The 144,179-nt window shown below is 41.3% G+C and overlaps 1 long non-coding RNA gene and 1 pseudogene across 1 annotated transcript; one reads left to right on the plus strand and one right to left on the minus strand.

The window, feature by feature from the left end:
- Positions 1–3,354: 3,354 nt before the first annotated feature.
- On the minus strand, positions 3,355–66,487 carry LOC130684111 (uncharacterized). The gene is made up of 3 exons (XR_008998264.1): positions 66,414–66,487; positions 3,899–4,028; positions 3,355–3,749 (listed from the first exon to the last, which is right to left on the minus strand). It is a non-coding gene; the product is annotated as an uncharacterized LOC130684111 (long non-coding RNA).
- A 59,569-nt stretch (positions 66,488–126,056) lies between these two features.
- LOC118909042 (40S ribosomal protein S25-like) lies at positions 126,057–126,402 on the plus strand (annotated as a pseudogene).
- The last annotated feature ends 17,777 nt before the right edge of the window (positions 126,403–144,179 follow it).

Genomic DNA, 144,179 nt, shown 5'->3' on the forward strand with positions numbered 1-144,179 from the left:
AAGAAATTCAGATGGCCAACAGACACATGAAAAGATGCTCCACATTGCTAATTATCAGGGAAATGTAAATTAAAACCACAATGAGATATCACCTCACACCAGTTAGGATGGCCAACATCCAAAAGACAAACAACAAATGTTGGTGAGGATGTGGAGAAAGGGGAACCCTCCTACGCTGCTGGTGGGAATGTAAATTAGTTCAACCATTGTGGAAAGCAGTATAGAGGTCCTCAAAAAACTCAAAATAGAAATACCATTTGACCCAGGAATTCCACTCCTAAGAATTTACCCTAAGAATGCAGCAGCCCAGTTTGAAAAAGACAGATGCACTCCTATGTTTATCGCGGCACCATTTACAATAGCCTAGAAATGGAAGCAACCTAAGTGTCCATCAGTAGATGAATGGATAAAGAAGGTGTGGTACATATACACAATGAGATATTATTCAGCCATAAGAAGAAAACAAATCCTACCATTTGCAACAACATGGATGGAGCTAGAGGGTATTATGCTCAGTGAAATAAGCTAGGTGGAGAAAGACAAGTATCAAATGATTTCACTCATATTTGAAGTATAAGAACAAAGCAAAAACTGAAGGAACAAAACAGTAGCAGAATCACAGAACCCAAGAATGGACTAACAGTTACCAAAGGGAAAGGGACTGGGGAGGATGGGTGGGAAGGGAGGGATGAGGGTGGAAATGGGGCATTACGATTAGCACACATAATGCAGTGGTGGGGGGACATGGGGAAGGCAGTATATAGAGAGAAGACAAGTAATGATTCTATAGCATCTTACTATGCTGATGGACAGTGATTGTAATGGGGTATGTGGGGGGAGACTTGATAATAGGGGGAGTCTATTAATCATAATGTTGTTCAAGTAATTGTACATTAACGATATCAAAATTAAAATAGGTAGATAGATAGATAGATAGATAGATAGATAGATAGATAGATAGATAGACAGATAGATCTGAATTTTGCTTCTGTAGTAGGAATCAAGTTTATAGGAAAAATAAAACTTAGCCTGTAAAAAAAGTAATAGTAAATGAATACAATAACTAGGAATAAACCAAGGAGGTGAAAAACCTGCACTCTGAAAACTAAGAAACTGGTGAGAGAAATTAAAGAGGACACAAATAAGGAAACCTATCCCATGCTCATGGATAGGAAGAATTAATATTGTCAAAATGACCATCCTGCAATTTATAGATTCAATGCAACCCCTATCAAACAACTAATAACATTTTTCAACAAACTAGAGCAAATAATTCTAAAATTCATATGGAACCACAAAAGACCCCAAAGAGCCAAAGCAGTCCTGAGAAAGAAGAGCAAAATTGGGAGTATTATGTTCCCTCTCTTCAAACTATACTACAAAGCTACAGTAATCAAAACAGTCTGGTACTGGCACAGGCTGATTAGATCAATGGGACCAAATAGAGCCCAGAAATAAACCCATGCATATATGGTCATTTAGAATATAATAAAAGAGCCATAAATATACAATGGGGAAAAGACAGTCTCTTCAATAACTGCTGTTGGGAAAACTAGACATCTACATGCAAGAGAATGAATCTGGGTTACTGTCCAACTCCATGCACAAAAGTAAACTCAAAATGAATTGAAGACCCAAATGTAAGACATGAAATCATAGAACTCCTAGAAGAAAACATAGGCAGAAATCTCTTGAACATAAGCATGAGTAATAAAAAATTACTGGACACATCTGCTCAGGCAAGGGAAACAAAATTAAAAATGAGCAAGTGGGACTACATCAAACTAAAAAGCTTCTGTACAGCAAGGCACCATCAGCAAAACAAAAAAGCAACCTACAGTATAGGAGAATATATTAATAAATGATTTATCTAATAAGGGGTTAATATCCAAAGTAGATAAAGAACTCACAAGACCCAACACCAATAAAGAAAATAACCTGATTAAAAAATGGGCAGAGGAACTGAACAGTCATTTCTCCAAAGAAGAAATACAGATGGCCAACATAAAAAGATGCTCCACATTGTTAATCATCAGGGAAATGCAAATCAAAACCACAATGAGATACCACCTCACATTAGTTAGAATGGCCACTACCAAAAGACAAGAAGTAACAAGTGTTAGCAAGGACATGGAGAAAGGGGAACCCTCTTACACTGCTGGTGGTAATATCAATTGGTACAATTGCTGTAGAAAGCAGTATGGAGGTCCCTCAAAAAACTAAAAATTGAAGTACAATGTAACCCAGTAATTTCACTTCCAGGAATTTACCGGAAGACAAACTCCATGATTTGAAAAGACTATGCACCCCTATGTTAATTGCTGCATTATTTATAACAGCCAAGATATGGAAGCAACCAAAGTGTCCATCAATAGGTGAATGGATAAAGAAGAGGTGGTACATATACATAATGGAATATTATTCAGCCATAAAAAAAGAAAGTTGATACCAAAATTAATAAAAAAAGAAAGAAATCCTGCCATTTGTGACAACATAGATACATTTAAACAGTATTATACTAAGTGAAATAAACGAGGCAGAGAAGGACAAATACCATGTAATTTCACTTATTTGTGGAATCTAAAAACAAAACAAAATGAACAAAATAGCAGTAGACTCATAGACACTGAGAAATGACCGGTGGCTACTATGGGCGAGGGGTTGGAGTGGATGAGGGGGATAAAGAGTCACAAAAATCTCAATCATAATATAAGTTGACAACAGGAATGATAGTGCAGCATGGAGAATATAGCCAATGATTCTGTAACATCTTCCTATACTGATAGGCAGTAACTGCACTTGTTGCGGTGAAGATTTAATAATAAGTATGTAACTGTTGAACCACTGTGTTGTATACTTGAAAGTGATATAATATTGTATATCAGCTATACTTCAGTAAAAAAATATATACTTAAAAAAAGAAAAGAAACCCTACCAGAATACATTGGTAGACTTTGTTAACATTTTAAAAGACAGTTAAGGCAGGAATGATTTTAACTGACTGCCACGAGTTTTCTCCCTGCAGTCCCTGTAACCTGCACCCCAACACCTAGTCTCCAGTATTGCTCTTCCCCAGAAACAGCTGGGTGGTGGATCCAACTAGACCTGTCCAACAGCATCTGTCACAGCCACTCATCTGACCTTGCTTCAAACAAATTAAACCTCTGCCCATGTCCTAAACATGCCCTCTGCTTTCCAGCTTGGGTGTTTTTGTTCAAACTGTTCCTCATTGCTAGAAAGCCCTTCCCCCAGAATGCCTGATGGAAACTCAAATATTATGAAGATTTTCCTGATACTCTCATCCTCTCAGCAGAATGTGTGCACACACACACACACACATACCCTGACCCTTATGTCACCCTGTCTTGCCACCTGACCAGATTGTAAGCTCCTTAGACCAGAGGTCACGTCACTATCTCACTCATTTTGGTGTGCCCTTAGCACACAGCTTTGATATAGGAGGTGCTTATTAAATATTTGTTGGATTTGATTAGGCTGCATTTTCTCTCTAATGGCGTGATAACAGGGTCAAAGGGCAGAGCAGAAGGAGCCAGCGCACAGAGGACGTACACAACTTGGCAGTGTAGCATTCATTTCTCAGAGGTAAAATTGAGATAATAATGATATTTCCTACTTTGTAGGGCTTTAGGGAAGAACATTATAAACTCTAGCTCTCCACACAACCAGTAATTCACTGATTAGCTGTGTCACTTTGATTGAGTCTCTTGACCTCTCTGAACTTCATTCACCTAGGGAATAAAAAAAGAAAAATGTTTAGGTATTGTTATCCATATGAAAAAAGTATATAATTTGTGACCAATTGTAAGAGTCAACACCAAGCAGATCTAAATATAAAAAGGAAAACTTTAAAACTTTTGGAAGAAAGCATAGAAAATACCTTTATGACCTCAGTGGGCTAAGATGCTATAACTAAGAGTTTCAGGTGTTCACAGAGCTAGTGAGGCAGAAGCTCTGCTGACTCCAGGGTGAGGCTTCCCACGTTCTCCAGTTGCTGCCATTCTGGCCTGCTGCCGGGGGAGAGAGCGGACATCTCTGAATTGCCTCTGAAGCAAGTGAGGCAGATGTTGTACATGTCACTCTAGACACTATATAACACAACCAGCCACAAAACTCTGTTACTAGAAAAGAAAGGAGGTGCCAACATTAGTGGAAAGTTAGCAGTCTCTGCCATAGTAAACAAACCAGAAGGGAAACGACTGATACATTCAATTACATTAACTTAAAAATTCTATTCAACAGAGACAAGAAAAAGGTAAAGAAGACAAGCACTAGACAAGAAAAAAGTATTAAGAACACATGTAATTGACAAAAATTAGTATCTAGAATCTATGAAAAACTCTTTCAAATCGTTAAGAAAAAGAGAAATAGTAGAAAAATTGGCAAAAGATGTGAATAAGCCATGAGCAGAAGAAACCCAAATGGCCAACACAAGTGAAAAAAAAAAATCAGTCTCATGAGTAGTCAAGGAAAGGCAAATTAAAACCGTAATTAAATACCATTCCACATCCACCAGCTTTGCATGAAATTTTTTATTTGACAATATAGAATAAAGAGCAAAATGAATTCATCACTGTTGGTAGCAGTATAAATTAATTAACTGTTTTAGAGAATTTTACACTATTGAGTGAAGTTGAAATGCACGTATCATATGATCTACCCATTCCCCCTTTAGATTTATACCCTGGAAAATCTCTTTCTCCTGGACACACAGACCATTTGAAAATTTGTAAGAACTCTCATAACAACATTGGGTGTAATAGCAAAAATAAAAAAGTTACAAGCGAACCCAAATGCCCATCAACTGGTGAACAGGTAAACCAATTACAATGCCTTAACACAATGGAATGCTATAGAGTCACTAAAATAAATGCATTAGAGCTATGAAGATTAATATAGATGGATCTCCAAATAGAATCTCTGGAAAAAAAGAGCAGGTTGCAAAAAATCACACAAGATGATGCCACACATAAAGTTTGGAAATATGCCAAACAACTCCACATATTGTTTAAGGACACAAAATTTGTAGTAGGAATACAAAAGAATGCATGGACAGATGACCATGGAATTCAGAATGCCAGGTTCTAAGAGCAGTGGAATGGGGGTGAGGGAGATGTAGGCAGGACAAGTACATAGTGGATGTCACCTGAATTGATACTATTTTATTCTTGAACTGGGTGGTAGGTAAGTATCCAGTTTATTTTTTATCTTTTTTATGTGTTGGAAAATATTTCATGATAAGTTTTTAAACTGCGTTTTTAGTCAGACTCCAAGGTAGTCCCAGTGGCCCCAGCCTCCTGACATTCACACCCTTGTGTAGTTCCTTCCCTTAGGTAATGGTGTGTGACTTCCGGTACTGGAAGTCACATAAGAGGCATTGTGACTTCTACGTTGTTCTCCTGCCTCACTTGCTGTACGGGAAGCCATCTGCCATGCTGGAGGACACTCTTGCAGCTCTGTGAAGAGGCCCCTGGGGAGAAGAACTGAAAATTTCCACCAACAGCCTGCACCAAAGTGCCAGCCATGTGAGTAAGCCACCTGGGAATCAGACCTTCCCACCCCAGGCAAGGCTGCAGATGACTGCAGCCCAGGCGATATCTGTTCACAACCATATGAGGCACCCCGACCCAGGAGCACCCATCCCGGTTGCTCTGAACTCCTGATCCACAGAAACTCTGAGAAAAAATAGAAGATTGGGAGAGATCTGTTTTGTAGACATAGATAACTAAGGCAGGGTTGCACTGAGTAATCATCAGGTTCCCTTTCAGACCTAGCACTCTAGGTCTCTAGGATCGCTCCAACTCTATTCCATTCAATCAATCATTCAACTACATGCATAAGAAACTTCAAAAGTCTTAGGACTGCTCTGACCCCCTTTTCAATCCATACTGGGATTGAGTTCAGGCATTCAGTATTTCTTAGTTTTATCTGGAAGAGATCCAGCTCATGAAAAAGATACTCTATCCTTAATTTAATGCCACTGCAGAAAGCTCAAGAACAATCTCAAGAGGGAGTGAGTCTTGTGCTTTAGGGCAAGCTTTTATGTGTCCATAAGTACTGATTCTGTAATTTTATTTGGTATGAAGTAGTAAAAAGCTGGATCATATGTCTTAGCATACATATATACTACCCTGAAAAGATTTTTCCTACCTGCCAAAACTATACCACCTGGTAATTTTCTAACCATGCCCACCAAACTCCTTCTCTCTCCATCTGAACTATACCAGCCACTTCTAATTCTTTGCCAAAGCAACTGGGTCTACAAAAGGCAAAAGTAGGCAAATACACTTAAGAATCAGCCTACCAGCAAAGCCATGAAAGTACAAGAACACAATTTTAAAAAGGCCTGGCCTGAGCATGTCAACTGTGGGTAAATGTGGGTATGTGCCAGCCACACAGCTGCAGTTAAACTCAAAGTGCATTTTCAGGGATGGGTCCTGATGGGGTGCAACTAGAAAAGATGCACAGCCTCTTGGGTTTATAGAAAAGCTGCTTAGCTGCCATCGTCCCACTTTCTCTCCTTTCTTAGAGCTGCTGTGCAACTTTGCATTTACTTGGTGTGATGAAAAGTTACTGGCTTGGGATGACAAGACCTGGGCTTGACTCCTAGCAGTTGGAAACTAGGGGGTGTTTATACTTTAGGCTTCTTTGGTAGAGTCTAGCTAACATAAACCAAAGACAACTTTCTTGGGAGGAAACAACTCACAGGATAGAAGGAAGAGCTGAACAGCAGCTCTGGGCCACCCTGGGGGTCATGGTAACCAGAAACCACAGGCAGTCTCTTTACACAGCTCCAACTTACACTTTATCCCCGGGGGACTCCCCCAACAAGATTCAAATCTCCAGCATAGAGCCAAGCGGCCTAGCTAGAGCCATGAGCCTAACTTTGGAGGTGGGAAAGCAAAAGGGATTGGAAAGGTGGGATGGGCAGCCCCACCAGAATGCAACGACTGGAGAAGAGTCTGTTTCCCAAAGAAAGGGATGCTGGGCTGGCAAAAGAAGAGGTGCACATTCACTGCCTAACTTTACGTGCTTGTCATAGACTTAAATAAGGCCATGCATCTACAGGAGTTTCTTTTAAATCCCTGTTAATGTAAAGGTCTTAGTTTCTCTTTCTTGAATTTAGAGGCAAGCAAGAGCCTCTCCTTCTGAGACCCCTACTCCTCAGAGGCCTAGAGGGAGCTGCAGCAACCTCAGGGGCATGAGATCCTGTAAGTCCAGGGCTCTGAGCTCCAGAGTTGCAGCTGTCAACAGTAAGGGAAACTAGCAAATTGTTCCCAGAATGTCGCCTGTACCAATAATCTAAGGCTTTGAAGAAATGCAATTGCTTGGCCTTTCTGGGAGAAGTGACCCTTTGTGTCTGCCTTGTCTCTGAGCCACCCTCTCCCTGTGGAGCACTCACGAGGACACACGGGGTGGCACAAGGCCCAGGCTCTGCGGCTGCTCAGCAGCAGCCATCTGTGCCACCAGGTCAAATACAGTCAGTCCACTGCCAAAGGAATTGCAGAGAAACAGCGAACCTATCGTCGGTTCACATCGTTCACACCGCTCTTTTCCCTTCTCTTGCCCCAGAAGCTGTTTCCAGAGCTTTGGCAGGCTGACTGCTCCCTCTCACACTCCGCCCACCTCCTCTTCTCTTTGAGGTCCTCAGCATGCAGTATCATTTTCCAGTTCTTTCCTCCCCACAGCATTTGGCTATTGGCTCCATTTCATCTTAATCACAAGCAGAACTTTGGCAAATAGAGGAGACAAGTGGGAGGTTCCTTAGGAAGCCAAACATCGGCTCGAATACCTGCATGGAACCACCTCTTGTTCATTTTCTCAGCCACAATCCCTGGAGAATTATGAACAGTGTGAAGAAAGATGAACAGATGGGGGTCACAGCCCCACCTGGAAGTCCCCATCCGGACCCCAGAACATGGGTGTAGTATTCCAGGGCCAATCTTGCCATTGTGTATCTATTCAGCGACCCCCATCTCCCCCTGTGTGTCCTGGAGGGGGAGTTTTCTTTGTTCCCAGTTCTTGAAATGGTAATGATTTTCCTTGTCATCTCTGAAACTTGCAATGTTGTCATGGGAGACAAATGCATCCGTGTTAGTAATCCTTAGATAAAAGGTTCTTTACACATGTGAAAGAATTATCTTTAATTTCATCTCTTGGTATATGGTGAGGATTAATTAGTTAATCTCAGCAAAGTGCTGTAATTGGCAGGAGGAATTATCAGAACCCTGGGGAAGAAATAGCTTTGAGTTTGGTCTTAAAACTGTTCTTCTGTTAACAGCAGCTGAGGTAGCAGTTCTCTCAGAAGTCACAGACTGGCTTTGTTTCCAGCACATCCTAGACCATACATGCCTGGCTGGGGGTGAAAAGGTGAAAATGGCTGAGTGGCGATGAGAGGAGATATCAACATACAAAGAATCTCAGGACCTCACTCAATCTCCAATTCTGTTCTTGCCACTGACCCTCACCTGGGTCTCCCAGGGCACTTAGGAGAAATGAAATGGTCCGCCCAGCTACTGGTTTAGGCACTGACCCAGCACAGAGCTGCCACCGGAGAGCAGGGCAGGCAAGGAAGGTTCCCCAGCCTGGGCCAGGCAGCAGACAGATCCTGAGCCTCTCTAGGTCTCCATGTCCTCTTTTGTAAGATAAAAAGCCTGAGCCAGATGTTTATGTATCATAGGAAGACATAGAACAGCAAATGTACTTACTACATGTCAGCCCCTATTCTGAGCCTTTACTTTTATTACCTCAGCAATTATGGCAACCCTGTAAAGGTAGCAGGCTATTTTCCTCGCCTTACAGAGCTGGTGAAGGTTGGGTTTGAACCCAGATGGTCAAACAGCCCACGCTTTTAGCCACTTAGTCATGCTGCCTACTTAAGTGACAATCTCTTCATGAACCTCTCTGTTCATGAAGAACCCGGGAATGGGGGAAGGGGGCATATTTTAAGTGCCAAACATGAAATTTTTGAGGCTTTTCACAATTTAAGCCTGGGCTCATAGAAATAAACAGCTCTGTATTCTTCCAGGTGTCTGAACTAGTATAGGATATAAAAATAAAGAGATTGAGAGTACAACCACTCTCTCCTCTGAGCTTTTAACAGTCTGAAAGTGAGTCACATGTTGGCTTTTAAACCTAGATTGTATCCTTAAACTAAAATAGTTGTTTAGACAACGGGGCTTTTGGCAACCTCTTAGCAAAACTGGCCAATTATGTGAACCCAAAACGCCAAGCTTATCGGCTTTGCAAAAGCCATTTGAGACCTAAGTGCATTGATTTGGATACATTTTCAAGGAAATCTCAAGAAGAAATCTAAGCATAAGAATTTTTATCTCCTCTTGTCATGTTCTCCCTTCTAATATATCAATCAATCAATGAACTGTTGATGTTTGCAGGATGCACCGGATAGCTATAAGGGCCACAACTGTGCCAAAAATGATAATTATTTATGTCAGTACCTGATTTTTACTTGCTCTCTTTTACACAGTCTGGTTTCTTCTAAACTAAGCAATGTATTTAATAAGTAAACTCTTACTTAGGTGAAGTTCTTCAATTCATAATCACTCATTAGAAACTCCACATCTCAGTTTTCCTAGGTCAGAGCTTTGGCAGCCCGTGACACGTAAAAGAATTCTCTGGACCTTGTTAAATTCAATTCTGATATAGTAGGTCTAAGGTGGGGTCTAAGGGCATTTCTAACAATTCCTAGAGGATACCCATGCTGCTGGTCCTCTGACAAACCTTGAGTGTCTAGCTCCTAGACCACACTAAATGGACAAGAAGAGATGAGGAGGAGATGACAGCTCCTGGTAGTTTTAGGGACAAACCAACCTGACTAGGAGTCAACAGAGGTTGTACCTTTGTAGCACAGTTTTAAGGGCTTTGCTTGGGAAGGACCTCCCACTTCTCAAAAGTTGTCAGATGGGGGTGGGGGTGTGTGGAAAAACTCACCTGAAATTTTATAGTAAAAAGTTAGTCCATGAACACTCCAGAAAGAGAGATACCAATTTATCCCAGGATTTGGAAAAGACAGGAACCATGGGCTTTTGGGGTATTTGGGACACCATGGAGGAGCCTAAGGGATGCAGAGATGGGAAAGGACCGAGGTTGATTGGAGCACCGAGCCTGGGGACCAGAGGAGACCCCACAGCTGTACTGTGCCTTCCGTGGTAACCAGAGGACCCTTCATGAAGGGAAGTCTGCCCTTGGACTTGAAGCCCTGCCCAGCTTCCTGTATGTTGGAGGTGGCCGAACATGAATCCTCAATAAAGGGCTTTCCAGAAAGAGAAAAAGAACTAACACTTAGAGCCAAAGACTGCATGAAGCTGCTGATAGGAAGGAGAGCAAAGTAGCAAGGGAACTCCAGGGGGAACCTCGTAGCCCGGCATGTAGGAGTACAGGCTCTGGGTGCGGACGCACTGGGTCTGAATCCCGCCTCGATCACCAGCCAGCTCTGTATTTTAGGCCTTAACCACCCTGTGTCCTGCTTCCCCACCAGTGAAGCATGATGTGAAAAAACTGAGAATTTACTTCAATATCCACTCTCAACCTCTTCCTTATAACAGAACTCAAATACTTGCATTGTTGACTGGGAAACAATAAGACTGTATTTCACAGCCTCCTTGCAGCTAGCAATAAACATGAAAGTAAGTTCTGACTAAAGAAATGTAAGAATTATTGTTGGGATTTCTAGGAATAAAAAAATATGGCTCTTTCACATTTTCTACCTGCTTCTTGCTGCCTGAAAGAGAGATGTGATGTCTGGAGCAATTGCAGCTATATTGGATTTTGAAGTGACCTTGAAGCCATACTCTGAGGATGGTGAAGCAGGAAGATCGACATTTGATGACACCATATCAACAGTAGCCTGGCCTACTTCCAGATATTTTGGGGTTTTTTCTTTACACAGAAGGAAAACTATCTTATTTAAGCCTCTATTGTTTAGGGCATTTCTGTATAAAAGTAGCTGAAATGAGTATTAACTGATACATGGGGTAACATTAAAAACGGTAACCTCAACCTGTTTTTGTGAGAACTAAATGAGAGAATGTATATAAAACTTAGCTTCATTCTAAGCACACAGTCTCAATAATTGTTCATTATTATTATTAAGAACTTAAAGTAATAGCTTAGAGCTTAATAGCTGTGTGAGCTGAAAGGGAACTTAATCACCAGTCCAAGCCCCAGATTTGAAACACAACTGATGCCTGGAGAAGTAAGGGCCCTTGAAGGGGGTGCCCAGCCTGATGGGGACAGCCCAAATCTCCTCACATCTGTGTGCTCCAGAGCCTTTCAAAGCTGAGGAGCGACTGACACAGTGGATCATGAAGTCAGGAGGCGGCCCTAAGGAACAGGGCACATAATGTCCTGAGGGGGACCAGGCATTTAATTCCGAGGCTTTCATCCAAACAAAATCAATCTACATTTGATTATTTCCTTATTATCAGGAAACAGGGAGTAGGCAGGAGGGAATAAAGAGATCAGGTTGGGTTTCATAACTGACTATGCAATATTTGTGTCTGGAAGCCTGCCAGGTCCGTCAACCACTGCACTGCTGCAGGTGAAGGCCGGAGACCCTGGCAGTGAGGGAAGCAGGCTCCTCTGACGGCTTCTCCTCAGCCGGTCCCTGCTCAGGACCCAGGAAGAAATGCTTTCTAGACGTTCTGAGGAGTCCTTTTTGGGCCTGTCTGACTCCAGATGTCTGTGACTGCTCCCTTACCTTCTCAGATGTGACCCAACAGAATCAGTATCTGCCTTAAACTAAGTAAGAAGTAGCCTTTGTTGGAGGCTTCTCAGAAGAGTGGGCTTAGATGGGCTGTCCTGGGCTTGTAACAGACTATAGATGGTGGACTTGCCTTGATGACTTGAGAGCATCCTGCTTCCAGTCTGCTCGCCACAACAGTCTCCATCTAACCTCCACACAGGCCGATGAAACGCTGGCTCGGAAATCCAAGGAGGCTCCCTGATAAGTCACCCAGGTAACCTCTTGGACAACAGAGGCAAACTGGTGTTTCTCACATGCCACCTGCTTACTGAGTGTGGGCTTCCCGGGCAGCTGTGTTGACAAGGATTCTGAAGCTCAACAGTAAAGAGTTCTGCAGTGTATTAGCAATGTCTGCCATGGGCCAGGCAAGAGACAGAGTCATGAATTCAAACTTTTGCCATCTTTAGCCTGGGATTTCAGATGTGCGTGAGCTGTGTTAGATCACCACAGATCTGTGTCCTACATGGAATTTTTGAACACCAGCCTGTGGCTAGGTGACATGTCCCTACTCCATTCCCACAGACACTGCTTACAAAAAGAATAAATTTCAAATTGCATTCATTTTGCCATTTTTTGCATTTCGAAGCATTTAATCTGCAGAATTCACTGAAGGGGACATCTTTAAGTATTTATTCTGAACAATTAAAGCTTAAGTAAAATACAAAATATGTGCAATGATATTTGGCTCAAGAGCTAGCATTACAGTGTAATAGGTCCCTCTTCTCTGGAAGCAGTTCCTCTTCTTTGGTAATCCCCACTCTCCATGACTGGGACAGGCCCACAGCAAGAGCCCAACCACAAGAACCTGTCCTCTGCTCACAGATGCTTGGTGCTAAGGTGGCTACCTGCCTCAGGTTGAACCAGTCTTATCCATTCTCTTGGAAATTTCATACTTGAACTGAAAGTCTCAGAGGTTGGGAGTTGGGAGTTGAGTCATAACAACACAGAGTTAAAGCAGGCATCTCAAAATCAATACCATGCAGGGGTCAGCTGGGCAAGCTGGTCAAATGTAATAAAAACACCAGTGTCACTGTGATAATTAATGGCAACTAACACTAAGACTGTGTTTGGGTGATAATAGGGAGTGGAGGAGACTGTCCAACAGGAGAGACATGCCAGCCTAAAGCTGCTACTCAGCTCCAGCCATTTGTTGCCATGCAGAAGAGGGACCTAGTGTCACCACTTTGATTTTTTTTTTTCAAGAGAAATCAGAAATCTACATTTTCTGTGAAGGTCTTCCAATTTTTTAAGCTGTCAACTAAATTTCAAAACTATACTGAGCAAATAAATCATGTCTTTGGTAAAATACTGCCTGAAAACCAATGATTTATAATCTATGCTTTTGAAAGAAGGTATCTAAATCAGGACCCAAATTCCTTGCTCAGGGAGGAGGGTTTTATATAGGTTTTTTATAATTTATGAAAATGTAGTGCAGGGTTGGAACTAGGGTAAAGCAAGTGAGGTACTAGGCTTTAGGTACAAAATTTAACAGGGCAACAAAAGTCTCAGTAAGCAAGATAAATGATATTTTAATACAATAATTTAAAAATAAAAATTATTGCATAAAAAGTCTATGATGAGCAAAATACCAACTTTTAAATGAAGACAGGATCAGTATTACTGATATTTTCTTTTGCCTCAAACTCCAATGTGGCCGAGCACAGCACTAGTCAAGGTGCAGATAAACACAAGGGGCAGCACAATTCCTTGGAGGTGGTAAAAGCAGAGCTGCTACCACAACTAAGACCGAAGGGAGAAAGGCAAGAGGGGTTATAAGAACTTGGAAAGACAGAGTCACGTTGAGAAGGCCACCTTAAGATGACCTGCGACTACTGGCCAAGACATGTGGTCCAGCCAAGGCATTCCACAAGGTAAGAGGTAAGCAGGGGGAACATTCTGACCTCACTCTTGTTCTTTCCTCTGATCTCCTGACAGCATACACCATTGGTCAAACCCTACCAGAAGTCAAGGCAATAGGAACCCACTGATGCCACAGAGCCCATGGATGCAGTCCGTAGAAGCACTGAGCAAGATAACATGGATAGAAAGTGGCAGATGAAGGAACAAACGGAGAAGACCTAGCACAATGCTAGAACTCCCACCCTGGTCCCTAACCTCCCTGAAACCTGGAAATTCAGTGATTTCTAGGCCTCAGGGAGTTTTCCCAGTATCTTCCCTGTTTAGCCCTTTTTCTGCTTAAGCTACCTGGAGTTGGTTTCTGATCTTTGCCACCCAAAGAATCTTACTTAACACACCCATCCTGTGTACTAGTCAGCCCCCCAGTGAACCCCACCAGCACTCAGCCATGCCCAACCAGTCCCAGCTCACACACAGAGTACCTCTTTGTGCCAGTCTTCAACATTTTGGGACTTGACTGACATGATATTTCCTAACTAATAACAATCAATTGAAAAAAATGATGGTTCATGGTTAGTTCTCAATAATAAAACAATACAGTTGAGCCCACCAAAAAAAAGCTACCAAAAATTTAGGTACTGAGTTCCTGCCTGACCTATATTACCTTGGGTTTTCTCGTGGGACAAGGTACCATTGAATCCGTCCTGTCCACTGTCCGTAGAACTTTGACCAAGAAAGATACTTAAATAGGTTCTATTCTAAGTCTATAAGTAGAAAAATAACATGAGAAAGACAGAACATTTACACTGATTATTTTTAAAAAAAAGGAAAGGAAAAAGAAATGGGCAACTTTATATGAATAAAATTTACCCCAAAAGTGATTTTCACTAAGAACCCTGTATAGGCACTGTTATGGGCTGAATTGTGTCCCTCAAAAATTCATATGTTGAATTCCAAACACCCAGTACCTCAACTTATTTGGAGATAGGGTCTTTGAGGAGGAAGTTAGGTCAAAATAAGGTAATTAGAGTGGGCCCAAATCCAATGTGGCTGAAGTCCTTATAAGAAGAGGAAATTTGGACACAGACACATGCACAGAAGGAAGACTGAATGCAAACAGAGAGGAGACAGGCGTCTGCAGCCAGGCAGAGAGGCCTGGAGCAGATCCTCCCTTCATGGCCATCAGAAGGAACCCAACCTTGATCCCAGACATCTAGCCTCCAGAACTAGGAGAAAATCACTTCCATTGTTTAAGCCAACCAGTCTGTTGATACTTTGTTATGAGGAAACTGAAGCGTCAAGAGGTTAAGTAACTTATCTAACATCATACAAGATATAAATAGGAGAATTTGTATGATAAACCTCAGTCTTGGTCCCAAATCTGTGCCTGTAGCCACTATACCTTACTGCCTCTTAGGTGTAGAAATTTTCTGCAGAGGAAGATTCCCTCCCCTACCCCACCTTCTAAGCTGTTACCAGCCAGACAAACTGGAAAGTCAGTCTCCTTGGGTGCATCCATACTCAAGTACTCAAGCTCTTTAAATTAATTGGATACTTTCAGAGACATGGAAACCACATCCTCATGTCCTGCCCTCCAGGATTCATACACTGGAATCCGAACCCCCATATGATGGTATTAGGCAGTGAGGCCTTGAGAAGAAACCAGGTCACAAGAACAGAGTCCTCATGAATGAGCTTATATCATTATAAACCACAAGAGAGATGATTTTTCTCTCAGCCATGTGAGCATACTGTAAGTACTTTGTATGGTCTTGTGCAAACTAGTACAAGTGTCCTCAGCAGAGACAGGCTGTACCAGTACCTTATTCTTGGATTTCCCAGCCTCCAAACCTGTGAGCAATAAATGTTTGTTATTTAAAGCACTAGTCTTTTGTATTCTTTTATTGTAGCCCAAACTGAGTAAGATAACAGGTCTTCAAAACAAAAATGGGTTATTGCAAGACATGGGCGATTGAATCAACTTTATCCCACAACCTAGGCACCAGTTTAGTTCAGTGTAGTTCCATGTGATTATACAGTATGTTTCCTCAAGTGCATGTGGAAAGTTACATTGGCACTCTTGGCACCAAAGTCCCGCTGGTTTCCAGGAGTAAATTCCAGGACAATTAAGTGGTATACAGGCATTGCTTTTGAAACCCCTTTCCTGCTACTTGCCAGCATCAACACCCACCACCACCATCATGCCTGGCACAACTCCCAAAGGGGCGGGGGTGAAGCAAATATAGTACCTGCTTCATACATAGGGTATGTTGTGAGAAGTTAGTGAGCCTGGCACACAGTGGGTTCTCAATAAATGTTAATCCTTTTCTCCTCTGCAACCACTTGGTAAAGCCTTGCTCAATGAAGATGAAACTGTCAGTAATAAACTTGTGTTGTATTCAGGTTTTAATTCACTTTATTAAAGTAAACCTCCTATGCTGACTTTGCAGTGTTAATGACAAGTCAGCCTTTCCAATGCGGGAAAGGCTTTGCCCATCCACGCACTCAGCATGCAGATGTGAGTAGGACGCTTGCTGCAGAAACACCCTCATCTCAGCAACTGCCTGTAGGGGAAGGGAACTCATGAGATATAAAAACAGAGAAGAAAATTTAAAGACAAAAGCTAGACTGGCCTATCTGCTTCTGCACACAACCTTTTAAAATAGGTTGTTTTGTTTACTATTTTTGATGAAAATATGACCTTCATATAGTTGGAAGAGGGTGGAGTTGATTTTTTAAATTCCTTTTTCAGCTATTTGCACTGTAGAATCTGATACCATATCAGTGAACTTTTGGTAGTCTGTTGCATTAAAATCCATCGGTCTATCTTTCACTGGAATTACACTTCACACATGCATCATTTTGTAACATCAAACATTTGTCACTTGGAAACAGTGGCTCACTGAGTCATACAGATCTTCCAAATGTTGACATCATTTGTTTTACAAAAGTAATCATGTATCGTGTGCATTTTGGAAAACTGGTTTATATATTAGTAAGAGAAGTAAGTTGAAAAAGGCAAAAAGTGCCTTACTAAAAATACAAAAATGATTGTGACCATACAGCTGATATCATAGTTTCCCCCAAATGGTCATGAGGTCCTCAGGGGTCCATGGACAACATCTCAACAAATGCTGCATTAGACCATCCAGAAGTAAAAGTGGAAGAACCTGGAGATAGATCCTTGATAAAATGTGAGCCAGGGAAGAGGTAGTACTGAGATGACAGATTATAGTGGGCAGACTATATCCAGGATGTTTTCACATATATATATATATGATAATTGAGAGCATTATTCCTGTAGTGTTCATGGGTATTAAAAAGTAAGTTTATTCAACAGAAAAAAATCCTGATATCAGTAAATAACTGCAAAAAATAAATCAATATACAGGAAACAGTATAGATGTTTTGACTTATATGTTGCATTTAATTTTGAGGGCTAGACAATGTATTATTTGTATTCTTTATTTTTCAAGTAAATTGGTCTGCACAGCTTTTACAATATGAGGTTTACTAATGCCATCCTATTAAAAGCCATGATTGCCATTTAAAAAAACAACAACAACAACAACAAAAAACAACAAAGAAGTATTCTCACCCCAAAATCAGCATTCTAAAAGGATGACCTTGTCCCAACCCAGTGCTGTTTAGGCCAGATTCTCCTATCCATTGGAAGTGCTCATGTTCATGCCCTAAAATACAGGAATTAGGATTTATTTTTGCAGTGCACTGTGCTGGCTCAGCCCAGAGCATGGTTCAAAATCCTGGTTTTCCTCTTGGCACAAAGGACTTTGAACAAAGCAAAGCTGGGATGAGCAAGGTCACGGGCTTCTGAATCCTAATGGCCAATGAATAGGAGACAAAGGCAGAACAGAGACTGGTCATCCAAAGCTTAGTGGACCATGGGAAGTGGCATTACCAAGGTAATGATTTAGAGCCAGACCAAAGAGGCTGGTGTTAACAAGGACAGGAGAACCGAGCCACTTTTCCTGGGAGGGAAGAGAGAAACTCAGAAGGAATTCACCACCAATTGGTAGGATTTCCATGTTTTGTCCAAAATATGTATTTCTAGCTTGCCTTATGTTGGAAAAATTGTGTTCTGAACTCTGAACACAGTAGACTTACATATCCTGACTCTCAGAGATAATTTAAAATCAGATGAGAGGGAAGGAAGGGAAATTAAGAGTCATGATTGTTGCCCAATCCAAGTCTGATAAAAAGCATTGAATAGCAGTCTATTTACAGAGACATGTGGCTCGGTCATTAGGCGCAGAGCCCAGGCCTTGGGCCCCAACTCTCATGATGGATTCTGTGAGAGACACTCACCAGTCAGAGAAATCATTTAATCTCTTTGTATTTCAGATTAGATCACCAACAAAGATGCGTAAGACTGGTAGGATTTTATATTGGGAGAAAAAAGGCAGGATAAACCTGACTCCACATAGTTAGCTTGGAATATTAATTATTGTCCTTTTATTTTAAAACCAGACTACACTGGCAGGGGACAACAGATCAACCTGTTTGTTTATTTATGCCTAACTCATTGACTTGCCTACTGAGGATCACTAGGTATTCTGGTTTCTGAGTCAATACTGCACCTAAATGAAAATTTGGGTTTTCTAGAAGAAAGCCAACTCTATGCGGGTCTATACTTACCTGAAACTATACCTCTGCAGCCGTCAAGTCATTTGCTCAGCTCCCTTGTTATAGAAACAATGGAAGTTATTTATTACCAAATGAGAAAAGCAGTGGAATAAAATCAGCGGACTGTGTCTGCTATTCAGCCATAAACCATTAGTTCTTTAGAAACTAGGCGGGTGTGGAGGAAAGGGAGAGCCAGAGGGCACAGCCAGGGAGCGCAGTTACTCCTTCAGCTTAGGGATCGAAATAGTTTCCAAGAGTTCATTAGAAACACAGCACAGAATTTTACAAGTTAAATGTACACATATGGTTTAAATTATCAGAACAACTAAATCTTCTGCATAGCACATGAATGGCAGACCAAGTGCTTTTATCTATAGTCCTTCATTTGATTCTCATACCACCTTGACGAGTCAGCAGATAAGGTACTGACAATTATCTCCAATTTATGGAAGGGAAAAGAGATGCTCATAGAGATTAGAGTGTCCAAGGCAGCTTTATCCACGGGGAAGGGCGTAGCCTATGAGGTTTGTAATGGTCACCAAACAGTAGAGCCAGTACCTAAATCGAGATCCTGTGATTGCTGGACCTGTCATGTCATATCTCAGGACATGACCACCAACAACCCACCACCAACTTCCAAAATAAAACTTCCTATTCAACCAAAAAGGCCCCACTGTTAGTTACAGAAGCCACTTGAAGCAAATTCCTTTCTCTGTGGAATTTCACTCAGACAACTGCCCTATGACATCACAAAATCTTAGCTATGAAAATGATCTCAAGTCTAATACTCTTGTTTTATAAACAGGTGAAGAAATGGAAACAAAGAGAAGTTAAGTAACTTACCTAGAATCACACAGATGAATTACTTGATGAATTGATTACCTAAAATTTTAAGAACAATTAATTCAGTCACTCCACAGTTTACAATTAAAAGCTATCCCTTTATATGATGTGAACGCCACTAAGCACCATAATTAAGGTGACAATTAAGTGGCTTTAATTTGATTCTGTTGGCTCCCAGGTGACTCAAAGTTAAATATCCATAACACAGGCTCCACATGCAAGAGACAGTTACCAGTCTATCATTCGTAATATAAATAATAGAGGCCTCACTAAAAAAAGCTTAATAAAAAAAGGTATTCTCTCTGTAACTAGTCCAGAAGCAGGGCGATTCCGAAGTTGTTTAATTCAGTGGCTCCAAAATGCCACTAAGGAGCCCAGGCTTTCCCTTTCCACTGCACTCCGCGATGGCCAGGAGTGGAGTCCACGTGTCATGTCACCATACGTAATCATAGTTCTGCCCCGGATCCAGGCAGCACATGTAGACAACAGCAGCCAGGGTCAGAGAAAAGGAGTGCCGCTCCCTCCTGCCTCTTTTGTAGAGGAGGGATAATGATTCCAAGGAAGCCCACCAAAGATATCCTTTCTTTTCTCATTGGCTAGAACTGTGTCATGTCCATCGTTAAACCAATAATCACAGGTAAAGGGATTTCAGGGAATTCAGGAATTCAGGACTGAAAGAATAATCAAGAACCAGGTCCACTCCTGTCCCCTCTCAGTGGTCACTTCCATATACTCCCATACAGCTTTCACAAGGGCTCACGCCAGCCCTGCTTATAGGGAAGATCAGAGTCAGTCTTTTTCAAACTGAAGATTGTGACCCATGAGCGGGCATAAAATCAATTTTGTGAGGCACCATCAGTATCTTTTTAATGAAATAAAATAACATAAAAAAATCAGAGTGCTTTGCACACAAGAGCAAGTATTGTTTCAATAAATTTGTATCCCCATTTTCCTGTAAACACTGTGTGTGTGAGTGTGCACTGCATTGTGATATTTCCTACCGTGACTCATAGTCAAACAGTTTGAAACCCACTGCACTAGAAGGTACTTTTACTAAGGGCAGAGCTCTGCCATATTCACCTCTGGGTCCTCAGCACCTGGCATATCTGACACTTAAAATATATGTCAGATGATCTGAATTAATGCAAAATTTGAGATTGACACTCTGCTCCCCAATTTCCTCTATCAAAGATTAATGTGTCAAGGTGTTCTATGGCAAACCTCAGCCAGCTGAGCAGGTGCTTCCTCCCCATGGCCAAAATGATCAAGTGCCTACTTTTGACAATATATGACATACCTCATTTCATTTCATTTTCCCAGAAATTCTACAAAGTCACTTATTACCCCCATTTTTCCATTTGAAGAAATGATAGTTCAAACACAGTCAAGTAGTTTGTGGAGGGCAGCATAATTTGAAACTAAGTAGGTTAATCTGACTCCAAAGTCCTGGGTCTAACCTACCACCAACAGCACGCTCTACCAAGGACCCTCTGTGCCCTCAGAAGAGCAGAGAGAGGCGGAGCAGGGGCACCACTAGTTCCAAGTGAGAACTCCTCGCCCACACATGAACACTTAGACTTGACTCTATCCAGAGACCTCTTAGCCTCGCCTAAACCAAAGCTGTTGAGCTTCAAATCCCAAAGGATTCATTTTGCCTCCCCAGCAGCTCTGGCACAGGAAGACCCGCTAAACAGTTCACGCTGAGCAGTCCGCGGCACCAGAAACTGGGATTCCGGAGCAGAGCACAGTCACACGAACTGAAGCTGTGGCTCATGGTGGCCCTGGTGGCCTTCTCGGAGGCCCAGGAGAGCACTACTGCAGGGGTCATTAAAGAGGACTCCTCGGCCACAGCCACCGCAGCCTATGGGTTACCAGCCCCCTGTCCACCTCATCCTTAGTAACTGTGGTGGTTCAGGCATTCTTGCCCAGAGTCATCAGCCTTTGAAAGCTGCGAGTTATTTCATTAAACCAGTTTCAAGTTACATGCTCTTTAATAGAACTGAGGGGAAATTAAACCCTCCAGTCTATTGTCTGTGCTGTAAATAACCACTTCTTTCCTGGACAAATTTCTCTCAGCTCTGTGTCCTGTTACAAAGCGCAGATGGAGGTTGGGGGATAGCTAATGCATGGGTTTTACCAAATGGGGTTTTAGATATCCCTGTTTCCTGAGTCTCCTGTTCCCCTCATTCTGTACTCTCAGAGGCTGAATCTTTCAGTAAGATCCCCGCAGTGCATTTCTTCAGTGCAGCATGAGAGCAAGACACCCTAGAAGAGGCCTCCTGTCTTTGGTTCCTGTTACTGCCATTAGCTTTCCAGTGGCCAACTGCCAGATACGCTACTAAATTTGATTTCAGAAGGGACAAAAGAAGAAACACATGCACACACAAATACCTAAATTTGGCCCACAGTAGGTTCACCCTCTTCTTTCCTGTTTTAAACTTAGACTACAGATAATGGCTGAAACTGACTGTAGAGAATAACGTGTTTTCTCTACATTAAATGCCTTAAATCCCAACTAAGCCTGTGTGGCCGGACAATGCCTCCAGACCTCTGAGTGGGTCAATGCCTATATTATAAAAACCCCTCTCATATGGAATTTCCTCAGTCCTGTGACAGCCAGTATGGGTCCAGGGAGAGGGCACACACCCTTATGCATAGTCTCGCAGTGCGCTGCTCCCCTGGCAGATTCACAGAGTGCAGAGGGTACCCAGAGCAGGTGGAAGACCCATGTCATTTTCCCATGAACCCCAGCCACCATGGCTGCATGGCGTGTCATGTCCCTGGGGGACACACAGCAGGAATAGGATGATTTGCAGTCAAGGGACTGGGGCGAAATCCATCTCCACTGCTTACTCCGTAAGCAACATTACATACATGCCTGAACCTCTGTGCCTCAATTTAAGCATCTGTAAAATGGGAAGAATGATACCTGCTGTGGGGAAAGGGCTTTGCAAATAAGGCATTATAGTTTATAATAGTAGTAACATTTAAGGAGACCATAACGATTCTACTCAGATTTGTCCTAAAACTGTTACATCTACCACATTTAAGGGGAAATTTTTTAAAGATAATTTACATCATCGTTTGTCATCTCTGTCACCTTCACCAGTCAAACCTGAGAAGTAGACTTGGCAGCAGCGGAAATACAGTCATCAACATCATCCCTAAAAGGCCAGTTGATCAAGACATTTGAGACATCAAAGACCTGCCCCCTCCCAGCTCTCAGCTGTACCACATTCTTCACCTCAAACCACACAGCACCTTAGTGTAATTTTAAACTGTCCCCACTGCCTCGCATATCTGAGCTGCACACTTGGACAGCCTGGTTCCTGTCTGGTCAACTGCACTGACATGAAGGGAATAAGAGCTAATGTAATTGGTTGAAGTCATTTCCAGAAATACACTATTGGGGACATATCAAGAAAGTATCTGGGTTCTAAGCAGGAAATCATAATAATTAGAACTAATGTAACATCCAGATTACTTTAGAGAAAACAATTGTTGCAAAATCAGATTACAAGCACATCAAGCTCCTTGTTAGAAACTGAACATGACTTTTTTTTATTACATCCCTTTATTCCAATAAATTCCTTGCTTGTTCTAGAATGAATCTTAACTCTTCACAATCCCTCTAATTGTTCTAATTTTATCTTGAAATAACACTGTCCTAATTTTATCTTGACCTATGCTGTGGAAAAAATGGGTGCTGTGTTTAAGAGCAACATTAGCATACAGTCTCACATAAAACATGTAGGCATACCCAAAATCATGGCAAATTTTAAGTGGTGCCAGAGGAAAAATATATTTATAAGCCCAGAAAGGGGCTTCCTGGTATTTCAGCACACCAAGCCCTAATCCTTTGTATCCATCTGTCTGTCTATCTATTAACAGCTTTGAGGGGTGGGGAGTCTTTAGACAGCATACTCAAGAGCACGAACACACAAGGGAAAGTGGAATCGTTTTTCTCTTTTCAGGAACTCACAAGAAGTAAGCAACCGAGAGAGAGTGTGGGCGAAGTGGAGGAAAGGAAAGAGGCAAAGGGAGGACGAGGAAGGAAGTGGAGAGGAAAACAAAACAATGGCTTTCCCTGTGTCCTGACTCTGCGTTTGAGCTCAGGTGTCCTGCCCATGCCCTTCAGGAGGGCGGAGGGGCAGTCCAGGACTCGGGGGAAAACTCTCCTTTGCAAAAGCCAAGTGTCTTCCATACATTGTAGTCCGTTTTTTTCCCATTTCTTAGCCATGGGCTTGCCTCATTTGTGATTAGCTGGAAATGAGTACATTATCATCCACCACAGACAAAGCAAAGGACTTCTTCAATCCCCAGGCACTGGCTGGTTGCCCATCAATCACTTTTTATTGATTTTTGAACCAAGATCCATGAATTCAAAACCTGCAATTTAAAAATTTTATAGGCAACCTAATGGTATATCAACTTATACAAAGCTGATTCTTCAATAACAAATGCTCTTGAAGGGCACAGCCCCTGACCAGTGGTGGAGCTCTGTTGTTTTTTTTCTTCTCTAAGGGAAAGAAGGAAGGAACACTTCCTGAGCCCCTAGTGTGCACTAGGCACTATGTGGGATGCTTTACAAGCATTATACAGAATCTAAGTCACCACAAGTGCAACACACCTGTTATTTCATGCACCACCAGCAAAGCAAACATGCTAACAGTTGCGTGAAAGAGGCCATCCAAGGTGTATTTACTGTGAAGCTAAGGAAGCTTAACAGCCTCAAGGACCCACATTTGCCTGGACCCTTCCCAAGTTGCCAGAGGAGCCCCCAAATGTGTTCACATGGACATATGTTTGTGTAACATTTGCAAAAGATATTTTAACTGCAGTCAGACCACCGTTTCTCTCCACTCTGACTCCCCTTCTGTCACACTTCCCCTGTGCTGGCTGGCACAGGAGGAGCCATGGGCAATTTGGGAGCCTTCTAAAAGGGAAGTTGAGTTGGGGGTACATTTCATCTGGACTCAGTGGGATATGTTTATGTGGTCACAGTCACATCAGTGCACTTATGTTAGCTGAGATTTAATTAAGCTTGAAGTGTGAGAAGCCAAAAATTAATCTGTGGAAAATTCTTCCAAATCTTATAGCTCACATATGAAAGAACTTCATAGAGTTTTTCCCAAATTTGACAACAATCTGATACATTTATCTGACATTATCTAAAACAAGTGGTGAAGCTGGAAATTATTTTTCTAAATTACCTATAGTAAAAAAATTTTAAAAAAAGACTTCTAGCAACCATAAAGAATGAAGACTGAACTGCCTGCCTATTCTCTCCATAGAACTCTCTTAAAGAGGTATTAGAAGTGTGTCAGGAAGTTAATTAATAAAAATATTATGGTGTTTTGTATTTTATGGTATTTATGATTTATGTCAGCTTTTTAAGATTTCTAATAGACTGTGATTTTTTTTTCATACAAACAAGTAATCACATTCTTACTTAATTTTGCATTCATTATCTTACATTCGCTTTTTTAAAAAGTCCTCAAATAATATAAGGTTCAGAACCCATAAAACCTGTACCCCCTCCTGGATGCCATCTCAATTTCAGAGAACTTTTTAATGGGGGATGGAGAAGCAGGGTAAGAGTATGTGTATTTAGAATTGGTGAAATACATAGTACATACTATTTCATTTAATTCCACATAACAACACTGTGAAGTAGGTGTTATCACACTCATTTTACAGATGAGGAAACTGAGCTCAGGAAGTGGAGAAGTTTGCCCCAAATTAAACCTTCTGGGTTAATAATGCTGCCTTGGCTTCACCTGCAATATTCAAAACTTGAAGCCACAAAATGAGGCCTGGGCACGTTAAGTGGAGTCACTTTTTGAGTAGCTCTGAAACTCCCCTATCCCCACTGAGTTGGTAAGATGCAGAGGCAGGATTAGAACCAGATTTTTTACTGTAAGTCCTGAAGTCTTACTACTTGCCTCTTTGGAAAAGAACTACTATCAGCACTTCCTCCTTGTAGAAATTTACATTTCCTGCTAACCATCCAAAAAGGTATTTCATTTTCACCTTTTTGAGTAATTTTACAATCAAAAGGCTCTGTCTTCTGTTCAGGAGTTTTAGGAATTTGACAGAGAGACCATCCCCAAACTCTGCCCTGGGCCCCAGTCCCCCAACCAGACATGTCAAAGAGCACACCCCTTTGAGTTGAGACATTAAAGTCCTTTTCCTTTCAAACTGCAAGTGTCTACCTGGAAGTAGAAAGCCAATAAGAAAGCTATTCTTTGTCATTTATTTGAAAGCAAAACAACTGCAGGATTCCTGGGAGGAAGGCATGGTATTTTTGCTTATGGAGGTGGGGTCCTAAGGAGCCAGAGAATGGTGGTGGTCATTCTCACTTCCATTCTACCCAGCCTGGTGCAGTTAATAAAAACTAGTTGATTTAGTTCCTTGTGCAAAGTTCCTCTTGGCCACTAAGCCAGCACCACCAAATCTGGTGTTACAAGGGACTATGTACAAGAAGACCAGCCCACCACCATGCCTTCAGCTCAGACATCACCCACCGTCACTCTGAGCTTCCTGTCTCCCATCTTCATGGTTTATGGGAATAAAGCCAGAGTTTAAAGCAGAAGTTTAACCTGGGGTTCTTGGACCTCCTTGAATTACACACCAATTTGTTGCAGGAGAAAGATGAGACTGCATTTTTTTAGGCAGAGAATCCATAACTTTCATCAAATACTAAAAGGACCTATGAGTCCCCCAAGAAGATTCAGAACCACTGTTTTGGGAGAAAAGCTCTGAAACAAAAGCTAGTACAAGTCTCAGGAAGATGCTAATACCAAAAATATAGTCAAAGTTTTTTTCCAACCACAAGAGCACTCTTTTTTTAAAAAGATGCGTGTGTTTCTGTGTGTGATTAAGAAGAGGTTCATTATGTTTAACTGGCTTGTAATTTTTTAACTTGTTAAATGATCAGTTAAGAATTTCTGATTATTATTAAATCATTAAAATAATGATCTAAGGTTTATTTCTTTAAAATAGCTTGTATTATAATACTAGAGTATTTATCAACCTTTTATTTTTAAAGTACTGGACCATTTTATTTTGAATAATACAATTGAGAAAGAATCCTATTTTGGGCCTTCTGTCAGACTACTAAACAGAAAATAATGAGCTGCACAGAAATCATCCTATCTCAGTTTCATTTTGACCTTTTTTCCTGCAGCTGTTTTTTTTTAAATATATTTGCTGTGTATTTAGAAATGCATTATTTATTACTTGAACTTAAGCAGTAATTTATTTCTGTTAACATAAAAAAGCTCTGCCAGCTCAACCAGCTTCCTGAATCAACAAAAATGATATCATTAGGAGTTACTTTAAAAAAAAAAAGCAGCTTTTGTTAAAAAAGTACCTTCTCTATTCGACCTTCATCTTACTTTCTTGATCTATTGTCCTTAGACATGCAAAATGCTTTCATCTCATATTTCCATCCCCTCAGGTCCTTCTAGTCCTTGACCCACAACCCCATGGAAAAACCTAACTTTGGCATCTGAGTCAGGCCTTTCCAGTTTGTAACTTTGAGAGAAAAGACCTACAATTTGCTTGAGAGAAACTGAATAGGAAGGACATACCCTGTAACCAGGGCTGCTTGTCAGTGTTGGCTGAACAGACATCCAAACTTATGCACTAGCTCCCTTCCACACACTCCTTAAGAAGGGTTTGTTAAAGTTACTGCAAATAAACAGACAAAGTTTTCCAGGAGGTAGCAATTTTTTTATTTCCTAAATGGTTTTGGCTTTGGAGTTTGGTTGTTTGGGGCTTGTTTTTTCTCCTCCATTTCTACAAAGAGAACACTTGAATCTCTCTGCCCCTCTCCGATCCTCCTGGCCACAACAAAGCAAATATCCAATGATGTAAAAGCCATTAAGCCCAAAATTCTTGACATCATTCTTACACCTGAAGAATGTCCCACCTTATGGGAGCTCACCTCTTCTTAGTAAAAGCAAAAACAAAAAACAAAAAAACAAAAACACACTTTGCTGCTTCCCTTGCAGCTAGGCTTCACCTCCACTAATCAGATGTTCTTACACAAGGCTTCATTCAGAAATGAGCCACATGGGGAAGCCAGCTGTGCAGAATCCTTTTCCTAGAAAGGATGGTAGAGGAGTTCAGACCCAGAGGTAGCAGCGGAGGCCCAGTGCCGATTTGCTTCCATGTGTTGTTGGGCTGGGCATTGTTCTGGCTTCCTGACCTCCAAGCCTGACTCCCTGGCCCTCCTGGACATTTTGAGAATGTCTTAATATCCTTTAATAAAGTCCTTTACTGCTTAAACTACTTTGAGTGGGTTCTGTTGTTTGTAACTAAGGTCCAAGAGAGACCCAACGCTCCTGAGCCTTGCCCGACACTCTCCTGTTGCATCCAGAGGCATTCTTCCCTTCTCCCGGGGCCTTTGGATCCTCCTCCAGTGGGATAAGTCCTTTCCTGCTCCCTCGGCTGGGAACAGTCTGTACCTGCTCTCACCCTGGCTCCCTCCTAAACTCAAAACACAGCTCAGCACTGACTAGATGAAGCCCTCCTTGTGCACATCCTCTTGGCATCTCATTCTTGCCCTTCAAGGTACTTACCACAGTTGAAATTAGGGCTTAATTGGTTAATTAATGTTTTTCTCCCCAAGGAGATTGTAATATTATGATAATAACTAACATTTATTCAGCTCTTTCCAAATACTAGGAAACCTTCTAGGCACTTGACATGGATTATCTCATTTAATCTTCACTGCAATTCTGGGGAAGGTATTATAACACTCATTTTATAAATGGTAAAACTGAGGCTTAGAGAAATTAAATAACAACTACTAGGTCACACAAAAAGTATGTTCTGGAGACAGAAAATCTGACTCTAGATCACACTTTTAACCCCATCTGTGGTCTCCATCATGGGTGCCTGCCATTGGAGGGTGGGAAAAAAATATTAGAATGTATCTCTATACATACTTGCGTTTTTTTATCTCAATTTATTTTGTGTGTCCATTTCATAATGTATGTAATACAGCAATACATAATGTATAAACAAATAAAAACAGCACAGATAGGCTCAGTTTTCCCTGAAGGGATGTGCAGTGACCAACGTTTGGTGTCACTGCTCACAGCTCTGTGAGAGTGGGACCTGTGCTCCCCAGAGTGCCCCCAGCAGCTAGCACAGGGCCTGACTTACAGCAGATACCCAATAGACACGTGTTGACTGAATAGTTGTTCCTCTTACAGTGACAACACCAGCACTAAGAGAAAGAAAGCTCCCACACCCCATCTGTAAGTCTCTATTCCCAGGACTTTTGTATCTGTGAAAGGCTTCCTTGCTTGCTCCTTCTCACATTCTGAATCTGAGACTAGTTGTTTCCATCCATGCTTGCAGATTGTCTACTCCCAGCAGAGAATGATTTTCAGCTGGGCCACAGATGGCAGCAGTCCCTGGGGCACCCTGTGGTTCCTTGGTCATTTTGCACTGACCTGCCTTCATCAGCAGTGAAACCTCAGTGGGCATTGGTGGTGAAGGTGCAGCTCTGAGTCATGCAAAGTGCAGACGTGTGGAAAGTCTGCACCCCAGCTCCTCTCTCTTCCTGTCCCTGCTGACCTCTCGCTCAAACTATTTGTGCTCCTCCTTTCCCCACAGCTACAAAGGCTGATACGGGCTTGGGGAGCAGGGGATCCTGCCTGAGCAGGGAAGAAAGTGAACAAGACAACAGAACTTTTATCAAAGAGTGAAAGGAACCCACAATTTAAAAACATGGCCCTTCTTCCTTCTCTGACAGAGGTGGTGAAAGTAGAATGCTACTTAACCAATTCTTGCTAAATTAAAAGCAAGTCAATATCATCTAATATAGTTAAAAAGGATGAATTAGCCAACCATGTGGGTGTGGATTTCCCACAGGGCCCTTAAAAACACTGCTTTGGACACAGGCTCATACCCTATAAATATTATTCTTCAGTCATTTTTAGAATTCCACAACAGTTTTTAGGTAGACTTGTGGATTGTTTCTTCTCTAAAAATCTAAGAAATGGTGGCTGTATGGGGTGCAGGGGCAGCACAAAGGTGCCTACAGGAACATCAGACCTAACCACTGAGGAACATCTGGGGCTGGAGGGCCAGAGGTCACAGGAGGCCAGCCGCACGAAGAGGCCAACAGCTGTCCTCGGGGCAGGCCACGGGGCCGGCTGACCTGTGGACACCATTCCTGGAGCCAGGGGAACCTACAGACCAGGCTCCCACTGGCAGACCTGCCCTCAGCCTTGCCTCTTGGATCTCCACCACCTTAAACACTGCCCGTTGGAGGGTGCAAACGGCAGAGTCTCCATCCATTGTTGCCTTTGCTGAGGCAAGAAGGACACAATAAGTAACTGCCACACAGACAAGCTGGTTGTCAACAAAGGCCATGCCTGCAGCTGCACCCCTCCGTGTATTCAAAAATAAATGAGCTACTTCTTCCAAGTCTGAAGTCAGCTTTCTCCACAGGACTACCTACCTGCCAGACTCCTATGATACACTTTTCTCATTTATTCAAAATATGTGAAATTTGATGGAAACCTTCAATACATTTTTAAATATACTTTTGAGATATCTGAAAAAATATTTCAGGAAATACATTTTAAAGATATTTTCTCTACAAATAGGTATTCAATATGCATAGTCATCAATTCAGCAATCATTTAGCTAAAGCTTGCTCTGTGCCAGGCATTGTGCTAATTGCTGGGAATGCACAATGTAAAAAGTATCCCTCCTTCCCACACACAAACGTTTTATATAAATGTCTACAAATGGTCACCCTGGGAAATTTGCACTGAAAGATTAGCCATCTAATCTTGACATCAAATAAATCAATTGGTTAATACCAATTGATAGTAGGAAACATGATAGTAGGAAAATACCTGTTTCTATTATTGTTTAGCTAGTGGTTCTCAATCAAATATATTCACTTGAATCACTTTGGGAGCTTTTTAAAAGTACAAATGTCAAAGCTGCACTTCAGACCCACTAAATCACAATTCCTGAGAATAGACCCCAAGAATGTGTTCTTTGAAAGTGCTCCCAGTGTCATTTTGAAGCTTTTCCCTTGCTCAGAGCCACTGATCTAGATGATCTTAAAAGTAGCTGAATGGCAAGAGATCTGCACTACGCAGTTACGAGTAGCTGGTTCAAAGACCAGATTTCTTTATCACTTTTAAGTAATTGCCATTAAATATGACCCCATTTAATGAGCAGGGACTATGTGGTGGGGTGGCTGGACAATTTCAGCTAAAGGGATATCCACAGCATGACAGACACCATGAGCAAGGTGTCCAGAGCACATAAGGACAAGGAGCCTGGCAGGACTCAAGGGACATGAGACTGGGGACGACGTTCAGTGTGTAAGTAGGTGCCCCAGAAATAAAACGCATCCCAGACACCCAGAGAGTGCCATGGGGAGCCGCAAACCATGTCCAAACCTTATTCTTTAGAAAGAGGGTCTAGAGTCCACCATCAGTTCAAGAACCACTTGGGGCAGGCCCAATTAGTGGCAGGCCCTTGTAGCAGGTAGATGGGCAAAGCAGGAGCCACCATTCCTCACACTAAACTTGGGGCAAAAACAAAGGAATACTACTAGTGTCAGAGAAACCATTTATTTAAAGAGACTAATTGTCACACAAGAAAAGGATGAGTAATACGAGTGTGTATGGCACTTGTCATGAGTGCCTTAAACAAGACACTCTATCAGCAGATGGCCCCAGGTCGCGGACCTGGGTCCCAGTGAAAAGCTCTAGAAAGGTCTTAAAAACCTTGTGTTCATCAACCAGATTCTCTGAGCTTCTGCCCTGGTAACATTCTCTGATCTTCAGGACCTGATTTTTGGACGTTCCAGCCATGCCATTGACCCCCTTCAGCATGATCATGGCCATGACTATTCGCAAAACACTCTAAACAATGTTCTCCAATAAAAATAGATGTGAGCCACAAATGTAAAACTATTACTATTTACATTTTCTTGTAGCCACATTAAAATAAGTAAAAGGTGAAATTAATTCAAATTTATTTTATTTAGCCCAATATACCTAAAATATTATTATTTTAGCATAACCATATGGAAAAATTATTGATCAGATAGTTTATATTCTTTTTTCAGGCTAAGTCTTTGAAATCCAGTGTGTATTTTATACTTACAGCACATCTCAAATCAAATTACCTACACTTCTTTTTTTTTAACTTTATTAAGGAATGATTTAGAACAATTGATAAATATGATTATATATATATTTAAAGTGTACAACTAACTATATCTCAAGTGCTCAATAGCCACATGTAGCCAGTGGCTTCCATTCTGGACCCACAAGTCTAGAGGAAGGTGAAGATTGGCGGCAGGAGGGTGACTACCCAATATCACTTCCCTGGGCTGACTTTGGAGGCTCTAAGGGTTTGTTTTTGTTTGTTTTTGAAATAAAAGCCACTTTTCCTTATTCTCTCCTCTTTAGAGGACAGAAAACCATCACCCATGGCTTGAATGTGCTCTTCTTCAATGTGCCCAATTATTTGGGGGTAATTCCTCTACATTTTCATAGCCTTTTACACAGAAAATTTTTAATTAGCCAGAGCTAGTCCCATCGGGACTTCCTTGTTTGATCTCCTGGAATTTGGTGAATGAACGCCTGTGAACCCTTCCTGAGCTATCCTGGGGCTATGGCTGACGTGTTCCACCGTCCTTTCATGGGGCCTTCCAGTTGTTTCGTGATGAGACCCAGCCTTTCAAGGACCCGAGACTGTAACAGTACAGTTGCTTTTGCACAGCCTGAAGTCCCTCTGCTCTCAGTGTTTGCCTCTCACAGCCATTTTTTTCAGTCCCTCCCGATGCGCAAGGACCAAGGCAGCACTCAGCAGTCCAGCGGTAGATGGCACTCGATTTAGTGAGGAGGTTACCTTTGGGATTTATACCTATATACCTATATGCTTACCTTTTTCATGCCCCCCACTTTCCTTTTTTTTTTTTTAACTGTTATTACACTTCATAAGGAAATATCATTTCTAAAAGTATGCAGGATCCTTTTCCACTGACCTTTTTGCTTTTGAAAAACAAATTGTTTGAGAAAACAGATCAGAATTCCAAAACCTCAAGCTTTAATAAGGAGTGGCCAGTCTGACACTTGCTGCCATGTACAAACTTGTCTAATATTTTTAAAATCCTGAAACATAATTTGGGTGACTAATATCTCCTGGGATAGGCCAGACACTTGTCTCCTTCCAACCCCACCCAAATTCCCAAGTGGGTCTCAAAAACATGCTGTAAAAAAGGCTGTTGCATTTGTTTTCAACATGCTATAGAACCTTCAAAGCCACTCTATGTAAAAGCAAAATCCCTCCCTCCTACTGTCAGCTGGCTTGATGCAGAGGCTTCGTGTAGACGCAGCGCCTGATGTTTCAGTCATGGGCAGCCCCCGCTCATGAAGAAAGCAAGCCCAGCCTTCTGGCACAGCGCCATCACCAGGGAGGCATGTGACTGTCAGATTCTAAGAGGTGCTCAGAAAAGAGGAGGAGGATAAATGAAAAGAGAGAGAGATGGGAGTGAGCGAGGAGGACTCAGCTGGCCGGGGGGAGGAGGAATGATCTCTGTGGAGCAGCAGGATTTACACCACAGAAAAAACGGATGGTAGGTCTTGGGGCATCCCTCCAGGACGCGGGATGCTCCCTGCAGGACGCCCTTTCTGGCTGAAGTCTTTAAAATGATAAGTGTGGAAAAGCCTGAGAGAAGCTGGGAAGGGGAGAGGGGACATTGATTATTCCTCAGCAGATTCCATCTCTTAAACAATGCTCAGAGCTACCCAGGGATCAGTAATTTGACATCATCCTCCTGCTCTTTAGGGTCTGTACTTCCCTCTCTCCTCACCGTGCTGTAGGGCTCAAGACTTTAATTACAGGGAAGGTAAAGGTTTTGTTATCTGCCTGGAAAGCAAGTCTGGCTTTTTTTTTTTCCGTCTTTTAAAGTCCTGAGACTTTCCATCATTAGCCATCAAATGAATTCTTAAGGAGTTTCTTGCTAATCCCTACCTATGGGATTCTAGACACACACACACACACACACAGCCACAGTTCAGATGATTTAGGTCAGAGTAAACAGCAGGCAGTACTTTATTGGCAGCGGAAGTTCTGAAATCTTTTGTTCAAAGGAAAGGATTTTTCCTGGAGTTTTTCAAGTAAGCAGCAAACGAGATGCAAGGGAAGCAGTCCTCAGCGTTAACTAGAGGGTTGGCGTTGCCAGTCGGGCTGTAGCCGCCCCATCCCTAAGCTGCCCTGCAGGGAACGACTGGGCTGCTCCGTCTGACTCATGATCAGGCGATTATCTGAGTAGCTTGGAGGTCTCGGGGTCTGTCACCCAAGAGGGGCAGCCGTAGAAGGGTCTGTAAAGTAAAAGGCAGATAACTGTCATCATAAACCTCACAGGCTCTATTTTGTGCTCAAGAAGTCGTTCTTTTACCTTTCAGAGACTTAACAGCTGTTAGGTGGCAGCTACCTAATGATTTTAAAACACTTTATTTGGCATACTAAACTCTTGACCTAAGAAAATCACTGACAGAGTTCCTGGTTTTCACAATTTACAGAAGTCCCATGCAGGAGGGGACCTTCCATCTGAGGGGTTTGCTGTGATATTTAAAAATGGGCCATCAACGGACGAATAGATTTTTTTTAATGTGGCTCTCCATGCAATGAATATGATTTAGCTGTAAAAAGGAATGAAGTACTGATACATGCAATAATGCAGGGAGAGTTTGAAGCATCATGCTAAGTGAAAGAAGCCACAAAAGCCTCCCTCTCGTGTCATTCCCTCTGTCTGAAATATTCCAAACGGGCGAATCCATAGAGACAGAGAGCAGATCAGCGGTTACAGGGACTGGGGAGAAAGGGAAGTAAGGAGTGACTGTTAATGCATACAGGGACCCTTGAGGTGATGAAAGTGGTTTTGGACTAGATAGTGTGATGGTTGCACCACATTGTGAATGTATTAAATATCACTATCAGTAAATTTTATGCTAGGTGAAGTTTACCGTATTTTTTTAAAAAATAGCCCAATGAGTGGGTAAAAAAAAAAAAAGCCATTCTAACCATCATCTTTAGCAGAGGCCTTCATACTCTTAATTCCTGAGTTCAACCTTATTAAAGCCTTCCCTGAGTTAATTCACTAACAGTTTTTCCCAATCAAACCCATAAGGAAATGATCTGATCAGGCAAACCACTGGCAAACAACTACTGCGCCCACTGACCTGGATCAGAGGGCAAGCCCATGAAGGCCTCTCACAGAGGCAATGGGAAGCAGTTGCAAGAAGATTGTCTCAAACCAGGGAAAACTGTAAAATTCACTTCACCCTGGGAATTTTCCTCCACTGAAACACTCAAGTGGTGCAAAGGTCTGAGCTTTTCACTGTAGGACTCCATTTGTGTAAATAAAAAGGCACATATAAACATGGAGATGGATAGGCCAGCATATGCATAAATGTTTTTCAGGATAGAAACAAAAATTTTTAAATAACGTTACCTTCGGGAAATGAATTGGGCAGGGAACTGTATTTGTTATGTTGTACTTTTTAAAGCCATTTAAGTTTTCCAATTATGCAATTATATTACTTTTATAATATGTATATATTTATATTTGCATGTAAATATAGATAATACATAAATATAATATTAAAATACCAGCCTTATCACTTGACTTTATCATCTGGGTCTTGTGAATTTAATCATGAGAAAACTCTCAGTTGAATCCAAATTAAGAGACATTCTGCAAAACAACTCATTTGGACACTTCAGAAATGTCAATGTCATAAAAAAGAGGAAAAAAGTACTGAGGAGCTGTTTCAGATTAAAAGAGGCTGGAAAGACTTGACAATAAATGCAAAGCTTGAGTCTTGATTGGATCTTGAATCAGAATTTTTTTACAAATCCTATAAAGGACAATATGGGGACAAGTGGGAAATTTTAATTTGGGCTGCATAGTGGGTAATGGTACAAAGGTGTGAAGTCTTAGCATGTCTACAATGATTTTGTGTGTGTGTGTGCATGTGTGTGTGTGTGTGTGTGTGTGTGTGGAGAAAGAGAGGGAGAGATAAAGCAAGTGTGGATTTTTTAATTTTTTATTTAGTAACTGTCTTTAAGAAGAAAAGAGAAAAAGAAATTCTGATTTTTATTATACTAGTTGCAGCAATAATGGGAAGTTTAAGTTCTAAGCCACCAAGCAGAATTTTCAGTACAGCCCCCCTTACCCTTAATTTAATTACAAAACTGACATTCCCAGCAGAACGGAACCTCTACAGGTCAATCTCTGCCTAGGCAGAAACAAGTCACTGAAAGAGCTTTTGCCAAGAGCTATATTTTATAAGCCCACCAGATTCGCTTTCTTTTCACCCCATTTATCCTTCACATTCTTACACGCACGAGGGCATGCACACACTTTTTACTCTACATACCACTCATGTTGCATGGGGTCCATTTGACCGGTACTACATCCAACCCCCTGCGGTAATAAGCCTCATTATAAAAGACATCTCTGGCTATTAATCTCAGGTCTGTCTTTATGTGTTATGTTCATTTTTCCAGTTACTTAACCTCTGTACATCTCAGTTGTTGAATCTCTAAAACGGGGTGATAGTAAGCATCATCGCTCAACAGGGCTGTCCCCAGAGTCCATGAAATTGTTCATGCACAGTGCCTAGCACTCCAGAAAGAAGTGTGTTATTACTTTTTAAAAGTCTGTTGTTTTGAAGGGTCTGACTCTAATGTATTAAAATCAAAGATCATTTTAAGAAATCACCTAAATCGTAGAAAAAGAACTATTTAGTGAGAGATTTAATTTTTCCTGAATCATTCACTATGAGCAAAATCCTTGAAAAATGATACTTTTAAAGGGCAAACTTATTACACAATGACACTTCCAAGGTTTATTATTCCAAGTATTTAACTACTTATCTCTTCAATTTTAACACAAAGCTAATCATTAATATTATCGTATTCTAGAAATAATTATTTTAAAAGCTTTTGCTGTAAGAGCTGAAGCCAACCTGGCTGTTCTAGGTACCAAAAGAGGTAAAAGTGTTTATTTTTCTTTAGGACTGACATGAAAGATAGGTTTTGATGCCAAGAAATCACTTAGCATTCACGTGACTTCAACTTCACAGCATCTTGGAATATGTTTATACTTAATCAAAATTCTTCCTACAGGCAAAATGCCAGCACCTTCTCCTCCCTCGTACCTTCCCTCACAAAGCCCAAGAGAAGTTAAAGACAAGGTCATGCCCTACTGCTTAGGAGCCATGCAAGCAAACACTTTGGGATATCATAAACTACCATGAGCTATAACCACTTCTAGTTCATTTCTTCCGATCACCTCTTTCCTGGGGGAAAATACTGTACCTAGCTTTCTGGTAGAGAAACTGAGGCTCAGAAGAGGAATGAAAATGCTGAGATCAGAATGACCATTAAGAGAAAAATCACTGAAATCTCCAAGCTTTGGCCCTAGTGCCCGTCACTGATTGTGTGAAATATGAAGGGGCAGTAAAGGATGTACACACTTTGAAAACAGCCTTTTAACCAAATTTCAACTTGTGGGGATGGGGGGGATTTTTTTACAATCAACCCTAAGTTCAGCACAAACAGAGACAAAAAATTTTGTAGGTTTAAACCGCTATACAATAAACATTAATTTAGTGAAAAGTATTTCTATAATATTTACTATGAGCTTAACCATAGAAAAATGCTAGGCTCTATTTTCAGTGCTTATAAATATTAACTATCAATTCTTATAATAGTCTTATGTCATTATCCCATTCACAGATGAGGAGACTAAGGCATGGGGAGATTAAGTGACCTGCCAGAAGTCACGTAATAGCCCCTAAAACACGTCATTAAGCAAACTGCAGAATATTAAATGGATACTATTTCTGTTAGAAAAAAAAGAAGTTTTTAATGTGTGTTGGAACAGAGGGCAGTACAGGGGGATCTGCTGTAAATGTATAGAAAGAGTCCTAGACAAATACACTTCGATCACTGTTGGGGATTACTTCTGGTGAGGAGTGTGGTGGGGGAAATGCCCTTTTTACTTCTCTATCACTTGCATATTTTATAATGAGGACATTTCAGGTAGCAGCATTCATAATTTTTTCCTTAGAAAACAAAAGTACCAGTTCTAGCACAGCAACCACAGAAATAAGCTTATCCTCCTTTGAAGGCACATAAAATTCCACTGGTAATTTAACATTGCAGTAATCTCCATCAAAATCTTTAAACAAACATTTCCTGCACACCTACCAGGCAACATGCTGCATGCCACCTCACTGCAGCTCCACAAAAGCCCCATAAGGGATAGATGCAAGTTTTTATTTCAAATTTTTTTAAAACTATCTGGGGGCACTTGTGTTATGAAAATAGAATAATTTATGGAGCACTTTCTTCATACATCTTTTACCATCTCATCCTAAAATGTGAAATAGGAAGCTCAAGAGATTACTATTCTGAGTTTATACATGTGGAATCTAAAGCTCAAAAAGAATAAATAACTCACTCACCCAAGATCACAAGTGATTAGGAGTGAAAACTAGAAATAATAATCAGGTCTCCTGATTCTCAACTTCATGTTCCTGCTATGAGAACATGGCCCAGCTGGCCCACTCATGCCTGCCATCCTAGTGCCAACACTTGTTTGCAGAGTGATCGGATATGAACTCTGAAAGAGGCCTTAGTGATCATCTAACTCAGTGGCCCTCAATCCTAGCTACGCAATGGAAGTGCCTGGAGAATGTAAAATATATCCATATGTGGGTCTCCCCATTAGACCAATTAAATCAGAATCTACATGGGTAGATTATTCTGTAAATACTCTTCAGAGACTCTAAGGCATAGTTTGAATTGAGAACCAGAAATTTTAGCTTTAGGCAGGCAAATGGCTGTCATTTGAAACATCTACTACGATTTTGTTGAAAGTGGTAGGAAAGGGCTGTCCGAGAAGGACCTTGAACTGGTACCTGGGCTCCGAAGGAGAGAGTATGGTGAGCAGTGACCTACGTCTGCCACGGGTGCAGGACGGGCACAGAGTACATGAGTGGTGTGCCAGCCAATTCTGACCTAGGAAGAAACCAAGGCCATAGAGCTCACTGTTTTACCACAGGAACCACACTAGCTAGCGGCAGAGCCAGACTAAATATCAGGTTTCCTAATGTCCAGCTCAGCCTTCTGTTTGTTCATGTAACTCCCAACCTGAGCAGTTCCCACACTGATTCATGGCCACCGGGAATTGTCAGACCAGCCCTGGGATCAGCCTGACATGGCAGCCACCACACACCAGCTGCTCTGGATGCCTGCACCCTGCAGCACTCCCAGCAGAGGGCAGCGGCCCCGGGAACGGGGCTGGCCTCAGTGCCCGGTGAACTCCAGGCACCCCCGCGCTGGCTGCTCGGCACTGCCGCCGCCATTCAGAGGGGTCTTAAACAGGAGCGGAGAGACAGAGGTCAGGCTGAGCCAGGGACTGGAGCTCTGGCCACAGCCTCAGTTCATGACGAAGCCGCAGGACAGGCTGCTCTGGAGCGTGCCTGGAACGGCCTCCTGTCATGCCCCCAGCACATTTCCCTGGCATCCAAATCACTACCTGTCTTAACGCCTGCAGGGGTGTGACTCACTCGTGTGTGTGTGTGTGTGTGTGTGTGTGTGTGTGACTCAGGGACTTGTCAGAAAGGCCCTGTGAGTCACCCACTTCCGGACAGCACACTGTGGAGACAGCTTCAGGATGCACAAGAGCGCAGGAAAAGAGCCTCTCAGCCAGGAGTAGATTATGTGTGCAGGAAACTGGTTACTTTTAATATAAACACCCCCACACACGGAGCACCCAAGCTAAGGGCCCACAAGCTTAGTGTCTCCTCATTGAGACAGTGATGTCCAAATGGGTTTAAAAAAAATTTTTTTTTATTGTGGCAAAATGTATATAACATAAAATTTGCCGTTTTAACCATCAAGTGGACAGTTCACTGGCATTAAGTACATTCCCACTGTTGTACAATCATCATCACTATACATCTCCAGAACTTTCTCATCTCCTCAAACTGCAACTGTCCCCTTTAAACACTAAATGTCCATTCCCTCCTCCCCTCTGGTAACCACCATATTGTGGTTTCTGTCTCTATGAATTTGACTAAACTGTCAATGTTTTACTCCATTAATTGTTTATCACTTCATTTTTATCTTTTTTAATGGAAAAAAATGGGTAATGCTTTGGCTTCTTGGTGTCTTTCTTTCAGTATCTCTCAAACCTAAATGGAAATGATTCTCTGGAGTTTCTATCCCTACTGGTTGGCTATAGAGAGAGGCAGAGAGGCCCAGGGGTGCTGCAACTGAGTAAAAAGGCTTCAGAGTGCCAACCCCTCACACCGTGGTTTTATACAAAGGAATACTAGTTTACCACAACTCTGGTCTCTCCTCAGGGTAACAGTGAGTAACAGTGGCTTTGAAAAGCAGCATATGAGCCACATCACATCCATAGGGCTCCCTTTCTTGGAAATATCTTAGCAAAATCAGTGGAAGAAAAGCAGGGCAAGCAATGAGCATCGATGTCTTTGGCCCAGACACTAAGCGGTTCCTAACACTCTGCCTCAAAGTGCATCTGCCGACCACCTCTGGCTCTGCACACCTCTGCAGGAAGGGGCAGCCCCGCCTACAGGGACTGCAGCTGCTTCCGCTTGCTGTCCCGGGAGGAACCTCGTAAGCACACTTCCTGCCCCTGGCCACTGGTCTCAAGGCCAGCATGGACAACCCCAGTGTTAGGAGACAGCTTAGGAGAATCAAAAGAGGTTTGTTTCTAAGCAGCCCTTGTAAGCAAGTGTAAGCAAAACTTCTTGACCTGGGGCCCATGGACATCCCACCCCATGGCCACCATGACCCAAGTAAAGTCAAGATCTCAGACCTGGTGAATAGTTTGATATTCACCAGTGTCATTCCCTAAACAAACCAAGAGGGATGTTGTAAGAAATACAAAGACATGAAGTGTGATCCCTTCCTCCAAGGAGTTCACAAGCTGTTTAGGAAGCTAGGACTCAGAGCCCAGGTCTCCAACAAGGAGAGACTGCCTGCAGGCCCTGGCATTCATACCTGCTGGGGGAAAGTGCCAGCAGACTTGGGTTCTTCTGGGAAGAGAGGCTTCTGGGGGCAGTTGAGTTCTGGGACTCTCAGGACCCAGTTCTTTTAAAACATGCAGCCTTTCTGGAGTACAGTCACATCTGACAGTTTTTGAATTTTCTGATCTTTGACCTCTTTGAAGCAGGCTTTCAACCACATGCCACCAAACCCGAGTGGCTAGTCGGTGAGTGAGAGGAGACACAACCTCCACCGGGCACTCAGCACCAGCCAATTTCCAGGGGACCAGAGGCACTGTCTGAGTCCTTGCCTGCTGACTCACTTCCACACCCTGTTGGTCTCCACCCACAGAACAATATGCAGAAGCATTTCAAATAGGTCACACTGAATGGCCCCCCTAACATCCCAAAACAACTACACAGGAAATTAATGGTTTCCCCCAGAGGCTTTTATTTATACGTAAAAACCTCTATAAATACCTTCCCAGATTTGCAGATCTCCTTTTGCATGCTTTTTTTTTCCCTCCTATGGCTTGGAGTAAAAGAACAGGAACTTTGCAAAATAGAACTCCTTTAGTAACACAGGACAGTGATAATCTGGTGGCAAACTGAACTGCAGTAAGCGAACACAGGCATGGTGTCAGGACACACTACGGCCACTGACCTCTTCAAAATTAAATATGATTGTGTCCCATGCACACCTCTCCCTACAATCTCCCTCCATAAAAACCTTGGATTGCTTTAGGACAAAGGCCTACTTCTTTAATGTGGCCCACAGAGCTTGCCTGGTGCCTGGTGCCTCTCCAGCCTCACTTCACAACCTTCTCTCACTGCCCCACAGGTATACCCCCTCTTTTTATAGCTCTGCAGTTGTATCACTCTCCCCCCAGTCTCCAAATCTTTATGCATACCTGTGGGTAAAACTGTAATCCAGAATCTCTCACCTGCTTTTAGTGCATCTATATATTTAACAGTCGTTCCTAAGGGATGAGAGAAGTAGTTCATCTCTGTATCAATGGATAGTTACCTGGGTGACCAAGGGCTTATCTGAACCTAAGACGCTGGGGGGAGGTCTTGCTTGCTTCTGCCAGAGCAGGAGAGAGAAATGCCCCAGACCAGTTTGTAAGCAATAAGCAGGTTTTAAACTTGATTTCTCCCTTTGACTGATTACGGTTTCAGCTGGGTATTTTGCCCCGGGATTTCCTCTCCCTGGAGTTAGAATGCCATTCCTCCTTGGCCCTTCCTGCTCAGCCCTTCATCTAGCCTTCTTTAGACCTCCACACAAACTTCACATGCTCAGAGCAACAACCACCAGCCTCCCCATCTCTCTGTTATTCTCTCTACAGTCTCATCATCATGTGCCATTTCCTCATGTGCTAAATGAGGCTACCATTTCTCCTTCTCATCACTTTTCAGACTTCCTGTGAATATTAAGTGAGTACAGTACGGGATGGCAGATACAGAATAGACGTATACTGCAATTTTCCAGTGTGCCTTCCTGTACTGCAGAGGCTGGAAAGATAAAACCTAGTTTTAGACTCCCTTGCAGCTATGTTTCCAGATGTTATTTAGGTTCCACAAATCAGGTATCCTTGCACAAGGCTTAAATTTCGAAAGTTAAGAATGGAGAGGGGTGGGCATGAGGTAAGCATTCTGCTAATAATGATTGAAACTGGAGTCACATGGTGCTGGATCCCCAAATTATAATGAAGGTAATATATTTTTGGAGCCAAGATTTCTGGTTGTGGCTTTCTGACTGTGTCAGGTGTAGGTGCTCTCTGGGCAGGCCAGTTCTGGGATACAGCTCTGAGAATACCTGGTGGCCCAGGCTGAAGCCTGCTCATTGTAAGCAGCTAATTCTTTATACTAAATCTCTTCTGCTTAAACTACTAAATTGGTCCTGTTACTGCATTGAACCCTGTCTGCTATATATGGGAAAGTGCTTCTTGAACTATAAACTGCTATGGAAACATGACTTATGGTGATTCATCAAGGCCCCAGAGCTGCCATCTGGAATGAGGCTATAGGAATAGCCATTGGCCATGGAATATGCAATTTCAGGAAAAGATAAGTGGCCACCCTCTTGGAACAGTCTCCCAGGACCAATGGTCATTTAAACCAGAATTCACACCTGAAACAAGGAGGTATCTCTAAATGGCATTTTGGAATTTAGCTTCCCCTCCATAGTCTTGTACTTCCCTACCTGGAAAACAGAAACAGTCTGGAGTTTGTGGCATTGGGAAGGGTTTTCTAAGGTTGAGCATGTCCAGGAAGGGCCAACATTCCTTTATCAGGTGGAAATCTCATGAGTCATTTCAAATGGCTCATACATACCTCTCTCACTTTGGCAATCTATCCTGTACCCTTGATGCTTGCTCATTCTGTAGTCATTCCCAACTCAGGAAGGGAGGGGGAGAGAGGCTACTGGCTCTGGGAGCCGCTAGCTCCTCTCACACTTTTCACTACACAAGGCAGACCGTTTCAGCGCCTGCTCATGCAAGGCCTGACTGAGGCTACCGTGGCGAGTCCCAACAGGATAAGAGCACGGAGGTTTGCTTCTTCAGCACATTTTTTTCCCAGCTGTCTGCAAACTCTGGCTCAGCGACAGAGAACTCAGCTGGAGCACCCCGGGTGTGGAATTCAGGAGCCTGCGTGGAAAACCTGAAGCTCGGAGGGAGAGTGGGTGAGGCGGGACAAGCATCACCTAAACCAGCCTTAGCGCCTCTGCCTACTTCCCCTTCTCATTTTACCACTCCTGGAAGGCTTGTGGCAATCACCTGCCAGGATGAAAGTGTCTCAGCTAAAGAAGCCAGCGGGGAAGAGACACAGGAGAGGTTAAACACACAGAGCACCGGGGACGTAACTCAAGAGAGAGGCAGGGAGGGAGGAAGACTAAAGCACTACCAGTTAAAATTGCGTTTCTTGTTGGCCTGTGTAAAAATGAACTTACATCCCCTCTGGATGGGAAAAGTCCCTTTTTGATGGACTGGGGAGCTCATCTGTGTTCCAGGTGAGACTGGGTGCTCTGGGAGCAATGTTGGAGAGTCCCTCCTCAGACAGAGCTCAGGGCATTTGGGGAAGGGACAGCTGAGCTGCAGGACCCCCTAAGTCCACCTTAGTTTCCTCTAGAGCAGCTCCAGCCATATTTATTTTACATGTTGGGCTTCTTGAATGGTTTCATTTGAAGAAAGGGATATAGTGAGTTTTTAAAAAAGAGACAGCTGGAAGGCCACCCACCTGAGGAGGGAGCACTAGGCTGGGAATCAGGGAGCCTGGTTCTACCACTAATTTTCTGGGCAACCTTAATAAGCTTTTCACTCCTCTGAGCTTTAGCTTCTCATCTGGACACAGAAGTACCAGCTTCATAAGGTAATTGCAAGAGTTCTGTGGGAGAAGGTAGCCCATGCCTGCCTGAAGCATATTATTACCAAGAGGTCTCCTAGAAAGAACTCAACCTAAAAGAGAGTTAAGCAAATACTAATTTGAATCAGGGACAGTAGCCTAGAATTAGAGGGTACGGTCCTCAGGGACTCCCTGCTGAGTTCTAGGAGGAAGGGACAGCACACAAAATGGGAAGAGCTATTGAGCTAACAATCCACAAGCCATTGAGCACGTTCCACTGCTCTAGACTCATGAACAAAAGAACAGCGTGGAGGTGAAAATCAGAGGCTCCCCACAACTTACCCAAGGGGCCAGTTCAGGCCAGCCCCCGAGGGGTTCCTGCACTGCAGAGAGATGCAGAGTATCTCAGCTCCTAGGGTCCCCTGGGCCTTGGCAGGTGTCATGGGCAGCAGATTTCCAGAGCCTCTGTGAGCGTGGGGCCCCACAGGGCTCCTCACCATTGGCAGAGTTAGTGCAGAAGGGCGAGGACAGTGTTCAGGCAACACATGAGCCACCCTGGAGACTTTCAGAAACAGCAAGGGTGATCTCAAGGGAGGCAGAAGGACCTGCCTCAGCAGGTGAGGACAAAGGCTAAGAAATACAATACTGATTGTTACCTTTCCATGAACACCCCAGACGACTGTGGTCTGGCAAACCCTGGTTAACAAACAGGATGAAGGTAACAGTTGAAAACAAGAATACAAGAAACAATCCAAAGTACATGGTTAAAATGCTTTACCTTCAACAGCTTACACAGATTTAAGTACTATACTGCACAGAGTAAGAGAGAAGAGCAATTTCCACACGGGTAGCTGGGGAAGCGGCTCAGAGGGGTAAGTTCTGCCTGGGCCTTGCAGGCTGAGAAGTGTTGAAAAGTTTCCAGGCAAAGCAAGTAGCAGAGCAGACAGCATACGGGCAGAAACACGGGAGGCACTCTTGGGAAGAGTTAGAGGCCAGAAAATCAGCTGTGTAATCACGGAGCTACAGTCAGAGAGAACAGACCCCTCAAGAGGGCCTCCTTCCAGAGCAGCTTCAGGGCTGGACCACAAGACAGGATTCCCAGCCCTGAACCATCTCGACTCTGCAGGCACTTCCATCCCTGGTTAAGCAAAATGAGGACAATGATAACTTCCCATTTGCCTCTAACTATAAATTATTTGAGAAAATTCAGGTGCTGTTATCTATAAAAATGTCTTTAGAGGATAAAATAGATAAAATTCTATAACTGGTTTTCTAAAATGTTTCCACACATTTCTAGGCAGTACAGTCCCAGAGAGACCCTTTGAGACTCTGGAAAAGTTATGGACGTTGATCATGAAAAACAACTCCACATACTCACATAACTAAAAAAAAGTTACATACAATTTTCAGGATTCCCAGAATCCTGAAGTTTATCCTCGTCCCTTAAGATCTATTATTCTCAGGTAGAGAAACTCCTGACTTAGAGAGACTAACAACCCTTTACAATACTTTTTTTTTTTTTTTTGCCATTTGATATGCCAGTATCCTGAACAGAATAATCAAAAGTATCCTCAGTCATTTCTACTATCAGGTAATAAAATGAGGAGGCTGATCACACACACTTTGGAGTCAAGCAGGCTGAGGTTCTAATTCCAGTTCTGTACAATCTGTGCAATTTCCAACAAGTAATGCAAAATCATCTGAGGTAATCTGACCATTCAGCAATTGCTCTGGTGTCAGGGGACTGCCGCTCTTAGAGGTGGGTGAGAGCTTACATCTCCCACAGTAACCTACCCGCAGTGTTATGTTTCAGTGGAAGCAACTCTCAGACACACAGACATTCCTGGCAAAACATACAGAAGCAGTCATATGGCCTGTTCCAATAAAGGTGCATGATGTCCCTAGATGCACCTTCAAAATGTTTGCATTGATGCTTCAATCAAAGCAAACTCAACCATTCTTCAGAAGTCAGGACCAGCCAGTCTTCTCATGGACCCAGGGACAGACCTTCCATTCATTATGCATGGGATGGAGGTGGGGTTCCAGAAGTGTCAGGACACTGAGTTTGCCAAACCAGCTCTTTTACCTTGTTCCACCTTGTTCCTACAAGGGTGGAAATGCCTGTGCAGTCTGTCTATGTATCTTACAAGCCTCTTCATGCCACTCATTTCACCAATGGAAACCTATTTCTAGTATCTCTTCCACTAATTGACAGAAGGCCTGATGAAGATACAATGATATTTGAAGCCCCTGCTGGTAACCACCTTTAAAGAGTGGGTTTCTGATGGAGCACTTTAGATGTTAACTAACCACCTCAGGAGGTTAGGTTGATGAAATTTATCTCACATACATAAATGCATCACACTGTTTATAATGAAGTTATAAAAATGAATCATAGACAATATAAGAAAGTTATTTGACTTTCTGAGTCTTAGTTAACTCACCTCCATAAAATGGGAACAAAAATACCTACTTCACTGTATTCTCTTAGGAAATAAGTGAAATACCAATAATAATAGCTAATACTTAAGAAGCACCAAGTGTTGCCAGCCGCACTGGTAGGTACTTTCTGTGGATTACCGCATTCCATACTAACAACAACCTTATGTATGAAGTAGGCATTCTTCAGTCTCCTGTTTACAGATGAAGAACCAAAAATGAGAGTTTAAGGGGTAACTCGGTCAAGAAAAAGTATATTTAAGGACCTACTGTTATTTGGCATTTAGTCAGTGCTTGACAAATGGCAGCTATTATGCTTATTATAAAAGTGATGAGCTGTTATATTTGTTCCTAGAAATTTGGCTTTGAACTTGATGAATATATTGCATAGTTTAAATGATGATGCTTGAAATTCAGACCTATAAATAGCCTCTTGGAGGGGCTAATTTATTTAATTTTAGGATGATTCTTCAGTAGTACCTCAACCACCTTCTCGCCAAAAACTATCCTTTATGTTCCCAAATAAACTTCAGGTTATTTATTAAAGTATAGTGAAAAATCATGCCCACAGGATATCAGGAGACCCAGGCATGTTGTGTTGTGCTGTGTTGCAGTCCACCCCAGGCTCTGCTCACACTGTGATATTCTTAAGACTCAGTTTCCTTGTGTGTGTAACAGATTAAAACTAGATGGTTTCTGTAGGTCTTCCCATTGTAACATTCTATGGTCTATTATGACCTCTTTTTTCCTATGCCCTGTTTTTGGAGGGCTTTCTTTTTTTTTTTTTTACTGAAAATGGCTTCAACATATATAATAAAACAGGTTGATCTACTTTCTGAATTCCCTTCATATAATTCTACAAATAAGACAGTTTGTATTTTACTCCAGGTTTGTTCTGATCTGACAGTTCTGCTTCTGGAATATATCCTACAGATATGTAAACAATTAATTTTTAAAATTTAGTTGTAACAACAAAACTCTGAATATAACCTAGATACCCACCTATATTAGTTTGATAGGGCTGCCATAAAAAGATCCACAGACTGGGTGGCTTAAACCACAAAAATTAATTTTCTTATGGTTCTGGAGGCTAGAAGCCAAGATCCAGGCCGGTTTTCTCTGAGGCCTCTCTCCTTGGCTTGTGGGCGGTGGGCTTCACCCCATCCTCACACCTTCCTTCTCTGTGTGTTTTTGTCATAACCTCCTCTCTTATGAGGACACCAGTGATACTGGGTGAGCGCTCACCCCAATGACCTCGATGAACCTAAATTACCTCTGTAAGGAACCTCTCTATACATACAATCACATTCTGAGGTACTGGGAGTTAGAAGTTCAACATGTGAATTTTGGGGGTACACGGTCAGCCATATCACCACCAATAGAAAACTGGTTAAATAAATGATGGCACATTCATATAATAGAATACCATAGAGCTGTTAAAAAAGGCAACATTCTAAGTCCTGAAATTATATGTCCTGGAATTATCTCCAGGACATTTTTTAATTAATGAAAATTTTAAGTATAGAATTGTGTGCATGGCATGCCATCATTTGCCTTTAAAAGGAGAAGATGAAAGATATTTATTTATACATATGCTGGTTAAAGCATGGACTATCTTTGGAAGTCAGGTAAAAAAAAGAAAGGTTTTCTCCAAAAAAAGATCTTAATGGCCTGGGGCATAGAAGTAAGAAAGTGATTTGATTTTCACTATAAACACTCATGTAAATATTAAATATTGTACCATGGTATATTACCTATTTTTAAAAAATAAATGAAATATTAAAAATTAATTTTAAATGCTGGAAAACTTCACGTTTAGAAGGGTGCCTAAGCCACATCTATGCAGGTGTGTTTTGCAAAGCTCAAGCATGTTAAAGGATTTTGTTTTATCCTCAAGTATGTCCCCAACCCTTGGGCTATTTCTGCACAAATTCCTCTTCATTTATGTCTGTCTCCAAGGCAACTGGCCTCTCTCTCTTTGTGTCTCTTATTCAGTCTCTCTCTCTCTCTCTCTCTCTCTCTCTCTCTCTCTCTCTCTCTCTCTCTCTCTCTCTCCTCTGTGTGTGTGTGTGTGTTTCTTTCTCTCCTGCCTTCCCATCTCTCTCTCTCACACACACACATGCACCCTCACACTAACACAACTGAAGAAGTGCAGCTTTCCAGAAGTCTCGAGGATTCTGAGTGGCTATGCCTTGAAGGAGCTCCTGAATGCACCTTGTCAAGGTATTTCCCGCTGCCAAGACGAAGAAGGAGTGGAGGCACTGGAAAAGAGAGACCATCACTCCAGATAGAATGGAAAAGGAAGCGCTGCAAAGCAAGTAGCTGAAAATTTCACAAGTGTCATTCACCATTCAAAAAGACTGTCTTTAGACAACATAATAATCCACTACAACATTTATTCTGTCTGTGGGATTATTACAGCACAATTTCACCTTTCCATCTTCCATGGCATAGTATGATTTATTTAGTAGTCGTTCTTTGTCTTTCCCAAGTTTTGGGGTCAGATGAATCCAAACGATAACCTGGGGAAGTTGGGGGGTGGGGGTTGTTGGCAGCCTGAAAAATCATAAGAGGACTCTCATGCCTTCAGTGTTCCCACACAATCCCAAATTACTGCTCTCTAACCAGCCTTTTCCTTGGCATGACCTAGGATTATTTACTGTGCACCTCATCTCAGGCCTGGAATATCTCCCCCTCTATCTATTCCCCACCCTTAAAGTTCTAGTTCTTTCAATAAGCCTTGCTTGACCACAGCAACTTACACTGAGAACTCTTTTTATGTCCCTATGTTGTGATTCCATCAATGTTAATCAGGCTCCTGCTGTGGGCCATATTGTTGGGGTGGGCGGAACAGAGATCTGCTCAATCTTACTCATGGGTGGGGTTGGGGTTACGCTAAGAATGAATAAGAGGTGAGGAAGGAGACAAGGATGTCACAGGATCTGATACTGGGCCTTAGTACAGCAGTCCTCATGGCAACTTAAGGGTCAGGGTGTTCTGGATTCGAGGTGTCTTTAGAGGCATTAGCAGCAGAAGGTCTCAGGTTCCCTCTGCTGGTGCCCCACCATTAACAGAGCTGTTACCCTCCAGACGTTTGTTTCTCTCTCCATCTCCACCAGCTATCCTCCCCTGCTCACTCATAGTTTGTCTGGCTTCTAACCTCAGCAATACACCCATGGTATGGCTGGCTAGGGTCCTAGATCTACCACCAAGCATCCTTTCATCTTTTTCCTCTATTACCATCTGGCAACTTTTTTCAGTGTTTTGAACTTCAAATCCCCAAATAAGAACACCTGACTTTCCCATGTAAACTTTTTGGACCAGACTATAGTGGCTTGATCTTAGATCAAATGGCCCATCACTAGCTTGGAGATGCTGAGAGATTCTCCATATAGAGGCCCACAGGGATTTGATGGAGGCTCTGAGATTGTTTGACCTGAAGTTCTCAGGATGATCATTTCTGGTAGAAGTTGGAAATTAGTGTCTGTGTGGGACTTCTTCACTCCAAAACCACAGTGCGGGCAAGAGTGGAGCAATCTCCTGTAAGATCATCAAAAAGAACTGATGGGACATTTGAAAGAAAGCCTGTTTCTGGCAAGACGGCAGGAGAGGATTTGTGCCATTCCCATTTGGGTATAAAACAGGACATAACTAGGTGACTTTTTGGAGAAAACATAGGCTGATGAGGCCAGAAACTTACAGGTATCAGTTACAGGTAGATGACCAAGACTTCACCCCAGATATCTTGGAGCCTATAGTAGTCAGGGTTCTCCAGGGAAACTTAACCAATATGATGTACATAAAGAGAGAAAAATAAGAGGAAATTTATTAGTAGAATTGGCTTATGTGACTAGGAAGGTCAAGAAGTCCCACACTCTGTAGTCTGCAAGCTGGAGAGCCAGGAAAGACTGTGGTGTAATTAGGCCTCGTCCAAAGGTCTGAGAATTAGGGGAACCATAGGTATAAGTCCCAGCCCAAGTCCAAAAGCCCAAGAACAAGGAGCACTGATGTCTGACAGCAGAAAATCAATTTCCCAGCTCAAATAAAAAGTAAATTCACTCTTCCTGTGCCTTTTTGTTAGATTCCCTGAAGAGATTGGATGATGTCCACTCACAGAGGTGAGGGCTATCTTCTTTACTCAGTTTACTGATTCAAATGCTAAAACTAGTCTATTCTGGACACACCCTCATAAACACATCCACAAATGGTGTTTTATCAGCTATTTGGGCATCTCTTCACCCAGTCAAAATGACATATTAAGGGAGGGAAGACTGACATACAAAAAAATATGTTCCAAAAACACTACAAGGGGAGGGGCGGAACATGGCGGTATGAGCAGAGCAGCGGAAATCTCCTCCCAAAACCACATATATCTATGAAAATATAACAAAGACAACCCTTCCTAGAATAAAGACCAGAGGACACAGGACAATATCCAGACCACATCCGCACCTGAGAGAACCCAGCGCCTCACGAAGGGGGTAACATACAAGCCCCGGCCTGGGGGGAGCTGAGCACCCATCCCCCCAACTCCTGGCGGGAGAAGAATAGGCAGAGCGGGAGGGAGATGGAGCACAGGACTGCTGAACACCCAGCCCCAGCCATCCGGGCCAGAGTGCAGACACAGTATGTGCCCAGGGGCCCTGGATACTAGGGAAACAGGGCAGCAAGAACAGTGAGCGGGCACCGGAGGCCGGGCGCCAGAGGTCATGAGAAAAGCGAGCGACCATTTTTTCTTTTTTTTTTGCTGTTTTGTTTTGGCGAGAGCTTTTTGGAAGTCTTAAAGGGACAGGGCGGGACACTTAATGCAGAGGTAGGGAATCCCGAGATCTCTGGGCACCCTAACCCCTGGGCTGCAGGGAGCAGGGAGGCCCCTTACGGAGATAAATAGCCTCTAGGCCGCTCCCGTCAACGCGACTCCACCACTTTGGAGCAGAGGCCCGAACCAGGCCACACCCACAGCAACAGCAGAAATAAACTCCACAGCAGCAGGGCAGGAAGCAGAAAACCTGTCTGCGCGCAGCTTCCCAGCACAAGCCACTAGAGGTCGCTGTTCTCCCAGGAGAGGAGGGCCACAAACCAACAAGAAAGGAAGTCCTTCCAGCCGTCACTCGTCCCAGTTCTGCAGACTATTCCTATCACCATGAAAAGGCAAAGCTACAGGCAGACAAAGATCACAGAGACAACACCAGAGAAGGAGACAGACCTAACCAGTCTTCCTGACAAAGAATTCAAAATAAGAATCATAAACATGCTGACAGAGATGCAGAGAAATACGCAAGAGAAATGGGATGAAGTCCGGAGGGAGATCACAGATGCCAGAAAGGAGATTACAGAAATGAAACAAACTCTGGAAGGGTTTATAAGCAGAATGGATAGGATGCAAGAGTCCATTAATGGAATTGAAACCAGAGAGCAAGAACACATAGAAGCTGACATAGAGAGAGATAAAAGGATCTCCAGGAATGAAACGATATTAAGAGAACTGTGTGACCAATCCAAAAGGAACAATATCCGTATTATAGGGGTCCCAGAAGAAGAAGAGAGAGGAAAAGAGATGGAAAGTATCTTAGAAGAAATAATTGCTGAAAACTTCCCCAAACTGGGGGAGGAAATAATCGAACAGACCACGGAAATACACAGAACCCCCAACAGAAAGGATCCAAGGAGGACAACACCAAGACACATAATAATTAAAATGGCAAAGATCAAGGACAAAGAAAGAGTTTTAAAGGCAGCTAGAGAGAAAAAGGTCACCTATAAAGTAAAACCCATCAGGCTAACATCAGACTTCTCGACAGAAACCCTACAGGCCAGAAGAGAATGGCATGATATATTTAATACAATGAAACACAAGGGCCTTGAACCAAGGATACTGTATCCAGCACGACTACCATTCAAATATGACGGTGGGATTAAACAATTTCCAGACAAACAAAAGCTGAGGGAATTTGCTTCCCACAAACCACCTCTACAGAACATCTTACAGGGACTGCTCTAGATGGGAGCACTCCTAGAAAGAGCACAGCACAAAACACCCAACATATGAAGAATCGAGGAGGAGGAATAAGAAGGGAGAGAAGAAAAGAATCTCCAGACAGTGTATAGAAAAGCCCAATAAGCGAGCTAAGTTAGGCAGTAAGATTCTAAAGAGGCTAACCTTGAACCTTTGGTAACCACGAATTTAAAGCCTGCAATGGCAATAAGTACATATCTTTCAATAGTCACCCTAAATGTTAATGGGCTGAATGCACCAATCAAAAGCCATAGAGTAATAGAATGGATAAAAAAGCTTACAAGAAACTCACCTCAAACCCAAAGACATGTACAGACTAAAAGTCAAGGGATGGAAAAACATATTTCAAGCAAACAACAGCGAGAAGAAAGCAGGGGTTGCAGTACTAATATCAGACAAAATAGACTTCAAAACAAAGAAAGTAACAAGAGATAAAGAAGGACACTACATAATGATAAAGGGCTCAGTCAAACAAGAGGATATAACCATTCTAAATATATATGCACCCAACACAGGAGCACCAGCATATGTGAAACAAATACTAACAGAACTAAAGGGGGAAATAGACTGCAATGCATTCATTCTAGGAGACTTCAACACACCACTCACCCCAAAGGATAGATCCACTGGGCAGAAAATAAGTAAGGACACGGAAGCACTGAACAACACAGTAGAGCAGATGGACCTAATAGACATCTATAGAACTCTACATCCAAAAGCAACAGCATATACATTCTTCTCAAGTGCACATGGAACATTCTCCAGAATAGACCACATACTAGGCCACAAAAAGAGCCTCAGAAAATTCCAAAAGACTGAAATCCTACCAACCAACTTTTCAGACCACAAAGGCATAAAACTAGAAATAAACTGTACAAAGAAAGCAAAGAGGCTCACAAACACATGAAGGCTTAACAACACGCTCCTAAATATTCAATGGATCAATGACCAAATCAAAATGGAGATCCAGCAATATATGGAAACAAATGACAACAACAACACTAAGCCCCAACTTCTGTGGGACGCAGCAAAAGCAGTCTTAAGAGGAAAGTATATAGCAATCCAAGCATATTTAAAAAAGGAAGAACAATCCCAAATGAATGGTCTAATGTCACAATTATCGAAATTGGAAAAAGAAGAACAAATGAGGCCTAAGGTCAGCAGAAGGAGGGACATAATAAAGATCAGAGAAGAAATAAATAAAATTGAGAAGAATAAAACAATAGCAAAAATCAATGAAACCAAGAGCTGGTTCTTCGAGAAAATAAACAAAATAGATAAGCCTCTAGCCAGACTTATTAAGAGGAAAGAGAGTCAACACAAATCAACAGTATCAGACACGAGAAAGGAAAAATCACGAAGGACCCCGCAGAAATACAAAGAATTATTAGAGAATACTATGAAAACCTATATGCTAACAAGCTGGGAAACCTAGGAGAAATGGACAACTTCATAGAAAAATACAACCTTCCAAGACTGACCCAAAAAGAAACAGAAAATCTAAACAGACCAATTACCAGCAACGAAATTGAAGCGGTAATCAAAAAACTACCAAAGAACAAAACCCCCGGGCCAGATGGATTTACCTCGGAATTTTATCAGACATACAAGGAAGACATAATACCCATTCTCCTTAAAGTTTTCCAAAAAATAGAGGAGGAGGGGATACTCCCAAACTCATTCTACGAAGCTAACATCACCCTAATACCAAAACCAGGCAAAGACCCCACCAAAAAAGAAAACTACAGACCAACATCCCTGATGAACGTAGATGCAAAAATACTCAACAAAATTTTAGCAAACCAAATTCAAAAATACATCAAAAGGATCATACACCATGACCAAGTGGGATTCATCCCAGGGATGCAAGGATGGCACAACATTCGAAAGTCCATCAACATCACCCACCACATCAACAAAAAGAAAGACAAAAACCACATGATCATCTCCATAGATGCTGAAAATGCATTTGACAAAGTTCAACATCCATTCATGATAAAAACTCTTAGCAAAATGGGAATAGAGGGCAAGTACCTCAACATAATAAAGGCCATCTATGATAAACCCACAGCCAACATTATATTGAACAGCGAGAAGCTGAAAGCATTTCCTCTGGGATCGGGAACTAGACAGGGATGCCCACTCTCCACACTGTTATTTAACATAGTACTGGAGGTCCTAGCCACGGCAATCAGACAAAACAAAGAAATACAAGGAATCCAGATTGGTAAAGAAGAAGTTAAACTGTCACTATTTGCAGATGACATGATACTGTACATAAAAAACCCTAAAGACTCCACCCCAAAACTACTAGAACTGATATCGGAATACAGCAAAGTTTCAGGATACAAAATCAACACACAGAAATCTGTGGCTTTTCTATACACTAACAATGAACCAACAGAAAGAGAAATCAGGAAAACAACTCCATTCACAATTGCATCAAAAAAAATAAAATACCTAGGAATAAACCTAACCAAAGAAGTGAAAGACTTATACTCTGAAAACTACAAGTAACTCTTAAGAGAAATTAAAGGGGACACTAACAGATGGAAACTCATCCCATGCTCGTGGCTAGGAAGAATTAATATCGTCAAAATGGCCATCCTGCCCAAAGCAATATACAGATTTGATGCAATCCCTATGAAACTACCAGCAACATTCTTCAATGAACTGGAACAAATAATTCAAAAATTCATATGGAAACACCAAAGACCCCGAATAGCCAAAGCAATCCTGAGAAAGAAGAATAAAGTAGGGGGGATCTCACTCCCCAACTTCAAGCTCTACTATAAAGCCATAGTAATCAAGACAATTTGGTACTGGCACAAGAGCAGAGCCACAGACCAATGGAACAGACTAGAGAATCCAGACATTAACCCAGACATATATGGTCAATTAATATTTGATAAAGGAGCCATGGGCATACAATGGCGAAATGACAGTCTCTTCAACAGGTGGTGCTGGCAAAACTGGACAGCTACATGTAGGAGAATGAAACTGGACCATTGTCTAACCCCATATACAAAAGTAAACTCAAAATGGATCAAAGACCTGAATGTAAGTCATGAAAACATTAAACTCTTGGAAGAAAACATAGGCAAAAACCTCTTAGACATAAACATGAGTGACCTCTTCTTGAACATATCTCCCCGGGCAAGGAAAACAACAGCAAAAATGAGTAAGTGGGACTATATTAAGCTGAAAAGCTTCTGTACAGCAAAAGACACCATCAATAGAACAAAAAGGATCCCTACAGTATGGGAGAATATATTTTAAAATGACACATCCGATAAAGGCTTGACGTCCAGAATATATAAAGAGCTCACACACCTCAACAAACAAAAAACAAATAACCCAATTAAAAAATGGGCAGAGGAACTGAACAGACAGTTCTCCAAAAAAGAAATACAGATGGCCAACAGACACATGAAAAGATGCTCCACATCGCTAATTATCAGAGAAATGCAAATTAAAACTACAATGAGGTATCACCTCACACCAGTAAGGATGGCTGCCATCCAAAAGACAAACAACAACAAATGTTGGTGAGGCTGTGGAGAAAGGGGAACCCTCCTACACTGCTGGTGGGAATGTAAGTTAGTTCAACCATTGTGGAAAGCAGTATGGAGATACATCAAAATGCTCAAAACAGACCTACCATTTGACCCAGGAATTGCACTCCTAGGAATTTACCCTAAGAATGCAGCAATCAAGTATGAGAAAGATCAGTGCACCCCTATGTTTATCACAGCACTATTTATAATAGCCAAGAATTGGAAGCAACCTAAATGTCCACGATAGATGAATGGATAAAGAAGATGTGGTACATATACACAATGGAATACTACTCAGCCATAAGAAAAGGGCAAATCCTACCATTTGTAGCACCATGGATGGAGCTGGAGGGTATTATGCTCAGTGAAACAAGCCAAGCAGAGAAAGAGAAATACCAAATGATTTCACTTATCTGTGAAATATAAGAACAAAGGAAAAACTGAAGGAACAAAACAGCAGCAGAATCACAGAACTCAAGAATGGACTAACAGGTACCAAAGGGAAAGGGACTGGGGAGGATGGGTGGGTAGGGAGGGATAAGGGGGGGGAGCAGTAGGGGGGTATTAAGATTAGCAAGTATGGGGGGGTAGGAGAAAAGGGAGGGCTGTACAACACAGAGAAGGCAAGTAGTGATTCTACAACATTTTGCTATGCTGATGGACAGTGACTGTAAAGGGGTTTATAGGGGGGACCTGGTATAGGGGAGAGCCTAGTAAACATGATATTCGTCATGTAAGTGTAGATTAGTGATACAAAAAAAAAAAAAAAAAAGGGCAGTTCCTGTGTGGTAACCTCCAATGAGTTCTACACAAGAGTATAAAGGGCATATAAAAGTGTAGGCAAAGGGTCTGTTTGTGTTTATACAGAGGATCAAAGCCTAATTGGGCTACCCCGAAAATGAACTAAGATACGATATGAAAAAGAACTTCCAACATCAGCACTCTCTGGAAGATTCATGCCAGAAGATGATCATCAAAAAACCCAACAAAGATCCACACACAGCTACAGCTGTAGATGCACTCATCCCACCAGCTCCTGGACTTGCCATGGGAATGAGGAAGGAGATATCTAAGCTGGCCTGTGCATACAGTAAAACAACAAATTTGACTGGATCTATACTGTTGGAACTCAACCAAGAATTTGGAGAAGTGCAAATTGTAGCGCTCCAAAGTCTTACAACTACAGACTATTTACTGTTAAAAGAACATATGGCATGTGAACAGTCCCCAGGAATGGGTTGTTTTAATTTGTCTGATTTCTCTCAGACTGTTCAAGTTCAGTTGGACAATATCCACCATATCATAGATAAGTTTTCACAAATGCCTAAGGTGCCTAACTGGTTTTCTTGGTTTCACTGCAGATGGCTGGTAATTACAGGTATGCTTTGGTTATGTAACTATACTCCTATTATGTTGATGTGTGTGCGCAATTTAAGTAGTAGCTTAAAACCTATATATGCTGAAGTTACTCTACAAGAAGATATGTCAAAGAAATAATCAATCTTCCCATGTTTTCTTCCGCCTGCTACTTCTATAGCTTTTCTTCTTCCTTCCTAATTACAACCCTTAAATAGAATTCGTGCCTCATAACAAATTTACCGAGTATCATAATTCTTCCAAGTGGTAAAGATACCTCAAGACAAATGCTGAGCATAGAAGCTACAGGGCATAAATATGCAAAGAGATAAAAAGCTAACCATTTCAAACAATAAGGCTTCTCTCTCACTTACCAACTTTACATTTCCCTGTATGGCCCCGGAAGATGACTGGTTAGCCAGAGACGGGTAAGATTCCTCAAGGGAGGAACAACCTAAGACAGGCACAGTCGCAGGGGGGTCATCAGGTGAGAAATTGGGGATCGACAGAGGTGAGGCTTAGAACCTCACCCCCCCTGTTCTGAGAGAAATCTTCTGCATATGTGGATGTTTTATTGCCCTTGTCTAGCTTGGATTAACACATAGTCTACGGGCACACACCTGGTCATCTACATTTGCTCTCTTACAACACTATGTTTTCTACCTTTATCTTGTATCTACCTACCACTTCAGCATTTTATTAAAAATAATAATAATAAAGAGAGAAATGTGGTATCCATATATAAATGAAGTATAAAAATCAAATGAGTATTCATATTTGAACTGACTGTTTATAGTTCATAATGCATGAGCAAAACCGAAGGTTTCTGTGATGGCTGCCCTTGTACTGTTCACCATGTAAGAACTTATTCACTATGTAAGAATTTGTTCTCCATGTAAGAACTTGTTTGTTATGCCTCAGGAGATTGGAGACTGACGAAAATTAGGCTTGGGGTGGATTAATGATTGTGCATTGAGCATTGACTCCCCTATACAGAATTTTATTGTTGTTAACAACCATTTGATCAATAAATATGAGAGATGCCCTCACAAAAAAAAAAAAAAAAAAAGTATACACTTCCAGTGGTAAAATAATAAGTAACTGGGATGTAATGAATACAGTCAAGATATTGTAACAGCTTGGTATGGTGATAGCTGGTACCTAGAATTGTCATGTATATAAATGTTGAATCACTATGTTGTACACCTGAAACTAATGTAATGTAATACTGTGTGTCAACTACCCTTCAATAATAAAAAAAATAAAAATAAAAATAAATTAAAAAATTAAAAAATTAAAAAAACACTACAAGGCTTTGAAGTAGCCCAAAAGAAAGAATGAGTAACTCTGTCAGGGAAGGCTTCCTCAGAGAAAAAAAGTGGTGAATAACAAGTTTGACTGGTAGACAAGGAGAACAAGACATCTGGGCAGAGAGATCATCAAGGAGAAAGACATGAAGAGGTGGGGTGGACTATGGCCTGAGTCAGAGACATGGTAAGACATAATAGGAAGAAGTAGGGATTGAGGATGGAGAGAAGAGGACGGGGACCAGATCATGAAGCTCTTACGCCTCAAAGAAGGAACCAGTAGAGTCTCAAGGAGGAGAGAGGCATAAAAAAGATTCTCCTTCCAGGAAAATCACTCTGACAGAAATGTGGAGGACATTTTAAATTGAGGAGCAAGTAATAGCAGGCAGATCAGCCTGAACCAAGGCACTGGCAGGCAAAATAAAGAGGAGAATGTGGGTTTGGAAAACCAAGAATATAGAACAAGTTTGGAGTGCAGGGAGACAATGAATACAGATTAGTACATGTTGAGCCTAAGACACATCAAGGCTACCCAGGTAGATATTTCCAATATAGGTTTTCAGACAGGTGATCCTGAAGTTAAGGAGAGAGGTCAGAGCTGGACATAGAAATTTGGGAGTCCTGTGCATCTAAGTGGAGGTTAAAGCCATGGGCTTGAAGGAAATCAAGGATGGAGGGTAGAGGGTAGAGGGTAGGGAGCAGAGTAGAAATAAAAGAATGGAATCTGGGCAGCAATGCTTCAATGATAACATGATATCTTATAATATTTTCTGAATGTTTCTCTTCCTAACTCAAATTCTCTCTCCATGTTATCTTTTTCCTATACTGTTACCCTCTCTTTTCAGCCTCCCCTCCGCACTTTTCCAGGCCATCATGAGCCTACTCAGTGCCTTTGTGCAAGTTAGAAAAGGAAACAACCTCTGGGCACTTGGCTTGGCAAGCCAGCTTTGAAAAGTTAGAAAAAATCCCCTTCCTTTGGATTGAGACAGCCTCATGCCAATGCAGAGCCCAGTAGGTAGAGACAGGCTTGATTTGCTACTTCAGCCTGGGCCTTTGTGCAGTGCACAAACTGCCCAGCCTTATGGGGAAGCCCTGCCTCCCATCCAACAAGGTTTACACAACAAGATTCCAAAAAGGCCCATAAGAGGTACTTGTAGATGACTCCAATTTCCTTGTGATTTAAAATTTTTGAAAGCAGCCTTTTATTTCCTCTCTTTGCACCAGATTGTGATCTGGTAAGTTTTGCTAATAATGGTGCTCAAATCTTCCCCCCAGCCCTTAAGAGTTGAGAAATAAGAATATCAGACTAGTCTTTCTCACACTCATGCAGCTCCTGGTCCTCCTCCCTTATTCCTGTCAGGAGAGGCCATGGAATCCTTCCTTTCAAAGGATGGTAGCTCTGAGATCCTAGTGACTTCAGACCTTATGTTGCTTTAATTTGGGCTGCTCCTCGCCACATGCCATGCCTACCCCATATCTCTTTCAAGCCTTTCTTCAAAGCAGTCTCCTTCTTGCCTTTGTTCTCTGTCCTTTGGGAATGGTCTCCTTTTGAAAAATTGATTTATATTACTATTAAACATAATTGAAGAATTCTCTACCTTTGAAATCCAGAAGTCATCTTATCTAAATATGCTTCATATCGACCTGGAGAATGCACATTACAACCCTTCAGGCAAGGTCCACACTTGTGCAAATGCTCCACCATGTTTAAAATTATAATGTACATAATTACAGTTTCAGTTCACTAATATTATTCATAATAAATTCTTGGTGTGAATTAGAGTCTCAAATGCCTGAGGTGGTTTTGAATGGAAAGAGAAGATTAGAGGAAACTTCAAACAAGATAAAACATTGGAATCATGAAATTAGAAAAAGAGAAATTAGGAAAAAGATTTTTTTAAAAAATGAGAAAAGAAGCTGTTCTCAGTTGCACTGACAATAGCATAGAAGACAGCTGGACCCCATTAATTTTATTAGACTGTCATCCTTACATGTGGCACAAATAAAAGAATCTACCAATAGTCCTGTCAGCCATCAAATTAAATTCCATTTCCTTGCGTTCCCTTCTAATCTTTGTCCATATAATTCATAATGCGTTCATAGTTTTAGTCACAGATCCTGGCTAATTTCACTAGATTTCAAAGCCTCTGATATGAAATTGAATTCAAGGTAATATAAGTATGACTTGAGCATTTACCAGCACTCAAACCTCAGACACGAGGAAGGCAAGTGCTGCCAGGTAGTTTTTTTATCTCCTGAGCAGTTGTACCAGAGACGAAAGCAAGGCCGAGCGGGCAGGAGGCGGGTGCTGGGGAAGAGAGCCAGCGGCGGGGGGTCACGACCGGGGGCTCTGGTCATTTCTCCATCACTGACCAGCGAGGATCTTAGTCAAGTCTGCCTCTCTGGGTGCTTCTGTGTCCTCATCTGTAAAATGAAGGGATTGAATTTGATAAATGGGTTTTAAACTCTGCTCCTCAAAGGGCTGCAAGAAGATGCTGGGGCAGGGTGTGTGGTGCTACAGGACTGATCTCTGCCTACCTCTTTCCAACAAAGCAGCTCCTTCTTTCTTTATTTTTCATGTCCAGCATCTGAGTCCAATGAGTCTGACAACAGGACAGATCGTGGTCATTCAGGACCTCTCAGACCCAGGACATAGCATCACCCTGGTTATCAACAGTACAGTAGCCAGAGTTCAGAGAAGGGGGAGCAGAAAGAGAAAGCTTCATGGAGGAGGCAGGGCTTAGAAAGACCTTGAGGGAATATGGTACTTGGAAAGAGAGAGAGAGGCGGGAAAAGAGGCATAGTGTCTCTAGGCATCCAGAAGACAGGACCCACCTGGGCTGGAGCTGGGCCTGAGGAGCAGAGAACATGGGTGTGGATCGGGGTAGAAGTAAGCACCTGACTGGCTGAAGGCAAACAGATAAATGTAAGACTGATGCGGTAAGCTACAAGATCTCCTGAAGATTTCTGAGTAAGGGAATGATATGCTGAAATTGGTGCATAAGAAATATTAGTCTGTTGGGTTCCTTTTCACAAAGCAAACATTTATTGATGCCTATGAGGTATTTGTAGGCACTAAGAATACAAAGTTGGAAAAGGCAGCAGCTGTCTTTGAGGAGCCTGGCAAAGGGGAATGCAGAATGGTTGAAGCAGAGGAGAGCAAGATTCACATCTATGCAGGTGTGTATCCAAGGGCTGGATAAGGAAGTGGCAGAGAGAAGTGGAGAGTAAGAAGAGATAAGAGAGATTTTGCAAAATAAAAACTAACTGGACTTGGTGGTTATTCAGTAACTCAAGGAGACGAATAAACAAGTGACCACTCTTTTTAAACCTGGAGCTTGAGTATAGCTTCCTCTTCCCCTTCCTCTTCCTCTTCCATGGCTAGAACAACTTTTCAAGTCTCCCTGCAGTTGGGGGTACCATGTAATTGAGTTCTGAGCAAAGAATGTCAAGAGAAGTAATGTGCTCCCCATCCCCATTCTAACTGGTCTCTATATAAGAAGTTTGGAAAGTAAGGAACATACTTCAGGGACACAACTGAGGAACACAGAAGACTCCCATGTGTGCTTTCCCATCCACTTCCTCCATCCTCCTGATAAATGAAGAGGTAAAGAAGAAGTCACAGCCACAGACTAAAGGAGCCTGGGTCCCTGAATGACTACATGGAGGGCTGCCTGCCGAATAGGAATGCTACCTGGGCTTCACATAGCAGTGACTAACACTCTGGAGTCATTTGTTGTGGCAGCTAATTTTTCCTGAAACTATAGTCGTGTCACCTTAACAACAAATATAGGAAGTCAAGATAGGTTTAGAGAATGAGATAATAAATTCAGTATTTCACTTAGGGTTGTTTTGCTCTGAGGTAATATAAAACATGACCTAAACTAACTTAAAGGAGGCTAAAGGATTTTTTAACAACACTTCTGACTTTAGGCATGGCTTAGAAGAAAGCCTTTTCCAACATTATGAGTTTCATGCAGATTGGCCCAACTTAGGTCATGCACCTCACTAGGGAACCAATCAGAAAAGCCGGATATTTTGTGATGCCAAGTTTGTCTTGGACAGAGTGGCATGCTCTGCCCCAGTCCTGGGAGAACAGTCAGCTCTACCCACAGAGAAGGAGAGGATGATTCCCCAGAGGGAAATCAGGGCACCATTACTAGGGAAGGGGAAATGGATGTCAGATACTAAAAAGCAGAAAAAGAGCTTTTCTTCTGTTTTGAACGCGCCTAATGATTTTCAGGAATACCTAAATGAAGAGGACTTTGTAAATGGTTTGAAATAGGAAATTGAAACCTAGGTAGAATAGAACTAGACATGCAGTTTAATCCGGGCTGTGTGAATAAGAGATTTCCTTCTTTTTTCTGACTCCCTAAATCAGAGAAAATTGAAGGAGAAGAAAGAATTTCTTTTCAGAGTCCCATTTGATAATATGGCTTCATTCTGTGTGGCTTGTCTGTCCTTTCTAACTGATCTTTATATAAGAAGTTTGGAATGTAAGGAACATATTTTAGGGACACAGCTGAGGAACACAAAAGAGACAATATATAATTGTGGAGATTATCCTGCAAACCTCACACTCCCATAGCCTTTTTTTAGATGCTGGCTTCAGACTCAATCAATGAGGGCTGCTAAGTTAGGTTGTACAACTCTGGGGACCAGCCTCCACTGAGAATTCTGGGAACATGAAAACTGGGTGCCCTCTGGAGTTGTACAATATACCAGCACTGGACTCAGAAATTCTCCTTCACATAGGAAATGTCTTTACCTGGACACGGAGAACCTGGCTGACTATGGTCTGAGCCCTATTCCCACAACTTGAAGCACCCAAAAGCTTTCCTCACCCTTTCACGAAATGCCCGGCCTCACTGCACGTACTTACTGACTGTGTCCTACTTACTTACTCCTGGCTCTTGCTATGTCCTCTTGCCATTCTCTGTCCCTGAACTCCTCTCCTCTGTCCCAGTCCGCCCTCTTGGTTCCACCCTCTGCAGCTTTCTATTAGAATTTATTTAAACCAAGCACCCTCTGAGCTTAAGAACTTTACTGAAGATAAAGGGTTGTTACTTGAGGAATAATTACATCATATACCAGATTAATAAAAATCACATTAATAAAAATCTCCATTAGATTTTCCTGTTTTTCCCACAAATTCCTCTTTTACCCAAAGCTACTATTTTGGCCCTATCCCATAAATTTTATCCTAAATCTTTTTTCTGCTCCAGTCCTTCATCAGTATTTTCTACCTAGACTTGCTTTATACAAGAACTATGCCATCTCAATTATGGTAGCTCTAAAATAAGTCTTGAAATTGAGTCGTGTAAATTTTCCAACTTTGTTCTTCTTTTCAATATTGTTTTGACTATTCTAGATTCTTTGGATTTCTATTTTCGGTTTGTCAGTTTCTACAAAAAAAAAAGTGGTGAGAAGACAAAACATCTTAACAAGATCAAGTTTCCAATCCATGAGCACAGTATGTATTTCTCCATTTATTTAGGTCTTTTTAGATTTCTCTCAGCAGTATTTTGTAGTTTTCAATGTTCAAATTACACAATGTTCAAATTTTTGCTAAATTTAACACAAAATATTTCATATTTTATGCTATTATAACTGGTGATTTTTAAATTTCTAGTTCTCATTATTCATAACTATCATATAGAAACAGAATTGATTTTTATATGTTGACCTTGTATCTTGCAACCATGCTAAATAGGAAGCAAAATGGTATAGTCACTTTGGAAACAGTTTGGCAGTTTTGCATACAGTTAAACATATACTGATCATATGACCTAGAAGTTCCACTTTTAGGAAATAGAAACATTCCCTCACAAAGACAGGTATGCAAATGTTCATAACAGCCAAAATTGGAAACAAACTCAAATGTCTCTCAACAAGTGAGTGGATAAACAAATTGCTGTATTCCTTTAAAAGAACACTACTCAGCAATAAAAAGGTGATACATGCACCAATATGGAAGAATTTCAAACTAAGTGAAAGAAGGCAGACAAAGAATGAGTATTGTATGATTCCACCTGTATCAAACTAAAAACTACAGATTTAATGTAGAAGGATAGAAACCTCGGGAGCAAAGGTTAAGAGGAGGAATGACTGGGAAGGGGCAAAAGGGAACATTTAGGAAAGATACAAAACTCTATGTCTTGATAATGGCAGTGACTACAGTGATGCTTACATTAACCAAAATTCACTAAACTGTGCCTCAGAATGAGTACATCTTTTACATATACATTTTACCTCTTTATGAGAAACTGAAGGTGTTCATGCTATCTTTTAGAAAGGAAGAAGCATATATTCATCAAGAGACAAGTGAACTCCAAGAACATAGCAAATAGGACAGAAGATTTTCAACTTCACTAGATTATTAGCCTCTAGAGACAACTCTGCCCAACAGAACTTTGTACTCTGTCCATACAGTATCCACTAGGCATATACAGCTGTTAAGCACTTTAAAGGTGGCTGATACAACTGATAAGTTGAATGTCACATTTTATTTCAATTTAATTAATTTAAATTTAAATTTAAATAGCAACATGTGGCTAGTGGCACCCTGTCATATGGAGCAGTGAGGATGTAAATACATTTCCTATGTCGCTATGTGCCTTACCTAATCTTGGGCCTGATAGTAACTGTGCAATAAAGGAAAACTAAAGGGAAAAAATAAAATAAGATCCAAATAACCTAATGTATACTGTCGTTGTGTCAAACAGTATAGTGGACAAAATAGTATAGAGGCTTGGCCCCTCTAGTTCTTCTTCTGTTAAAATGGGGCTGTTACTCACTAAAGACTTCACACTGTCATTATGAGGCTAAAATGAGAAAATTCAAGTAAAAAGACTAATCTTAAACTGTAAAGTATTAAGCAAATGGAAAATACTGGATGCACGGCTAATGCAGTTGCCACATCTGGTGCCACCACTCGATTTTAAACTGGAGAATCAAGAGAGGGTCACGATCAGGCCCTCCTGGAGCGGCAGGGAGAGACTGCATGTGCGCCTTGCTTCCATGTGACCTTTTCTCTCCTGGGGCCACCTTTCCCGTATTGATCGCCAATGTGCAAGGGAGCACGCTTTGCCACTGCTTGGGAAAAGGTGGCTGCGGCGGTGGTCTGCAAGGGTAAAAGAGGTGGCGCTCACTGCCGGCAAATAAAGAGAACACCACGGTGATTTACTGTCCCCGGCGGTTCCAGGAACAGAACCTGGAGTCCTCGTTTGCACTCTCTCCGGCTCACAACTTGTTCTATCACCAGTAACTGCTCGCTCCTCCCTTCGCGGCTGTCTTTTGTCTTTGAAAGCCCGAGACCGACAATGGATTATTATCTGTGCGTGCAGGTGTTGCCGAAAGGACCAATTTGTGAACAATGGCCCTTCCCACGTTGTCCAAACATAAAGATTGCTCCGCAGCTGTTATTTGCAGAACCTGTCACCGCTCTACGCGCTGCTGCTAAGCCGCCAGCTGCCCGCGAGCGCGCTGCGCGGGGCGCCGCCCACAGCCGACAGCGTCCCCAGCCCGCCCCGCGCCGCGGCCCGTCCGCTCAGCCCTGGCCGCCCGCCCGCCGGAGCGGCACACCCTCCCACCCCCACCCCCACCCCCCCGGCGGGCTGGCTGCTTCCAAAGTTCGCTCCTTGGGATCCTCCTTCCATTCCGCATTCGTCTCAGAATCGACAGACCGAGTCGATGGGCAAGCCTCAAAGGACACGAGTTTAAAGAGCAAATACTCATCTGGACTTTATCTTAAAGATGTGACCCAGATGTGAGGTGCAGATCTCCTTGCCCTGTAAGGTCCGGGTGAAGCCCCCAGTTCTAAGGTCTACGAAAACCCAAAGACCTCCCGTAGAATCCTGCTTATTCCCAAAGATGCCCCCTGTATCTGCAGACCGTTGTTCCTGCTTCGTCCACCTCCCCTAGAGCAGAATGCAGCCCTTTCTCTGGTTCCTAAAATAACCTGGAATGAAGCAGTTCCTGAGATCTCACTGAATCCAGGAGGGGGTTTCCACAAGAAGGGACACATCTTGAAAGACGCTTTCAGCTGTTCTCCCCGCCCCTTCCTATAGCTACATCCTTTATGTTTAAGGCCGGAGAGCTCCAAACGCCCCCCTCTGCTGTACACTCAGCAACTTGCCAATCTCCTGGCCCTTCCCCCAAGTTTCACCACCCAGTTCCTACCAGGGGCCTTCAAGTGCCAGGGCTCCCTCTCCTTCACGGAAGAAGCCTTTTCTTCCCGACACAAAGACCGTCAGTCCCCTTGGTGTCTTGCTGGCGTCAGCATGTCTCCGGGCTGCCAGTTTCTCAAGAAGTTTACTGGCCTCCTGCCCTCAGTTTGCTCATGCTAGGACAATTCACACAGAGTGGACGGTGAGCTACCCAAGGAGCAGGGTTTCACAACAGCGTTCAGACCTTAACTTCCAACAACAATCTTAAAAACATCAATTGCTGAACCTTGCAGGATGCAGCAGCCATGCTTGCTGGGCAATAGATACATAGACTGACATATGTACAAAGGCTGAATTCAAACTGTCTAGCCTTTTACAAGCCCCTGAAAGGTGACTTCAGTCTTCCTCAAGCCTGTCTGTGCATTCGAGTGCTTTTCTCAAAATTACAGTCATGAGCATACAGTATTTCATAGGTTACAGTACTATCAATACCTTACAGTAAAGAATATTTTGAGTCTGGGCTGGTATTTCCTAAATTTATTCAGATACCAATTTCTAAGACTTTTGTTATTTTCAAACATGGAGCCATAAAATAAATAGAATCATCCCAGAGCTTCCCTTAACCCCATTTTATGCTAATGATGCACTCTAAAGTAACCAATCATGTCCTTTGTGGAGTAACCTCAGGCCTACTTTCCTAATTTGTAGTTAAATAAATAAAATGTATCTTAAAAGCATTCAACCCTAATTCCTTCTCCCTTCACTCTTCCCCAAGAAAGGAGACAAAAACCAATCATCAAAAAAATGTTTTAATCCTGGTCTTAGAAATACAAAACATCTCCTGGTTTGTTTTGGAATATGATTAAAGGTCTAAAGGAAAAAAATGATTTGAAAGGAAGGTCAAATCAGCTTCCCACAGAGAACACTAAAATTTTAAGAGATTTCTATTGCACAGGACTCTTGAGCATTATGGCCACTGCCTTGGAATTCCACAACGCCTGGGCAGCAGCACAGACTCCCACAGGAGAGGAGATGGGGATCCCCAAACACAAGGCAAAACTCAGCAGGTTGCCCTCAATGCCACTGCCACTCCGCAGTGGCCTGCAGTGGCTTCAAACAGCAACAGGCCCTGGCCTGCACCAGCGCTCTAGGCTGGAGGAATGCTGGCACCTAGGCACTGTGTCTGAAGCAGGGTGAAACTGTCCCTGCCCCTGGGAGAAGAACAGCTCTGTGCACAGTGAGCTCGGTGGAAGAAGGCAAACTACTTACCTCAGCACCATACTCGGCTGGGGAAATACAAACTGGACACCATGCAAATATTTATCTTCAGGGACCTTGGAGAGACCTCTGGGGGAAGGAAAATAAATCTCTACACATGTTTACTCATAATGATTTCCACGGGCCCATCCAACTACAAGTCCAGCATTTCATTAAACAGACTTCTTCAATGGCCACCAAGTGGTGTAAATACATTATAAATTAAGGCACAGATCCTCTTTTCAGGGTGCATGGGGTGAATGTTTGAATACATGATCCAGACATTGATCTCTTCTCTGAGGGCCCAGGAAGCAAGGAGTTTGCTGAAGGATTTTAGTTTCTATTTCAGTAGAGTCATTTGTGGAAGGATTTGCATTTTGAAGGAGAAATGCTTATTTTTACAGTTTCAGAAAAAACAAATGTGAAAGAAGGGGGAAAGACCTATGCAAAGGATTTCAAATACTTCATGTCACCTTTGATCTACCCAAGGAAGGCACTAGGATTAGCAAGCCAAGGACACTGATTGAACATGATAAAAAATGACTTCTACAGGGTCTGTTTTCTCATCTGAACACAAGGAAAAAACTAACACTGGACTCCACAAGTACGACTACAAGGAAAAACAAAGCGTGACCTCAGAGCGCCCTCTGGCAGCAAGGGCCCCGGTTGGTGCTGAGAAAGCACTCACTTTTGGACAAGGTTCCAGCATGTACACACACGGACACTCACACTCACACACACACACTCCTTCCACACAATGACTTGGTGTAAAGAAAGCAGAGAAATCACTCTCCAGGCTATAGATTCTCCCATGTGTTAGTCACCCTTCCCTCCTCCTCCCAACTCTTACTGGCAGCTGGGCTGGGCAATGACTCAGGAAGGCAGGCCGTAGGGAGAAGCTAGTTCACCACCATGACTTAAAAAATACTGAGGCCCTTTTAAGTATAATTAACTCATAAACTTAGTAGTCATCTGGGGAAAGAAGGGGTTAGTGAGGGGTGCAGGTATGTTTGGGGCAGGGTGGGAGAGGAGAGGCATTTGGACAGTCGTGTGGAAATGACAGCCCAAATTTTCATGGCGATGGCTCGTGTAAACCAGGAGCTAAAATCCTGATAACCTCTGCACACTTGCCCGGAAGCAGTTCTGCTGGGCTCAGCAGAGCCCACCCTCTGCCGAGGAAACCAAGCCCCACTAGCACCGCGTGGAGGAGGATGTCAGTGGCATCATGGAGGGTAATGGCATGCCTGGGAGAAATAGGGGCGGACAGGAGCAGCAACATGAAACTCAGACCCAAGCAAAGAGTGAGCACGAGGACCAGGACACACCAAGGCCAGATGGGGGAAACAATGCCGGACCCCAATGCCCCCAGGACAAAAGAATTCCCCCCGAACATGGTGGGTCATTTGTCTGAGTGTAATGTTTAATCTGGCCATCTTGAGAGGTAACAAGATAACAAGGAAACCCAACCTAGCAACGTCTGATTGTGTTTGGGGGAGTCATTCATAATGTCTGTGCTTTTTTATCTTTGTGCGTAAGGTAAAATGTCTCTGCCCTCCATCTTTACTACTCCAGCAGAGCAACAGCTTGTTCCCTGCTAACCCCACAATGATCACATTATAGAAAGACTTCAAAATGTTTGCCACCCTGACCCTGGCCAGTCCCTCCCTGTCACAGCTGGCCGCTCACACCAGCCATGATGAAGTGATCGCACCAGAATAGCTCCACAAATGGAACCTTAGGAGGAACAACCACCCTAAAAGTCTCGGCATTCAATCACGCGCTCCCCAGCCCTAAACGCTCCAGATTATAGTACTCCTATTAGCATGATTTGCAACTGACTTATTAACCAAACCCTGTTGCTTCGGGCTCTTATTCAGGCCCAAATACAAAGGAATGACTAAAAGCTGTTCTCTCTGCAGCAGCATCTCGCCGCCTCCTTGGCAGGTGGAGAGGGTGAAGTATGGAGTAGCTGGCATCTCCTCCCCTTCCTTGGAAGGGAAATCAGCACACACCACCCCTGTCAGCCAACCCACCAGCCAGCTGACTCTCCAGGGTAGCAGCAAACCAAGCAGCAAGGCCAGCCCCAGCTGCCAGGCTAAGGAGAACAAGCCAGATGAGGCGGAGGGTACTGTGTTGGCCCAGTCCTCCCTCGGAGCCCAAATTCTCTGGCAGCCCCTCTGTGGCCCATGATCTATGCTCCAGCCCACAGAATAAGCCTCGCCCTTCCTTATGTGTAATCAGTTGCATTAAAATGTCACTGAAACTTTCCCTTAATGTCCTTTCTAAAAGCCTACCAATCCCTTTAAAGCTGCCCTTTAATCTACCCATGTTTTCTCTATTGCATTATATACATCAGCACATTCCAGTAGGCACATAGCCAGCTATGTGATATTCATAGAGAATCTGTCTCCCAAATGCTGAAATTTCAGGTCTCATTTGTCTCACTTGCCCTCTCACAGAGCCGGCGCTCTAAACAGCAACGCGGGGAGGGGCCACTCGCACTTGGTCTCCTGCGTGCCTCTCAGGTCTGTCCTGGAAGCAGCTCCCGAGGTCTCACACAGGACCCTGGGCTGCAGTCTGACTGGAGGAACAGACGTGTCTCAAACTGGCTTTGTGGAGCAAACACAGTGTGTTTACTTAGATTTGATGTTGATGTGGAAAAGTTTAGAACAGGAGCTCATGAAATCACGAGACGCCCCAAAACCCTACCCCCACCCTGGAGCTGCAGCTGATCAGCCACGTGCAGCCATTGATTATGGTGCCTAGAAACCCCAGAGTCTTTCTAGAAGAAGCCTCGGAAGCCAGCCAGCCAACTTTCTTCTGTCAAAAAGGAGGCACGTTAAGACATCCCATTTCCGTAAGATTCCTCAAGGGAGGAACAACCTAAGACAGGCACAGTCGCAGGGGGGCCATCAGGTGAGAAAATGGGGAGCAGCAGAGGTGAGGCTTAGAACCTCACCCCCCCTGTTCTGAGAGAAATCTTCTGCATCCGTGGATGTTTTATTGCCCTTGTCTAGCTTGGATTAACACATAGTCTACAGGCACACACCTGATCATCTACATTTGCTCTCTTACAACACTAAACTATGTTTTCTACCTTTATCTTGTATCTACCTACCACTTCAGCATTTTATTAAAAATAATAATAATAAAGAGAGAAATGTGGTATCCACATATAAATCAAGTATAAAAACCAAATGAGTATTCATATTTGAACTGACTGTTTATAGTTCATAATGCATGAGCAAAACCGAAAGTTTCTGTGATGACTGCCCTTGCACTGTTCACTATGTAACTTATTCACTATGTAAGAGTTTGTTCTCCATGTAAGAACTTGTTCATTATGCTTCAGAAGATTGGAGACTGACGAAAATTAGGCTTGGGGTGGATTAATGATTGTGCATTGAGCATTGACCCCCCTATACAGAATTTTATTGTTGTTAACAACCATTTGATCAATAAATATGAGAGATGCCCTCACAAAAAAACCAAAAAAAAATACACACTTCCAATTGTAAAATAAATAAGTAACCGGGATATAATGTATAGCATAAGGAATATAGTCAAAATATTGTAACAACTTGGTATGGTGATAGCTGGTACCTAGAATTATCATGTATATAAATGTTGAATCACTGTGTTGTACACCTGAAACTAATGTAATACTATGTGTCAACTACCCTTCAATAAAAAATAATTATCTAAAAAAAAAAAAAAAAAGATCCCATTTCCATGGCACAAGCGAGAGTTAAGGGGGAGGATGGTTCTGACAAACACGGGCCGTGCCGGATGGCTTGGAGGGCCATGTGGGTGTGGCGAAAAGCACTATCACTCCCTGAGCACTTACAAGGAACACACACTGTCTAAAGGCCTTGGCTGTACCATCTCACCTCACCCTCACCACAGCCTTGTGAGGGAAATGTCACTCACCATCAACCTCATTTCAGAGGTGAGGAAACCAACCCCTGTCCTGAGAGCCATTAGTTAGCGAGCGACAGCCCCAGGTCTTGACCCAGGTCTGCCTGGCCGTAAAGTGTCCCTCACTGCCACACAGCCTGCCACAGCTGCCAATGACATCATCTTCACACTGGATTTCTGAATTCACTATGATCAGCCCTCAAAACAGCAAGATATTCTGGTGCTATGCCTAGGCATGGGAGTCATTTCCCAGGTCAGAAATGTAGGATAAGCAGCTCCCTGCAGCATTATGACTTGATGCCAGGCCATCAGACAACTGGTCAAGGCTGGTGGAGTTTGTCCTCTGAGAAGTAAAGGCCAGTCTGAGGAGAAGGGAACACAGGGTTGGTTCTCTTAGTCAGGTGACGAGCTCCTTCCTGGTTCCAAACAGCTTTCTGCTGCTTACCAGCCCTCTTGAGGACACAAGTCCCTGGTGTTACTTTGTTGTCACGAGCTACCATGAAAACCCACCAGGAAATGAACCCTGCTGTCTTTCTGGCAATTGCTGCCTCACTCCAGCTCACGTCACCAGGCCCTATGAACTAGGGTTGCCAGAGTTAGCAAAAACAAAACACAAAAGAACAATATAAAACCCCAGTTAAATTCAAGTTTCAGATAAACAATCTTTTTCATGTACATCCCATGCAATAGTTGTGAATACTTATTCTAAAAAATTATTTGCTGCTTATCTGAAATTCAAATCCCAGGGACCTGTATTTTACCTGACAGCCCTTGCATGGGCTCCCAGTACAGCACTACTCTTCAAAAACAAGTGCTGATGAAAGTCAGGAATTATAACATAGATGGTGATTGGGATGTAACCAGCCATCTAGGCCCTGAATTAAGACCCAGAGAATCCCTACAGCACCTACAAGAGGAGTCCTCCCTTGGGGCTTGGGTGAAAGTATCTTCCCACCAGGAGGGGCCTGAGCTAAGCAGTTCTGATCCCTAAGTATCCCAGGAAAAGTAAATGAATCAGTATTAAAGAGATCCCTTGGTCACAAATATACAGCTCCTCTCTCCTCGGTTTCTGTTCTTGGGTAGTGTCCGTGTCACGTTCTCCTCTGCTGGAGTCAGGGAAACCCCTTCCCTCTTGCCCAGCAGCATGTTTTTAACAAAGAAGCTAAGATCTCCCCAGCTGGAACTCCTCTTTCACAAAGATTTGCTTGAGGGAGCAGATGGGAAGAATGGTGGTTACATAGCCAAAAAAAATTACACTGGATGCCAGAACAAGTTCACACTCGTGAGCACCAGCTCTGCCCAAAGATTTCGTTTTTCAAGTGCAAACACGTTGCTGAAACCTAGATACCATTTCAAAGCAAGATTCTGAAAGAGCAGCAAGTGTGTTTCACTGGCTGAAGTGTGTTTCACGTAATTCTTTCCCTTCTTCACTGTAATTCTTTCCCTTCTTCCCAGCCCTACAGAGAACAGCTCTGTGTTTCCACATCGCCTTCTATGGAAAGCCTTTTCATTCCGCCTGAGAAATCTAGGGCCAAACCTACCAGGAAAGCAGCTCTGCCCTGGTTTCTGAAATGAAAATTCTGTATGGCTTCTCCTACCACTCAACTCTCAGTCATCAGTGCCATTCACCCACAAAAGGCGACACCTGATTTTGCAAGAACTTAGGACCAACAGCCTGAACCTAGCTTCCTCTGGACAAGCCCAAACCACTCAGGCTACCTGCATCTGTAAAAGGAAGTCTCCTCCAGTTTTCCTAACAGTTTGGTTCAACCAGTTCTGAGCCCCAAGCCTAGGGAAAGACCAGGGTTACCTGTGACCTTAGCATAACCCTGGGGCAGTTACAGTTACTCTTGTCTGTGTCCGGGACAGAAATTGAGATTTCTCAGCAGAGGAATTTGCCCCCCAAGAGGAGCATAATGAGACTATCCAGGAAGATGTTTTATTCAAAAAAAGCATAATTAATAGTATGTCATTTTGTATTTGGAAAACTATTGGTTTCACAATATAAACTACAGAAGGGAAGATACAAACATTTCTTCAAACTTACAGGAATCAATCTTTCACATTTAGTAGTAACAATACTAGCTAATATTTGAGAGCTACCCAACACCAGGCATTAGCACTTTGCATACATTATTTTGTTTATTCCTCAGCCACCCCACAAGATATTATTATCAACCTCTTGGCCAAACAGGGAGATGGAGGTATGCCCCAGTAAGGGGTGGGGCCGCAACTTGAATCCAAGCACTCTGACCAGAGTCACACCTTCACTGTCACTTCACACCATGCCCACAGACAAAGAACACTAGGATGGCCAACCCTGTGCTTAGCCATGGCCTCAGACACCACTGGCTTTCTGTCCTGCCACAGGGACCTGAAACTATGCTGGGAATTAGGAAAAATAACTATAAAATCTAAGTTATTACCTTGCCATTTCCAAAAGGCTAATAGCTTATACACATGCTACAGGTTGTTGATAGGATAACACTAATAAAATTATATGCTGACATGGCTCTTTCTTGTTAAATCTTTGCCAAGCAAGGAAACTAAGGAAAAATCAAGTTTGACTGACTTATTTCAGCCACTGAAAGAAATCATTACATAACAGCATTAGGTTTGTGCTTTAAATGAAGTAAATACTAAATCAATGTTGTTCTGTTGACTTCAGATATCTTTATAAAGAACATTTATTTCTCTCTCCCTCCCCTCCACCTTTAAAGTGAACCTGACAACATCATTCATCCACTAGACAGGCATTAATTAAGTTCTGCCACAACGAGGCATCCCCCTAAGCATGGTGGTAGCACCAAGAGGAAGCAGGTACCATTCCTATAATTGAGAATATTGTATTTTATTAGGGAAATCTAGATACTTTTTAAAGACAAATACATGGGTATTAGCTTTCTATTGCTGTGTAATGAATTACCACAAAATGATTCTTTCACAGTTCTGTAGGTGTGAAGTACAGGCATAGAGTGTCAGGGTTCTCTGCCTACATCTCACCAGGCTGAAATCAAGGTGTCAGCCAGGGCTGGGGCCCAGCTGTGGGTTATCTGGGGCTTGGGGTCCTCTTCCAAGCTCATTCAAGTTGTTGGCAGAACAGCTTCCTTGCTGTTTTAAAAGCAAGACTCCCATTTCCTCCATGACAGTCAGCCAGGCCGCTCTCAGCCCCTCGAGGCCACCTGTATTCCTTGCCCCATAGCATCTCCCTTCAAGCCAGCAAGGGCTTAGAGAATCCTTCTTTGGTTGAAATGTCTGACTTCCTCTCTAAAACCAGCCAAAGAAAACTCTCTGCTTTTAAAGGGCCTGCCTGATTAGGTTAAGTCCATGATGGTAATCTCCCTTTTGTCATACCACATAATATAATCATGGTATCTCAGTGGGTTCACAGGTTCTGCCCTCATCAAGGAGAGGAAACTAGAGGACTATTTAGGTCACTGAGAGTCATCTTGGAATTCTGCCTGCCATAATATGTATGCATTTATGTAAAAATAGTGTTTTCTCAGCCATTGTTGACAGTGGTCCCCTACCCCCAGGGTCACTGGGACATGGGAGGAAGCAAGGATCTTAACATTACATAGCAGTCAACAAAGAACTGTCCTCGACATATTACCCATAGGACCCTCACTGAGAAACATTAAACTAAATGGAACAGAAAGAACCTTAAATTTGATGGAATGCCAGGGCCCTTCTTTGAGTAACAAAAGGTCTAGTACAGACATGTAGCTGCTCCTGCAAACTAATAGACTCCCCCAACCAGGCTGAAGATAAAAACTAAACAGATGGAAACTAAGTGCTAAGCCACGTAGTAATGGAAGCCCAGTAACTCCCCTAAACAGGACTAGGCTCCTTGCTAAAGGAGGCAGTATTTATTTTCTGAATGTGATTTCAGGTTGATTATTTACCACCCTCATCCTCAATTTCTGTCTGTCTTTGGAAGATGCTTAACTTTAACAAGTCAACCAATTCAGGGATCAGTCTGACTACTGTCCTCAGTGGTGGCTACACTAAGGGAAAACTCGATTTGGAGTTTCACTTCTCTGGTTTAGCACCCTGTCGTGGGGACTGGAGAGAGGGGGAGGTTATTCTAACAATAAGGGTCTCTCCTGTATTAGGAGAGAGATTTGGGGAGCAGAGGGCAGGAAGCAAGGTCCTTCCTACCTGAGCAGGATCTTGAAAGATGGGAAGGTTTGGATTTTTGAAGTAAGGCAGGGAGGGGTTCAGCAATGAAGGGAAAGAGAGTAGCTTGAAAGCGCAGTGAAACTAGGCTAGGTTACTTCTTTTAAAAGGAGGAAGCTGGAACATGTTCATAGGTTGCGAAGAATTCAGTGGAAAAGAATGAAGACACAGGACTAAAGATACAAGAGAAAGGGGACAATGCGAGGTCCCAGAAAAGGCAGGAGGAGATGGGATGTAAGAAGCAATGGAAAGTATGGACACTTCCGCTTCTGTGATATGAGGAGGGAGGAGAAGATGGGTAAAAACCCAGAGATTTTGAGGTGAGTAAGAAGACAGCAGTTAGGTAGCCTCAGTCTCAGGAACTGGAAGACTAGTCCTCTGCAGTGAGGACTAAAGAAGTGAAGTATATCTCGCACATTTAGAAAGTGCCCAGTATTTCTTCTAAACACAGCTATCCCTGCTATAGGGGTGAGGGGGGAACATTGGGAAATAATTTTAGAAATTAAAGGAACAAAAGCATCCTTTACTAAGGAAGGGAGCTAACATTTGCTGGATTATTGATATTAAAACAATGACATTTCACCAAAAAGAAATAGAAATGGAACAGAAGTGTTTCTTGATGGCACAGGAGGAAGATGTGCTAGGTAGTCAATGGTCCAAAGGTTCCTGAAAGAGAGGCCCAGGATACTGGCCCCTCTACTCCCCAGACCTGTCTGGGAGGAAAGTGCATCTTCACAACTGAAGAGGTGGGCATGGCCCCCGCCATGACATGATGGATGGAAAGCAAGTTCTATTTATCTTATTTTCTTCCTATTTGTCTGTAACCAGATAGGTGTTTACAGAAAGAGAAAAGTCATTGGTCCCATACTCACCAATATGCCTGCTAAGTAAACCAAGGCTGGGGGAGTATCTTCCATTCACATTTTGAAGGAAATGTTACAATTTTTAGAGAAAAACTAGCTATTTGGTCTCTTGTAAAAGAAACAATTTTGTATTATCTCAAGGTTGTCTGAATTGGGAAAGAGGGTCTAGGGGAAATTTTGCCTAACGAAATCAGTTTTTCCTAAGTGAGCACTACAGCGGAAGAATGGTAAATGGTTTACCTGCTTCTGGTCTATAATGATGTCCAGTCTCCATTTTTATATAAAGAAAACATTCAACCCTACCATCCCTAACACAAACTTGTCCTCGGCCTCAAATCTTCAGTTCTAGCTAATGAACTAGACCTTATTGCAACTTGGGAATGGACCTCTGTAATACCTCCATTTTGTAATATCTCACCCTTTGTAATATGTCAAAGACACTTTAGGTTTAACTGGTTTGGGCCAGCTGTGTGCCACTATTCAGTGGGATTTGATGGGTAAAATGACATTTGAGCAAATACGTGGGGAAATTTTGATGCACCAAGTTTAAGAAAAAAGAATAATATGTATGAAATGGTGTCACTACAGATATTATAAGAAACCAATCAAGTTTGATGTGCTGTGTGGATTTCAAATAAGGAGGGTTTGTTATACTAGTCAAACATATAAAAAGAGTGATGTGCAATATGAAACAGGTTTCAAGGTTTAGCAGAATATGACAAGATCAAACAACAATTTAAAAGAGGAAGAGAGATTGTTTTGATGGATTCCATTTCTAAAGTCATCTAAGCAGAATCTAGGCCAGCTTTTTACAAAATTTGACCTAAATTAAGTCACAATGAGGGACTGACTGACAGGCTTCTAACATACCCTAGAAATGTATTATGATTTAGGAATATTCAAGAAATGTACTACTCAGGAGGAATGCCATAGCTTTCCTATTATAGATTAGAAAATTGAGCATGTTCAAGGCTGAGAACGAATCAAAGAGAGTAAGTCCTGGTGTGTTGGCCTTAGAGACATCCTTCTTCCAAGCAAAAGGCAGATGAAAAACGAAATATATTTTTTTCATTTGCACTCCAGTTCTGGCACAAACACTGCTGATGTTTGCTCCCCCCACTGCCCGTGTTGGGTCAGTGGGTTATGAGGAGCTGCCGCCTGGAAGGGGGGCAGTGCTATGGCTCAGAGACGGAGTGTGAGACTAGGGATGACGGTGTCCAGCAGAGCGAGAACAGGGGGACCCTCCATCCTATTTGCTCAAGACTGAGGAGTTTCCTGGAATTTGAGACTTTCAGGGCTCAAACCAGTGGTTGACTTGGAGTAGAGTGGGGATATGCTCTTTTTGTTTTTGTAATTAGAAAAAAAATTAATTTGATTCAGAGCCTAGGAAATAAAATACCTTGTTCACTTTATTTTCATCTTACTTGTGTAAACCTTTTAAATAACTTTTATTCTTGAGCATGTAAATACATTTATAGCAAAAGATACACTGTGTGCACGTGTGTGTGTGTGTGTGTGTGTGTGTGTGTGTGTATGTGTGTGTGTGTGTACATTTGTGTCTGTGCCTACCTATGAGAGGCAATCTGTGAAAATTGATGGCTCCTGGGGGGACCTAAGCAGGCCAAGGTTTTACCTCCCCAAGCCGTCTAGAGAACCAGGATTGTTATAACGGGATTGGTCCCCCAGGCGTCTATAACACAGTTGAGTTGCCTGAAGGAATCTACTCGGCCCTGTCCCTTCCTTCCTTGGCAGATACCAGGAAAGAACACAACCCATACAGACAGGTAGGTATCTCTTGCTGTAAAATATATTTACATGCTCATTAATAAAAGTTATTTAAAAGGTTTATACAAGTAAGTTGAAAACAACGTGAACAAGGTATTTTATTTCCTAGGCTCTGAATCAAATTAAATTTTTTTCTAATTACAAAAATGGAAAGAGCATATCCTCACTCTACTCCGAGACAACCACTCCTAATACCTAATGGACTTCTAACTCTACCTTTGATTCTGAATCTTGTTAGGATATTAGAATAATGTGGGAAACTTTTTAAAAATAGTGAAGCCTGGGACTTACCCCCAGAGATTCTGATTTCACTAGGCTGGCATCATATTTTTTGAAGGTTCCCCCGGAAATTTTAAGACTCAGGGAAGGTTGGGAATCATTGCTCTAGGCCTTTTCAATGTGTTAACCCTGCCGCCACACACAGACACACACACACACACACACACGCACACACACACACACTAACACACACACACATGTTTAAATCTTACCTGGCATGCTATTTTATTTTCTGCCTTTTTCACTCAATATATGACCTCCCATATCAATAAATCAATTTTGCAACACTTTAAGTGGTGGCATGATAATCCAATGTATGACCTAATTCATTTAACAAATCCCTATTGTTGAACATTTTTATTATTTCTAAATTCCATGTCTGCCTAGGAATAATAATTAGAATTCTGGACTCCTGAGTTGGACTACTTTGGTTTGAGTCCCAAACACTGCCCTTATTAGCTCTAAGTAACCCCAGGCAAGTCATTTAACCTCTCTAAGCCTCAGGTTCCTGGTCTATTAACTGGGGTTAACAGTGAGTGGTGCCTATCTTTAAAATGAGATAATATATATAAAGCACTAACCACAAGCTTAAAAAGCATTAACTATTAATCTTTGCACACTTCCCAAATTATTTTCTTAGTATAAATACCTAGAAGTTCAATTCTGAGTCTAATAGTATGCACATTTTTGAGGCTTGTGATATAATTACTATGCCACCTTCCCATAAAAGTGTAAATTGAGGGTATTGTGTAATTACCAAAGTATCTACTCCAAGCAAACCCTGGCTTCACACATTTTTTCAATGCCTTACTCATGTTGCACCTTAGGTTCACAGTTTTGATGCATGAACATGGCAGAAAGATCTGCAAAATTTGAAAATTTAGCATAACATTTCCCTAAGAGCTGTATTTGAAAATTATAATAATATATTCAATTTATTTACAATTTATCTCCTAACTGCCTGGCAAAAAATGAGGTAGTTAAGAAAAAAACATGATATAAGACAGCTAAAATAAACATTTATGGAGGGAAAAAATCTTAGCATTTGAAAAACAGAGTGTTAGCTCTTCTGGGAGGAGATGAGATGGTCACTAATTTCAGCTCTGAGATTCCTAGCAACAAAAGTAAAAATAGAAGCATATTTACCATTGCAAAATAAATGGGAAGCACATAAGTTTGTCTAGAAATAAAAGTCTTCCTGTTACTAAATTTTAAGAATAACCATGCATTTCCTTATGCAAAAGCCACCAAGTAACATAACAAACAATACAATTTGGCCCAAACTTGCTGAAGATGTAAAGCTTTTTCATGTGACCATTTCTCATATAGAGTCTTGAGAAAAGGCAGTGAAGACAGATCTTTTGGTTCTAATATACACCACATTATGTTGTCTTTTAGTGATCCCAAGTTTGGTGTTTCTCAAGTGTAAGTTAAATTGTAGTGATCATTAGTGTTATTTACCAAATATTTCTTATTTTCCCCATTTTCAAACACATAGTAAAATGGCACTTCTCTGTCCTCTTAAGTTGGGTGAAACCATGTGACATTCTGTGGCCAGTGAAATGTGACTTTTAGTAATAGGTGGAACTTCCAGGTGAAAGTTTTAAATACTGGGCAGAATTTGTCACTGCTGTGGTCATTAAAGGTGCTCAACAACAGATTCTTAGATATGATGCCTAAAGTACAAGTAACCAAAGAAAAAAAATAGATGAATTGGACCTCACAAAAATTTACAACTTTTATGCATCAAAGAACACTAACAAAAAAGTGATAAGACAACCAAAAAAATGGGAAGAAATATCTGTAAATCATATATCTGATAAGGTTCTAATATCCAGACTATATAAAGAAATCTTACAGCTCGAAAATAAAAAAGGCAACCCAATTGAAAAATAAGAGGATTTGAACAGACATTTTCCAAAGGAGAACCACTTCATACCCACTAGGATTGCTATAATCAGAAAGATTGACAATAACAAGGAGGATGTGGGGGAAATTGGAAGCTTTGTGCACTACTGGTAAGAATGTAAAATGGTGCTGACACTGTAGCAGTTTGTCAGTTCCTCAAGAAGTTAAACATAGAGTTACCTTATGACCCAGCAATTTTACTCTACATATATACCAAAGAGAATTAAAATCTTAAGTTCACACAAAACTAATACATGATTGTTCATAGCATCATTATTCACAATAGCCAAAAGGTGGAAACAAACCAAATGTCCATCAATTGATGAATGGCTAAACAAAATGTGATATATCCAAACAATAGAATGCTATTCATCATAAAAAGGAATGAGATTCTGATACATACTACAAAATGGATGCACCTTGAAAACATGCTGAGTGAAGCCCACATTTGCATGATTCCATTTGTATGAAATGTCCAAAATAGGTAAATCCAAAGGGACAGAAAGTAGGTTAGTGGTTGCCAGGTACATGGGGAAAAGGGGAAATAACTGCTAATGGGTACAGCGTTTCTTGTGGGGGGGTCATAAAAATGTTCTGAAATTAGGTAGTGGTGATGGTTACTGTAGAGAAAATGAAAGTTCCTATGGCCAGGATTCTCACCTGACCTGGACGGCTTGCTCACTGCCCACATGTGGGCAACACGTTGTTACTGACTCTCTATAAAGAGCTCCACCCGGTGCTCTGGGCTGCGTGGCTGTGGGAGAGCAGAGGCTGGAGTGGTGGCAGCACCAAGGGTAGAGACAGAGACTGAGATGGCCGCAGGGACAGAGAGGCACAGAGGCAGAGACAGGCCTGCTGCATGCGGACTCGCTCTGAGTGGAGGGGATTTTAGTGACTGATCTGCCACCGTGGGAATAAAGTTGGGTATAACCCTTTCACCCACAGAACATTCTATTGTCATTTTTTGGTCTCACCGAATCAAGAGTGAACTTGCCCAGGGCTGAAATATAACTATATGAATACACTACAACCACTGAATTGTACTCTTTAAATGGTGTATTGTGAGGATGTATAATTTTATGGCAATAAAAAAAATTTTTTTAAAGAATGCTAAGGTCAAAACAAAGCTTCAATCAGCTTAGGCCCCTAAGTGACCCAATTAGCAAAATCCCTCAACTTCTTTTGAGTTCAATAACAGATATGTTTTATTGCTGTGTAAGTTCACCTATCCTTTCTGATACAAAAACACAAATTCCTTTTAAAAGTAAAAAAGGATCCCAAATTTACAAGACCCCAAAATTAATATAAATTATTTTCATTATTATGTTTCTTATATATATACAAGTATAAATTTCAATGTAAGGTCTTTGGGCTTATATATACAAACAACTATAAAGCAAAAACAACCTTACAAATTAACTACAAACAAAATTACAAAACCAATAAAATTCAAGTTATCAAGATTAAATCAATGTGGGAAATGATGCCGTTTGCTGAAACTGAATCACACTTGAATAGGCATTAACTGCTAAAGCATAGATACCTTGGGTTTGACATGCATTGAATATTATACCATGTGACAGTTCAATTCCTCATCACTTTTCTAGGTTCAAATTCCTACAACAATTCACCCAGTCTTTGCTTAGTACAAATGCATCTCATTAACCTGTGGCAAAGGAATTCCCCTCTATAGTAACAACAACAAAAAAACTAGTACAGACACAAATTAGGGACAAAGAAACAATAACAATATTTATTTACAAACTGATCATATAGGCAACTTAGGATATACTTACATTAGCTTTTTTTGGATTTGGGTCAAAATAAGACATTTCATTTTTTAATCTCTTAACAAAATCTCATGTCCCCAAGAATACATTTGCTGACCCATAGAGGCTACGTGGCTTGCAGTTTGAGCCACAGCCTAACCATTGGCTTTCAAATTTGAGCATGTATGAGAATCACCAGGAAGGGTTGTTAAACCCCTGATTGCTGGGCCCTGCTTTCAGAGTTTCTAATTCAGTAGGTCTGGGGTGGGGTCCAAGAATTCACATTCCTAAAAATTCTGTAAGTGACACATGCTGGTGCTGCCAGGACCACTCTCTTGAGGCCCTGCCCTTTGTGTTTGAAATGTTAGGTAATTCTCTGATAACCATCAATTCAAGACAGATTTCTGTGGAAGGAGCCAGACAGCAATCAAATCACAGATACACTCTCCTCTGATGCCTAAAGATCAGCATTATGTAGGGCTGATTGGAGAGAGATCAGCTTTGATCACCAATTAGGCTGAAAAGTTAGTCTTCATTAATGAAAACTGTGAGAGTTAATTTGATGTGTCAATTTGACTGGCCACTGGGATGCCCAGACATTTGGTCAAGGATTATTCTGGGTGTGTCTGTGAGAATATTTTTGGATGAAATTAACATTTAACCAGTTGACTGATTGAAGCAGGTTGGCCTCCCTAAAATGGGTGGCCTCATCCAATCAGCTGAAGGCCTGACTAAACAGAAAGGCTGACCCTCTCCCTAGGAAGGAGGAACTCCTGACTGACTGCATTGAGATGGGGCATCATTTTTCCCTGCCTTTAGACTCAAACTAAAACATCTGCCATGAATGTCAAGCCTGCCTGCGCTCAGGGTGGAGCCACACCATCACTCTCCCGGGTCTCCAGCTTGCTGACTTGTCATAATCACATGAGCCAATTACTTAAAATAAATCTCTTTCTCTAGCTGTATCCATCCTTTGGTTCAGTTTCTTTGGAGAATGCTGACTAACACAAAAACTAATGAGCCTTTCTTGGATTTTCACACAGACTGAGCCCAGACATAGAACGAGTAAACTCTCATTAATAAACCTTTGTGATCCATCCACTCCAGGCAAGGGTTTCTATAGCAACCTGAGTTCCAAAGCAAAGCTCAAACCACATTTTCACAAACTGCAGCTAGACGAGTGGAAATAAGTAATCTCTTGTGATCAACCAAGAAAACAAGGAATAATGAAAGACTAGCACCAGTGTCCGAGTTGAATTAATTCACCAAGATTAAGGATTGCAGAACACAGGGCACACACATCTACTCTAACGCAGAAATCACCTAATTCCTTGAGGTCAAAGCAACATTTTCACACCATTACTCCTGTTTCATACATGAAAATATTTCTTTTCCTCCTTTTTCTTAATTTCTTCAAACCCAATCTGAGCCGCCAAGTATTGTTGTGTTAAGGGTGTGAACTCACAGTCTTGCATTCTGAATATCATTTTCATCATTTGCTAGTTGTGATTACCTTGGACAAGTCCTTTAATCTATACAATTTCAGTTTACTCATCAGTTCACTAGGAATAATAATTCTAACCTGTATCAGTTAGGATCTAACCAATAAACCAGAAACCACTTTTGAATATTTTCAATAAAAAGAGCTTAATGGAGGGAACTATTTCCACAGATGAAGGGGGAGCTGAGAGGGAGGAAGCCACTACCGACCCTGGGGCAGAAGACAAAGAGAGGAGGTGAAATGATGGAAGCCCAGGGCCACCGAGGAAGCTGGGCACCCAGGGCACGCTTGGCAGCTGCTGCCAGAAGCCCAAGGCAGAGATGAAGCAGGAGAAAAGGATTCTCTGGCTTCTCCCTTCCCCTCACCTTTCAATCCTAACAATGCCTTCTACAGGACATGCCATCAAACTGCAGCCTGGGAAACACACCCTACCAGCTGGCTCTCCTGTGGCACGAGCAGGACCTCCATCTGAGGCCAACAGGCTCAGGGCCAGCACAGGACGACAGGGAGTAAGTGATGACTCCTGCAAAGGGCCTGGTATGCTATAAATGGCAGGGTCCTTTAAGTTGTGTATTTGAAACTGGGGTTCTTGCTCCTCACTCGCTTTTCCCTCACCGCCTTTCACAAATTTTCCCCATGGTTTCTCTTTGTCCTCCTACTCTCTCATCAACCAGTTCTTTCCTCCCACTTTCTCACCCACACTCAGCAGCAGACAGCAAGTTGGCTGGCTTCCCAATGAGATGACAGACTCAGTGAAATCCGAGGGATGATGGTCTCAGGGTCTAGCTGCCAGATCTAATGATGTCCTCCTCTTCACAGAGCCTGAATCCCTTGCCTCCATGTGCCAGGTCACGGGCATGGCCACACGTCCAGTGTGGCACCAACAGAAGCAGGGTAACAGGACGTGCTGGCTCTTTTTCCTGAAGCCCAGCCCCCTCTGGCTTCTCCCAGACACATCGCCAGCAGCCACATTACCCTGCATGGTTTGCCACTGTCACCTCCTTCCAACACTTCGGCTGGGTCGGCTCATCTGAAGAAGGAACACGTTGCAAGAGATGACCCTGAAGTCCCCTTCAGCCTCTATCCTCCTGTGATATTATTATGGTTTGCATTTGTATTAGACTGGATTCTGACATGTTTGCTGCCCACCTTACATTGAGCCAGAGGTAAAAATCTCAAAATTCTTGAAATCTGGTGCAGAACAGTTTTCTGTTTATTGAAGAGACATTTAAGAGCAAGAGACTACAAGGCTTACCCTATGAGCAGCATAGAATATAATATCCTCAAATTCAAGCCTCCTTACAAATAAACTATTTGTAGATTCAAATAATTCAGAATTATGAAGGGAAGACTAGGGCAAGAAAAATATTCTATTGCACAAGATCTACGTGAAGCTTTTGTGCCAGTTTGTATTCTTTACCACTCTCAAAACCCCTGTACACTTCTCCTTCATATCTCTTCCCCAGGGTATAAAAAAGAATCATTCCTCTGACATTGTCTTTAACAACTGGAACCAAATCCAGCAGCCTGACCAATACGTACCAGTTTACTTGTTAAGATCTACTAGCAAGCAGCTGGCCCAAAACCCAACTTTTTGCTTTGTACCAGATTTGATGTGAGTCAGGGCAGGGTTTTAGACACTTTAACTAACCCTGCTCTACCTGTGGCTCTCAAAAGGGTGGCTCCCAAACCAGCACCATCAGGCACCACCTGCGAATTTGTTAGGATGCAAATTCTCAGGCCCCATCCTAGCCCAGCAAACAGAAACTATGGAGGGTGGGACTCAGCCCTCCGGGAGATTCTGATGTGGGTAAATTCTGGGAACCACTGTGCAGGGTGGAGAAAGACTGTTTCAAGTGAAACCTATTATTGGTCTTTTTCTAATAACCTGAATTTGAATTTAAATCCCAGATCTCCCCACAATCTGAAATCTACAGTCTTTCTAATGTCTATTTTTATTCGGTACTCATTGTACCAGGAAGGCTTTTATTGTTAAAGGAGGGTGATTTCAAGCAAGAATACAGTGGATATTAGAACACCGCTACTACTGTCCTGTCAAAATGAACAAATTCCCCTCTACCAAACTGTCATTTTATACTTGGGGGAAAGGAAGGTCGTATGTTTTTTCCAAGCATGCCTCACTAGGGCCGGTAAATGCTTCTTTCCTGTAATTGGTTGGATACGCATGAGCGCCCTCCTGCGCACCCCGGGGAACAGCAGGCCCAGCATGGAAAGGGAGCCATAGGGACTCGCTCTTTTTTTCAACCTCATAAAAGCTCTTCATCCTTTCCAGGTAGAGGGGAATTTTGGCAAAGAATTTTGCAAAAAGCACTTTCTCTTCACTTTTTTGTTGTGCTGTTAGATTTGACAGCCTTTTGCCCTGAGAACAATATACTGCAGAGTTACTTTATGTCGCTGCTTTCTGCTGTGCTTCCCCAACCCTTAGGATACTGGGCTGCCATTTTAACATCAGAGACCCTGTAGCTGCAGTGAATCTAAGTTTAATGCAAGTCAGGCCCATAGTCTATTACTCCAACTCTTAGCTGGACTGCTCTAAGAGATATAGTATAAAGAAAACAATGGCACTCCAGTTAGAAGACCAGTCAGTGGGAAGTGAACTCCCACATCAACATCATGTAACCACCCCGGTGGGCACACAACCCAAAAAGTAATTTGGGAAATTTAGGAAGTCTGAGATGGTGAATAAATAAGACAAGAACCAGCCAATTTTCCTTTTATGAAGAGTGTGACTGTAGGCTGTAATATTCTCTTCACTAATGAAAGGAGGATGAGGGGAAGCTTAAAATATGTAGTAGTACCTGCCATCCTGCAGGCTTACTTGGGTCTATTCAGGAGCCCTGGCACCACAGTGTTTGAAAGTAGTTGCGTGTGTTTAGGAGACCGTGCGTCGAGAGTCAGATTATGTATGCTGCCTTGTACTGGTAGAAGTTTTTCATGGCTCCAAATCTTTGCCCATTGAGATAAATGATTTCTCAAAGTTCTGTCCATTCCAAGATTATTTTGTTCTCACAACTTCCCTCTTGTCTTATCTGAGACTGGCCTTTTAAAGTCAGCATTGAAATTTAGGTAGGAAAGAAAGAGGAGCATTACTGGGTATTGTTTCTATTAAATCCTGTAATGAGTTAACATTTTATCAAATACTCTTTTGTGTGCTTTCCCCCCAAAACTATAAAATATTGTCAGGATAAGGAAGATTCCAGGTTTATGTCTCCCTTTCTCCTGAATTCATATGTAACCTAGCATTATTAACCCTTTGTAGCACTTTTACATGCCACTGTATGTCTGCTATGGGGAATTTTAAATAAAGCCAGCTGTGTTAAATAAAAAAAATATATATGTAGTAGTGTCAGAAAACCCCAACTAAATGCATGGGCAATGTCAAAACTATACATGTCAGATGGAAATACAATGAAGGCCTAGAAATTAGATATGGGGTTTTTGCTAAATACAATTCCTAAAAAAGAAAAAAAATTCCTCTAGCACTAAACCAGAAATATACTCTGTATTTCTAAGAATTGCTCCCAGTTATATAAGACCAGCTATACCTCTCTACAGCCTTGAGTGAAATAAAGATTTGCTAGTTAGTTCAATAATTAGATCACTCTAGACAGTCAATCTGGGCAAATTATGTCCCACAGCTAATGTTTCTCCTTATAATTATCTTAACATCTGTCTACAAAAATCAAATTAACCAAATAATTGCCAGGTCTCTAGCATGGTGTACAGACAAGCTGCAAAGCAACTACTGGGGCTTCTCCTTCTTTTGCTCCAAGGTCTCATTAAGTATCATCTTGGCCAGTTTTCACAGATTAGGGGATTGTGCCAGAGCTGCAAGTTCAAAATTTCAGGAGTCAGCTTAATCGTAAGTAAGTAGGCCCAAGGGAAAATATTCATTCTACCTGAACTCTGTCAATGCTGATTTTTAATTCAGAGCCAATTTATTGAATTAAAATGAGTAAAACCTTTCCTATGACTTAACATTGGCAGGTTCTAACTAGGACATCCCTCCTCTATACGGATAGATTTTTTTTTTTACTTGAACAACATTATGGTTACTCGACTCCCCCTATTATCAAGTCCCCCCCACATACCCCATTACAGTCATTGTCCATTCATCATAGTAAGATGCTATAAAATCATTACTTGTCTTCTCTGTATATACTGCCTTTATACGGATAGATTTTTAAGTAAAAATGGCATTATTGAGAATGCTATGACAAATATTGTATGTGAAATTAATGTGTGGAGCAAATGGAAAGAAAGTGGTTCTAAAATGTAAAGATAGTTGACAGTTCAAGGAGTGAAACTTCTCAATATGCATGGAACAAGGTCCAGTAGAGAGGGATGCTCTTATCTGGAGCAAAAGCAATGGGATACTTGATGACAGCCTGAAGACCAGCCACATGCAGCATCCCTGAAAGATGCAGTAATAAGGAAGTCAGCCAAGAGGCAGTACCTCTGATTACACAGCTAAGAGGGAATAACAGGAACAAGTTCTTATCCAGCAGTCCTTTGCATCATTTGGAATACACTTTATGGTAAGAAACAGAAAAATAAATTCATAGTGGCTAAAAATAGTAAAACTGGCTATAACTGAAAGTCAGAGTTGGATCTGATTTAGTGACCACTATATTATCAGGGATCCGGGCTCTGCCTCTCTTTCTGCTCTGATACATGGGGAGCTCAGCTGGAGCTGCCAACCAGTGCATGAACACGGTGCCTCTCCATGTGCCTTGAACTTTCACATGGTGTCTGGGTTCCAAGAGGGAGGCTCCCAAGACTGAGTATCAAAAGAACTCAGGAGGAAGCTGCAAGGCTTCTTTTGACCAAGCCTTAGAAGCCCAGGATGTCATTTCTACAACATTTAGTTAGTCAAGTAAGTCACTAGGGCCAACCCAGATTTTAGGCCAAGGTGAGTAGACTCCACGTCTTGGGGGAAAGAATAATAGATGCATACAGGGAAGGAAGGAACCTTGGCAATCATGCACCATACATGACATGACTGCACACCACAGAGGCAGTCTCCTATTCAAAAACCTCTAATTGGCTGTTACTGCCAGTTTTTGCTAAAGCCAAACTCCTGGTCTTTGAGACCCTCTGCCTGACCCAATTTACTTTTCCAGGCTTATCTTCCTCTGTTTTCAGCCACTCATTATTGCCTAAATCAACCCTGTGTTTTTCCACTTCTGTGCTTTTGCTTAGACATTCCCTTTTCTGCAAAGGCTCTCCCCATTAACTTCTTCCCAACAAATCTTCCCCATTAAGGCCAGGCTCAAATCCCTCCTAACCCTGACCTGACTATCCCAGGCTCAGATTATTTCAAACCTCTCTTAACTTGTCCCACACCACTGAGTAGGCCTTTCCCATGGACCAGTTTATTGGGTGATAAAGAGATAGACTGGACGAGGAAGAGGAGGCTCTTACTCATTTTTTCTTGGTTTAATTTTTCAGAACAAACATTTAGTTTTATAATATAAAAACAAATAAAACCTTTAACTAAGGGCTAATAGGAATTAATTAGATTGATAAGGGCTAGAATTATCTCCAAAATATCATTAAGAAAAAAGAGTTTACTCAACAACTAAAAAGCAAATAACCCGATTTAAAAATGGGCAGAGGATATGAACAGACAATTCTCCAAAGAAGAAATTCAGATGTCCAACAGGCAAATAAAAAGATGCTCCACATCGCTAATCATCAGAGAAATGCAAATTAAAACCACAAAAACCACAATGAGATATCACCTCACACCACCTCAGATGGCCAACATCCAACAGACAAACAACAACAAATGTTGGCGAGGTTGTGGAGAAAGGGGAGCCCTCCTACACTGCTGGTGGGAATGTAAAATAGTTCAACCATTGTGAAAAGCAATATGGAGGTTCCTCAAAAAACTGAAAATAGAAATACCATTTGACCCAGGAATTCCACTGCTAGGAATTTACTCAAAGAAAACAGGATCACAGATTCAAAAAGACATATGCACCCCATGTTTATTGCAGCACTGTTTACAATAGCCAAGATACAGAAGCAACTTAAGTGTCCATCAGTAGATGAATGGACAAAGAAGATGTGGTACATATACACAATAGAATATTATTCAGCCATAAGAAGAAAACAAATCCTACCATTTGCAACAACATGGATAGAGCTAGAGGATATTATGCTCAGTGAAATAAGCCAGGCGGAGAAAGACAAGTACCAAATTATTTCACTCATCTGTGGAGTATAAAAACAAAGCAAAAACTGAAGGAACAAAACAGCAACAGACTCACAGAACCCAAGAATGGACTGACAGTTAACAAAGGGGAAGGGACTGGGGAGGGTAGATGGGAAGGGAAGGATAAGGGGATTAAGGGGCACTATTATTAGCTCACATAATATGGGAGGGCACGGGGAAGGCAGTATAGCACAGAGAAGACAAGTAGTGACTCTATAGCATCTTACTATGCTGATGGACAGTGACTGTACTGGGGTATGTGGTGGGGACTTGATAATAGGGAGGAATGTAGTAACCACAATGTTGCTCATGTGAAACCTGACCATAATATTGTATATCAATTACACCTTAATTTAAAAAAATTAAAATGCCAGCCAGCTGCAAATCAAGTAACAGCTGCACTGAGAAGCCTTTCTCATTAGAGAGAAATTAGATACCTAAATTTTAAGTCATAACACTTAGGTAAAATACATAATATGTGGTCTCCATTAATAAAGCATTTTGTACAGAAAAAAAAAAAAGAAAAAAAAGAGAAAAATCTCTCTAAATGATATTAATTCCTGGCTCTATCCTCTATTAATGTCCTACTACTCAGCAGTGTATGTCTTCCTCTGGTTTATCATTTTTGTGCTCCAGTGTTTCTCTGAGACTGTTTAGCAAGAGTGAGGAATGGAATTGGGAGGATCAGAAGCTGCAGCCGGCACATCCTGCAACCTGCACAAAATATTTCACAATTGAGCCATAAAGTCAAAAATCATCCTTAGCCCTGATCCTGGGCTCATCATCCATTGTGAGCTTGGAAAGGAGGGTCAGACATGGATCAGACCAAGGCCACTTCCCTCTTTAGGCTATTTCACAATGGATAGCCTTGAAAATTGCCTCCCAGAAGAGAGAATCTTCTCTTCCTCTAACTCTGTTTTTCACAACCAAAGCTCTATAAATAGATTCTTCTGCTACCTCAGCCTTTACTCAATATTATCAACCTTAAGTTAAAAAACAATAAAAAGAGGCACAGTGGAGCAGCCCCCACAAGGAGGCTCATTAAGCCTCCTTCCAGCTTTCAGGCAGGAGCACACATTCCTAACCAGTAAGATCTTTTATTTGCCATGGCCTAGAGAAAATGAAGTCCACAGCCTCTTCAGGATTAAGAACTCTGATGGAGAAAGTATGCCTCCTTCTAACCAGGAGGCCTAGGGTGGGTCTGCCAAACCCTTCATGAAGGGAAGGCACTGAAATACTTCGTGTTACCTATCCCACCTATCTGGGGGAGAAAACAGATAGTAACTGAGCCCATTCCTGCCTTTGTAAGACAGCATAAGATATAACTGCAGGGGGATTCTCAAGATGGCGGCATGAGTAGGGTGGCAGAAATCAACTCCCAAAACCATATATATTTTGAAAATACAGCAAATACAACAATTCCTAAAAGAGTGACCAGAAGATATGGTACACCAGTCAGGCTTCTACATCTGTGAGAACTCAACATCTCATGAAAAGGATAAGATATAAAGCCGTGACCCAGCGGGACCCAAGCACTCCCTCCACCCCAGCTCACCAGCAGGAGGGAAAGAATCACAGTGGGGAGGGAGTGGAAGCACAGGACGGCTAAATAACCAGCCCTAGTAATCTGCACCGGGAGCACAGACACACATTACATGGTGTACTGGATATTAGAGGAACGGAAAAATAACTCTGAGACTAAGACTGCGAACAGGTTCCCACAGCCGGCTTCTTTTAAAGTCTTAGAGGGACAAGGGTTTAACAGGTGGACAAAATCGTCCTGGCACACTCAGCCCAGCACATTGGGAACTTTAAGGAACTTCAAGGAACTTCAGGCACCCAAGCTCCCTGGGTGGCAACACAGATCCGAAGCCCCTCACAGCGATAAGCAGCCTGCCTTTCATTCCCACCCACTGGCACTGCAAGAAAACCAGCAGACCTGCCATTGCTGCAGAATAGCCGGGGAGCAGCCCTGCCACAGCAATCACACAGAGGCTTCTCCCAGCATGCAGCTAACTGGGCCAGACCCAGAGACTACCCCCTGCCTGCAGTTGACTGGCACAGACAGAGGAAACCGGCGCAGAGTCCAGAAGGCACAAAGGGGCTTTATTCTTGTGGCAAACATGCACTGCTCACCTGGAACCCCCGCCAGTGCCCCACCCACAGCAGCTCAGGGGATTAACCCAGAGGCTGCCCCCTGGACACGGTTGACTGGCACAGGCAGAGGAAACCAGCGCAGAGACTGGGAAGCATGTAGGGGGTCTTTTCTCACGCTGAACATGCACTGCTTGCCTGCAATCCCCAGCAGTGCCCTAAGATATTGCGAGGGCCGCCCTGCCCACAGCAGTTCAGGGATCAACCCAGACACTGCTCCCTGTGTGCGGTTGACAGGCACAAGCAGGGGAGACAGGCAAGGTGACCAGCAACAAGCAGGAAGGGATATTGTTCTCCCAGCTGACACACATGCCACTCACCGGGGATCACTTCCACTGCCATGAAAAGGCAGAAGAACCAGGTTCAGTCCAAAATCCCTCAAACACCAAAGAGGGCCTGATGAGACCAAAATCACCAATCTTCCTGAAAAAGAATTCAAAATAAAAGTCATAACCATGCTGATGGAGCTACAGAGAAATATGCAAGGGCTAAGAGATGAATTCCAGATGCAGACAACAGATGAAACAAACAATGGAAGGATTTAAGAGCAGACTGGATGAGGAACAAGAGACTGTTAAAGGAATAGAAATCAGAGAACAGGAATACAGAGAAGCTGAGGCAGACAGAGATAAAAGGATCTCTAGAAATGAAAGAATATTAAGAGAACTGTGTGACCAATCCAAATGGAACAATATTCACATTGTAGGGGTACCAGGAGAAGAAGAGAGAAAAAGGGATAGAAAGTGTCTTTGAAGAAATAATTGCTGAAAACATCCCCAATCAGGGGAAGGAAATGGTCTCTCAGACCATGGAAGTCCACAGATCTCCCAACACAAAGGACCCAGGGAGTACAACACCAAGACATATAATTAAAATGGCACAGAGCAGCCACAGAGAGAAGAAATATGAATGAGGGATTAAACAATTCCCAGGTAAGTAAAAGCTCAGGCAATTTACCTCCCACAAGCTATCTCTAAAGTGTATTTTAAAGGGTCTGCTCTAGATGGAAGTGCACAAAGGCTAAATAGCTGTCACCAGAGAAAATAAAACCACAGCAAAGAAAGTTGACCAAACAAATACTAACTGAAGGCAAAATAAAAGCAGCTATCCACAAAATCAGTCAAGGGAAAAACAAAAGAGCACAGAATAAAAACACCTAACATATAAAGAGAGGAGGAGGAATAAAAAGAAGGGAGAGAAATAAAGAATCATCAGACTGTGTTTATAATAGTGTAATAAGTGAGTTAACTAAATGGTTAGATAATAAAGAAGCTACCCTTGAACCTCTGTTAACCATGAATCCAAAGCCTGCAATGGCAGTAGGTACATATCTACCGATAATCACCCTAAATATAAATGGACTGAATGCACCAATCAAAAGACACACAGTAATAGAATGGATAAAAAAGCAAAACTCATCTATATGCTGTCTATAAGAGACTCACCTCAAATCCAAAGACATACACAGACTAAAAGTGAAGGGATGGAAAAAGATATTTCATGCAAACAATAGGAAGAAAAAAGCAGGTGTTGCAGTACTTGTATCAGACAAAATAGACTTCAAAACAAAGAAAGTCAAAAAAGAGACAAAGAAGGACATTACATAATGATAAAATGGTCAGTCCAACAACAGGATATAACCATTATAAATATCTATGCACCCAACACAGAAGCACCTACCTATGTGAAACAAATACTAACAGAATTACAGGAGGAAATAGAATGCAATGCATTGATTTTAGGAGACTTCAACACAACACTCACTTCAAAGCACATATCAACCAGACAGAAAATAAGTAAGGACACAGAGGCACTGAACAACACATTAGAACAGATGGACCTAGCACACATATACAGAACTCTACACCCAAAAGCTGCAGGATACACATTCTTCTCAAGTGTACATGGAACATTTTCCAGAATAGACCACATACTAGACCACAGAAAGAGCCTCAGTTAATTCAAAAAGATTGAAATTCTACCAACCAACTTCTCAGATCACAAAAACTAGAAATAAATTGTACAAAGAAAACAAAAAGGCTCACAAACACATGGAGGCTTAACAACATGCTCCTAAATAATCAGTGGATCAATGACCAAATTAAAACACAGATCAAGCAATATATGGAGACAAATGACAGCAACAACACCACACCCCAACTTCTATGGGACATAGTAAAGGCAGTTCTAAGAGGAAAGTATATAATGATCCAGGCCTATTTTAAGAAGGACGAATAATCCCAAATGAATAGTCTAAATTCACAGCTATTGAAACTGGAAAAAGAAGAACAAATGAGGCCCAAAGTCAGCAGAAGGAGGGACGTAATAAAGATCAGAGAAGAAATAAATAAAATTAAGAAGAATAAAACAATAGAAAAAATCAATGAAACCAAGAGCTGTTTCTTTGAGAAAATAAATGAAATAGATAAGCCCCTAGCCAGACTTATTAAAAGAAAAAGAGAATCTACACACATAAACAGAATCAGAAATGAGAAAGGAAAAATCATGATAGACACCTCAGAAATATAAGAATTATTAGACAATACTATGAAAATCTGTATGCTAATAAACTGAATAACATAGAAGAAATGGACAACTTTATAGAAAAATACAACCTTCCAAGACTGACCAAGGAAGAAACAGAAAATCTGAACAGACCAATTACCAGCAATGAAATTGAATCAGTTATCAAAAAACTACCCTAGAACAAAATTCCTGGTGCAGATGGATTCACTGCTGAATGTTATCAGACATTTAAAGAAAACATAATACCCATTCTCCTTAAAATTTTCCAAAAAATAGAAGAGGAGGGAGTACTCCCAAACTCATTCTATGAAGTCAGCATCACTCTAACACCAAAACTAGGCAAAGACCCCACCAAAAAAGAAAATTGCAGACCAATATCCCTGATTAATATAGATGCAAAAATACTCAAAAAATATGAGCAAACCGAATTCAAAAATACATCAAAAGGATCATACACCATGACCAAGTGGGATTCATCCCAGGGATGCAAGGATGGTACAACATTCGAAAATCCATCAACATCATCCACCACATAAACAAAAGAAGGACAAAAATCACATGATCATCTCTATAGACACAAAGAAAGCATTCAACAAAATTCAACATCCATTCATGATAAAAACTCTCAACAAAATGGGTATAGAGGGCAAGTACCTCAACATAATAAAGGCCATATATGATAAACCCACAGCCAACATCATACTGAACAGCGAGAAGCTGAAAGCTTTTCCTCTGCGATCGGGAACAAGACAGGGATGCCCACACTCCCCACTGTTATTCAACGTAGTACTGGAGGTCATAGCCATGGCAATCAGACAACACAAAGAAATAAAAGGCATCCAGATTGGTAAGGAAGAAGTCAAACTGTCACTGTTTGCAGATGACATGATATTGTACATAAAAAAACCCTAAAGACTCCACTCCAAAAATACTAGAGCTAATATCGGAATTCAGCAAAGTTGCAGGATACAAAATTAACACACAGAAATCTGTGGCTTTCCTATACACTAACAATAAACTAATAGAAAGAGAAATCAGTAAGACAATTCCATTCACAATAGCTTCAAAAAGAATAAAATACCTAGGAATAAACCTAACCAAGGAAGTGAAAGACCTATTCTCTGAAAACAAAAGACACTCTTAAGAGAAATTCAAGAGGTCACTAACAAATGGAAACATATCCCATGCTCCTGGCTAGGAAGAATTAATATCATCAAAATGGCAATCCTGCCCAAAGCAATATACAGATTCGATGCAATCCCTATCAAATTACCAACAGCATTCTTCAATGAACTGGAACAAATAGTTCAAAAATTCATATGGAACCACCAAATACCCCCAATAGCCAAAGCAATCCTGAGAAGGAAGAATAAAGTGGGGGGATCTCGCTCCCCAACTTCAAGCTCTACTACAAAGCCACAGTAATCAAGACAATTTGATACTGGCACAAGAACAGAGCCACAGACCAATGGAACAGACTAGAGACTCCAGACATTAACCCAAACATATATGGCCAATTAATATACAACAAAGGAGCCATGGGCATACAATGGGGAAAGGACAGTCTCTTCAACAGATGGTGCTGGCAAAACTGGACAGCTACATGTAAGAGAATGAAACTGGATCACTGTCTAACCCCATACACAAAAGTAAACTCCAAATGGATCAAAGACCTGAATGTAAGTCATGAAACCATAAAACTCTTAGAAAAAAACATAGGCAAAAATCTCATGGACATAAACATGAGTGACTTCTTCATGAACATATCTCCCCAGGCAAGGGAAACAAAGGCAAAAATGAACAAGTGGGACTATATCAAGCTGAAAAGCTTCTGTACAGCAAAGGACACAATCAATAGAACAAAAAGGTATCCTACAATATGGGAGAACATATTCATAAATGACAGATCCGATAAAGGATTAACATCCAAAATATATAAAGAGCTCACACACCTCAACAAACAAAAAGCAAATAATCCAATTAAAAAATGGGCAGAGGAGCTGAATAGACAGTTCTCTAAAGAAGAAATCCAGATGGCCAACAGGCACATGAAAAGATGCTCCATATAGAGAAATGCAAATTAAAACCACAATGAGATATCATCTCACACCAGTAAGGATCGCCATCATCGGAAAGACAAACAACAACAAATGTTGGCGAGGTTGTGGAGAAAGGGGAACCCTCCTACACTGCTGGTGGGAATGTAAATTAGTTCAACCATTGTGGAAAGCAGTATGGAGGTTCCTCAGAATGCTCAAAATAGAAATACCATTTGACCCAGGAATTCCACTTCTAGGAATATACCCTAAGAATGCAGCACTCCAGTTTGAGAAAGACAGATGCACCCCTATGTTTATGACTGAACTATTTACAATAGCCAAGATATGGAAGCAACCTAAATGTCCATCAGTAGTTGAATGGACAAAGAAGATGTGGTACATATACACAATGGAATATTATTCAGCCATAAGAATAAAACAGATCCTACCATTTGCAACAACATGGATGGAGCTAGAGGGTATTATGCTCAGTGAAATAAGCCAGGCAGAGTAAGGCAAGTATCAAATGATTTCACTCATCTGTGGAGTATGAGAACAACGCAAAAACTGAAGGAACAAAACAGCAGCAGACTCAGCACTTGAACAACCAGCAGTTGAAGAGGCTGTCATTTCCCCCCTGTATATCCATGGATCCTTTATCATATATTAATTGACCATATGGCATCAAAAAGAATAAAATACCTAGGAATAAACCTAACAAGGAAGTGAAAGATATATACCCTGAAAACTACAAGACACTCTTAAGAGAATGGACTAAGTGTTACCAAAGGGAAAGGGACTGGGGAGAATGGGTGGAAAGGGAGGGATAAGGGGGAAAAAGAGGCATTATAATTAGCACACATAATGTAGGGTGTGGGGCACAGGGAAGGTAGTACAACACAGAGAAGACTAGTAGTGATTTTCTAGCATCTTACTATGCTGATGGACATTGATTGTAATGGGGTATGTGGTGGGGACTTGATAATTAGGGGAGTCTGGTAACCATAATGTTGCTCATGTAATTGTACATTAATGATACCAAAATTTAAAAAATTAAAAATAGATATAACTATAAGTGGAAATTGATATCTGTAAATGAGGAAGGCGGGTATTGCCCTTGGAAAGAAAATCAGATAAGGAAATGAGGATGAAAGGGGATCCCTGCGTATGTCCATGAGTCTATATTTTAAGGAGGCATTCTTGCAGGAAATAGTGTGAAAGATAGTTTCTCCATTTTGGGAGAATAATGGATACTAATGGATACTGAAAGAAGATACTAATCATTCCCATACAAGAGGCACCTGGAACATCAAACTACAAAGACAGACCCCCATGAAGTTCCCAGTGAGGAATCAAGGAGAAACAGGAGTAGGTAAGCACATCAGGGTGTAAGTCAGGGCTCCAACCTGGCTCAACCGTCTAAATCCTTCCTGCTGGTGTGGAAAGGGAGAGGGCAGAGAGCTACAGAACTTTACTTTGCTCTAAAAATGGATCAGAGCTTACTTTCAGGGCAAGGTTACAAGGCCGTACTGCCCTCGCCCACTGACCTCCATTCCCCAGTCCCCTCACACACTTTTACTGAGGTGGGAAGAGAGGAGCCTCATGATGACTGAGCAGCTGTCAGCTGAGGGCATGGCTATTTTATGGTTGTCTAAACTTTTTCCACTTGAGTTATGATGAAACAGATGGAGAGAACCCACAGAATTCCCTCATGAACGACTTCCTCTCAGAGAACTCTATTTGCAAAAACACTTCACATGCCAACAAAAAAAAAAGTGTATTAATTGGGGCCAAAAGTGCCAAGTGATTTCCAAGCTACTGTAAAAACAAAAGGACCTGTGGCTCCTGACAAAGTGTAGCTTGCTAACCCAATGCAACCTGGGCCTCAGTGAAAATTGGGCTTTCGAGCAAAAGCTTGAAGGAAGTGAAGGAAAGAGCTACAGGGGCACCTGGGTAAAGAGCTTTCCAGACAAAAAGAGTGGCCAGGCTAAGGGATCACAGGAGGATTTCTCTTTCCCATATCTGCACATTTTGGAACTTCACCCCTAGGGGCAATGTGAGAGGTCCAGGTGAGACAGAAGCAGGAAGGCCAGAGCAGGCTGACACCAGCGAGGGAGGCCCAGGTCACCCCTTTAGGCCTTTGGGAGGATGGAGAGCTAGAGGCTTGGACTCCTTCCCTTCTCATGCGCACCTTCCCCCGAGTGAGTCCACCTCCTCCTCTAGGCCAGACCTACCCCAGGGTCCCACACCTGGGACCCTCTTCCCTCTCCCTCATTGCCTGTATCCAACCAAGTCACACTAGAAACACAGAGGGGGTCCCCAAGGCACATCAGTTCTGGGAGTAGGATTGGGGCAGGTGACTGACCAGAGAGCTTCAGCTTAGAGTCTCAGACGTGGGGCCTCTGCATTAAGATGTACAAGAATGAATGTGAGATCGTTTTCATTAAAAGGTACGGAGAGTCAGAGAAAAGATGGGCAGTAGGGATATTACAAGTCTAGGCAAATAGAGTAAGAAGAAAATAATATCTGAAATGTTAGTTTGGCTATTAAAAATACCTTCATTTGGGCAAACATCTCCTGAATATAAGCATGAGCAAATTCTTCCTGAACACATCTCCTTGAGCAAGGAAAACAAAAGCAAAAATGAACTCATGGGACTACATCAAACTAAAAAGTTTCTGTATGGCAAAGGACACCATCAACAGAATAAAAAAGCATCCTACAGTATGGGAGAATATATTTGTTAATGACATATCCGACAAGGGGTTAACATCCAAAATATATAAAGAACTTACATGCCTCAACACACAAAAAGCAAATAACCTGATAAACAAATGGGCAGAGGATATGAAGAGACAGTTCTCCAAAGAAGAAATTCAAATAACCAATAGGCAGATGAAAAGATGCTCCACATCACTAATCATCAGGGAAATGCAAATTAAAACCACAGTGAGATATCACTTCACACCAGTAAGAATGGCCAGCATCAAAAAGACTAAGAACAAATGCTGGCAAGGTTGCAGAGAAAGGGGAGCCCTCCCACACTGCTGGTGGGTATGTAAGCTAGTTCAACCATTGTGGAAAGCAATATGGAGGTTCCTCAAAAAACTAAAAATAGAAATACCATTTGACCCGGGAATCCCACTCCTTGGAATTTACCCAAAGAATACAACTTCACAGATTCAAAAGGACATATGCACCCCTATGTTTATCGCAGCACTTTTTACAATAGGCAAGATATGGAAGCAACCTAAGTGTCCATCAGTAGATGAATGGATAAAGAAGATGTGGTACATATATACAATGGAATATTACTCAGCCATAAGAAGAAAACAAATCCTACCATTTGCAACAACAAGGATGGAGCTGGAGGACATTATGCTCAGTGAAATAAGCCCGGCGGAGAAAGACAAATGCCAAATGATTTCTCTCATTTGGGGAGTATAACAACAAAGCAAAACTTAAGGAACAAAATAGCAGCAGACTCACAGACTCCAAGAAGGGACTAATGGTTACCAAAGGGGAGGGATGTGGGAGGGCAGGTGGGGAAGGGGGGAGAAGGGGAACTGAGGGGTATTATGTTTAGTACACATGGTGTGGGGGATCACGGGGAGAACAGTGTAGCACAGAGAAGGCACATAGTGGATCTGTGGCATCTTGCTGCACTGATGGACAGTGACTGCATTGGGGTATGGGTGGGGACTTGATAATATGGGTAAATGTAGTAACCACATTGTTTTTTCATGTGAAACCTTCATAAGAGTGTATATCAATCATTCCTTAATAAAAAAAAATTTTTTTAAAGAAAAAAAAAGTACCTTCATTTATGGGAAGTGCTAATTATCTCCAGAATCTTATTTTTGTTCATTGAACATGTATCAGATTAATTGGGTTGTAAATTTCATTTAATCACAGCAATGAACTTTACATATGCAGGTGGGTCTTCATTGTTTATTGCACATACTATAAAGTTTTCTACTCAAAACTTTCAAAAATAAGAGGTACGAGGCAATGCTCAAGAAGCATAAGGAAAGCCAGCCCCTTGATCACACAAGGGCAGGGCCATGACTTCCTTCACAAAACACAGCTGTCTCAGTCATACACCAGCCATGTCTGAATTTTACTCCTTTCCTTACATCTTGCACTACATCCTTTCCTTAAATCCTTCCACCCCCAGTCCCATCCCCCAGTTATTACTTACAAGTTAAGCCACACCAAACTATGACCCAAACCAAGGTTGTAGTGTTGTAGATAAGTAGAGAACATAGAAATGTCATAAAACTTAACATTACATTTCTATTTTAAAAGAATATTTTTAAGACAAACCTTTTCATTTTGTGAAATAAGTTTCTAAAACTCAAGCAGTATTGCAGCAAGGCAAATTCATGTCCACATGCTAATCTATTTGAACCAAGATATCTTTTGGGAACACATTCTAAGTCATGTTCCCATGGGGAAAAGATTTCTTTTGGGGGTTTATGAGGGATGGATGGAAGTATTCATTGCAGGGAATAGAAATTTAATCTTAATCTAATTAATAACTTTTCTAATTTTGGCCTTCCTTACACAGGTATTAGTCAATTTCCTGTCTTCAAAATAAAGAACACCGTCCTGACAGATGCCCAGCTGGATGTGAGCCTGACAGGTATGGGAACACGTACACTGCCCCTGGCACTCATCTGGCACAGGATGCAGCTTTTCTCACTTCTCCTGTCAGGGAAAATGGATCAGTAGTGTGCCATTGCCACATCCCTGCTGCTGTCCTGGGGATCAAGTGGGCTTTGAAGTTCAATTTATGACCTGAAACAAGCTTTTCCTGTGTGCATAAGTAACCAACTGATGCGGGAATTAAGTGTATGAGTTTCAATTTGTGGTTACTAGAAAATCAATCCTATGTTTCACAGCAAGCTATGGATTAGACTGGCCTAAATAGTAAAATATTCCTAAACCAATTAATGAATCCATAGCTATTATTGAGCATTTACCATGTTCCAGGCACTGTGCTAAGTTCTTCACTTCTTACTGATGCTTAGTATCTCAAACCTATTAGATCAATTAATGTACATTCATTGAATTATGTACAAATTGGACACTTTGAAGAATTTTATGATTTAATTTAGATTTGTATCCTCTGGGAGACCATCCCTGACCCTCCCAAGCTAGGGGAGGTGTCCTTCTTCCAAATTGCTCTATGTGAATATTTCTATCACTGGGCTGGCCTCTAAGTTTTACAGTTCTCTTTCTGTGTCCATCCTTATCTCAAACATGAAATCCATGAGGACAAGAGATCTGCTGGCTACAGTGCTGCTGTATGATAAGTGATGGCATATTTTAGTTTAAGATACTGGACAAATAGAAAAATGATGGAGAAAAATCACACCTGTAAACTGGAACTGGATTCAAATTTAAGGGCTAAGGACTTTCCAGGTGGCACTGCTCCTGCAATCTGTGATGCCCATTCCTTCTTTCCTCTATGTACTGAAGAAATACCTGTATCAAGAATTGTGCTTAGTACACACTGATAAATAAAAGATATAGTACCTGGCCCTGGGGAAACTATGGTCTAGCATTGCTCCTGAATAGCATCACTCCAAGCCTGGCCTTTGGGTATGCCATGTTTTACGGACCCATCTAATTCTATTATGTTCTAGGAAAATACTTCTAGCAGAAAATAATAGTATTTTACCTAGAGGCAACATAATACTACAATCCTGAAAATACACTGTGAAAAGAAAAATCATAAACAAAGCCTAATAAGATGTTGTATTCCCATTAAGTTTAACTTATTAGATGCTCATATTTATCATCAGATAAATAGCAATAAGTACCAAAGAATTATCATGAACTATGGATGGCAAACTTTCATTTGAAAGAAGTGAATCCATTTTCTGTGATTTCATAGTTGACCATTAGCGTTTGATTTTAGTGGGAAAATATCATTGTTTTCTTTACATAGCAGATTACTTCTGAGTGGTTAAAGTTAGAGGTTAAGGTACACACTCAAAGGGTGGCACCTACTGGCAGGATTTCACACTGCAACTCTGTTCTATTAGACATTAAAGAGTAAACCAAAAAAATCACAACAGAAAAAGAGGCACAAATTTCAAGTATAAGGTAAATTAGTCACAGGAATGGAAGTACAGCATAGAGAATATAACCAATAATATGGCAATATCTTGATATGGTAGTAGGAGTAACTACAGTCACTGTCGTGAGCATTTAGTTAATGTGTATATTTATTGGATATACCTGAAACCAGTATGATAATGTATTACCAACTGTAATCCTAAACAAACATATTTTTTTAAAGTTTAAGAAAAATAACCACAAAAGAAAGAATAATGTTAGTTTGAGAGTTTTCCGTTCCCCAACATCCAAATCCTCTTCCTGTTTGGATGTAATCCTCCACTGTAAGAGTCCCAACTTCTACTGTAGAAGCTAAACTAGCTAGGCCCTCCCCTCCCTAATCTTGTGCTCAGCCAATTAGACAAGACCACAGTGATTTTGAATCTAAAGAGAGCCCAAGATGAGGGACCAATAAATTAGAGTCACAGGGGCGGCAGAATCTAGCAGTGCGCTTGGGTCCAGCAGCAGGAACAGGATGTCCTGATCAGGTTGTTTCTGCTGTCTGGCTTCCTTTAGGTCTACCTGTTTTCAGTATCTGCTTTTCCCAACTTGCTGTCAATTCTGTGAATCATTCAGCATCTTTCCAACAAATTATTTTCCATTTAAGGTAGAGTAAATTTCTGTTGCTTATCAAGAATCCTGGCTGATACACTAAATAACATTTATTGAGTGCCTTCTATGTGTCAGCATCACACTAAATGCCACAAATGCATTACCCCATTTAGTCCTGCACCAGCAAAACCCGGTGAAGTAAGAATCGAGGATATAATGGTGGCAAAAAGACCAGTTAACTTTCCCAAGTCATACAACTAGTTTGGCAGAGCCAGAATCCAAACTTAGCCAGTCTGACACTAGAATTAATTTTTTAAATCATTTTACTACCTCACAAAGGAAAAATAATCTGAGGCTTTTCAAAGTATGAAATTGGAATATGAGACTTGAAACATAGTCCTACAGTCTTTGGGCATTGTGAACTAAAAATAGCAGAGAGAAATCTTGCAAAGGCATAAGGAAAATGAAATATTAATTTGAGACTGGAGACAATTTTATCAAAGCTAATGAAGCATAAGTGTCCTTCACTTGCAAGGGACCTCTTCTAAAGCTCTAAATTTAATTTTGTATTTATAAATTTGTATTCTTTTTCTTAAGGAAGACCCCTCAAAGTGGTATAAGCTTCAGACTCCACAAAACCTGGATCTACCCCTGGATGAAACATAAATTTACCTGATTAAAGACTCATTTTCTAGTGCCAGATTTGGAGATTAAGCAGAGAATCACCAGCCTACGAAATTTGGACAACAGCAGAGGCAAACTTGAAGGACACTCCCGCTCTCCTGTGCCCCAGGGGAGGAAAAAAAGAGAGTTGGGAGTTATTTCTCACCACTCTAGGTAGGACTCAGCGCACACTCAGGAATCCATGGGTCCCCAGTGCTTGGCTTCCTTCTTGACCAACAGAAGGAAAGACAAGACATCTGTGTACCCAGCAGGTACAAAAGCAGCAGCCAGGATAGGTGTAAGTCTCCCGGACAATCATCAGGCCTTCCTTCTTATGGAACCAGGTGGATGTGGTCCTGACTCTCAAGAGGGGACAGACAACCAAGCCTCATCAGAAAGACTAGCAGGATCCTGTCTTTATTTAGAATTTTTATATTCTGTTCATCATGGATTTTTTTGCATTAAATTTTATATTTTTAATTGCATTAAAATAGCATTTATCTTGATTCCTGAGTTCTTCGGTGCCCTTGTTAAATTTTGTGCCCAAGCTGAGTCTCTCACTAGCGTTACCTTCACCCCAGCCCTGACTAGACATACAGGGAATCACCAGACATACAAAGATTGGGGTTTCCCCCAAAATAGCAATAACTCATGTAGTCATTCACTTATATTTCCAACATAGCACTACCACCTAAATTCAAAGTCCTGTACTGCAGCCCAGCAGCAGCATCCATCTTTATATGTAAGTCTTATGAGCCTTTATTACTTTAAGGGATAGGCAAAGAAACCCAATCTCATTACTAAGTAATACTGTTTGGGAGATTTTTGGTCCTGAGGCAGGATTGTCCTACTAAAAGAAACAAGGTGTAGCTTCTTCCCCATGACTAAATGTTAATATCAGTTGGGGAGCTTTTTAAAAATAATGCTAGGGTCCTACTTCCAGATGAGAACAGCTTGTTAAGGATGGTATGGACATAGATGGAGTCCTACTTCCAGAAATTCTGATTTTATTGGTCTGAAGTAATACCAGGTAGTATTTTTAAAAGAACATTATTGAGGCATAATTTACATACCACAAAATTTGCCCACTGTAAATGTAATGATTTTTCACTAAATATGCACAGTTGTGCAACCACCACTACAATCCAGCCTAGAACCTTCCCTTCACCCCAAAAAAGCTCCCCAGTGCCAGTCCCTGTTCTCATCCCAGTCCTAGGCACCGCTGGGCTGCTTCCAGTCCCTATGGATTTCAAGCACCGGTATTTGTTAAAAGTTTCCCAAGTGATTCTATTGTGTAGGCATGGTTAAGAACTACCATTCTGGACATCAGAGAGCTAAACTTTCTCCTCAATCCTGTCTCACAAAATTTGGAAATTTTCTGTTAGAATTTTTCCCTATGGAAAAATAAATCTCTAAGATCATATCCAAAAGTCATGGAGAAATAGAATAAAGTTTGTGACAAATAGCCCATCGTCAACTTTACTGAAATACCGTTAAGTGAAAGATGTCTGTACATATATCTACTCCCTGATAAGTACAAAATACATATTGCTACACAGGCCTAGGATACAGATTTATTTTGTTCTGCAGTAAAATTAAAAGCCCACTGTGCAATCTTCAGTTATATTCATTGCCTTAAAAATTAACAAAGGAAGGGGCGGAAGATGGCGGCGTGAGTAGAGCAGCGGAAATCTCCTCCCAAAACAACATATATCTATGAAAATATAACAAAGACAACCCTTCCTAGAATAAAGACCAGAGGACACAGGACAACATCCAGACCACATCCGCACCTGAGAGAACCCAGCGCCTCGCGAAGGGGGTAAGATACAAGCCCCGGCCCCGCAGGAGCCGAGCGCCCCTCCCCCCAGCTCCCGACGGGAGAAGAGCAGGCAGAGTGGGAGGGAGACGGAGCCCAGGACTGCCGAACACCCAGCCCCCGCCATCCGGGCCAGAGCGCAGGGCCCTCGATTCTAGGAAAACAGGGCAGCAAGAACAGTGAGCAGGCACTGGAGGCTGGGCGACAGAGGACATAAGAAAAGCGCGCGACCATTTTTTTTTTTTTGCTTTTTTGCTGCTTTGTTTTGGCGAGCGCTTTTTGGAAGTCTTAAAGGGACAGGGACCCCAATACTAGGGAAACAGGGCAGAAAGACCGGTGAGCAGAGGCCTGAGGCTAGCACCGGAGAATAAAGAAAAACGAACGACCACCTTTTTTTTTTAATTAAAAATTTTTTTTTTTTTAATTAAAAAAATTTTTTTTCTTGTTTTTTTTTGTGGTCGTTGTTTTGTTTTGGCGGGTGCTTTTTGGAAGTCTTAAAGGGGCAGGGCGGGTCACTTAATCCAGAGGTAGGGAATCCGGGATCTCTGGGCACCCTAACCCCTGGGCTGCAGGGAGCAGGGAGGCCCCTTACGGAGATAAATAGCCTCCCAGCAGCTCCTGCTCCAACGCGACTCAACCATTTTGGAGTAGCTGCCAGAGCCAGGCCACGCCCACAGCAACAGCGGAGATTAACTCCATAGCAGCCGGGCAGGAAGCAGAAACCCTATCTGCGTGCAGCTGCGCAGCACAAGCCACTAGAGGTCGCTGTTCTCCCAGGAGAGGAGGGCCACAAACCAACAAGAAAGGAAGTCCTTCCAGCCGTCACTCGTCCCAGCTCTGCAGACTATTCCTATCACCATGAAAAGGCAAAGCTACAGGCAGACAAAGATCACAGAGAAAACACCAGAGAAGGAGACAGACCTAACCAGTCTTCCTGACAAAGAATTCAAAATAAGAATCATAAACATGCTGACAGAGATGCAGAGAAATACGCAAGAAAAATGGGATGAAGTCCGGAAAGAGATCACAGATGCCAGAAAGGAGATCGCAGAAATGAAACAAACTCTGGAAGGGTTTATAAGCAGAATGGATAGAATGCAAGAGGCCATTGATGGAATTGAAATCAGAGAACAGGAACGCATAGAAGCTGACATAGAGAGAGACAAAAGGATCTCCAGGAATGAAACAATATTAAGAGAACTGTGTGACCAATCTAAAAGGAACAATATCCGTATTATAGGGGTCCCAGAAGAAGAAGAGAGAGGCAAAGAGATGGAAAGTATCTTAGAAGAAATAATTGCTGAAAACTTCCCCACACTGGGGGAGGAAGTAATCAAACAGACCACGGAAATACACAGAACCCCCAACAGAAAGGATCCAAGAAGGGCAACACTAAGACACATAATAATTAAAATGGCAAAGATCAAGGACAAGGAAAGAGTGTTAAAGGCAGCTAGAGAGAAAAAGGTCACCTATAAAGGGAAACCCATCAGGCTAACGTCAGATTTCTCAACAGAAACCGTACAGGCCAGAAGAGAATGGCATGATATATTTAATACAATGAAACAGAAGGGCCTTGAACCAAGGATACTGTATCCAGCACGACTATCATTCAAATATGACGGTGGGATTAAACAATTCCCAGACAAACAAAAGCTGAGGGAATTTGCTTTCCACAAACCACCTCTACAGGACATCTTACATGGACTGCTCTAGATGGGAGCACTCCTAGAAGGAGCACAGCACAAAACACCCAACATATGAAGAATCGAGGAGGAGGAACAAGAAGGGAGAGAAGAAAAGAATCTCCAGACAGGGTATATAACAGCTCAATAAGCGAGCTAAGTTAGGCAGTAAGATACTAAAGAGGCTAACCTTGAACCTTTGGTAACCACGAATTTAAAGCCTGCAATGGCAATAAGTACATATCTTTCAATAGTCACCCTAAATGTTAATGGGTTGAATGCACCAATCAAAAGACACAGAGTAACAGAATGGATAAAAAAGCAAGACCCATCTATATGCTGCTTACAAGAAACTCACCTCAAACCCAAAGACATGTACAGACTAAAAGTCAAGGGATGGAAAAACATATTTCAAGCAAACAACAGTGAGAAGAAAGCAGGGGTTGCAGTACTAATATCAGACAAAATAGACTTCAAAACAAAGAAAGTAACAAGAGATAAAGAAGGACACTACATAATGATAAAGGGCTCAGTCAAACAAGAGGATATAACCATTCTAAATATATATGCACCCAACACAGGAGGACCAGCATATGTGAAACAAATACTAACAGAACTAAAGGGGGATATAGACTGCAATGCATTCATTCTAGGAGACTTCAACACACCACTCACCCCAAAGGATAGATCCACTGGGCAGAAAATAAGTAAGGACACGGAAGCACTGAACAACACAGTAGAGCAGATGGACCTAATAGACATCTATAGAACTCTACATCCAAAAGCAGCGGGATATACATTCTTCTCAAGTGCACATGGAACATTCTCCAGAATAGACCACATACTAGGCAACAAAAAGAGCCTCAGAAAATTCCAAAAGATTGAAATCCTACCAACCAACTTTTCAGACCACAAAGGCATAAAACTAGAAATAAACTGTACAAAGAAAGCAAAGAGGCTCACAAACACATGGAGGCTTAACAACACACTCCTAAATAATCAACGGATCAATGACCAAATCAAAATGGAGATCCAGCAATATATGGAAACAAATGACAACAACAACACTAAGCCCCAACTTCTGTGGGACACAGCAAAAGCAGTCTTAAGAGGAAAGTATATAGCAATCCAAGCATATTTAAAAAAGGAAGAGCAATCCCAAATGAATGGTCTAATGTCACAATTATCGAAATTGGAAAAAGAAGAACAGATGAGGCCTAAGGTCAGCAGAAGGAGGGACATAATAAAGATCAGAGAAGAAATAAATAAAAATGAGAAGAATAAAACAATAGCAAAAATCAATGAAACCAAGAGCTGGTTCTTCGAGAAAATAAACAAAATAGATAAGCCTCTAGCCAGACTTATTAAGAAGAAAAGAGAGTCAACACAAATCAACAGTATCAGAAACGAGAAAGGAAAAATCACGACGGACCCCACGGAAATGCAAAGAATTATTGGAGAATACTATGAAAACCTATATGCTAACAAGCTGGGAAACCTAGGAGAAATGGACAACTTCCTAGAAAAATATAACCTTCCAAGATTGACCCAGGAAGAAACAGAAAATCTAAACAGACCAATTACCAGCAATGAAATTGAAGAGGTAATCAAAAAACTACCAAAGAACAAAACCCCCGGGCCAGATGGATTTACCTCGGAATTTTATCAGACATACAGGGAAGACATAATACCCATTCTCTTTAAAGTTTTCCAAAAAATAGAGGAGGAGGGGATACTCCCAAACTCATTCTATGAAGCTAACATCACCCTAATACCAAAACCAGGCAAAGACACCACCAAAAAAGAAAACTACAGACCAATATCCCTGATGAACGTAGATGCAAAAATACTCAACAAAATATTAGCAAACCGAATTCAAAAATACATCAAAAGGATCATACACTATGACCAAGTGGGATTCATTCCAGGGATGCAAGGATGGTACAACATTCGAAAGTCCATCAACATCATCCACCACATCAACAAAAAGAAAGACAAAAACCACATGATCATCTCCATAGATGCTGAAAAAGCATTTGACAAAGTTCAACATCCATTCATGTTAAAAACTCTCAGCAAAATGGGAATAGAGGGCAAGTACCTCAACATAATAAAGGCCATCTATGATAAACCCACAGCCAACATTATATTGAACAGCGAGAAGCTGAAAGCATTTCCTCTGAGATCGGGAACTAGACAGGGATGCCCACTCTCCACACTGTTATTTAACATAGTACTGGAGGTCCTAGCCACGGCAATCAGACAAAATAAAGAAATACAAGGAATCCAGATTGGTAAAGAAGAAGTTAAACTGTCACTATTTGCAGATGACATGATACTGTACATAAAAAACCCTAAAGACTCCACCCCAAAACTACTAGAACTGATATCGGAATACAGCAAAGTTGCAGGATACAAAATCAACACACAGAAATCTGTGGCTTTCCTATATACTAACAATGAACCAACAGAAAGAGAAATCAGGAAAACAACTCCATTCACAATTGCATCAAAAAAAATAAAATACCTAGGAATAAACCTAACCAAAGAAGTGAAAGACTTATACTCTGAAAACTACAAGTAACTCTTAAGAGAAATTAAAGGGGACACTAACAGATGGAAACTCATCCCATGCTCGTGGCTAGGAAGAATTAATATCGTCAAAATGGCCATCCTGCCCAAAGCAATATACAGATTTGATGCAATCCCTATGAAACTACCAGCAACATTCTTCAATGAACTGGAACAAATAATTCAAAAATTCATATGGAAACACCAAAGACCCCGAATAGCCAAAGCAATCCTGAGAAAGAAGAATAAAGTAGGGGGGATCTCACTCCCCAACTTCAAGCTCTACTATAAAGCCATAGTAATCAAGACAATTTGGTACCGGCACAAGAGCAGAGCCACAGACCAATGGAACAGACTAGAGAATCCAGATATTAACCCAGACATATATGGTCAATTAATATTTGATAAAGGAGCCATGGGCATACAATGGCGAAATGACAGTCTCTTCAACAGGTGGTGCTGGCAAAACTGGACAGCTACATGTAGGAGAATGAAACTGGACCATTGTCTAACCCCATATACAAAAGTAAACTCAAAATGGATCAAAGACCTGAATGTAAGCCATGAAACCATTAAACTCTTGGAAGAAAACATAGGCACAAACCTCTTAGACATAAACATGAGTGACCTCTTCTTGAACATATCTCCCCGGGCAAGGAAAACAACAGCAAAAATGAGTAAGTGGGACTATATTAAGCTGAAAAGCTTCTGTACCGCAAAAGACACCATCAATAGAACAAGAAGGATCTCTACAGTATGGGAGAATATATTTGAAAATGACACATCCGATAAAGGCTTGACGTCCAGAATATACAAGGAGCTCTCACGCCTCAACAAACAAAAAACAAATAACCCAATTAAAAAATGGGCAGAGGAAATGAAGAGACAGTTCTCCAAAAAAGAAATACAGATGGCCAACAGACACATGAAAAGATGCTCCACATCGCTAATTATCAGAGAAATGCAAATTAAAACTACAATGAGGTATCACCTCACACCAGTAAGGATGGCTGCCATCCAAAAGACAAACAACAACAAATGTTGGCGAGGCTGTGGAGAAAGGGGAACCCTCCTACACTGCTGGTGGGAATGTAAGTTAGTTCAACCATTGTGGAAAGCAGTATGGAGGTACATCAAAATGCTCAAAACAGACTTACCATTTGACCCAGGAATTCCACTCCTAGGAATTTACCCTAAGAACGCAGCAATCAAGTTTGAGAAAGACAGATGCACCCCTATGTTTATTGCAGCACTATTTACAATAGCCAAGAATTGGAAGCAACCTAAATGTCCATCAATAGATGAATGGATAAAGAAGATGTGGTACATATACACAATGGAATACTACTCAGCTATAAGAAAAGGGCAAATCCAATCATTTGCAGCAACATGGATGGAGCTGGAGAGTATTATGCTCAGTGAAACAAGCCAAGCGGAGAAAGAGAAATACCAAATGATTTCACTTATCTGTGGAATATAAGAACAAAGGAAAAACTGAAGGAACAAAACAGCAGCAGAATCACAGAACTCAAGAATGGACTAACAGGTACCAAAGGGAAAGGGACTGGGGAGGATGGGTGGGTAGGGAGGGATAAGGGGGGGAGAAGTAGGGGGGTATTAAGATTAACATGCATGGGGGGGTAGGAGAAAAGGGAGGGCTGTACAACACAGAGAAGGCAAGTAGTGATTCTACAACATTTTGCTATGCTGATGGACAGTGACTGTAAAGGGGTTTATAGGGGAGACCTGGTATAGGGGAGAGCCTAGTAAACATAATATTCGTCATGTAAGTGTAGATTAGTGATAGCAAAAAAAAAGGGCAGTTCCTGTGTGGTAACCTCCAACGAGTTCTACACAAGGGTATAAAGGGCATATAAAAGTTTAGGCAAAGGGTCTGTTTGTGTTTATACAGAGGATCAAAGCCTAATTGGGCTACCCCGAAAATGAACTAAGATACGATATGAAAAAGAACTTCCAACATCTGCACTCTCTGGAAGACTCATGCCAGAAGATGATCATCAAAAAACCCCAACAAAGATCCACGCACTGCTACAGCTGTAGATGCACTCATCCCACCAGCTCCTGGACTTGCCATGGGAATGAAGGAGATATCTAAGCTGGCCTGTGCATACAGTAAAACAACAAATTTGACTGGATCTATACTGTTGGAACTCAACCAAGAATTTGGAGAAGTGCAAATTGTAGCGCTCCAAACTCTTACAACTACAGACTATTTACTGTTAAAAGAACATAAGGGATGTGAACAGTCCCCAGGAATGGGTTGTTTTAATTTGTCTGATTTCTCTCAGACTGTTCAAGTTCAGTTGGACAATATCCACCATATCATAGATAAGTTTTCACAAATGCCTAAGGTGCCTAACTGGTTTTCTTGGTTTCACTGCAGATGGCTGGTAATTACAGATATGCTTTGGTTATGTAACTATACTCCTATTATGTTAATGTGTGTGCGCAATTTAAGTAGTAGCTTAAAACCTATATATGCTGAAGTTACTCTACAAGAAGATTTGTCAAAGAAATAATCAATCTTCCCATGTTTTCTTCCGCCTGCTACTTCTATAGCTTTTCTTCTTCCTTCCTAATTACAACCCTTAAATAGAATTCGTGCCTCATATCAAATTTACCGAGTATCATAACTCCTCCAAGTGGTAAAGATACCTCTAGACAAATGCTGGGCATAGAAGCCACAGGGCATAAATATGCAAAGAAGTAAAAAGATAACTTTTTCAAACAATAAGGCTTCTCTCTCACTTACCAACTTCACATTTCCCTGTATGGCCCCGGAAGATGACTGGTTAGCCAGAGACGGGTAAGATTCCTCAAGGGAGGAACAACCTAAGACAGGCACAGTCGCAGGGGGGCCATCAGGTGAGAAATTGGGGATCAACAGAGGTGAGGCTTAGAACCTCACCCCCCCTGTTCTGAGAGAAATCTTCTGCATACGTGGATATTTTATTGCCCTGGTCTAGCTTGGATTAACACATAGTCTACAGGCACACACCTGATCATCTACATGTGCTCTCTTACAACACTAAACTATGTTTTCTACCTTTATCTTGTATCTACCTACCACTTCAGCATTTTATTAAAAATAATAATAATAAAGAGAGAAATGTGGTATCCACATATAAATCAAGTATAAAAACCAAATGAGTATTCATATTTGAACTGACTGTTTATAGTTCATAATGCATGAGCAAAACCGAAAGTTTCTGTGATGACTGCCCTTGTACTGTTCACTATGTAACTTATTCATTATGTAAGAATTTGTTCTACATGTAAAAACTTGTTTGTTATGCCTCAGAAGATTGGAGACTGACAAAAATTAGGCTTGGGGTGGAATAATGATTGTGCATTGAGCATTGACTCCCCTATACAGAATTTTATTGTCGTTAACAACCATTTGATCAATAAATATGAGAGATGCCCTCACAAAAAAAAAAAAAAAAAAAAAAAAGAAGGACAGACTTCCAATGGTAAAATAAATTAGTAACCGGGATGTAATGTATAGCATAAGGAATATAGTCAAGATATTGTAGCAGCCTGGTAGGGTGATAGCTGGAACCTAGAATTATGTATATAAATGTTCTACCACTGTGTTGTACACTTGAAACTCATGTAATGTAATACTGTGTGTCAACTACCCTTCAATAAAAAATAATTATTTAAAAAAAAAGAAAAAAAAAATTAACAAAGGAACATTTACCTCAGACTGAAAAATTATGAGGATCACAAAACTATTGTCTTCAGACTTTCAAAAGTTCCTCAGGGTAAAGGCTCTAGAGAAGTGCAAAGTATCTTTAGTATTATGTTGCACAGACATGGATGTGATAACACAGTAGTGCAGGAAAATCTAGAAAAAAGTAACAAGTTACCATGTCCTTCTGTCATTCTAGGCATGCAGGACAAGAAAGCACTTGTAAAGAGGTGAGCCCAAGGAACACGAATGAACTTGAAAGAATTCACAGGAATGCCAGCCCCAGAGGTCCATAAACCCATGTTTGTAAACCACAGCCAGAGGCTGCTGGGTGAGTCAACTCTTTCACAACACAAGCAATTCTTCTGCCTTCATTGGCCAGAACAGTGCGCCACAGACAGCACCACCTATCAACATCACCAGTATGTGGGAAATGTTAAAGGGTCCACCTGGAAAGTCATTCCACCCAGACCACTCCCTAAAGTTGCAGAGCCTTGAAACAATGCCCCCAGCCAAGGAGATGCTGTCTCAGGTTAGGCCACTGAATTCTCCAACAACAAGGTTGGCAGGAGTCAGGACAGCAGTTTCTGAGGGAAAGCAGCCTTAACTATAGAAAAAGAAAGTTTGGATTATAGTCAAGTAGATGATCAAAACCATACTTCCTCTATATTTAGGTTTTAAATTCCCAACATCTATTGAGATATTGGGAGGTATATATCAAGCTATTTCCTCCTCTGATTATCAATTCTGAATTCTTAGTCCATAGGAAAACTTTGAATCACTGAAAAAAAATCACCTGAGTAGACTGGATTAAAAAGGCTACATGCTCCAGCCTACCCTTCCCATTCCAAATCATTAGAAATGACAGAAAATAATTTAATAAATAAATCAGAAACAATGACAGTAAACAAAGAAAGCAGCCTCTATGGCGAGAAATAATGAGTGATCCCTGAAAGACAGACACAAGACAGGTGGAATCAGATGAATGAACCCCAAACACATAGTAGAGAGATGACTCCAAGAGGTCCTAAATTAGAGGGAGAAAATGTTGGGAGTCTGTGTGGATAGGGAGGTCCTGGGCCACCATCAGAACTGGTTGGGCCATCACTGTAGAAGAAGCCAGGTGGGTGGTACACACACACACACACACACACACACACACACACACACACACACACACACACACACAAGCTATAGGAGCGGCAAGCTCCAGAGGCATATTTTCGGCCAGAATTTTGACCAGAGAATCAAAGCATCTACCAATTCTGGTAGATGGCCTCACCCAGAAGGAGTGGAAGCACCTGGTGAGAAGACTCTCCTGACCCAACCTGACCCACCCCACATCTCACTTCTTCCCCACCACCAGGGGATAACACACCCTCAGTCACACAATCTGAGCCTTTCAAATCAGAATGAAAACACAATCACAAACTTTCAGACATTTGAAGAAAACCCTTACTGTGACAGAGAGACACCAATTACAACTAAGAGAAGAACCCTGTAAAAAATCAAGTATTTAAAATGCCAGTAAATGGGCTGAATAGCAGAATGGACACAGGAGAAGACTTAGAAAGCTGATAGATTAGGTAGAGAAATTCTCCCAGAAAGAGTAACAGGATAATGAAATAAAAACTGTGATAGAGACATGAGGGCATATCCAGAAGAGAGAATCTAAGAAAGGAGCCCATCAAAGAAACAAAAGAAGAAAATTTCTCAGAGCTGAGGAAGTACACATATCCTTGGAATGAAAGGATCAACGTGGATATATTATGATGAAATTTCACAATACCTAAAAACAGAGTGCCTAAAATTAACAAAACACAAATTAACATCTCACTTCCTGTTGACAAAACCAGACTTAAGAAGCAATGGAAGAGGTGACACCAGCAGAAATGGCGAAGTAAGAACCTCTGAAAACTCCTCCATAAAAACAACAACAACACAGGCAAAAATTGTCAAAATCAACTTTTCAGAATCCTGGAAATTAACTAAAGGCTTGCAAAAATCTGGGGAGTATTTATGTAAGAAAACAGCTGAATCTTGGTAAAAACAGCAAGCTTTTATTTCATTTTAACCTACCCTAGTCCCATCCCAAGGTAACCCTAGCCCAATGTAACCTTGAAAACCATCAGCCCCACAATAGTAGCCTCTAAAGGACACAAAACAAGGATGGAGCTCCTTCAAAGCCCAACTCACAGATGACTGGCATTATTTGACCTACCTAACAGTTTCCTGGAAAAACTCAGAAGTCTTGTCTTTATTTGGCCAGTCCCAGATGTCACCTAGTGCAGATAACCTTTTTTCCCCAGCCTACATTTGTCAAAAATAACCAGTAGCAATTTTTTAACATCACAGCTATCTGAAGCAGTGATTAACGACTGGGACAAGCAACAGATCAACAAGTGGCCCCAAAAAATTAAAAGGAAAAGCTGGAGAATTAGATGTTCATAGGGAACTTTGGAGATCTTCAACATATTCCTGGGAATCTAGAAAGTCACACGTGTGCATAAAGCTGTGCACATGACCAGGAAAGAACTAAGAAAACTGTAAGTTCTTACCTCTGGCTGACCTTGAGACTCTGCACAAGCAAGAAGTGAGGGTTGATGCAGGAATGTGAAATACTCACCTGAGCATTTAAGGCATATGCCAGCACACATACAAAACCCACACATACAAAACAAAGGTTTAGAGACTTACTGGTTCAAACCATTTAAGGAAATCTCTGTCTGCTAATTCATTGAGCACTAAGCTAACAGAGAAGAGACTTCAGTAGCCACACACCACAAAGAATACAGACTTCATTGAACTAGTTCAGAAAAGTCACTAAGCAAACAGCTCCAACAAGCTCAAGGAAAGAGGAAAAATCTGATTTCCAAAGTTATCACATTTTATTATTTAAAATGTCTGCTCTCAACAACAGAAAAATTATCAGATACGCAAAGATGCAAGAAAGTATGGCAGATAAACAACAAAAAAGCAGTCAGTAGAAACTGTCCCTGAGGAATTTGAGACTTACCACTAAATAAATACTTTAATTCTGCTGTTTTCAATATAGTCAAAGAACTACAGCAAGCCATGTCTAAAGAACAAAAGTAAAGTAAAGTATGAAAATGATGTCTTACTAAATAGAGGATATCAATAAAGAGATAGAAATTATATTTTAAAAAGAACAAAATAGAAATCCTAGAGTTGAAAAATTCAATAACTAAAATGAAAATTTCACTAGAGGGACTCAATATCAGATATGGGCAGGCAGAAGAAAGAATCAATCTTGAAGACAGGTCAACTAAAATTACACATTTTGAGGAATAGCAAGAAAAAGTAATGAAGAAAAATAAACAGAACCTCAAGACCTCAAAAATACCAATATACACATATTGGGACTTCCAGAGGAAGAGAAGAGAGAGAAACAGGTAGAATATTTGAAGGAATAATGACTAAGAGTTCCCAAATTTGAAGAAAAGCATTAACTTACACATCTAAGATTCTCTATGAAATTCAAGTAAAATAAACTCCAAGAGATCTGCTCCTGAACATATCATAATCAAGCTTTCCAAAGACAAACACAGAGAGAATCTTGAAAGCAGCAAGAGAGAAGCAACTTATCACATACAAGGGGTCATTGATAATATATAACTGATTACACATCAAAAGCTGTGAAGGCCAGGAGGCAATGGGATAACATATATAAAGTACTGAAAGAAAAAGGCCACAGTCCAAAAATTCCATATCCAGGAAAACTATCCTTCAAAATTGGAGGAAAAAAGAAACCCAATCTTAAAAGTCATATGGACAAAGATCCACGCACTGCTACAGCTGTAGATGCACTCATCCCACCAGTTCCTGGACTTGCCATGGGAATGAGGAAGGAGATATCTAAGCTGGCCTGTGCATACAGTAAAACAACAAATTTGACTGGATCTATACTGTTGGAACTCAACCAAGAATTTGGAGAAGTGCAAATTGTAGCGCTCCAAAGTCTTACAACTACAGACTATTTACTGTTAAAAGAACATATGGCATGTGAACAGTCCCCAGGAATGGGTTGTTTTAATTTGTCTGATTTCTCTCAGACTGTTCAAGTTCAGTTGGACAATATCCACCATATCATAGATAAGTTTTCACAAATGCCTAAGGTGCCTAACTGGTTTTCTTGGTTTCACTGCAGATGGCTGGTAATTACAGATATGCTTTGGTTATGTAACTATACTCCTATTATGTTAATGTGTGTGCGCAATTTAAGTAGTAGCTTAAAACCTATATATGCTGAAGTTACTCTACAAGAAGATATGTCATCCTAATTACAATCCTTAAATAGAATTCGTGCCTCATATCAAATTTACCGAGTATCATAACTCCTCCAAGTGGTAAAGATACCTCTAGACAAATGCTGGGCATAGAAGCCACAGGGCATAAATATGCAAAGAAGTAAAAAGCTAACCTTTTCAAACAATAAGGCTTCTCTCTCACTTACCAACTTCACATTTCCCTGTATGGCCCCGGAAGATGACTGGTTAGCCAGAGACGGGTAAGATTCCTCAAGGGAGGAACAACCTAAGACAGGCACAGTCGCAGGGGGGCCATCAGGTGAGAAATTGGGGATCAACAGAGGTGAGGCTTAGAACCTCACCCCCCCTATTCTGAGAGAAATCTTCTGCATCCGTGGATGTTTTATTGCCCTGGTCTAGCTTGGATTAACACATAGTCTACAGGCACACACCTGATCATCTACATTTGCTCTCTTACAACACTAAACTATGTTTTCTACCTTTATCTTGTATCTACCTACCACTTCAGCATTTTATTAAAAATAATAATAATAAAGAGAGAAATGTGGTATCCACATATAAATCAAGTATAAAAACCAAATGAGTATTCATATTTGAACTGACTGTTTATAGTTCATAATGCATGAGCAAAACCGAAAGTTTCTGTGATGACTGCCCTTGTACTGTTCACTATGTAACTTATTCATTATGTAAGAATTTGTTCTACATGTAAAAACTTGTTTGTTATGCCTCAGAAGATTGGAGACTGACAAAAATTAGGCTTGGGGTGGAATAATGATTGTGCATTGAGCATTGACTCCCCTATACAGAATTTTATTGTCGTTAACAACCATTTGATCAATAAATATGAGAGATGCCCTCACAAAAAAAAAAAAAAAAAAAGGACAGACTTCCAATGGTAAAATAAATAAGTAACCGGGATGTAATGTATAGCATAAGGAATATAGTCAAGATATTGTAACAGCTTGGTAGGGTGATAGCTGGAACCTAGAATTATGTATATAAATGTTCTATCACTGTGTTGTACACTTGAAACTAATGTAATGTAATACTGTGCATCAACTACCCTTCAATAAAAAATAAAAAAAATTAAAAAAAAAGAAGATATGTCAAAGAAATAATCAATCTTCCCATGCTTTCTTCCGCCTGCTACTTCTATAGCTTTTCTTCTTCCTTCCTAATTACAACCCTTAAATAGAATTCGTGCCTCATATCAAATTTACCGAGTATCATAATTCTTCCAAGTGGTAAAGATACCTCAAGACAAATGCTGGGCATAGAAGCCACAGGGCATAAATATGCAAAGAAGTAAAAAGCTAACCTTTTCAAACAATAAGGCTTCCCTCTCACTTACCAACTTCACATTTCCCTGTATGGCCCCGGAAGATGACTGGTTAGCCAGAGACGGGTAAGATTCCTCAAGGGAGGAACAACCTAAGACAGGCACAGTCGCAGGGGGGCCATCAGGTGAGAAATTGGGGATCAACAGAGGTGAGGCTTAGAACCTCACACACCCCCCCCGTTCTGAGAGAAATCTTCTGCATACGTGGATGTTTTATTGCCCTGGTCTAGCTTGGATTAACACATAGTCTACAGGCACACACCTGATCATCTACATTTGCTCTCTTACAACACTAAACTATGTTTTCTACCTTTATCTTGTATCTACCTACCACTTCAGTATTTTATTAAAAATAATAATAATAAAGAGAGAAATGTGGTATCCACATATAAATCAAGTATAAAAACCAAATGAGTATTCATATTTGAACTGTTTATAGTTCATAATGCATGAGCAAAACCGAAAGTTTCTGTGATGACTGCCCTTGTACTGTTCACTATGTAACTTATTCACTATGTAAGAATTTGTTCTCCATGTAAGAACTTGTTTGTTATGCCTCAGAAGATTGGAGACTGACGAAAATTAGGCTTGGAGTGGATTAATGATTGTGCATTGAGCATTGACTCCCCTATACAGAATTTTATTGTCGTTAACAACCATTTGATCAATAAATATGAGAGATGCCCTCACAAAAAAAAAAAAAAAAAAAAAAAAGGACAGACTTCCAATGGTAAAATAAATAAGTAGCCGGGATGTAATGTATAGCATAAGGAATATAGTCAAGATATTGTAACAGCTTGGTAGGGTGATAGCTGGAACCTAGAATTATGTATATAAATGTTCTACCACTGTGTTGTACACTTGAAACTAATGTAATGTAATACTGTGCATCAACTACCCTTCAATAAAAAATAATTAAAAAAAAAAAAAAAAGTCATATGGAATCTCAAGGTATTGTGAATAGCCAAAATAATCTTGGAAAAGAAGAGTAAAGTTAAAGGATTCCACACTTCCTGATTTCAAAACAGATAACAAAGCTACAGTAATCAAAATAGTGTGGTTTGGGCATACAGACAGACATAAAGCCCAATGAAATAGAATAGAAAGCCTAGAAATAAACCTTTGCATACATGGTCAAATGATTTTCAACAAGGGTGCCAAGACTATTCAATGAGAGAAATGACAGTCTTTTCAACAAATGGTGCTAAGAAAACTGGATAGCTACAAGCAAAAAAATTAAGTTGGGCCCTCACCTTATAGCACCTTATATATTCAAAGAACTAAAGCAATCCATGTCTAAAGAACTGAAATAAAGTATGAGAATGATATCTTACTAAATAGAGAATATCAATTAAGAGATAGAAATTATATTTTTAAAAAAAACAAATAGAAACACTAGAGTTGAAAAATTCAATAATTGAAATGGAAAATAAAGACTAACTCAGAATTAACTCAAAATCAATGATCTAAACATAAGAGCTAAAACTCTAAAACTCTTAGAAGAAAACATAGGAGGAAAGCTTCATGGTATTATATTTGGCAGTGATTTCTTGGATACATCACAAAAAACACAGACAGCAAAAGAAAAAAATAGATAGACTAATCTACATCTAAATTAAAAACTCTTGTACATCAAAGGATTAAGATTTTTTTTAAAGTAAAATATAACAAATATTGACAAGGATGTTGAGAACTTGGAACCCCCATACATTATTAGTGGAAATGTAAAATGATTGAGCCACTATGGAAAATCATATGGTGGTTCCTCAAAAAATTAAACATAGATTTATTATTTGATCCAGTAATCCTACCTGGATATACACCCAAAAGAATTGAAAAAAAGGGACTCAGATACTTGTACACCAATGTTCATAGGAGTACTATTCACATTAGCCAAAAGGGGAACAACCCAGTTGTCTACTGGTGGTGTATATATACAATAGAATATTTTTCAGCCTTAGAAAGAATAAAATTCTACCACTTGGAGGAATCTTGAAGACATTGTGCTAATTGAAATAAGCCAGACAGAAAAAGACAAATATCTTATGATTCCACTTATACAAGGTAGTCAAATTCATAAAGACAAAAGTGCAGTGATGATTGCCAGGGGCTGAAAGGAGATGGGAATGGGAAGTTAGTGTTTAATGGGTATAAAATTTCAGTTTGGGAAGATGGAAAAGTTCTGGAGATGGATGATGATGGTTGTACAGTAATGTGAATGTACTTAATGCCATTACACAGTACATTTAAAGATGGTTAAAATGGTAAATTTTACATTGTATATATTTACCACAATAAAAAAGGCAGTACCCTCTCAACTAGTGATTCCATTTTCAGACTCTACCTTAAGGAAATAGAAAATGCAGACAAAAGATTTAGTTGCCAGCATGAAAACTGTCTAAATTTCTATCAAAAGAGCAGAGTTTAAAATAAGACATACAACTTCTCATATATTGAATATTTGTGCAGCATTTGAAGTGTTAATAGTCATTGATGTAGGAAAATGCTCTCAATGTCAACCTAAGTTGGGAAGAAAAAATCAAGATATAAACATGCATCAAGAAAATACCCCAAAATATTTTATATTTTTTTTAATCTTGCAGGAAAAACTAAGGCTACTTTTATTTTCTTTAAGTTTTTTGTGTTTTTCTAATTTTCTTCAATAAACATGCATTTTATTCAGACAGGAAAACATTTTTTAATTACTTATAAAGTCTGAAAAGAATAAATAAAAAGGTAAATACCTAAGCCACATGATGAGCTTCCTAAGGGAAATGAAAATGGTAAAGTCAATCAGGACTTCCCTCAGGAGAGAGCTGTCATAAACAAAAACTGGTCACCAAGTAGAGGTTACCAACATTTTGCTAGTGGTCTTCAAAAATAAGAGAAACCCTGATCCTTTCCACTTAGAAATGGGAAGTGGCTTCTCCTACAGCTTCTAGGCTTACCATTCTGATCACTTATCAGAGCAAGAGTTGGCCTTGTGGGGCCCTGAAAACTCACCTAAGAGAAGACAATAAAAAGCCAGAGATGGCTTCCGTAGCATGTTTGAGTCAGAATCACCATGATCCAGGAAGGAGGAGGTGATGTCTCAAGACAGGAAAACCTAAGGAGTAAATGTACACTTTAACAAAGGCCTCAGAGGCTGCCATTTATGTCTGTGTCAAGAAACAAAACAAATGTGCTTTTCAGGGCACACTCCTTTACCCCCAAACCAGCACCCACGTGAGCCTGTCTGAGGTCTTTGCACCCTGGCCACCGTAGGGAGGTAGAAGAGTGCCGTTGTGCTTGTGATCGCAGGTTCTTCCTTATGTTGGATAGAAACTCCGAAGGGTTTCTAAGGGTCCAAAAACACATCGTGGCAAGACGGGGATCGTGCCCCACCCCTTGCATTGCAAGATGCTATTTCCTGGGGTCTTTTTATGCTTTTCTTTTTTTTTTTTTTTGCTCTGACATTAGAATTTATAAAACAATTCAGAGCCTGTTCCTGTGCAGTTACTTTCTTTAGGATTTGATAGTTTTAAGGTATACTAGGGAACTAAAATGAAGGAAAGTTTCTATTTAAAAACATAAATATGTATTTTTTTTAATGTTAAAGCATTCCCAGAACTCAAACACTGACACAGGGAACAAATACAGTGACCCCCAAAAAGATGCTAATGATTTAATTATAAAAGTAAGCCCAAGCAGATCTTGAACTAGACAGGTTCATATTTTCCATAGGCACACTGAGTACCTACTGTGGGGCAGGCATGGTGCTATTGCTAAGAATACAATACCTTCTGAGCCCTGAGGGTGAAGGGGAAGAGTCCGATGTGGAGGAGACCAAGCTTGCCTACCCTTGCACCTCCAAGACAAAGGCTTCAGGACTATCCAGGGGTCCAGTGGGGAAGACAATGGGCAGTTGGTACGTGCAGCAGAGTGAGGGACCTCCTCTCACTGGGACAACCAGAGACCCCTTCAGGGTAGCCTCAGAGTTGCATCTAGAGGATAAGAACTTCAGTAGGCAAAGACTTATGCGATGGCAATGAATGGCAGAGAGAGAAGTCCAAGGGAAAACGAGAGGATGAGACACCTTCTAGTCTTCAGTTGTAGTTCCTAGGGCATTGCAACTCTGTACCCATTCATACACCAGGAGAATCCAGCGGTGAGGGCAGTTCTTTTTTTTTTTTTTTTTAAGGAAGCCTTTCCTTTTCCACAGAAGCTGACATGAGTGAAGCAGGAAGGGGCATGGGAAGGAATATCAGGGGGCAGAGTTTGGAAAAGAGGAGGACCAGAGGCTTTTTCTTAGTTAGACAGTTGAGTTGAAGGTGGCTTCCTTACTCATTTGCCTTCAAGATATCCTCTTGACCTATCCAGGTCACATCTCCCCAACCCTACCTGCCTTTTAGGACAGACAGTGTTGGTAATTTGGTGGCAAGAAATGGATAGACACTGGGGGAAATTATATATGATATGAACATTCCCAAACCAGATGTAAATTAATTACCTGTGATCAACCATGACTCAGGAATATGTGCTGATATTTGCAAACAGATAAAGGACAACAAAGAGCCCACTCGGGAGCTAGAGAACAGAAGTCACCCAGCAATCCTGTGAAATTATTGTCAGTCCCCTTGTGTGTGTGAACAAGCTAGAGAAAAGTCATTACATCCTTGCGGTTTTCTCAGACACATATCAAACTATTCAACACTGGGCTTTCTTCCTGGTTAACCACAGAGAGGGTAATAGGTGGAGCAGATAAGACCAGATTCTGGTTCTAACTCACCCTGGGAGAATCTTGCTCCCTCTGGGAAATCCCTGATGACACTGCTGCCTCTGATTGCATCTACCATGGGCCACAGGTCCTCCAGCCACACCAGTTTCCTGCAGTCAAGAAAGCTCAAAGAGTAATGCATTGTAAAGCACCTTAAAATCCTCTGCTAAGAGGATGAGTTAAACATCCATATTGTGGAAAGTTGTGCAGTTGTTAAAGAGAATAAAGGAACTTTATCTGTACTGACAGAGGAAGATTTCCGAGATAGTTCCAAGATTTCCAAGATGGGCACTAGGTGAAGAAAGCAAGTTTCAGAGCACACATATAAATTCATCTCATGTGTTTATATGAAACATACATATATTGTTGCAAATACATGCAAAGCTTCTGGAATGATATAAAAGAAACTATTCTATTTCTGGGAGTAGGAGAGAGAGAGTTCCACTTTTTAAGTATCTTTTTGTGTTTTCATAATTTAGAAAATACTTTGAAAACTTTTGTAAATTATATGATGAAAGAGGGTAAGGAGAACTATTATAAATATAATGTCTTTGTGTTAATTGAAGCTTTAAAATTATCTTCTTCCTTAGATCTCTCTAACCTGATACCGTTCCTATATTAATACTGCATCTTTCCCAGGCTTGCTATGGTGCTGCTTCTGTTCAGTGAAGCTTAAGCTTTATAGTGAAATCAGTTTAAATGTGAGTGTATGTATAAGTTATATACGGAGAGAGACATAAACATGTCTGAACACTGATCAAATCTATAGCTAAGGCGCTCACACTTCATTCAAAGGCCTTTTGGTGTTGGTTTGGCCTGTTTAGCATCCATTTCCTCTTTGTCTGAAACAGTAGGACTACCTCATCTGATTCTATGGGACCCTGGTAAGATTGTCTCTGATGGTGCCCCAAACCTCCCTCTGCCAAAGGAATGGGCTCACAATGCTGGCTGGCCCATCTGAGTACCCCATTCTCCCAGCCACAGACATAGGCAAGTGTCCTAAGCTGGACCAATCTTCCCTAAGATTTGCCACGTGAACAAAGAGAAATGTTGTCTCTCTTACTCTAGGACCTCAAGCTAAAAAGACCATAAAGGCTTGAAGAAACCTAGGCAGAGGTAAACAGAGTTGAAAATGGAGAGTGAAGGCACCACTTCAATTTCTGGATTCAGCCATATTTGAAGACAAAATTGCCCCCACTCTTGGACTTTCCACTTGTATAATCAATACATGCTCCCTTGTGGCTTAAAAGTAGATTTTGTTTGTTTTCTCCCTTGCAACCTAAAGTGTCCTAGTTAATTAATATTAAATTTTCTCACTGGAGGTTTAACAATCCACTCCATGACTGTGACTATCAGCCACAATCAAGATCTAAAATTAAAGTCCATATTCTAACATTCTGAATTTTATTGTTAGGTAGGATATCTTATTTATTCTTCAGGAAAAGGAGGTACAAGGAGTATTCCACATGGAATTCCTTTCCCCCGGCCCCATACCACTCCCAACCCAGGGTCATACAATCCGTCAGAAGCCAAGCCCAGAGCAAAAATAATTTCCCAGACCTTTTCTTTTAAAAAAACAGATGTTTTATTATGTGTCAAAAGCAAAGAAGAGAGCTACCTGCAAAACCTACTAAGGGAAGGAAAAGGGAGAAGGATTCTGGCATTTTGTCCAACATTTTAGTGAGGCTGCAGTGCTGGCCCTGCTCTCTGAGCTTCATTATGCTGTCCGACAATGGCAAGAAGAAACATCCCAGAAAGTCAACCAAGAGAGACAAAGATCCAGGGAACAAATCTGGGGACAAGGCCAAAGAGTAGAATTACAGCCTTGTTTGACAAAGCGACTTAAGACAAGCTCTATAAGGAAGTTCCCAACTATAAGCTAACTCCAGCTGCTGTCTCTCAGAGACTGAGATTCACGGTTCCCTGGCCAGGGCAGCCCTTCAGGAGCACCGTAGTAAAGGCCTTATTAAATTGGTTTCAAACCACAGAGCTCAAGTGATTTACACCAGAAACACCAAGGGTGGAAATGCCCCAGCTGCTGGTGAAGATGCATGAAGAGGTCCCACCAACTATATTCTGAAAAATAAAACTTTAATTAAATCCAAAAAAAGGTGGGGGGAGCTGGATCCTATTTATTGATGTCTCAGTAGAAGAGACAGTACCAAAATAAACCAACCTCAAGTTCCTCAAACTCCCAGCCAGCTGAACTTGATCAGACTAACCTTGCTGATTTCTTGCCCAAAAAAATTCTCAACTGAGGTATTGAAGGTGTATATCCAAGTGTTTGAATTATATTTATCTTCAAGTCAATTAGATAAAAACTCCAGGCTTTCAGAATGTTTATATAAAGCATTATTTCATTGTATAAATGAAACTCTTATGAAGAGTTCACAGCAAGTTTTGCTTTCTCAATGAGAAGTAAAATAAAAGCCTGATGTGTAGCCAAGGCAAAAGCCCAGAACAGGTTAAACTCTTTTCAGCAGGAAAATGGTGGACAAGAAAGGAAATTCATAACGGAACCTCTTTAGCCCAAGTGGTAGAGCTAGAAGATAAGAACTCTCTATGTGGAACTGACATTTCCTCTGAAGCCAGGCATTTGGTACAACAAGGATTCTACAGACGTGTACCCAATTCAGAAATTCTGTAATTACAGCTTTTAAAGGCCAATTCATCTTAAAAATCACTTTAAATAAAGAATGTACAATTCAGACAACGGACAACAAAAAAACCAATGAGTCGCCTGCCACCTCATGTAGCTGAGCTGTGAGTTCTGGACAGGGCACTGAAGATATCTGAGCCTCAACTTCCTCATCTATAAATGAAGAGATTAGATTAGATGGTCTCTGGCCTCCTTTCTAGACATACAAATAATACCACTTAGAGTTTCTCACTCTAACCCTCAGAGATTTTATATGTATGTTTTAAAAGGAAATTTCAATTTTTAGCCTATCAAGCAAGTGCTGCAATATGAAACTGTAAGGAACTGGAGTGTTGACTTGCTTCTCTCTTCAAGCACAAGAAGCACAAATACTTCCCCAAAAGATACTAAAGGAAGGCACTGAATCAGTGGGGTCCTGGCACATTATAACCACAGATGAACTGATCATGTGCAAAAAAGATAATCAGGAACAGGCAAACTCTATCCTGAGGCTAAATCCAAATTCTCCTTTCTTTAACGTGCATGGTACAGTTATAGGATTAGTTAAATGAGACAGAAAAGAGAGAGACATGCATATTATCTTTACTTGCTTACAACAGCGAAAAATTAGGAACTGCTTAGAGATCCTACAACTAAGGTGGGTTAAACACAGAAAGTTACTTACACAATAAAAATTATTCAACAATTAAAATCATGTTTAGAAGAATATTTAATATCCTGAGAAAACTCCATAGAATATTGCTATATTTTTTAAGTAGGTTACAAAATATAAATGGTATAAATATGTATTATATTATTTATCTGTATATTAGTTTTATATATATATAAAATCATTGTTTATCTCTAAGTGGTAGAACTATGGATGACATTTATTTCCTTCTTTATATATTATACATTTCCAAATTTCCTACAATGAAAATATGTAATCTTTGTAAACAGGGGGGAATGTTATCTTTTAAAAGACAAACTACTTGCTTGGCATGAAATCATATATTTTTCCTATGGAAAAAATACAGTCCCCCTTCTTCTGTTCTCACATACAGTAAGCTCTTCATGTTATCTGGGTCTCTTTGGAGAGATTGTTACCCTAAAATCTGGGAGCATCTAGATGTAATATTTGAGTCAGAAAGATCTCTCTAAACAAAATTTAAAAACTGGCATTCTATAAAGTAAAAGACTAATCAATTTTGCACTATAAATATTAAAATTTATGAATGGTAAACACTGTAAACAAAGTTGAAAGACTGAATATGACAGCCAAAGATCTGATTTCTTTAATATATAAAGAGTATTTGCAATACATAAGAAAAAGTCAAACATTCCAACAGAAGTAGGCAAAGGAGATGAACCATGTGCTCACAGAATTCCAATAGTTTTTTTTATATCATTAATGTACAATTACTTGAACAACATTATGGTTACTAGACTCCCATTATCAAGTCCTCCTCCCCACATACCCCATTACAGTCACTGTCCATCAGCGTAGTAAGATGCTATAGAATCATTACTTGTCTTCTCTGTATATACTGCCTTTCCCATGTCCCCCCCCCCACTACATTATGTGTGCTAATCATAATGCCCCCTTTTACCCCTTATCCCTCCCTTCCCACCCATCCTCCCCAGTCCCTTTCCCTTTGGTAACTGTTAGTCCATTCTTGGGTTCTGTGAGTCTGTCAAGTAGTTTTAAACATGTGAAAAAGAATAAATCTCACTCAAAATGTAAAAGATGCAAATTTAAACAATGAACCTACTACATTTTAACCTTTCCCATTGGCAAATATTTTAAAAGCTTAAGAAACGTAGTGTTGAGGAGGTGAGGGATGGGAAGCAATCACTGATGAGACTATGATTTGGTAGTACCTATCATTGGAAAGATCTATAAAGTTAAAAGTAAAAATACTCTTCAAGGAGACAACTCCACTGCTAGGAATGTATCTTGTAGACACAGCTGCACACATAGCCCAAAACACATATACATAGCTGTTCGCTGCAGAGGTGTTTGTAACAGCAAAAGACTGGAAACAACCTAGATATTTTTCAATAGAGGACTGATTGAATAATTATGATATGCTGCATAAGAGAATAGGAGGCAGCCGTTCTCAAAGAATGCCAGGGATCCACACACTCTGACTTAAGGCCCTCTCCAAGATGGGTTATGGGGGCGGGGAAGCAGTGACCCAATTTTTTGTGTAAAGGAGGGCGTTGAAAAGGAGCTAGCTATATATATACTTGTGCTCTGGAAGAAATCAAAAGTATTACCAGTAGCTGTCTCTGAGAAGGTGGCTCTAGGCTATGTAAAAGGGGGCAATTTCTGCTATAAGCATTTATTACTTTTATATTTTAAAACCTAGCTAATTACTTTAAATAAACATTAAACGAATATTTAGGCAGGGCCACGGAATCCACAGTGCTTTGAACTCTAATGTCAAGAAGAAGGGGTTTCCACATCCCACCCAAACAATAAATACTCACGAAAAGTAAAATCCTGAGGAAAAAAGGCAGACAACTTTTTAAAAATTAAAATGTAAAACGTCGTGCAGAAATAAAGAAAATTAAGGCAACGCAACGACGGCATTGGAGTAGCGCTTTCCACCAGCACCCGGCGCGCCTGAAGGGGCGGGGCCGCGCCGGAGGCACTCCCGCTGTGCAGACGGCGCCTGGCGCCTCCTGCCCCGGCCCTCTCCCCTCCCGACCGCTTGCTTGTACCCGCCGAGCGGGGCGACCGCAAATCGCGGCGTCAAACTCCGCGGAGGCGCAGCCGGGGGGCGGGGCCGGGCCGGCCGGAACTCCCGCCTTTCCCGGAGTGGGGCGCAGGGCTGCCTCGCGGGCCGGCGAGGTCCAAGGCCCGGGGTTTGCTGTCCCGCGCAAACTTTGCTGGAGTTCGGAAAAGCTCTCCCCCGGGCCCTGCGCCCTGACCCGGCGCCGCCCCCTCCGTCCGGGGCGTCCCTGCCCGGCCCCGGCTCGCATTCGTAGGGCCACAGTGCGACCCAGCGGGCCGCGGGGAAACTGCGCCCGACGGCCACCGCTGGAAACCCGGGGGGGTGAGACCGGGAGAGAGTCACCGCCTCTCACCCGCTGCGGTCTTCGACCAAAGACTGACGGGAGCAGTCTCCTGCCTCCTTTGAAAATGCAGGGAGTCGACCTGTTTGCTGGGACAATGTTGCCAGACCTCCCAGATCTTAGTTTGGCATTTCACACACACTGTGGATGAAAGTCCACTTGCTGGAAAGTTCTGGTTTGAGAGACGCGGGTTTTTTCAGAATTCCAAACAACTGGTAATTTATTAAGCACAAAAAACGAGCTGTCAATCTTTATCTGAAAGATGACTCAGGATCTAGAAAAATCTATGGATGGTAGGACTGACGATAAGCAGGCTCAACCGACACGCCACCTCCTTCAGGAAATCAGCCTCTGGTTTGAGTAAGTAGAAGTGTCGCCTTGCTTGCTGTCAAGGCCTGTGTGACTCTCTGCTGTGAATCGAATCTGCCCATCATCCCCGTGACTGAACCCTACAGGCTCATTGAGGCAAAGACCATATCTTACTCATTTGTGTTGGAGGTGGGGACAGAAGCCATACAGACATTAGCAAAAGAAGAAAAAAGCTGTATCACAACAGCAACACTGACACACAAATTTCACTTAGATTAAATAGTTTATTGCAATATATTCCTATATTTTACATATTTCGTATTTTATATTATAAATTGCTATATATTGAGCCTTGATCCATTAGGCCAGCATTCCTCAAATATCACGCCTTGCACATTAGTTTCAGGCCACATTAATATCATACAACTTGAATATCAAGTAACTCAATATATAATGATTTCGTATTTGCAAGGGAAAAGACCTTCAAAAAACAAGGTTGAGATTTTGGGGGGTTTTGAGCTAAACTGAAAATAAAAATTATTTGGCAATAGGTAAGATAATCAAATGTGTATAGGACCGAATTAATTCACTTAGTTACACATAAAAATTTAAATTACAAGTGTGAAATGGTGGGTTGATTCTGTAAAGCTGCTCTTTTTTCCACTCTTGCATTGTATGAAGCAATTATTTGAACTCTTACCTTTAGTTTTTCAGTATCTTTCAGTCATCCCAAGAGTAGTTCTTAAAGCATCTAACACAGTTAATTTTGCTTACATATAGTATTTTTTAAATCCGTATATGGTGCTGTCACTGGACATTTTTAATCCCAAGCCATAATTATATAAATTAGGTTGTTGTTTTTTTCAAATTTGTGCTATAGGTTTTTATTTGTGATCTCTTCAACCTTTCACCAACTGTGTTGCTTTTTGATCATTGCTATTTACATACACACCCAATACTTGAATAAGGAAGTCATCAGTAAGGGTCTAAGCTTCAGAGAACAGAATCTGGTCTGACTAGTTAATAGAAGGCTTGTTCCAGAGTATCATATAACTTCCAGAATCGCTAAAGTGGGGGTAGGGGGAGCGTTTGGCAAGAAACAAACTCTAAACTGAGCTTCCAGGACTAATTCCACAGCCATAGGACTAGCCAGAAAACAAGAAGCCACAAGTGAAATTCGGCTCTGCCACTGCAGCACACAGCACGGTGCCGCCTCCGCTGTAATCAGGAAGCCGCCGACTGGGTGAGATGCTGCTGCCTGTCGTCTCTGTCACCATCTGTAAACCAAAGTGATTGCCTCACTCTTAAGTCAAGTTGTATGCAAATGAATCTGACTGTGGAACCTAAAATATACATCCCAAATTCTCAGTGCAGGAGAGTCCAGAAAGCCTCATTTTTAGCTTTCCAGCTTCTTCAATACAGAAAAACAGAAAAAAATAGAATAGATAATGAACCAGCTAGCCCATAGCATCTGCCCCATACCCCCTAGAATAATTATTAATTTTGGTTATATTTATTTGCCCTCTCTTTTTTCTTAACCAATTCCACCAGATGGCCTTTATCAGCAACTGAAATTAGCATTAATTAAAATTGTTCCAGGATCAAATTTTGTCCATATAGTATTTAGGTGTTCAAAATTAAACAATTGAGAAAATGGCTTGAAATAGGAGATCTTGGAAGCCCTTGAATATAAGGAAATTCCACCTTATGTTACATATCTTAAATATCCATGAGGGACAATTTGAAAGAAGAAAATCTTGCTTCATATTTAAGCATACCGAATAGCTGTGCCATGAAAGCTTTTTTAGAAAATAGTTTTGTGGGCAAATAGTTTAATTTCCTAGGGCTGCCACAGCAAAAATTGCCACAGACTAGGTGGCTTAAACAAAAAAAAGTGTATTCCCTCATAGTTCTGAAGGCCACAAGACCAAAATCATGGCGTCAACAGGGCTGCTCCTCTGCTAGAGATTCCAGAAAGAATCCTTCCTTGCCTCCCAGTTTCTGGTAACTGTCAATTACCCTTGGCTTCTTTGGTTCATGGCCACATCACCCCCACCTCTGCCTCAGTCTGCACATAATCTCTCTTCTGTCTTCCTTCTCTTCTGTTCATCTCAAATTTCCCTCTACCTTTCCCTTGTATAGACACAGACACTTGTCACTGGATTTAGGGCCCACTCACATTATTCAACTTGATCTCATCTCAAAACTCTTAACTCGATTACATGTGCAAAGATTCTTTTCCAGATAAGGTCACATCCACACTTTCCATTTGATTTTCTAAATAAGGTCACATCCACACTTTCCATTTGATGTGGAACTATCTTTTGGGACTGGGCCACCATTCAACCCTCTACAGCAGATAAATTTAGGAAATGCTCACATCAAAGAAATGATGTTCCACAGAACACAGTTACAGCACAGCTGCTGGGCAGGTCCTCAGAAAGAGTATCAATAATCAGAGAAGCCAAAATTGGTGACTGAACAGTTGAAGGCTCTGAAACACTTGGCAAGTGTAGCTATTCTAAACTTTGACCATGCATCACTATTAAAGATCGTCACAGCAACCTACAGTATGGGAGAATATATTCATAAATGACTCATCTGATAAGGGGTTAACATTGAAAATATATAAAGAACTCATATGCCTCAACAACAAATAACCCGATTAAAAAATGGGAAAGGGGCCTGAACAGACACTTCTCCAAGTAGAAATACAAACGACCAAGAGGCACATGAAAAGATGCTCCACATCACTAATCAACAGGGAAATGAAAATCAAAACTGCAATGAGATAGTACCTCACACCAGTTAGAATGGCCACTATCCAAAAGACAAATAACAAATGTTGGCGAGGATGTGAAGAAAGGGGAACCCTCCTACACTGTTGGTGGGAATGTAAATTGGTGCAGCTGCTGTGGAAAGCAGTATGGAGCTTCCTCAAAAAACTAAAATAGTAATACCATTCTATCCAGTAATTCCACTTTTAGGAAGGTACCCAAAGAAGATGAAATCCCTGATTCAAAAAGACATATGCACCCCTATGTTTATCGCTGCACTATTTGCAGTAACCAAGGTATGGAAACAACCAAAGTGTCCATCAGTAGATAAATGGATAAAGAAGATGTAGTACATACACAAAATGGAATATTATTCAGCCACAAAAAGAAAAGAAGTCCTGCCATTTGCAACAACACGGATGGACCTAGAGGGTATTATGCTCAGTGAAATAAGCCAGGCAGAGAAAGACAAATACCATATGACTTCACTTATTTGTGGAATATAAAAACAAAGCAAAACAGAAGGAACAAAACAGCAGTAGACTCACAGACACTGAGAATTGACTGGTGGTTGCCAAGGGGGAGGAGTTGGGATGGGTGGGTGGAGAGGATGAGGGGATTAAAGGGGCACAGTAATTACCACTCACATTATGGGGTGGTAGTACAGCGTGGAGATTGAGTCAATGATTCTGTAACATCTTTCTATGTTGTTTGATAGTAATCGCACTGGAGGGGGTGAGGATTTAATAATATGGGTAACTGTTGAACCACTGTGTTGTATATTTGAAACCAATTTAAGATTGTTTGTCAATGATACTTCAATAAACAAAAAGATCATCATCATACAGCCATAAAATGTAATAAAATTAAGACTTACACGTTGCAGTCTTCTTGAGGCCTGAATGTTTGGTGGTTGAAACTATTTCTTGCTTATTTCCCAGGGTGTATTGCTTCATTACAATACACTCCACTAAGTAAGAGTTTAAAAAAAGTTTTATACCCAGTGATTAGACTGCCTCCCTCCAGATTCCATTTTAGTTCCATTTTGGATAAAGTATGAATTCCCAATCCTTTGCAACCAACCCTCCATCAGTCTTCTTATCCAGTTTTGTTTTTCTGAAACTTTATTCTGTCTTTTTAAATGATTTTTTTTATATTGCAGTACATACAATAAAATGCACAAATCTTAGTGTATAGCTTAACGAATTTTGACATGTGTATACACACATGTAACCACCACCCAGATAGAGATATCAAACATTCTCACTAATTTTTCACCCTCACCTATTTCACCCACTGTCCTGCCCTCCTCCCCTATGGCAATATTTCTATCCTACATCAATCCTTGCTCCAGCCAAACTCATCTACTCACTGAATTTCTTACTGCCACACTTTTGCCATGAAAAACACTTTCCCCCTACTACTTAGCTGTTAATAGCCTAGGTTCATTTTGAGTAATGTAACCTAAATAAAGCCTCCTAGTCACCCCAGCCAGGACTCCCTTCCTCTGTTTTTGGCACAGGACACCTGTGACTTGTTTTAGAGTTGTATGCAGGTATTATCTTTATCATTGGCTAACACAGCACTGGTGAACAAAGACCATGATTTAGATCTCTTCCTATCCTCCAAGTGCCTTTCACAGAATAGATGCTCAAAAGAAATTTGTTGACTGACCAAATGAATAATCAAATTAATCTTCTCAGGAAATATGTATATAAATGTAAAAGTGCTCTCCCAGACTCTCCCAGCCCACCCCATCTCCCAGATAAGAGTGAACTGGGGACCAGAAGCTTGCACAGGTAACGGGCTATTCAGGGCTAGAGATTTACCCAATTACAGTGATGGATGACATGCCCAAATGCTAATAGCATTAGGGACCTAGGTTAGGCAGACTCTTGTCCTCTTAATTATTTAAAACAAAGCAAAAGACCCAAAAGAATTGAAAACAGGTGCTCAAATATATGTACACATGTACATGGATGTTCATAATAGCACTATTCACAATAGCCAAAAGGTGGAAACAACTCAAATGTCCATCAATAAATGGATAAGCAAGTCGTGCTATATGCAGCCATATAATCGAATATTATGCAGCCATAAAAAAATGAATGGAGTATTGATATATGCTACAAAGTGGGTGAACTGCAAAAACATTATGCCAAGTAAAAGAAGCCAGTCACAAAAAGTCACATATTGTATGGTTCCATTTACATAAAATGTCCAGAATAAGTGAATCCATAGAGACGATGCAGATTGGTGGTTGCTAATGGGAGGAGAAAATGGGAGCAACTGTTTAATGGGTACAGGGTTTCCTTTTGAGGTGATGACAGTGATTTGGAACTAAATAGAGTTGGTGGTTTCACAGCATTTTGAATGTACTAAATGCCAATATACTATTCACTTTGAAATGATTGATTTTATTATGTGAATTTCACTTCAATTTTTTTAAAAACTTGTACAGCATATAAGCATGCCTGGTATTAATGTGTAATAAGTGATGCCAAGAAGACTTCTGTTACAGAATAATGTTAAAAATATATGACTCATTATCATAACTCCAATCTCATTTATCTGTGGTAAAGCAAAGGAGGTGTCTGGGACTAGTATGTAGCTATTATTTTAAGCATTAACTATTAGAAACTTCCGTTAAAAAAAAAACAGTAAACTAAACCAAAAAAAAAGAAAAAAAAGCAACAACACATCTGAATGAGCCATTGGGGGTAAGTTGCTCCCTTGTACCCTCAGTGTGGCACTGCAAGCCTCTGATCTAGGCTTAGGAGTGAAGTTCATGGCCCTTGTTGATCTTGTTCTTCATTTATCTCCAGTGCCCATAAAAGTGCCATGTGCATATAATTGTTTATAGAGCTACTCAGAGAAGTCTGGACGCTGCAGTCCAGGAGGTAGATGGTCACCGAGGGCAGGGCAGGTCCTTGGTTTCGGGTAAGAGACTTAGGGGAGGCCTATGTTCTGCACCTGCTGAAGCTTTTGTGTTAGCACATTCTAGAGGCACCACACCACCAGCTCCCGTCAGACAGATGCTAAAGGAACTAGCAGAGGAGAGGCCCCAAAGGAAGGCACACAAAATTAGACCTTCCTTGCATCTGTCCCCAGACACACATCTTCCTGGCCACGGGGAGTTGCACCCCTGCCTATTCCTTTGCCACACTACCATGAATTGGTTACTTCCCATTCCTGGTTGTAAGCTCCAGTTCCCACCACCACCACCAAATTTGGTGACCAGCCCTTGGACTGGCTTCTCCAGTCATATCCATGTCTAGTTAAAGACTGACCATTTTGATTTGGTAACCTAGACCCTAGCCTCCCCCAGGCTGAAATCTGGCCACCTATACTCCAGTCTGGTTGTTATTCGTGGGCTCCTACCTCTCAGGTAAGATACACTTCACCTCCAGGTAGTCACACCACAGATACACACCAGATGCAGTCCCCACCCTGTGCCAAAGAGTAAAACAGAAAAATATTAAGCCTTAAGCAGCAAACAGAATAATGGAATTATGATGATAAAGAATTTTTTTTTTTAAATCCATGGTCTCCAATGATACTCAAAAGAGAGAAAGAGAGATTTTCCTTACAGAAGAATATCAACTAATAAATACAGGACTGACAGGACTAGAAAAATATTATTTTTATAACCTGTGATGCAATTATCAATTCAGGCAATGAAAACTAAATCTAGAGGGGGAACAGTATATTCAAGTGGACTCAAAATACTACTGCACAGAAGACTTACTAATTACAAAGGTGGGAATGGAAGGATATGGGGACACCTCCCTATCTGGCAGATCACTGAGTGACCACATTTTATGTGCCTCCTGGCATGATGCAAAAAGAGACACACACTCTCATCTCTAGCATTTTGGCCAGAAATGTTTCCCTGAAAGTAATTTAAAAAACCAACCATACCAATGCAGAATATTATATATTCTTTAAGACAACCGACCTGGTCTCTTCTAGTGTCAGGGAAATCTAGTGTCAGGGAAAAGGAAGGGGAACAATTATTCTACATTAAATGAGACTAAAGACATAACAGGTAAATATAATGAATGAATCTTAAATTGAAAAAAATAGTTGTAAAAAGACATTGGGGGAAATTGGATATAAATTATACATCAGAATTATTGCTAATTTTCTTAGGTGTGATCATGATACTATGGTTATGTAGGGGAAATGTCATTATTCTTAAGAGATGCATGCTGAAGTAATGTCACAATATCCACAATTTTCAAATGTTAGCAGTCAGTAAAGATAGGTGAAGGATGCATAGGTGTTAATTTCATCATCCTTTCAACTTTCCTGGAGATTTGAAGTTTTCGCCAAAAATGTAAAGGGTGCAGATTGCCTTCTACTCTGACCCTCCTGAAGCACTTGAAGTTGAACACACACTTATTCCAAGGAAATCACTGTTTTCCCTGCCTAAACATGTATGGCATTTTCCTCTTTACAGCTGTATCACTGGGAGCATTTTTCTGCTTTAGCACCTCATATGTTTGTCTTCTCATGGATGTGTGCAGCTTTAGGAATCTGTCACTGTGTCTTTGTGACTTTAGGATGAATCATTCTCCCATCTCTAAGGAAAATAGATACCATACGACTTTCTCATTTCTGTACAACAGAAGAGGGCTACCCCCAGAGTGCTCCACTCAGATCACTAGTGAACTCCACTAGTAGCTTCTGAAGTTTGTAACAGATGCTAAGGTGTGCTGGGAGCACCATCGAGCTAAAAATTGAGTATCTCCTTGAGATAATCATTTCACCTCTCATGGCTTCAGTTTCTTCATTAATTAGAGGGAGGAATTGGAATGAACGTTTTTATAGTTCCCATCAAGCTCAAACAGTTTATCATTCAAGTCCCTGCTTCCTGGGATAGTGCTCTCCCTGTGGCCCAGAAGGCAAAGCTAGAGGTAAGTCCTCCTCCTTAGAACAGTCCTCGGATTCTTGGATGTCCCCATGATGAAGCGGAGCACCCTCAGCTCTTCCGGCAGCAAAACAGAAAGTTGTTTAAGACCTAACCCACCACCACACCTGGCTTATACTTACCTTCCTTAAGGAAACAAATGTGTCAGTTGGCAACTCATGAAGCCTCAGAAGAAAAATTAATTTCATATGTACTTAGCATGCCATATAAAGAGAGCACCAAAGGGGACACCCCATGCACAATAGGGTCATCCTCTTCCTTTACTCTCTGAAGGTGGACATTGTCTGTTAGCTACAGAAACCCTTGAAAAATTTGACAGGGCAGAAGAAAGAAGATGATGGAAGATCTAGGCAGAAACTGTAGAGGAAATCAGTAAACTTACATCCAAGGTGTGACCAGGGAGGATAAAGAAGTTGAAAAGTATAAGAGATCAGTAATAAACGGAGAAGAAAAAACATGTTAGAAAATATACTGGAAACTGATTCATCTCCACATTCAGTTCAACATCCTTATGCTTTAATGCATTTTCTATAATAAATAATGATGCATAAATATTTAAACTACATCCTTCCCTTGTTAGCCATTCAAGGCAAAGAGCAGTCCACAGAACTGCCACAGTCTTCAGAGTCAAATCCCACTGCATTCTCAGGACTCAGCGAGTACGAAACTGGAAATGTCCTGCTCTATCTCTAGGGGACAACAGGCAAAATCAAGCCCTCCTGTCTTTCACATGACAGATCCAAGAATGCATTTACACAAAGTAAAAAGAAAAATAATTTCCTTTTAAAGGAAAGAACGCAGTCCTCAAGGAACTCTGACCCCCATAACTGAGAGCTGAGGTGATTTAGGGTATCCACTTTGCATATTTTATTAGTTACATTAGATTGTCACTCAATGTTTATTCAACAAACTTGGTATAATTAGTGAATTTATAGCAAAAAAAGTTTGGGTCTCTAGAAAACTAAATAGGGCCTGGTCAGGGAGATCTGTCACAGAAGTCAAAGAGAAAGGCCAGTTTCCTCAGATACTTATTGTAAGCTGTATTTAGGCAAACAGTTTGTTTTGTTTATTCTTTTTTCATCCATCTCTGTCATTCAAATGTAAAATAATAAAGGTGGGGACCATATCTGTGTTTCAACCATTGAATCTCCAGCCCATAGCACATGGTGCAAATGCAATAAGTAGTTAATGAAGGCAGATCTACCTAACATTTGCCATTAAAAAAATAAAAAACATGATATGATTCTCCATTAATTTCCATTTTTCTTCATAAATCTCAGCAGATTTTTTAGTTTTATTTTCATAGATGCCACAGCACATTTCTCACTAAGACAGTCCCTAGGTACTTGGAGCTTGTGGAGAGGCACACCCTTCTCTGGCCTCAGACCTCCACCTCCTACACGCCTTTTCTCCTTTTTAGAACCAGCTCTTTCCCTAGCTGCCTCCAAGTGATGAAGACTGTGAACATAGATACAAGGGCTACATCATCAGGTAGAACAGCAGCAGGACCTAAGTGTGTGCACCTGATGCACTGCTTGGTTGTGGAGGTCTTCTCTAGAGAATCACATCCTACCCAGCCCACCATATAAGCTGTGTTGCTATCAGAGCAGCCATAGGAGAAAATTGGTGTTATCCGCATTGTTCTGGGAACCCAAGACTTCTCAAGTTTTCCCAACTATGGCAAAAAGAGAGGTATTATGGGGAGGAGATCTGAGAGGCAGATGACAAGAGCAGCTATAATTCCCCTTCAGCCAGGCTTTGCCATTGGTTCTACTGCTCACCCCCCTCACCCCATCAATCCATGCTCAAATAACTCAGAACCTTCCCTCCTGAGACATTGACTGTGGGTGTAGTCAGAGTAGAGTGAGGGCCTCTAGAAAAAGACCCCTACCAAAACTCCATATTCAAAAATTAAGCAAAGCCAGAGTCACATTAATTCTCTAAAGTAAAATATCAAACTAGGAATATAAGTATTCTCCAGTGAAGATTAGTTAAAACTAAAAAGCCAGGAATTACCAGGCCTGGAATGTTTGAACATCCCCCAAACAAGAAAGTACCTCAACATACCCATGTCTTGTTTGTGTCAATTAATGAGGCTATTGCAAAATTTACTTTAGCCTGCTAAAAACCCCAGTTTATCTTTAACTTTACCCACATGCTGCTTTTTCCCCTCCAGCCCTTAATCAAGTAATATATAACCTGGGCAATTAATATAACAGGCAGGCTCAGCCATAAACAACATAGCAAAGGGCAGGAAGGATTCTATATTAAAGATAAGAAGTTAAGAAGTAAGAATCTTAATTTACTATTTAACAAACAGACAATAACTCAGCTCACCCTGAAAACAAAACAAGCAGCCTTGATTGTATGCTCCCAAACCAAAAACCTGCTATTCTAAGAAAGAATCAAAGCAGTAAATTTCTTATGCTAACTCTGCAAAATAGTCCAGAAACCTGATAAAAAAAACTTAGTGTCTCCTTAAAAATAAACATTTAGAGACCACTTGGTGGGTCTGCATCCCTAGCTCTCTGTCTCTCAACCGCCTATAAATCCCCTAGACAATGCACCACAATGGGCTCTCTTGTTTCCTCCTGGCCTGAACCAGAAGTTCTGTCCTCTCACTGTATCTCTTAATAAAAGTCTCCCTAGGGAGGAGGAGCCAAGATGGCGGCATGAGTAGGGCAGCGGAAATCTCCCCTAAACCACATATATTTTTGAAAATACAACAAATACAACTATTCCTAAAAGAGAGACCAGTGGATACAGTACAACAGCCAGGCTACATCTACATCTGCAAGAACTCAGCATCTCACAAAGGGGGTAAGATACAAGCCACAGCCCAGCGGGACCCAAGCACTCCCCCCACCCCAGCTCCCTGGCAGGAGGAGAGGAGTCGCAGTGGGGAAGGAGTGGGAGCCCAGGACCGCTAAATACCCAGCCCCAGAAATCCGCACCGGCAAAGACACACGCTGCATGGTGTGCTGGATATTAGAGAAACGGAAAAGCAAAATCTGTGAGCAGGTCCCCACAACCGGCTCCCTGGGACAAAAGAAAAGAGAGTGCTTTTTGAAAGTCTTAAAGGGACAGGGGCCTCACAGCTGGATGGAAGCATCCCAGCACACTCAGCCCAGCAGGCTGGGAATCCTGAGGAACATCAGGCACCCAAGCCCCCTGGGTGGCAAGACAGTTCTGAAGCCCCTCACGGTGATAAGCAGCCTGCCAATCATTCCCCCAGCCGGTACGGACCCTGACACAATGGCCCAGTAGCTGGAGAGCGGCCATGCGTGCCCGCAGTGGTGGCAGAGCAGCCAGGGAGTGGCCACGCGAGCCCACAGTGGCGGTGGAGAAGCCAGGGAGTGGACATGCACGCACAACCGTGGCGGCGATGGAGCACCCTGGGAGGGGCCGCGCGCGCCCGCATGGACGGCAGAGCAGTGGGGGACTGACCACATGTGCCCGTGGCAGCAACGGAACAACCAGGAGCAACCACGCCACCAGAAGCCACCCAGAACCTCCTCCCGGTGCAAAGGCCACCGCCAGTGCACAGCTGCCCAGTGCAGGCAGAGGTAACTGGGGCAAGGCATAAAGGGGTGCCACTGTCACAGGAGAGGACACCCAGCATGCCTGCCACTTCCCGCAGGGCTCTGAGATACCCTGATGGCGACCTCGCACATGGCAGCATTGGGGATTAATCTGGAGGCTGCTTCAGGAGTGTGGGTATCTGACACAGGCAGCAGAGAAGGGCAAGGCAACCAGCAAACAGGAAAGGACTCTGTTCTCCCAGCTGACATACATGCTACCTGCCTAGAGCTGCCTCTATCACCATAAAGGCAGAAAAATTTGGTCCAGTCCAGAATTACCCAGACAAACCCTGAGAGAGGGCCTGGGGAGATAGATTTAACCAATCTTCCTGAAAAAGAATTCAAAATAAAGGTCATAACTATGCTCATCAGAGAAATATGCAAGAGCTAAAGGAGCAAACAGGGAGAGAGAATACAGAAATAAAACAATCTCTGGAAGGACTTAAGAGCAGACTGGATGAGGCACAAGAGGATATTAATGGAATAGATAACAGAGAACAGGAATACAGAGAAGCTGAGGCAGAGAGAGATGAAGGGATCTCCAGGAATGTAAGAATATTAAGAGAAATGTGTGGGCAATCCAAATGGAACAATATCCACATTATAGGAGAACCAGAAGAAGAGAGACAAAAAGGGATAGAAAGTGTCCTTGAAGAAATAATTGCTGAAAACTTCCCCAAACTGGGGGAAGAAATAGTCTCTCAGACCATGGCAGCCCACAGAACTCCCATCACAAGGGATCCAAGGAGGACAACACCAATACATACAATAATTAAAATGGCAAAGATCAAATACAAGCACAGGGTATTAAAGGCAGCCAGAGAGAGAAGAAAGGTCAACTACAAAGGAAAACCCATCAGGCTATCATCAGACTTCTCAACAGAAACCTTACAGGCCAGAAGAGAATGGCATGATATATTTAATGCAATGAAACAGAAGGGCCTTGAACCAAGAATAATGTATCCAGCACAATTATCATTTAAATATGAAGGATGGATTAGACAAATCCCAGACAAGCAAAGGTTGAGGGAATTTGCTTCCCACAAACCACCTCTACAGGATATTTTTAATGGACTGCTCTAGATGGAAGCACTCCTAAGGCTAAATAGATGTCAACAGATAATATAAAATCACACCAAAGAAAGCAGACCAACCAAATACTAACTAAAGGCAAAAAATAGAATCGACTAGTTGCAAAAGCACTCAAAGGAAACACAAAGAAGTACAGAATAGAACACCTAACGTATAAAGAATGGAGGAGGAGGAATAAGAAGAGAGAGAAATAAAGAATCATCAGGCTGTGTTTGTGATAGCTTAATAAGAGAGTTAAGTTAGATGGTTAGATAGTAAAGAAGCTACCCTTGAACCTTTAGTAACCACAAATCTGAAGCTGCAATGGCAATAAGTACATATCTTTCAATAATCACCCTAAATGTAAATGGACTGAATACACCAATCTAAAGACACAGAGTAACAGAACAGATAAAAATGCAAGACCCATCTATATGCTGCTTACAAGAGATGCACCTCAAACCCAAAGATGTGCACAGACTAAAAGTCAAGGGATGGAAAAAGATATTTCACGCAAACAATAGGGAGAAAAAAGCAGGTGTTGCAGTAATGGTATTAGACAAAATAGACTTCGAACAAAGAAAGTCACAAGAGATAAAGAAGGACATTACATAATGATAAAGGGCTTAGTCCAACAAGAGGATATAACCATTATAAATATATATGCACCCAATACAGGAGCACCAATATATGTGAAACAAATACTAACAGAATTAAAGGAAGAAATAGAATGCAATGCATTCATTCTAGGAGACTTCAACACACCACTCACTCCAAAGGAAAGATCCACCAGACAGAAAATAAATAAGGACACAGAGGCACTGAACAAAACACTAGAACAGATGGACTTAACAGACATGTACAGAACTCCTCACCCAAAAGCAGCAGGATACACATTCTTCTCAAGTGCACATGGAACATTTTGCAGAACAGACCACATACTAGGCCACAGAAAGAGCCTCAGTAAATTCGAAAAGATTGAAATTCTACCAACCAACTTCTCAGATGAGAAAGACATAACACTAGAAATAAATTGTACAAAGAAGACAAAAAGGCTCACAAACACATGGAAGCTTATCAACATGCTCCTAAATAATCAGTGGATCAATGACCAAATTAAAATACTGACCAAGCAATATATGGAGACAAATGACAACAACAGCACAAAGCCCAAAATTCTGTGGGATGCAGTGAAGGCAGTTCTAAAAGAAAAATATATAGCAATCCAGGCCTATTTAAAGAAGGAAAAACAATCCCAAATGAATAGCCTAAAGTCAAAGCTATTGAAACTGGAAAAATAAGAACAAATGAGACCAAAAGTGAGCAGAAGAAGGAACATCATCAAGATCAGAGAAGAAATAAATAATATTGAGAAGAATAAAACAGAAAAAAATCAATGAAACCAAGAGCTGGTTCTTTGAAAAAATAAACAGAATAGATGAATAGATAAGC

The sequence above is a fragment of the Manis pentadactyla genome, chromosome 6, assembly GCF_030020395.1.
Source record: "Manis pentadactyla isolate mManPen7 chromosome 6, mManPen7.hap1, whole genome shotgun sequence".
Lineage (NCBI taxonomy): Eukaryota > Metazoa > Chordata > Mammalia > Pholidota > Manidae > Manis > Manis pentadactyla.